At 41.0% G+C, this 114,980-nt stretch overlaps 3 protein-coding genes and 1 long non-coding RNA gene across 9 annotated transcripts; 3 read left to right on the top strand and 1 right to left on the bottom strand.

The window, feature by feature from the left end:
• The first annotated feature begins 4,956 nt into the window (after window positions 1–4,956).
• LRRCC1 (leucine rich repeat and coiled-coil centrosomal protein 1) lies at window positions 4,957–49,165 on the top strand. Of its 3 annotated transcripts, none has more exons than XM_019973832.2 (19): window positions 4,957–5,194; window positions 7,784–7,989; window positions 8,265–8,330; window positions 15,044–15,211; window positions 18,690–18,865; window positions 18,960–19,166; window positions 24,291–24,487; window positions 24,759–24,906; window positions 26,009–26,157; window positions 33,321–33,525; window positions 34,275–34,414; window positions 35,320–35,521; window positions 36,102–36,287; window positions 37,034–37,208; window positions 38,411–38,574; window positions 42,956–43,164; window positions 43,256–43,393; window positions 46,660–46,795; window positions 48,647–49,165. In XM_019973832.2, exons 1-19 carry the CDS (start codon window positions 5,106–5,108, stop codon window positions 48,767–48,769), a joined length of 3,084 nt encoding a protein of 1,027 aa, XP_019829391.2. In that variant the 5' UTR covers window positions 4,957–5,105; the 3' UTR covers window positions 48,770–49,165. The 3 variants fall into 3 exon arrangements, with proteins under 3 accessions (XP_019829391.2, XP_019829392.2, XP_070659062.1); XM_019973833.2 differs by lacking the exon at window positions 4,957–5,194 and adding an exon at window positions 5,269–5,557; XM_070802961.1 differs by lacking the exon at window positions 4,957–5,194 and adding an exon at window positions 5,269–5,557 and having other exon boundaries at window positions 7,784–7,993.
• Window positions 49,166–57,011: 7,846 nt separating this feature from the next.
• Window positions 57,012–93,456, top strand: E2F5 (E2F transcription factor 5). The gene is made up of 8 exons (XM_019973869.2): window positions 57,012–57,324; window positions 85,038–85,147; window positions 86,003–86,164; window positions 87,401–87,444; window positions 89,269–89,333; window positions 90,597–90,864; window positions 91,384–91,431; window positions 92,680–93,456. The coding sequence occupies exons 1-8, from the start codon at window positions 57,187–57,189 to the stop codon at window positions 92,787–92,789; spliced, it is 945 nt and encodes a 314-aa protein (XP_019829428.1). The 5' UTR covers window positions 57,012–57,186; the 3' UTR covers window positions 92,790–93,456.
• On the bottom strand, window positions 93,440–98,621 carry RBIS (ribosomal biogenesis factor). 2 transcript variants are annotated; one of them, XM_019973872.2, is made up of 4 exons: window positions 98,489–98,621; window positions 96,087–96,203; window positions 93,835–93,951; window positions 93,440–93,569 (listed from the first exon to the last, which is right to left on the bottom strand). In XM_019973872.2, the coding sequence occupies exons 2-4, from the start codon at window positions 96,198–96,200 to the stop codon at window positions 93,498–93,500; spliced, it is 303 nt and encodes a 100-aa protein (XP_019829431.1). In that variant the 5' UTR covers window positions 96,201–96,203; window positions 98,489–98,621; the 3' UTR covers window positions 93,440–93,497. The 2 variants fall into 2 exon arrangements, with proteins under 2 accessions (XP_019829431.1, XP_070659061.1); XM_070802960.1 differs by lacking the exon at window positions 98,489–98,621 and adding an exon at window positions 97,801–97,931.
• Window positions 98,622–98,770: 149 nt separating this feature from the next.
• LOC109568277 (uncharacterized) lies at window positions 98,771–101,156 on the top strand. 3 transcript variants are annotated; one of them, XR_002182218.2, is made up of 3 exons: window positions 98,771–99,536; window positions 100,229–100,397; window positions 100,746–101,156. It is a non-coding gene; the product is annotated as an uncharacterized lncRNA (long non-coding RNA). The 3 variants fall into 3 exon arrangements; XR_002182217.2 differs by having other exon boundaries at window positions 98,771–99,593; XR_002182216.2 differs by having other exon boundaries at window positions 98,771–100,397.
• Window positions 101,157–114,980: the final 13,824 nt, after the last annotated feature.

The raw sequence follows: 114,980 nt of genomic DNA, 5'->3' as shown, positions 1-114,980 counted from the left end.
CATTTTGCTCATTTTTGGCTTAATGAATCTTCCCTCTTTTTTTCTGTTACTCCAACAGTTTCTCCATTTTATCTTAAAAAAAAAAAAAAAACCCTCTGTTTTGTAGAGTTTTCCTACAGTTTTTCTAGTCTCTAGCTCTCTTTCTTCAGGAGCCCATAGTCTCTTACTCCCTCTGGTGTACGACCTCTGTACTAACGGCCAGGATGGGAAGGCAGTTCCACAGTCCTTACTTTCCTGTAAGAAGCCTCAAGTCCGGGCTTTCTCCCAACCTAGCAGAATTGTGCCTGGATGCTCAACAAGCCTCTAGTCTCTTTTCTTTTGTTCTTAGCTCCCCACCCCATCCCCACCACCCCGCAAAGAATGCCAAAGCCAGCCCCTCTAGCACTCCGTCAAAGGCCAGGATGTTCTGGCACACTCTGTCCATTGTTTGGAGGGGTAATGTACACAACTAAGTATAACTGGAATTCATGAGTGATGCAGATTTTTTCAAGGCCACAAGTTACAAAGGAGACTGATCTTCTGTGCCCATGTCATGGACCTGATGTTCTGTACTGGGATCTGAAAGTATCACATCTTCATAACGTTTTGAAAGCTTTGGGTTTTATTTTGCAAAAAGCATGTACACATTTTATGTGGTTAAAAAGAAAAATGGTTTTGTATCTTGTCTGAAAAAATTGTCATAAAAGTGCCAGTATAGTCTAACAGAAAAAGATAAATGTAAATTACAGGATGTATAATGCCACCATTACATTTTGGTCTCATAGGTATGGGTAAAACACAAGAGGATATTTAAAAAGTATCAAAATGAAGAAAAAGTCAACAACTATAGTTATCTTACACCCTGCATCCAAATCAGTCAACAAAGCTTGTAACATCTCAGGTATTTTTCTTTCCCATCAGTCCCACACCTAGTGCCTTCGTCCAGGTTTTCATTTTTCTCATCTGGTTTATGCAACTGTATCTTAATTTATGCACCCGCCACCAATATTTTCCCTCCAATCCAGCCTCTACTCAGTTTCTATACATATTATAAAACACAAATCTAATCCTGTCAGCTTCCTGCTTAACTATTCCTCCTTCTCATTTTCTTGCATCTTCTCCCGACCTCACTCTCACAACTGTGGGACCAGCACAGCATCACCTCATCATCACCTTTCTTCACACAAATATCAACTCCTAAGCTGACAATGGTTGGTTCTCCAAGATCTGAGTCAAGCCTAACTTTCTACCTTTCTGTCCTCATCTCTTGCCTTCTCTTGCATGCACACACATACACACACACACAGACACACCCTCACCACACACCAGCCTTTCTACACAACTTACCATTTACAGAATAGATACTATTATCTCTACCTCCTCAACAATACCAGCTCATCAACCTGTCTATCTCATGCTTGATTACACATTGATAAGATTGCTTCCAAATATATTGCCCATTTTGCAACCACAAATACTTCATAGATATCATGTAAAGCAAGTCAAAGGCAGACTGAAGTGCAATTCAAAAATGTAAAATATAGGGACTTCCCTGGTGATACAGTGGATGGGAATTGGACTGCCAGTGGGGGAAATGTGGATGCAATCCCTGGTCCAAGAGGATCCCACAAGCAGTGGAGCATGCACAGCCAAGTGCCACAACTACTGAGCAGTGCTTTAGAGCCCGCCAGCTGCAACTACCGAGCCCACAAGCTGCAGCTGCCGAGCCTGTGTGCCGCAACTACTGCAGCCTGTGCTCCACAGCAAGAGAAACCAGCGCAATGAGCAGCCGCTGCACCGAGACCAGGAGTGGCCCCAACTCGCCACAACTGGACAAAGCCCATGCACAGCAACCAAGACCTAGCGGAGCCAAAAGTAAACAAATAAATAAACTTTTCCTAAAAGGAATTTTTTTTTTCAATGTAAAATACAAAATAAAATTGCAGTGTCATTGCTGAAAGGGGTTGATTACAGATTATTTAGCATGATATTGTTTTTTTTTTTTTTTTATTTTAGAGCTGAGATCTTCTATAGAAACTACTTTAACAATCCTTTTTGCAGATAATTAGAAGCAAAACTTCAGGTTTCTAAGCATTATTGATTTTAACAGCCAAATAATAGAAATATAATTCACCAAATTATCATTCTGAAAAAAAACCAATCTTTCGGTACTGAGGCAATTCAGATACAATCTACAAGTTTTAAACTTGACTAACTATAATAAATATTTTGATTAATTAATTTAATGAATTATAATGCACTTAATTTTGGAGGAAAGATCTAGTACATTTAAAATCAAATGATTTATTTCTTATATCAGTTGTTTGTTTCAGGTTAGATTATAATACTTATCCCAATTGAAAAAAATCTCTATTTTAATTAACATTCAGTTATCGTATAAGTGACTTACCTGTCATCTAATCCTATCTCCTCCATAATTTACTGACCTAAAATAAAACTGTTTATTTAGCTTCTATTTCTGTTATTTGGCAATTTGCACGTGTTCAACTAAGTGCTTCCAGACTCATGCATGCATCTGTCTGTCCTTAGCTGGGGTGACTTATTTCTGCTCCATGTAGCTTGCTCAAATAGCAGCTCAGGCAGTCTTCCAAGAGACAGAGCAGAAGCATGCAAGACATCTTGAGGCCCAGGACTACAATTTCAATGAATTCTACTAACCAAAACAAAAAGTCACATATAAACCCAGAATCAAGGAGCTAGTAAAGAGTTCATACCTCCACCTTTTGTTAAAAGGAGCTGCAGACACATGGTAAAGCATGTAACTGTAAGAAACAGTGAATTGTGGCTACAAGCTTTAGAATATAATAGGTACATCTATACAGCATGTGACTAATGACAGTTAAGTCTGTAAATATTTTCCATTTTAGATTAGAAAGTTAGGCCTTTATTTAGATGGCCAATGTTGACACTGTTAATCAATAAACCATTTATAATAAGAATAGGAAAGAGCTTTATTCCAACCAAACTAAGGATTATAGCTCAGTAGGCACAGATTCAAGAAGAACTTAAATAATGTTCTGCTGGGCTGCAAAATGGGGAAAGTCTATATAGGCAAAAACAGCAAAATTATATAAATTCCTTGTCCAGAATTAGGATTGGAGCTGGCAAGAAGTATGGTTGCTTATTAAACAAGGATTTGTTGGGGTCTGAAATGGTTGCATAGTTACAAGGGGAGATTTGTGACCATAATGTTGCAGCTGGTGGCCACTAGCAGATACTGTTTTGAAAACAGCTGGTGGTGTCCTAGAGTTTGACAGAGCATAGAAAATTCAAATTCTCAAAGATGCAGAAATGTGTTGGAAACCACATCCACAATGGCCACTCAGCTCCATTTTGAATCAGTTAATCCATTTTGATTTTTAAATGCACTCTCTCATTTAATGGTGAAAGCAGATGTACTCTGCATGTTTGACATAACATAGAAGTTCTAGTTAGCATAAAGACAAATCATATAAAAGCCAGAATGACTTCTGCATGACTTATTATATGAAAATTTCTTCCATCACTAATGAGAAACCACTGAAGATTTTAGTTCAGGACACTGGCAGGTCCAGGGTTGAGCTACAACTTTTGACTCCATTTAAAGATACTCCCAGTGGCCTTCCCAGGTGGCATGGTGGTAAAGAATCTGCCTGCCAAGGTCGGAGATGCAAGAGATGCTGGTTCAATCCCTGAGTTGGAAAGATCCCCTGGAAAAGGGAATGACACCCCACTCCAGTATTCTTGCCTAAAGAATCCCATGGACAGAGGAACCTGGTGGGCTGCAGTCCATGGGGTCACAGAATTGGACAAAACTGAAGCAGCTAGGCACACAGATCAACTGAAGTGAACTGAACTGAATCTCATGGTTATTTTAGCCACACTATGGTTGTGTAGGGCTTCCCAGGTGGCACAGCGGTAAAGAATCTGCCTGCCAATGCAGGAGACATGAGATGCAGGTTTCATCCCTGGGTTGGGAAGATCCCCTGGAGGAGGGCATGGCAATACACTCCAGTATTTTTGCCTGAGAAGCCCATGGACAGAGGAGCCTGGAGGGCTATAGTCCATGGGGTCACAAAGAGTTGGACACGACTGAGTGACTGAACACAACGCAACAAAATTTTTCCCATGCCACATAGAATAATCTAACCAGGAGTGTTCTTTGACCTTACCTGGGCCCTGTTTGCTTACCTGGAATGACATTCTACACAGAACACACTGTAACCTAGTAAGACCCTGCTCGAGCATCTATTGATGACCTCATTTTAGAAACTTTCCCCACTACCCACAGGAACTGTGCAGCTGGCCATAAATGCTATTGTGCTATTCCACGTAACAGCATTGCTGCACAGCGGTTCTTCATTTCCGCTACTTAACGATGAATGCTTCCACGAACGAAAATGGGCTTGAAGTCCCTGGCACAAGTAAGGCATCTCACAAATGTCTGTGGAATCAACAGGAGAGCCAATAGCCCCCCGGAGGAGGGGTGGGGAACAACTTAAAGATACGGAAGCCTATGCTTTGGCCAAAGAAGTGACTCATTGGAAAAGACCCTGATGGCTGGGGAAGATTGAAGGCGAGAGGAGAAGGGGACGACAGAGGATGAGATGGTTGGATGGCATCACCGACTGAATGGACATGAGTTTGAGTAAACTCCCGGAGTTGGTGATGAACAGGGAGACCTGGCGTGCTGCAGGCCATGGGGTCGCAAAGAGTCGGACGCGACTGAACTGACTGAAGTGAAAATCTATACGTCTGTAAGAACAAGCTGCTGTGAAATCACCTTCAGAAGTCAGTCGCCCACAATACAAAAACCATACAGAAGAGCCAGACAGGAAAGACCTATTCATTCCCCAAAACCCAACGGCCCGCATGATGTCTCGCTTTACGGTAAGTCCCGAGCGTTCGCCATAGATGCCGTAAAAGGGAAGGACGCCCTCTGTGGAGAATCTCCGGCTTCCGGCTTCGCGACGCCGTCCGGGCGGGAAAGGGCCCTCCGGCGGTTGGAGGGGGGGTTTTCGCCCCGCCCCGTCGGGCCGGGCTTCCGCCGACCCGGGAGGCGTGTTCCGGGCTTTCAGGCCCTGCGCTGGGCGCCGGTTACGATCCCGCTCCCCGTCTCCGGTGCCATGGAGGCACCGGGGGAGGCGGAAGTCGAGAATGAGGACGGCGACAGCAACTGCGGGGATTTGTGCTTCATGGACAAAGGCCTGCGGAGGTAAAGGGCGCTCCCGCCGGCGGGAGCGGCCCGCGCAGCCCCGGGCGGGGGTCGTGGGCCTCGGGCGGCCTCGGGGGAGAGCGGAGGTGCGGAGCGGCTTCTCCGAGGCAGCGCCCGAAGGCGTCTGGCTTCGGCCGCCGCTCCGCGCCACAGCCGCGCTGCTGAGGGGCCAGCCCCGTGTCCAGCGGGCCGCCCGCCCTCCGCTCCGGGACTGCCCGCGTGCCTGCCAGCCTTTGCTGGCCCTTTCTTCACCGCTGCTGTTCGTGTGCTCGCTCTGTTGTTCCTGGTCCTCCCGGGTTCTGTCCTCTCTGCTCCTTCCCTGTGACGGAAAGTGGCAGCGGAGTTGTCTCTGGCAGCTGTGAAGTAAGACTTGGTTTTGCCTCGGCTTTTCATTGGTTTTGCCTCGGTTCTCTTTGCCCCCATTCTGATTTCTCCTTTGCAGAGCGCTGTGATACGTGTATTGTTCACGTTTTTTGAAAATGCTACCGATTTCTCTCATGCAGCCCAAATATGTGCACGATACTAGGCCCTTGGTTCTGCGTTGCTGACTGGCCCCTGTGTGCTTTTTTTGTCTCACCCCTCTCCCTTTTTCCAGTTGACACCCTGTGATTAGGCACCCTAAGGCCCCAGGCAGGCAGTTCTGTGCCACCGTAGGCTTGTCTTTGCCTTTCCCTACACATGGTTTCTTTGTTGCCTGCGCTCTGTGCACACCCTGCTGATGATCAAAGCAGCTTGTTCTGGATCTCGATCTAAACTTTGCCAGAAAATGCCACGAAGATGTTTTTTCAATAATAGCTGCCACGTTAAATGCCATCTATGTGTGTGACTGTATTATCATCAGTCCTCAGAATTGTGCAAGGTAGTAATGTTACAGGGGACATATCTGAGACTCAGAAGATCTTTATAACTTTCCCAGCTTCATGAAGCTGGTGGACTAAGTTTGAATTCAAAATCATTTCTGTCTAATTTCACAGTCTGCTTTTTCAGACAGTTAACTATACTACGATATCTGCACAATATTAATTTCTGGAAACAATGTTTCAGAAAATAAATGGCTGTCATTAAGAAGGTGTGTTCCTAGCATAAGGTCTGGCACTAAATAATAGCTCATCCTGGGTCTCCTGCATTGTAGGCAGATTCTTTACTGTCTGAACCACGAGGGAAGCCCCAATAAATGACAAGCTAGATAATTGGAAAATATTAGAAATAATCACATTCAGAGAGTGCTAGTGTGAAATTTCGGAGAAGGCAATGGCACCCCTCTCCAGTACTCTTGCCTGGAAAATCCCATGGACTGAGGAGCCTGGTGGGCTGCAGTCCATGGGGTCGCTAAGAGTTGGACAGGACTGAGTGACTTCACTTTCACTTTTCACTTTCATGCATTGGAGAAGGAAATGGCAACCCACTCCAGTGTTCTTGCCTGGAGAATCCCAGGGACGGGGGAGCCTGCTGGGCTGCCGTCTGTGGGATCACACAGAGTCGTCTGTGGGATCACACAGAGTCGGACCCGACTGAAGCAACTTAGCAGCAGCAGCAGCATGAAATTTAGAAAGGCATAACCTTTTTCTGCGAGGGGTTCTCATGAGCTTCGGTCTGAAGAGTAAAGCGTAAACTGAATGATCTTACAACATATTCAAACTTTATGCGTTTCAATTTTAAATTTGAGATTCTTAATACTAATTTGGAAGCAAACCTGAATTCCTTGTTTTCCCTTTTTACTCCTTGACTGCTAACTCATTTTCCTGCTGTGAGATTTCCTACAGCTTTACTGTAACTGCTACAAAACATGGAAGAGATGCCCCTGATTTTCTGTGTCCCAGTTCCAGCATATCTAAATTATGTACACTGTAGCTTATATTCCTGGAACTCCTGTCTTCCGAAGAGACTCTAGTTTAAAATAGCAGCAATTCAGAGAATGAAAAGATGAGTTCCATCTAGAGGAGATGCAGTCCAAGTTTCAGCAAGGGAGGACAGAGACTGTTTCACTACAAATGGCAAGAGTTAGTGGCTTATTTTGAAATCAACTACATTCTGAGTTAAACAGACATTGCAGACAGTGATGAGAGTAAGATTGTAAACTCAAGTGTCAGATCCATATTTATCCTGGCTCTATTAGGTGATTTGTACAAGAACTTGGACAAGTTACCTACTTTCTGTAAATCGTATCCTTAAATACCTACTGCTTGGAGTTGTGAGGATTAAACGAGCAGGAGGAAACAGGTTTAGAGAGACTAATTCATTTACTCAAATAACATAGCAAAAAAAGTGCAGATTTGAACTTTTATAAATAATGCTTTTGCTTTATACTGATGACTGTTTGCATATAAAACCAAGAAATGCCCAGCATCCCTTTCCTTTCTTGACTGAGTTACTTATTTATATAAATGGTACCAAATGCAGGCTGGTTGTAAGAAACATTGCACCTTATGAGACATTTCAAAGCTAGCATAAGTACGAAGAATTTTATTATAGAATGAATAGAGTACCTGCATACTATCTACATGCTCTTTGGTTAATTTTAGTTTTTTTGGTCATGATTTTTAAGAACATTTTTTACTTGTTTTTAATAATATATATTTTCCTTTGTAGCATTTCAGAGTTATCTTTAGATTCAGCTCTTCATGCCATCAATCTTCATTGCAATAACATCTCGAAGATCACATCCATTGATCACGTTTGGAATTTACAACATTTAGATCTGTCATCTAATCAAATAAGTCAAATTGAAGGACTAAACACACTGACAAAACTATGCACTTTAAATTTGTCCTGCAATTTGATCACAAGAATAGAAGGTTTGTAAGTGCTTTTCATGTATTACTTTGGGTAAGGGAGATGATAAATATTCGTAAATTTTTCAAAGCTGACTCTAAAAGTCATTATATAAAAAGTTTTTTTCTAAAAAAGTTACCAGTTTTTTAAAAAATTATTTTGCAAAATATCAATAAAATTGATTTCATTGTTATCAGATTGTAGATGTGCTTCAAAGCAATCTGAAATAGTATTGTACCAGTATATAACCCTAATTAGTTGATTATTTGAATCTTATAATGACTTTATTTTATTTTAGGTCTTGAAGCACTAAGTAATCTGACTAGACTGAATTTATCTTACAACCACATAAATGATCTTAGTGGTAAGTAGATAAGCTTCTGTTTTCTATAAAGCTGAGTATTGGTCACATGTAATGAGTGATATAGCTCTGCATGTTGTAGAACTGAATAATCCAATTTTTGACTTAAAATCTCATCTAGAGTGTTTCTCAGTCATATTTTTTTGATGGAGCTAAAGCTATAGCTGAATAAGAACTCAGGAGTGAAAACAAGAGTAACAAGTTACAGGAAAAATTTGGTTAGGAAGGACGTACTTTGGGAGAGACGTACTTTTAATCTTAGAGAATTGATGAGTTATCTGTTATCAGTGTATAGAGAGGAACAGTTCCAATAGAACTTTTCACAGTGATGAGAATACTCTGTGTGTGCTGTCTGGTATGGCAACTAATAGACGGATGTGCCTTTGAGCTCTTGAAATGTGACTAGTATACGTTGAGGAACTGAATTTGTAATTTTAGTTAATTTTAATTAAATTTTATTTCAGTTTAAAAAGCCACATGTGGCTAGCGCTGCCACGCTGGATGCAGCATAGGTGTGTAGCATTCCAAAGGCTATAGCAAACTGACTGTCACAGAAGGTTTTTTCTCTTTGATGTTTCCATGTCTAAGAACATTAAAAACTGTTAATCTTTTAATGACTTACAGTGATACACTAACAGTGAGCAAAATTTTATGATTATTCTTAAAATAATACGTCAGAACCAGGGAAATTCTGTAACTATCTTCATACTGCTGCTTGTCTGTCAGTCAGTCAGTCTCGTCCAGCTCTTTGCAAACCCAGTCTCTGCCAGCCTCCTCTGTCCGTGGGACTCTCCAGGCAAGAACACTGGAATGAGTTGCCATTCCCTCCTCCGGGGGATCTTCCTGACCCAGGGATCGAACCTCTGTCTCTTGCATCTCATGTATTGGCAGGTGGATTCTTTACCATGGAGCTATCTGGGAAGCCCCTAATTATCTTCATCAGATCAGATCAGATCAGATCAGTCACTCAGTTGTGTCCGACTCTTTGCTACCCCATGAATCACAGCACGCCAGGCCTCCCTGTCCATCACCAACTCCCGGAGTTCACTCAGACTCACATCCATCGAGTCAGTGATGCCATCCAGCCATCTCATCCTCTGTTGTCCCCTTCTCCTCCTGCCCCCAATCCCTCCCAGCATCAGAGTCTTTTCCAATGAGTCAACTCTTCGCATGAGGTGGCCAAAGTACTGGAGTTTCAGCTTTAGCAGCATTCCTTCCAAAGAAATCCCAGGGCTGATCTCCTTCAGAATGGACTGGTTGGATCTCCTTGCAATCCAAGGGACTCTCAAGAGTCTTCTCCAACACCACAGTTCAAAAGCATCAATTCTTTGGCGCTCAGCCTTCTTCACAGTCCAACTTTCACATCCATACATGACCACTGGAAAAACCATAGCCTTGACTAGACAGACCTTTGTTGGCAAAGTAATGTCTCTGTTTTTGAATATGCTATCTAGGTTGGTCATAACTTTCCTTCCAAGGAGTAAGCGTCATTATCTTCATAATCCTTATCAATACTGTATTTGAATCAGTCTTATTTCATTTGTTAGCTTTTCTCCCCTGCTAGGAAAATACTATCCTATGCCAGGAATTTAGTACACAAAAAATAAAATACAGTGACCTAGTCCCTACCCTTAACCAAAGTAGCAACAGTATTTTAATTTGTAAAAACATTTTTTCCCCCAAAACGTAAAAGTGTTAGAATTGAGTATTAACCATAGCTCTGTCTCTGCTGTATGATGTTGGGCAAAGTATATTGTTCTTTGGATGCAGCTTCCTTAACTGAAAAATGTGAATCTTGGATAAGATAGTTTTACTCAACAGGTATTTATTGAAGATCATTCTATCAAGCACTATTTAATAGTGATGAAAAAATATTATAACAAATAGATAAGTTTCTTGTCACAGGGCTTACATTGTAGTGGGGAAATAAAACAAATGAGATCATGTCAGCTCCCTAAAAAAAATAAGCAAAAGATTTGAGCAGACTCTTTTCCAGAGGCTATCCAAATGACAAGCACCAAAAAAAAGTTTTGCATCCTTAGTAATTAAGGAAGTGCAAATTAAAATCGCAGTGAGATCCATTTCATATCTCTAGACCAGATATAGTTAAAAAAACTTAAAGTACAAAATGTTGATGAGATAGATTAAAGCTTTCATACATTACTAGTAGAATTCAAAATGGTAAAACTACTTTGGAAAATAGTTTGAAGGTAAGCATATAATCATGCATTTCTACTCCTATGTGTTTACCTAGCAGAAATGAAAACATGTCTAATCAAAGACTTGTATATGAATGGTAAAACGATTATATTTCTTTTTAAAATTATCATGTTTATATGGGTATTCATAAACTCCACAATTAGAAAACACCCATATGTCTATCACCTGGTAAATAGATAAACAAATTGTATTACATCCATAGGATGGGTTATTACTTGGCAATAAAAAGGAATGAACTATGGGGTCTTCCCTGGCAGTCCAGTGGTTAAGACTCCATGTTTCCAATGCAGGAGATATGGGTTGGAGCCCTGATCAAGAGTCTAAAACCCCATTTGTACAGCCAAAAACAAAAAGAGAGTGAACTATTGATATATGCAGCAACATAGATAAATCTAAAAATGTTATAGTAAGTTATGCTAAGTGAGGACTTCCCTGGTAGCTCAGTTGGTAAAGAATCTGCCTACAATGCTGGAGACCCCAGTTCAATCCCTGAGTCAGGAAGATCCACTGGAGAAGGGGTAGGCTACCCACTCCAGTATTCTTGAGCTTCCCTGGTGACTCAGCTGGTAAAGAATCCACCTGCAATGAGGGAGACTTGGGTTGGCTTAAAACTCAACATTCAGAAAATGAAGATCATGGCATCTGGTCCCATCACTTCATGGCAAATTGATGGGGAAAAAATGGAAACAGTGGTGGACTTTATTTTCTTGGGCTCCAAAATCACTGCAGCCATGAAAGTAAAGGATGCTCCTTGGAAGAAAAGCTATGACCAACCTAGACAGCATATTAGAAAGCAGAGACATTACTTTGCCAACAAAGGTCCATTCCGTCAAAGCTGTGGTTTTTCCAGCAGTCACGTGTGGATGTGAGAGTTAGACCATAAAAAAAGCTGAGCGCGGAAGAATTGATGCTTTTGATCTGTGGTGTTGGAGAAGACTCTTGAGAATCCCTTGGACAGCACGGAAATCCTAAATCAGTTCTGAATACTCATTGGAAGGATTGATGCTGAAGCTGAAACTCCAATACTTTGGCCACTTGATGCGAAGAACGGACTCATTGGAAAAGACCCTGATGCTGCAAAAGATTGTAGACAGGAGAAGCAGGGGATGACAGAGGATGAGGTGATTGAATGGCATCACCAACTCAGTGAGTTTGAGTAAGCTCCAGAAAGCTGTAGTCCATAGGGTTGCAAAGAGTTGGACACAACTGAGGGACTGAACTGAACTTAGGCTAAGTGAAGGGAGCAAATCACAGAAAATTATATTGTATGATCCTGTTTTGTGTGATATTCTGACAAAGGCAGAGATACAAAGGCAGAAATGAAATTAGTTACCAGGGACTGAAGACAAGAGAAGACTGATTTACATAGGGACACAGTGATTTGAGTGATGAAAATGTTCTTCATCTCCATTGTAAGGGTAACATAACCATATATGTTTGTTAAAGCATATAAATTCTATGTATATATTTTCTATACAGAAAATATATAATTTTGTTGCTGTTCAGTCACTTAGTCATATCCAACTCTTTGTGACCCCATGGACTGCAGCGTATCGGGCTTCCCTGTCCTTCACCATCTCCCAGAACTTGTTCAAACTCATGTCCATCAAGTCAGTGATGCCATCCAATCATCTCATCCTCTATCGTCCCCTTCTGCTCCAGCCTTCAATCTTTCCCAGCATCAGGGTCTTTTCTAATGAGTTGGCTCTTCACATCAAGTGGCCACAATATTGGAGCTTCAGCTTCAACATCATTTCTTCCAGTGAATATTCAGGATTGATTTCCTTTAGGGTTGACTAATTTGATCTGTCTGCAGTCCAAAGGAAAATATAATAAAACTATAAGTTTTAATAGATAATTCTTGTAATGACATTTTATCTGTTTAAAAACACTTTAGTAGGTAATGACAGTTTATATTATTAAGCACATGCAGAGACACGAAGGTGTGATCAAGCTTGCCAGGATAAGGAACAGGAAGAAGGCTCCTGCAACTAGAGCGTAGCAAATGATGGATTGATGTGCTAAGAAAAGAGGTGGGAAAGTAGGCAAAGTCAGATCACATAGAGCTTCATAAGCAGGGTGAGAAATTGGCATATTATTCGAAGAACAGTAGGAGGCCATTGAAAGGCTTTAAACCAGTAAATACTTAATCTAATCCATCTGCTTAAAGAATCACTGGCTGCTGAGTGGGTGAAGAAGAATGAAGTTTAGTAGGACAGGAGCTAAAGGCCAGTGGCTAGTTAGAAAGCTGTTTCCATGGTCTGGGTGTGAGGTTACGGGGCCTTGGACTAGTATGAAAATAGTGTAGAGGGGTAAATACATAAAGTTTACATGTGGAGTTCATAGAATTTGCCGATAGACTGAGATGAGGAAGTGAAGGGAAGAGGAATCAAAAGGCATTTTAAGAGTTTTCTTTCTAATAATGAGTGGATGATGGTGCTATTTCCTGACATGGGAAAGATTGGAGCAGGGGTAAGAATTGTGGATTCTCAAATTTGAGAACCTCGTAAGGTATACGTGTGTGTGTGTATGTGTAGGGATAAGAATTAAGGATTCTGTCTTAAATTTGAAAACCTCATTGGAGGGGGGTGTGTGTGTGATCTGCAGTTTGGGGGTAGGGCATCATGGTGGGTGTTGTAGATTCGGGACTTCAGTGGTGTTTGTTGCCATGACTCTGGGAGTTTCTGAGAGTCTGTGGCTAGAGGAGGAGGACCTGCAATGAGCCCCCAGGGGCACTTTAAAATTGAAACATAAAAGGGACGTGAAGTTGCAACTTAAGAGAAATAACAGGTAACAGGGAACTGGAACTCGGAAATGTGATGGTGAATTGAGAAGAAATGTTGAGTACGCATAAGAATACATGACAGGCAATCTGATCTTGTAGTGAGTGGTCAAAGAAGACTTCTGAGGGTGTGACAGATGAACAGAAGTTAGTGATAAAGCCTATGAAGAAAATAAAAGAGGCAGCTCTGTAAAAAAGATAAGTAGAAGTTAGCAAGAAACAAAGATCATTGAGGAGAAAAGAGTATTCCAGTCAGGTTGAAGAAATGGAAGGAAAAAAAGAAAGGTGAGTCCTTTTACATTATTATCAATAGTGTTAGTATAGTACTGTAATGGTCTTCCAGAATCCCCTGCAATGCGGAAGATCTGGGTTCGATCCCTGGGTCAGGAAGATCCCCTGGAGGAGGGCATGGCAACCTCTCCAGGACTCTTGCCTGGAGAATCCCATGGACAGAGGAACCTGGTAGGCTACAGTCCATGGGATCACAAAGAGTTGAACACAACTGAGCAATTAAGCATGGTACTATATTGTGTACTTATGCTTTTATTATTATGTTAGGGCAGTTTTTGTATTAATTTTTATATTTTTTCTTCCTATTTGTGTTAATGTTTTCAAATAACTAGAAGTTTGTGTATTTATGAATAGAGAGTACTAAGCCAGGCAAAATTGGAAAACTAAGACCTTCAGTGGAGCAGAGTAGAGAGGTCCTTTTGAAAGAATGGCCCTTCTGAAAGAAGGGAAGCTAGGGCCTGCCGCTGCGGGTGATTCTCCTCTCATTGAGGGGTGCTCCTCCTCTCATTGAGGGGTGCTCCTGGAGGTTTTGACTGCCTCGCTGCTGCTGCTACTGCTGCTAAGTTGCTCCAGTTGTGTCCGACTACGTGCAACCCCATAGACAGCAGCCCACCAGGCTCCGCCATCCCTGGGATTCTCCAGGCAAGAACACTGAAGTGGGTTGCCATTTCCTTCTCCAATGCATGAAAGTGAAAAGTGAAAGTGAAGTCGCTCAGTCGATTCCGACTCTCAGTGATCCCATGGACTGCAGCCTACCAGGCTCCTCCGTCCATGGGATTTTCCAGGCAAGAGTACTGGAGTAGGGTGCCATTGCCTTCTCCGTGACTGCCTCACACACTTCGGTTAAACCTTGCTCAGCACACTCAGTTTTGAGTAAAACTCTGACCCCTGTGCACCGCAGCTGAAGTGCAGGCCGGCCAGGAGCTGTGCCGGCACCAGAAGCCTCTACTTCGAACCTAGTTTCTGACATCACGTTGCTCTAGATGAGTTTATGTGAGAAACGTTACCAGGGAACTAAATCAAAGGGATGATATTGGTGTTTATTTTATACTCAACCCAATAAAATTGAAGTATTAGCTTATGTCTGATAATTTAAAAAGGTGTGTTGGTTGAGAACTTGGAAGCCATTGCCTTATTCTTATTCTCATAAAAGTGCATGGGCCTGGGGAGGCCCATTTTTTTGTTGGAGGAGAACCAGAGCCTAGGTACCCCGAGCTCTGGCCTCGAGAGATGCCAAACCCTCGTTTCTTCAAAACAGCAGCTCACTTTGCTAATACCCTGTTCGTTGGCTAGCTCTTTGCAACAGAGTCTTATTAATGCAGCTCCTTTGCCTCTTTAAATAAAATGAATATGAAAGTTATTTTTAATTAGCTGTTAGAAAAATGACTGCTGTGACATCACAAGAGCGTTGTTTGTATTGCAGGTTTGATGCCTCTTCATGGAATTAAACATAAACTTAGATATATTGACCTGCACAGTAACTGTATCGACAGTATCCATCACCTACTTCAGTGTACGGTAGGATTACACTTCTTGACTAATCTTATTTTGGAAAAAAATGGAGAGGATAATCCTGTCTGTCATTTACCAGGTATGAACGATTCACTTAATACTTTTTATAACAGTGATATTAAAAGCTTCTTTATTTTCTGCATCTACTATCTATGACCTCCTTGAATTTGTCTTAAACTTTGCAGTTTCATATTTTTGGAAGAATATAATTACACATAAATTATTAAGACTAAATTACTGTTAAAAGAGGGATACAAGCTGAAGAGATAAGATTGTATTTAGACAGTTTTATATTTAATAAATGATGCTTCAAAATTAAATTGTGTTAATGATATATCCTTATAGTATAATGCTGCTGCTGCTGCTGTATGTCGCTTCAGTCGTGTCCGACTGTGCGACCCCAAAGATGGCAGCCCACCAGGCTCCCTCGTCTCTGGGATTCTCCAGGCAAGAGTACTGGAGTAGGGTGCCATTGCCTTCTCCGTGACTGCCTCACACACTTCGGTTAAACCTTGCTCAGCACACTCAGTTTTGAGTAAAACTCTGACCCCTGTGCACCGCAGCTGAAGTGCAGGCCGGCAAGAACACTGGACTGGGTTGCCATTTCCTTCCCCAATGCATGAAAGTGAAAAGTGAAAGTGAAGTCGCTCAGTCGTATCCAACTCTTAGCGACCCCATGGACTGCAGCCTATCAGGCTCCTCCGTCCAATGGATTTTCCAGGCAAGAGTACTGGAGTGGGGTGCCATTGCCTTCTCTGATAGTATAATACTAAGCAACCAAAAAAAAAAAAAAAAGAATATAGAATCTCTATAGCTATTGATAGTTATCTCCAAGATATACCACTGTTAAGAGAAAAAAAAGCAAGCAAGTTGCAAAGCAGTGTGTATAATAGACTACTATTTGTGTTCAGAGGATAACTGTGTGTGTTTGCTGACTATACATATAAAATAGCTAGAAGGATTCACAAAAAGCTGATAATAATAATTAGCTTCAGTATTTGGTGGGTAGGGATCAGGAAATATGCAAAGGGCAGCTGAAAATCAGGAAATGTTAGAAAAACTTTTTACTGTCTTCTGAATTTTACACCATGTGAATGTCTTAAATTATTAATAAGTAATGATTTTTTTAAGAAGACAGCTTAAACTTAATATGATGTATAGAAGATGCTACTGAAATGCCATTTGATCTAATTGGAAATCATTGAGATCCGTGAAGATAAAGTGGACCAGACTGCCATTTCTAGAACTCATTTATCTCAAATTGCTTAACCTAACATCTGCTGGATCATGGAAAAAAGCAAGAGAGTTCCAGAAAAACATCTATTTCTGCTTTATTGACTATGCCAAAGCCTTCGACTGTGTGGATCACAATAAACTGTGGAAAATTCTGAAAGAGATGGGAATACCACCTGACCTGCCTCTTGAGAAATCTGTATGCAGGTCAAGAAGCAACAGTTAGAACTGGACATGGAACAACAGACTGGTTCCAAATAGGAAAAGGAGTATGTCAAGGCTGTATATTGTCACCCTGCTTATTTAACTTATATGCAGAGTACATCATGAGAAATGCTGGACTGGAAGAAACACAAGCTGGAATCAAGATTGCTGGGAGAAATATCAATAACCTCAGATATGCAGATGACACCACCCTTATGGCAGAAAGTGAAGAGGAACTCAAAAGCCTCTTGATGAAAGTGAAAGTGGAGAGTGAAAAAGTTGGCTTAAAGCTCAACATTCAGAAAACGAAGATCATGGCATCCGGTCCCATCACTTCATGGGAAATAGATGGGGAAACAGTGGAAACAGTGTCAGACTTTATTTTTTGGGACTCTAAAATCACTGCAGATGGTGACTGCAGCCATGAAATTAAAAGACGCTTATTCCTTGGAAAGAAAGTTATGACCAACCTAGATAGCATATTCAAAAACAGAGACATTACTTTGCCAACAAAGGTCCGTCTAGTCAAGGCTATGGTTTTTCCTGTGGTCATGCATGGATGTGAGAGTTGGACTGTGAAGAAGGTGAGTGCCAAAGAATTGATGCTTTTGAACTGTGGTGTTGGAGAAGACTCTTGAGAGTCCCTTGGACTGCAAGGAGATCCAACCAGTCCATGCTGAAGGAGATCAGCCCTGGGATTTCTTTGGAAGGAATGCTGCTAAAGCTGAAACTCCAGTACTTTGGCCACCTCATGCGAAGAGTTGACTCATTGGAAAAGACTCTGATGCTGGGAGGGATTGGGGGCAAGAGGAGAAGGGGACGGCAGAGGATGAGATGGCTGGATGGCATCACTGACTTGATGGACATGAGTCTGAGTGAACTCTGGGAGTTGGCAATGGACAGGGAGGCCTGGCGTGCTGTGATTCATGGGGTCACAAAGAGTCAGACACTACTGAGCGACTGAACTGAACTGAACTGAACAATAAGATTCAAACGTAGAATATGAACATACATTCTTAAGATCTTTTTGGATAGAAGTTGGCTGAAGAGGCTCTAGTCTCATTAATATGCAGTTATAAGAAGGCTTTTCCCAGAATGGAAACCTGTTTTGATAGTTTTACTTTGCAGAAGAATATGTTAGGTTTGAGATCACCTGTTTTCCTCAGCCCACATAATAATAGAATCTCCCTGAAAATCAGAACAGATTTCTGTTTGGGAGGGAAATCCTTTTCTTAGAAGAAAACCTTATCCCTAAGACAATTTATTTTCCTTTACTAACCCACAAGCTGGATTTATTTTTTTCTAATAATCTCATCTCAAGAGCCTCTAGTTCCAATAGTTTGAACCCTTGCTTTTCACTTTCTTTCCTAGACAAGGTGTTTCTCTGAACATAGTTGCCCACTCCCCAGAGTTATTTGTTACTGAAATTACTTTTCTTTCCTTAAAATTTCTAATGTTAATTTGCTAGACTTCTTTCTTTTGGAGTTTTTCCCAACCACTTTACTTGCAGTTGAGCAAAATTAATTAAAGCATTTTTGTTAGCCTAAAAACCAAATTAATGTTCATTTGCCAGATTTCTCCTATTTAATTGTACTTAAGGAAGATGATCATATTCTTAAATACTCAATAGATTGACTATTTTCATCCTAGTTATATGTAAGAGGAGAAAGTGGAAATGTTTAAGGTAGTTAATACTTATAGACTCACTAGCAAAATTTTGATCTCTGATTGTTATTCTTAACATCCTGATTTACATGTGTACTAGTTGTATTACAGATAAGGAAGAGGTATGTTTGGCCTCCTGTCTAGAGTACATTGCCACTTGTTTCGTGCATTTATACCTTTAAGGCAGTTTTATGAACAATGCAGAAATGATATTAACTTTCTGATTTCATCAGGATGATTGTTTAGAGGGATTTGGGCATAATGTTTTGTTTGTTCTGTATTTAATGATTGCACACTGGAGAAGATGAGTAGATTTTGTTAGTTTATTAGTTCCATTCCAGGACTAATTTTATCATTCAGGTGATATATGTGGTAGCTGATAAGTTTACTTTATTCTAAACGTAACTAACCTTTTTTTTATGCTTGAGTTTTCATTTGAATGATTTGTTTCCAAGGATACAGAGCAGTTATGCTCCAGACTTTGCCACAGCTCAGAATCCTAGATTGTAAGAACATATTTGGTGAGCCAATAAATATGGCAGAAATAAACTCATCACACCTACAGTGCTTCGAAGGTCTTTTGGATAATTTAGTTTCTTCTGAGTCTCCCCTAAATATAAGTGAAGATGAGGTATAGTACTGTTTTGTTTATTCTAATGTAAAGGGTGTTTTCACATTTTAATAAATATAAATGTGAAGGGTTCTGGTTTGCCTCCGTGTCCCAGATCACTGACGGGATGCCAGTGGCGCCCCCCGTCGGCGACACAGTGCCCTTGGATCAGTTTCCAAGCACACCGACAGACACCGGTTTGACATCGCTCATGTCTGTGTGTCCCTCTTCTGAGCCAGAGAAAGTGAATCATGAAAATGATCTTCAGAATGAGATGAAACTGCAGAAATTAGATGATCAAATTTTACAGCTTCTCAGTGAAGTAAGTATTTTTCCTGCTTTTCTAAGCAGTGTGTTTGTTGAAGAAAGAGATTAAGAAAATGGGCAATAAAATTGCATACAAGCTGACCAACCAGAAACAATCTATATTTCTGGCATTGGTGTGTATGTTTATCTTTTTCCTTTAAAATTGTATTGTCTTGTAGTACTAGTAGTAACACACTTTTTTCACTCATTTTCCTCAAGGATCTTCTTCAAATCTTATGTAGTTCATTGGGTGTTCTGCTGTACTTCACATTGGTTCCATCCATCTACCTTTTACTTCAAATAAACAGAACTCTTTGGATTCAGTGCTTACTAACACAGAGGATGTCTGAGCAACTTCTGGCCTCTACTTTCTCTTCAGTTGTTTTTATAATCAAAACCACTTCTTGAATTTACAGCTAAGTGGCAAGTTAAAATTCCTGCTTCGATTCCTGAGAGCGGGTAATAGAAAATGCTTATATGATTATGGTTCACTGGTTTGTAATAATTCTGAACTCTTATCTTTAACACTAGCAATGCTTAATAAACATGAAATCTACCTTAAGTGAGTACGTGTATAAGACTGTAAGGATCCCATGTGCCAGAAATCCCTGGAGGCTTCAGCTTGGGCCAAGAGGTAGATCAGAGGAAAGCTGGGACGGGAGTGCTGGCAGATGCATTCCTTGGCATCACTGGTAACACCCTACTGAGCTAGTAGGACCTTCATCTCCTCAGAGCTCATCTTCCATCTTTTCCAATGGCCAACTCTTCTGCCCGTGTCAGAGCTTAGATTTAAGCTTAACATCCTCATTCGAAGTGAATTTTTCAGCTTCTCTTAGGCCATCCTCATTTCATCCTCACGACACTTCAATCAAGTAGATAAGGATTAATATATTGTTGTTAAATAGAATAGAAACTCAGTTTATTTGAGTCCTTTATTTTAGTGAGGTAGAGTTGAACTTCAAACTCAAATGTCCTAAGATCCACTCTGGTATCCTTTCTGCAGTCATATGTCTCACTCAGTGATAATTCTTCCTACTTTATGACTGAAAATAGGAGTCTAGTTCGTGGGGGCGGGAGAGGATAATTTATTGCTATGCATATGAAAAATGTTTAAGAGAAGGACCTCTTTTGTGCAGTGCTGTGCTTAGTTGCTTAATAATGTCCGACTGTGTGACCCCATGGACTGTAGCCTGCTATGTTCCTCTATCCATGGGGATTCTCCAGGCAGTAATATCGGAGTGGGTTGCCATGCCCTCCAAGGGATCTTCCCAACCCAGGGATCGAGCCCAGGTCTCCCACATTGCAGGTGGATTCTTGACTATCTGAGCCACCAGGGAAGCCCAAAAATACTAGAGTGGGTAGCCTATCCCTTCTCCAGGGGAACTTCTGATCCAGGAATCAAACCCACATCTCCTGCGTTGCATGTTGATTCTTTACCAGCTAAGCTGCCAGGGAAGCCCTTCTTTTTTACTACCTTACTGTAAAGGGTAAACATACAATTTGAATTTCAATTGATATATACACTTAAATTATAAGTAAAGTCATAAAGTTACTGAAAATGTGCTATAATATAGTGATAGTTATTCTTCCTAATTATTGTACTTTAATTATTATACTAATTGTGAGAATTCTTTCTGTGAAAGACTGCTTTGTCTTTAGGTTTTCATTTTTCAACACCATTTTATTATGAATGTTTTAAAACTTAGAGCAATATAAGAGACTTTCTTAGTGAATGCCAGTATATCCACCAATTAGATTCCACTATCAATGTTTTACTGTATTTATTTCATCATATGTCTATCCATTTATCAAACTATTATTCTGTGACACATTTCAAAGTGAACTATACATGTCAGTATTCTTCCCACTGTAAATATTTAAGCCTGTGTATCTATAGAGTTCAGTGTTTTTTTTAAAAGTATTTACATTTACTTTTTTTTTTTTTTTTAACTTTTGATGTAAAATAGAGATGTTTGTATTCTCTGAATTGGCTCTACAATTCTCTAAATTGCCTGTTAACGCAGTTAACAGGCAATGAGTCTGATTTTGGTGTTGACCATTTGGTGATTTCATATGTGGAGGTGTCTCTTGTGTTGTTGGAAAAGGGTGTTTGCTCTGACCAGTGCGTTCTCTTGACAGAACTCCTGTTAGCCTTTGCCCTGCTTCATTTTGTACTCCAGGGACAAGCTTGTGTGTTACTCCAGGTATCTCTTGACTTCGTACTTCTCATTCCAATCCCCTGTGATGAAAAGGACATCTTTTATTAGTGTTAGTTCTAGAAGATCTTGTAGGTCTTCATAGAACAGATCAACTTCAGCTTCTTCAGCATTAGTGGTTGGGGCATAGACCTGGATTATTGTAATGTTGAATGTTTTGCCCTGGAAGTGAACCAAGATCATTCTGTTGTTTTTGAGATCGCACCCAAGTACAGCATTCTGGACTCTTGTTGACTATGAGGACTACTCCATTTCTTCTAAAGAATTCTTGCCCATTCCCTTCCATTTTAGTTCCTAATTCCTAAGATGTTGAGATTCACTCTTGCCATCTCTTGCTTGACTACGTCCAACTTGGTTTGGACCTAACGTGGACCTCAACATGGACCTAACATTCCAGGTTCCTATGAAATACCATTTTTTATAGCAACAGACTTCACTTTGACCCCCAGACACATCCATGACTGAGCATCATTTCCCCTTGGCCCAGCCGCCTCATTCTTTCTGGAGCTGTTAGTAATTGCCCTCCACTCTTCCCAGTAGCATATTGGACACCTTCCGCCTTGGAGGGGCTCGTCATCCAGTGTCATATCTTTTTGGCTTTTCACAATGCGTGATGGGATTCTCGTGTCAAGAAAACTGGAGTGGTTTGCCCTTCCCTCCTCCAGTGGACCACACTTGTCAGAACTCTTCACTGTGACCCATCCCACTTGGGTGGCCCTGCGCGGCCCAGGGCTTCCTTGAGTTACACCAGGCCCTTTGCCACAGCAGGGCTGTGATCCAGGAAGGGAACTGAGCAGCAGCAGTAACAATGCGTGTTGCCCAGACTTCCAGGGAGGTAAACAGCACTGTCGTCTTAGAATGTTCCCTCACGCTGCTGCTCGCAGGCAGTCCTCTCCTGCATTCCACCCCCATCCCCACCACACAGTCACTTTTCTCGTGTTTTTTACCATATGTTATTTAATACTTCTTCCGGAACCTAATGTAAATGTAATTTTACAGCGTGTAACACTTTTGTGTAAGGCCTCTTTCACTCAGCATAACCTTGAAATCAGTCTGTTATTATGTGTACCGGTAGTTTGTTTTTATTGCTATGTAGTATTCTGTTGTGTGAGTATTCTAAAGTTTATTTTTCCATTATCTCTATTGATATGCCACTGAATTCCTTGCAGGTTTGTGAATAAAACTGAACAATACAGTGCAAGTCTTTTTGTGAACTTATGTCTCCATTTCTTTTCAGTGAATAGCCTAGAACCAGACTTCCTAGATGACAGGGTAGGTGTTTGTTTAGTTAAATAACACGCTGCCCGTGCTTTCCCAAGGTGGGTGTTCACTTCACGCCCACCAGCAATGTGTGACTGTCCAGTTGTTCCACATACTCAGCAGGGTTTATTGTCAACATTGATCTTATTTTATCCATTCTAGTGAGCATATACAGGTATTAATTGTAATTTTAATTTGGATTTCACTGATGAATGGTGATGTTAAGCACTTTTTCGTGTGCTTATTGAATTTTTTGTGAAGTGTTCAAAAATCTTGCCCATATTTTTATTGAGTTGTTAGTCTATTACTGGGTTATAAGAATATTTTGTATCTTGAATGCTAATGTTTTGTCAGATACCTGTGAATTGCATGTTCATTTCCTTAATGGTCTATTGGTAAGTAGCAATTTTAATTTTACTGATTTTTGGGGGTCTATTTGTGGATTTGTCTATTTCCTGGCATTCTCTCCACATTTGCTTTTTATATTTTAAAGCTCTATATTTCTAAGCACATACACATTTATGGCTACTTTTTTTTCCTAATGAACTGACCCCTTTTATCATTCTTAAATGTACATTTATGTCTTTCCTCAATTTTGGAATTTTTGGACATCATTGCTTCAAATATTTTCCTGTCCCATTCTCTTTCCTCTTTTTTCAAATTTCACTTAGGCCTTTTGATGTATCCCACGGTCCCCTGCGGCTCTGTACATTTTATTAAATTTTTCCTCTGTGTTCTTCATATTGAATAATTTCACTGAGCTATCTTCAAGTTTACATATTCTTTCTTTTATCATCTCATTCTCTGTAGTGTGGCAGTCAGTTTTTACTTCAGACATTGTATTTTTTCAGTTGTAAAATTTCCATTTTTTAAATAATTTTTACTTTTCTGCTGAATTTTCTTTTCATTCATGATAAGCATTTTTTATATCATTGAGCATAGTTATGATCAGTATTGTAAAGTTCTTCTCTGTTTATTTTAACATTTAGGTCTCTGAGGTTAGGTCTGTTGATTGCCATTTCTCTTAAGAATAGGTCATATTTTCCTGGTTCTTCCTGTTGTGAGTAATTTTGGATTTTGTCCTGGACAGAGTGAGTGTCATTTTGTGAAGACTTTAGATGCTGCTATAGGCCTCCAAAGAGTGTTAATAATTTTGTTACAGCAAGCATTTAGTTTGCTTTGATTTAACTGCTGCTCTTTTGAATCCTTTACTGAACTTCCTGTTCCATACTTTCTAATTCTTCAGACTCAAAAGTTTGTGGTTTTTCCACTTGAGTTTTAAGACTCCCTACATAGTGCCAATTGTGGTATGTTCATAGGCTAAAAACCATAAGGCAGAAACAGTTAATTCTGGTCATTTTTTCAAGGGTCAGCTCTTCTTTAGAATAAGCCTGCTCTTGTTCACTTTCCAGGATCTCTAAGTAGTTTTTGTTTTATTTGTATTTCTGCCCTGGTTTGTAACTGTGATCTTGGGAGAATCAAATCTCATGGGATCATACTTGTCCATACTAGAAGCTGAATCCCTTGTCTTTAGTTGCAAACATACCTATTTTATAAATCCTTAAACTTGTAAAAAGTTTTAACATTTTAGAAAACGTCAAATTATATTTTTTTTACCAAAATGAACTTTTAAAATACTTTGTTGTTGTTGTTTTTTATTCTAGACTTCTAATTCTATAATAGATAATGTTCCTGAGAAAGATCCCAGACCAAAAAGAGACACAGATGTGACTTCTGAAAGTGACTATGGAAACAGAAAAGAATGTAGTAAGAAAACTTCTCGAAGATCAAAAATCCCCTATTATTCCAAAACTATTCAGACTATTAAACACCACAGTAAAAACAGCAGTACTTTTATAAGGTACTTCTTTTTTTGTTCTAGAAATTCAGATAAGACACACAGACGTTTATACTCCCGACTCCTTCCTTAAAGCTGCCTCGTGGTCTTATTTTTTTTACTTTCCTAATGTCAAAGATTTGACTTTTCAGCCTTGCCTGCTCAGGTTTGGTCAGTATATTCATATACATTTGTATAAAAGGATCTCTTTATGCTAGATTGTCATTACCTAAGTTGTAAAAATTATAAGTGTCATACATTTCTTTGGGTTATTAACTGTGTTTTTTATTCGCAGTTGTAATCGTAAAATGAAACCACCTTTCCTTAAAGAATTATATATAAGTTCGTCTTTGCCAAACAATAGTACATTAGAAGAATCAGAAAACCAGAAGACTGAAATAATGAAAGTAAACAATGATTGTCCAGAAGATGCCACTTACCGGGTATAATTTAAGAGATTAAGAAAAATTGAATATGAATAATCTTAGTTTTAAATACAAGTTAGTCCCAGAAAAATAATGCATGTTTTTTTTAGCACAAAATATTTTTTTGAGGGGATGAAGTTGGGTTATTTTCCCCATCCTGGTTTCCAGATTTTGTGTAATGTCACTATTTTTATAATTTTTAAAGGAATGGAAATTACACATTTTAGATCAGATTTTAATGAAATCATTTTGTTATATGCTTCAGAAGGAGAAAATAGGTCTAAATTTTCAAATTCTTCCTAAAACAGTGATTCCTAACTTAGGAGTCTTAGAGTCTTTTAAGTATCTAAGGAAATCTATAGTCTTCTCAGAGAAACTTTCTTAGAGAAACTCATAAAGTTTTTGAGTAATATTTTGAAAATAATTTCAGGGTGTTCATGGACTCTTTTGAAACCCAATTTTGGATGCATGGTTTCCAGATTTAGAGTCATTTAGGAATTTTTAGTACAGATTGACTTATAATTTTTACTTACTTTCCCTTATTTTACTTGTGAACAACTGGTTATACTTTTCATTGTAAAGTACACTTTACTTCCAATATTATGCTATTGGTTTTGCCCTTTTGTTCTCAGTTATAAAGGCCTTAGTATTTAGAAAGTAGTAATAGTCATTATGACAGTAATACTAGCAGTTAATGTTTATTGAAAGCTTCCCAGGTGGTGCTAGTGGTAAAGAACCTGCCTGCAAGTACAGGAGATGTAACATACGCTGGTTCGATCCCTGGGTCAGGAAGATCCCCTGGAGGAGGGCATGGCAACCCACTCCAGTATTTCTTGCCTAGAGAATCCCAAGGAGAGGAGCCTCGCGGGTTATAGTCCATAGGGTCACAGAGAGTCAGACACGACTGAAGTGACTTAGCACGCATTCACACATTCATTGAGTAGTTATTTTATGCCAGGCACTATTCTGCATGCTTTACTTTCATCTTTTGTTTAATTCTCACCGTAGCCCTTTGAGTTAGATACTTTTATTCCCATATTATAAACGAGAAAATTGAGGCAGTGAGAGGCTATGTAACTTTTCTGAGATCACATAACAAATATATTGGTGTATTTTTTAGGCACTTGTCGAGGAACTAGATGAAGAGAGAGAGAAGAGATGGAAAGCTGAACAAACTGAAAAGAAGCTTATGGATTATATTGATGAACTGCATAAACATGCGGATGAAAAAAAAGATATTCGTAGCCAGGCTCTTCTTACTACAGACAGGTAAGGGAAAAGTCTGTACACCTAAGGTTATCTCGGTAGGAGAAAAAAGTGCTGAACTTGGAACTGGAATGCCTTCAATTAGCTGCAGTATGATCGAAAACTATGCATGTGGTTTTAGTTTGAATTGAACTAGTTTTATTTAAAGACTTTGGGCTTTATCAGCTTTTTATATAAACAAAGGATTCAGGATATTAATTTGAGCCCTCAAGGTGGGAGATGTCAGATAGATAAAGTATTACAAGTGAAAAACAGGAAAAGCGTAGAGCAGGGATTGGCAGACTTGCTCTGTAAGTGGCAGGTCTGGGCAGACTTTCTCTATAGGTTTTCTGGGTCATAATCAGTCTCTGTGTGCTATTCTCCACAATGGACTTTGGTATCAGATAACCTAAGTTTCTTAATTCTAATGTTTTTATGCAGTCTTATTTCATTTCCCATTTTATCTTTTTTTTTTTCTATATTATGTAATACAGGAATGTCTTATTCCAATATGTGAGAATACCACACAGTTTTTCTGAAATGACAATAACTTTTTTCTTCGGTTTCCTGTAGGCAATTATTTCTAAAGTTATGCTTTTTCTCAAAAGGTTAAAGGTTTTATCCATGGAGTTTCTTTTGATTTTTATCTCTTCTTACCCTTGAACAAGCACTAGATTTCTAGACTTGGTATTTACCAACAAGTAGGCATTAGGAAGTTGCTCTTGGTTCCATTTCCTACCTATATATACAGTAGATAATCCCCTATCTACAGTCTTCATTGATTAGTAAGTTTGTGTATATGGGCCACAGCCCAATTCCCAGATTCTGTTTATACATATACCTAGTAAAGTTTTGTGGTCCTGATGTGGTATTTTCTAGCAGATTCTCTCATTCTTTGTACCTATGGAATATAAGGAAAATTGCAATACACACCATGTGTTCTATGAAAACCTCTGTAATTAGGCAAACTATGATGCTTTATGCTATTACTAGACAATCCACCACTTAGCCATCAATTTCTTACCTTATATGTTGTGGAAGTTGCTATTCCTGATAGAATAGTAACAACAGAATGGGTAACAGTCCTATAACCACTTAGAAGAAACAGCACTTCTATTTGCAGGAGGTGCACAGGTAGCCAGCATAGTTTAATGATAGATATATACAGACTGTGTGACTTGATGAGCCACAATCAGACAATGAAAGAGAGGGATTTATCTTCCTTTTTCATTTAGTTCTCTTTGCTTATTATTGAAATTCCTCCCAGATTTTGGCATTGTGTTTTCTCTTGTTTAGAGTCGTTTGTAGATGCATCTTTGTTTTACTCTGCTTTGTAAGTATTATCTGCTGCTGCTGCTAAGTCATGTCAGTCACGTCTGACTCTGTGCTACCCCATAGACGGCAGCCCACCAGGCTCCCGTCCCTGGGATTCTCCAGGCAAGAACACTGGAGTGGGTTGCCATTTCCTTCTCCAGTGCATGAAAGTGAAAAGTGAAAGTGAAGTCGCTCAGTCGTGTCCGACTCTTAGCGACCCCATAGACTGTAGCCCACCAGGCTCCTCTGCCCATGGGATTTCCCAGGCAAGAGTACTGGAGTGCGGTGCCATTGCCTTCATGGAATATTAAAGGAAGCTGTGCCTGGGATTGCAAGCCAGATTCTGTTTTGATTGGAAAGCTTTGGACATGCCTCGTTCTTTATCCTTCTTTAACCTCTCTGTTGTTGTGTCATGTTTCACATGTTACATATTCATTGTTCTCTTGAAAACTTAGCTTCAGTCTGTTCTGATTCATCTATCCCCCAAAATGGGTTTTGGAGATCAGATCCTCACCAGTCTTCATATTCCCTTATGTGACTTGGTAGGGACTCTGTATTCTTCATACCTACCGATACAGGTCTGACATCTAGGTACCAAGCTATTAGTACATATTATCTCAAAAACTGAGTCTTCTCTATTGTTTCGAGTCCTTAAGTTGTATCTGACTCTTTGTGACCCCATGGACTATAGCCCATCAGGCTCCTCTGTCCATGTGATTTCCTAGGCAAGAATACTGGAGGGGGTTGCCATTTCCTTCTCCAGGGCATCTTCCCAACGCAAGGATCAATTCATGTCTCCTGCATTGGCAGGCGGATTCTTCACCACTGAGCCACCTGAGAGGCCAAATCTTTGATCTCTACTGTGCTTTTAATGGCAAGCCACTTCAGTATTGCCTTGAGAATCCCATGAACAGTATGAAAAGGCAAAAAGATATGACACTGAAAGATGAACTCCCCAGGTCAGTAGGTGCCAATGTGCTACTGGAGATCAGTGGAGAAATGACTCCAGAAAGAATGAAGGGATGGAGACAAAGTGAAAACAACACCCAGCTGTGGATGTGACTGGTGATGGAAGTAAAGTCCAGTGCTGTAAAGAGCAATATTGCATAGGAACCTGGAATGTTGGGTCCATGAATCTAGGCAAATTGGAAGTGGTCAAATAGGAGATGGCAAGAGTGAACATTGACATTTTAAGAATCAGTGAACTAAAATGGACTGAAAGGGAAAATTTAATTCAGATGACCCTTATATCTACTACTGTGGGCAAGAATCCCTTAGAAGAAATGGAGTAGCCCTCATAGTCAACAGAAGGCTCTGAAATGCAGTATGGGGTGTAATCTCAAGAATGACAGAATGATCTCTGTTCATTTCCAAGGCAGACCATTCAATATCACAGTAATCCAAGTCTGCCCCAGCCAGTAATGCTAAAGAAGCTAAAGTTGAACGGTTTTATGAAGACCTATAAAAGCTAGAACTAACATGCAAAAAAGATGTCCTTTTCATCATAGGGGAATGGAATGCAAAAGTTGGAAGGCAAGAAACACCTGGAGTAACAGGCAAATTTGACCTTGGAGTACAAAATGAAGCAGGGCAAAGGCTAACACAGTTTTCCCAAGAGAACGCACTGGTCATAGCAAACACCCACTTCCAACAACACAAGAGAAGACTCTACACGTGGACATTACCAGATGGTCGACACCGAAGTCAGATTGATGATATTCTTTGAAGCCAAAGATGGAGAAGCTCTATACAGTCAGCAAAAACAAGACACGGAGCTGATTGTGGCTCAGATCATGAACTTCTTATTGTCAAATTCAGACTTAAATTGAAGAAAGTAGTGGAAACCACTAGACCATTTCAGGTATGACCTAAATCAAATATCTTATGATTTTACAGTGGAAGGGACAAATAGATTCAAGGGATTAGATCTGATAGACAGAGTGCCTGAAGAACTATAGATGGAGGTTCATGACATTGTACAGGAGGCAGTGATCAAGTCCATCCCCAAGAAAAAATAATTCAAAAAAGCAAAATGGTTGTCTGAGGGAGGCCTTACAAATAGCTGGAAAAAAAGAGAAGCTAAAGGAAAATGAGAAAAGGAAAGATATGCCCATTTGAATGCAGAGTTCCAAAGAATAGCAAGGAGAGATAAGAAAGCCTTCCTCAGTGATCAACGCAAGGAAATAGAGGAAAGCAGTAGAATGGGAAAGACTAGAGATCTCTTCAAGAAAATTAGAGATACCAAGGGAACATTTCATGCAAAGATTGGCTCAATAAAGGACAGAAATGGTATGGACCTAACTGAAGCAGAAGATATTAAGAAGAGGTGGCAAGAATACACAGAATAATTATACAAAAAAGATCTTCATGACCCAGATAACATGATGGTGTGATCACTCACCCAGCACCAGACATCCTGGAATGCGAAGTCACATGGGCCTTAGGAAGCATCACTACGAACAAAGCTGGTGGAAGTGTTGGAATTCCAGCTGAGCTATTTCAAATCCTGAAACATGATGCTGTGAAAATGCTGCACTTAATATGCCAGTGAATTTGGAAAACTCAGCAGTGGCCACAGGACTGGAAAAGGTCAGTTTTCATTCCAATCCCTAAGAAAGGCAATTCCAAAGAATGTCCAAACTACTGCCCAGTTGCACTCATCTCACACACTAGGAAAGTAATGCTCAAAATTCTCTAAGCCATGCTTCAACAGTATGTGAACCGTGAACTTCCAGATGTTCAAGATGGATTTAGAAAAGGCAGAGGAACCAGAGATCAAGTTGCCAACCTCCATTGGATCATAGAAAACGCAAGAGAATTCCAGATACCATCTGCTTCTGCTTTATTGTATAACCAAAGCCTTTGACTGTGTAGATCACAACAAACTGGAAAATTCTTAAAGGGATTGGAATACCAGACCACCTGACCTGCCTCCTCAGAAATCTGTATGCAGGTCAAGAAGCAACAGTTAGAACCAGACATGGAACAACAGACTGGTTCCAGATCGGGAAAGGAGTATGTCAAGGCCGTATATTATCACCCTGCTTATTTAATTTATATGCAGAATATATCATGCGTAATGCTGGGCTGGATAAAGCACAAGCCATAATTAAGATTGCCAAGAGAAGTATCAGTAACGTCAGATATGCGATGACACCACCCTTATGGCAGAAATCAAAGAGGAACTAGAGAGCCTCTTGATGAAAGTGAAAGAGGAGAGTGAAAAAGTTGGCTTAAAACTCAACATATGGAAAACAAAGATCATAGCACCTTGCCCCATCACTTCATGGCAGACAGGTGGGGAAACAATGGAAACAGTGAGAGACTTTATTTTCTTGGGCTCCAAAATCACTGGAGATGGTGGCTGCAGCCATGAAATTAAAAGACACTTGCTTCTTGGAAGAAAAGCTATGACCAACCTAGACAACATATTAAAAAGCAGAGGCATTACTTTACCAACAAAGGTCCGTCTAGTCAAATCTTTGGTTTTTCCAGTAGTCATGTGTGGATGTGAGAGTTGGACCATAAAGAAAGCTGCTGCAGCTAAGTTGCTTCAGTCGTGTCTGACTCTGTGCAACCCCATAGACGGCAGCCCACCAGGCTCCGCCATCCCTGGGACCCTCCAGGCAAGAACACTGGAATGGGTTGCCATTTCCTTCTCCGGTGAATGAAAGTGAAAAGTGAAAGTGAAGTCGCTCAGTTGTATCTGACTCTTCGCGACCCCATGGACTGCAGCCTACCAGGCTCCTCCATCCATGGGATTTTCCAGGCAAGAGTTCTGGAGTGGGTTGCCACTGCCTTCTCCAAAAGAAAGCTGAGCGTGGAAGAATTGATACTTTTGAACTGTGGTGTTGGAGAAGACTCTTGTGAGTCCCTTGGATTGCAAGATCCAGCCAGTCAATCCTCAAGGAAATTTAGGATTTCCAATGAATATTCATTGGAAGGACTGATGTTGAAGCTGAAACTCCAATACTTTGGCCACCTGATGCGAAGAACTGACTCATCTGAAAAGACCCTGATGTTAGGAAAGATTGAAGGCAGAAGGAGAAGGGGACAACAGAGGATGATATGGTTGGATGGCATCACTGACTCCCGTGCACATGGGTTTGGGTGGACTCTGGGCATTGGTGATGGACAGGGAAGCCTGCCGTGGTACAGTCCGTGGGTCACAAAGAGTTGGCCACGACTGAGCGACTGAACTGACCTGATGGCTTTAATACCTAATCTATACACTTCCAAATCTCTTATCTATTATCCAGGCCTCCTTGATTAACAGATTGTACATCTAATCATCTACTAAAAATTCCTTGTCTACGTTTCTTTAAGTTCCTAAGATTAACATATCGTTAGGTCAACTTTTCCTGCTCCCTTATTTTATATTCCTTGTTCTAATAATGACGTTTCATATCGTCAGCCACCAAAGCTAGAAATTTCAGAATCATTTTTTTGCTTCCTTCCTCTTTCTCAGACTTCATAACCAGTAGGTATTGATACCCTCTTCATTCTACTTAAAAGGTGTTGAACCATCTTCTTTCTGTCCCCAAATTTTTGCATTAGTTTAGGCCTGTATCTCCTGCTCAGAGGATTACTCTAATTCTTTTTATTTGTAGCTTTTCTGCCCCTTCCACCATATATTTCACAGACTAAAGTCTAATATTCTCTCATGTAACATACCAAACTGGAATGGAAAGACCAGTTTGGAGACCACTCTCAAAGGCAAGAAGAGAGATATTAAGAACAAAAATTGGAGCAGTGACTCTCGTGTAGGAGTTGATAGGTACAGGGATTTTTCTCAATTATAACTTAGAGATTACACATTGGAGTGGCTGCCTGGCTCAGAAATTCCTTCATGAGGCTCTGTCTTTGCTATTCATTGTCCCCTTTTTAAACACTCCGGTTCTGTCATGAACTACCTCTCTCTGCCTATAATATTGGTCAAGAGAGGAACCCCTGACACGATGGGTAAAGGTAAACCTTAGCTATGGCCACAGTGACTGGTGCATGAAGCAGGCATATGAACCAAATTGGACTAACAGGGGCTCTTCCCAGAACTCAGTTCAAAGTTGAGCTAGAGAAAGGTAATTTCTGCTTGGTTCTCACTGCTGTCAGAACATGAGTCTAGAGATGTTTGTAGCCTTCCCTATCTCCCCTGAGTGCATTCTAAAAAACCTGCCATGGGAAGAATTCAGACCAGCCTGTAGGGAATCAGAGAGACCTTATGGTGTTCATATCCTTGGTTTCAGTGGTCCCTCAGAACAGTGCCATCCCTGCCTCTGAATTGGTTAGTTATATGTTTCACTAAATTCTCCTTTCTTCCTAAAACTGAGAATTTTCAGTCAAAAGACTCTGAGTAACACCGAGCTAGTATAGTACTAGGCTGTGGTACTTAATGTCTGGGGAAGATGCAGGAAGGTCAGAGTTGACTTGCAGGCATCTGTTCAGAGTTACTTCTCTTCTGTAGCTTTATAAATGGATGCGTGTCCTCTGCCAGATGTTAAGCTCCTTGAAGGCTAGGCTGTATCTTAATTATCTTACTTGCTTTTAAGCCCACATCTAGCACAATGCCTGAAACAAATAAGGTGTTTTTAAGTTTTGCTGTCAAATAGTAAAGTTCACAAAAGATAAAGATTCATTAATTTATGTAAAATGTTTTCCCTTTGACACAATGCTAGTTTCAGGGATCAGGGGGATGGCATACTGTTTTTCAGCTGTTTTTTAATCTAATGAGAATTTGGAAGATACTTCAGATCTTCCTCTCTTCTGTGTTCCTGCCTACAAATCTTCCTCTCTACTTCCTCTCTAAGCTTAGTATTTAGTACAGTTTTCATCTTTTTTATACGTATAGTATACTTACAATGTGATTTATGCTGTAGGCTAAAAGAAATTATTTTTAAAGAGAGAAATTCCAAGCTGCAGCTGGAAATTATGGTTCACAGACTTCAAAATGAAATTAAAAAACTAACTATTGAATTAATTAAAGCAAGAGACCAACAAGATGATCACATTAGACACCTGAGAACCCTGGAAAAAGCGCTGGAGAAAATGGAGAGGCAGAAGGGGCAGCAGCAAGCCGCACAGGTACCCTCTGCCATCTGTGCTTCCGCGGGTTACACGCTCATAGCGTCTCTCCTGAAACATGCTACGTCATCATACGCAGACAGAGATGTTAGGTTGGATGCAAAAATTACACATGCCAGTCATTTAATGTGCGGAATTATTTCTTGAATTAAGGCCGCCAGCATTCACAAAGCAGTTATAAGAAGAGTTGGTGGATATACTGCTAGTTGCTAGGCTTGTGTTTTATTAGAGCCAGTTTTTAAATGACTCCTTGGGGGTGCTTGAAGGCTTTTAATTTTTGTGTTTTCTGAATAGAAAATTTTTTTAAGGTTCATGGTGCAAATAAGATTTAGTCTAATATGTTTGATGCTTCTGCATGCATGCTGAGTCGCTTCAGTTGTGTCCAACTCTTTGTGATCCTGTGGAGTGTAGTCACCAGGCTCCACTGTCCATAGGATTCTCCAGGCAAAAATACTGGAGTGGGCTGCCGTGCCCTTCTCTAGGGGGATCTTCCTGAGCCAGGGATGGAACCCGCGTCTCTTGTGCCTCCTGCATTAGCAGGTGGGTTCCTTACCACTAGCACCACCTGGGAAGCCCTTGATGCTTCTAAGACTTAACTTTATGTACCCACACCGTTATGTAGTTAATTTTGGAAATCAGCTTAGCCACTAGGTCCTGTTACTTAGAAGACACTTTTCTTTGGGTAACTGACATTAAAATAGAAGCAGAGGAGATTATCTAAATACTGTAATTGTGTGCATTTTACTCAGATGCGACTTATCCAAGAGGTGGAACTCAAAGCTGCCGCTGCTGATAGAGAAATAAACTTACTTAGGACTTCTCTTCATCAGGAAAAGGAACAGGTGCAACAACTTCATGAACTGCTTGCATTGAAAGAAAAAGAACACAGGTAACTGAAATATGTATATGTCAGGAAAATACGGACATTGAAAAACAGAAAAAGTCACTTGGTTCTCTCTGCCCCTCCCCCCAGAACTAGACAGTGATGCAGCAATGTGAAGTCTGACAGAATTAGCTCATGAAAAATAACATGTTTATGTATACTTTAGAATCAGTCTTATTGTAAGAACTTGTAACTTAGAAACAAATCAGTTACTTTGTTAAGGTTGAAGTATGGATTTAGAGCAATGAAGCTCATTTTGCCTTTCTCTAAGCCCAACCAAAAGTTGATCATTATAATATAGAGAAAACTGTTTAATTGACTTCCAAGTAACTACTTGTTAAATTATCAGTATACTTTATTCCTTTGAAGCAGATTCAGCAGACTTTTTCCTGTGGAGGTCCAGATAGAAAATATTTCAGGCTTTTCAGGTCATGCCTAACTGTCTCTTTGTAGCCCAAAAGTAACCATAGACAGTGTGTAAGCAAATGGATGTGCTGTGTTCCAATAAAAGTTTATTTCCCCACAAGAAGGGCACCAGGCCAGATTTGGTCCAAGGGCTGTAGTTTTGCCCGGTAGACTCTATTTACTGTATATTAAAGACTCAAGCAACATAGAAGATGCAGTGAAGCAGAACCTGACTCCTATGAATACACCCAAAGGATATTAGAAACCATAAAATGACTGTGAACTATCTCAGTGAAGTTAAGACTTGGCATATCCCTGTCACCACTGAATGAACAGTCAAATAAACTTTTGTTCTTCCTGCATATACCATCCTGTCCCTTATTTTGTGTTTGAAAGTAAGGAGCTGATCTTTAACAATAGGGAATATAGAATATTTAGTACCTAAAGGCCTTTAAAGTTTTCTTTCCATGTAAACAGCATCCTTTGATTTTTGTTTTTCATTCCAGGAAAGACATTGAAACAAGGGAGTTTTTTAGTGAAGCTGAGTTCCAGGAAGCCTTAGCTAAAGAAATTGCTAAAGAAGAGAGAAAGCATGAGCAAGTTATAAAAGAATATCAAGACAAAATTGATGCATTAAATCAACAGTATATGGATTTAGAAAATGAATTCCGTATTGCTTTAACTGTTGAAGCCAGAAGATTTAAAGATGTAAGAACTGGCATCTAGCTTTTTATTGAAAACAGAATCAGCAAGTTATGATTTGATAAGAGGACTACATTTTAGAATTCTAGCTCTATTTGCATGCTGCCTATAGGATCGTAAGCAAATTAGGTTCTTAGAGCCTTATTTCTTCACATAAATAATAGCTAATCTTCAGTGCTGTTGCCAAAGCTAAGTGATATTATAAATGGTCAAGTAAAGAGAGCACTCGAATAGGAATTAGGAAACCTGCATTCTCTATTATTTGTACTTTAGAGCAGGGATCGGCACACTAAAGTCTCTGGGCTATTTTTGGCCCACTACCTGTTTCTGTAAAGTTTTATGAAAACAGAGCCATGCTCACTTGTTTACACAGTGTCTGGCTGCTTTTGTGTCAAAATAGCAGGGTCCAGACCTTAAAACACATAAACACATATGGCCTGGCTGACCTGCGAAGCCAGTTATCTGTGAATTTCATGCTATTGCTAAAACTCAGATACTAAAAATGAAAAAAGTAAGCTGTTTCCAAAATCAGATATATTCTAAATATTCCGAGAACTGCTATTTATGATGCAATTTTAAAATATAGGTTAAAGATGGTTTTGAAAATGTTGCAACTGAATTAGCAAAAAGCAAGCATGCTCTTGTTTGGGCTCAACGAAAAGAAAATGAGTCTTCTTCTTTAATTAAAGACCTAACCTGTATGGTGAAGGAACAAAAAACAAAACTTGCAGAAGTTTCTAAATTGAAACAGGAAACAGCAGCAAATTTACAGGTAAGACACTACCATTATATTTCCTTTTTAACTTTTTATGTCATTTTTTTCAAGTATATTGTGATCATTTTAGGAAGTATACAATTGTGAACTAGGTAACACCAAGTATATTTTTATGTGTGTGAAGACTAATATAATTAGGAGATAAACCATGGCTACCCAGGTTGTACTACTTACACTAAAATCGTATTTAAATAAGTAAGTGAATTAATTTTAGGCAGCATACTAAGTAAATAGATACCAGTTTTACAGTGATACAGATGGTTGAAGTTTGGAAAATATCCAAGGAATTATTGATACTAATTTTGTGGTAGTGGACGTCTTTACATACTAATATACCTAACTATAATACTTTTTTAATTACTTTATTTCTGTTGTCTCAGTTTTAAATATTAGTGATATTTTGCTCAAAAGGACTCACTTTATATAAGTGACCATTAGACTGTTGATGGAAATCCTTGGTGAGAAATTTTGAGTAATACATGTATAGTTGCTCTTTTAAAATATTAAATAAAATTCAGAGTTTTTACAGAAATAGCCTCTTAAAATTTGACTTTTTATTTAATGACCTACATTTATTTTTAGTCAATAAAATTAAAACATTTTCTATATAAAATTTAGGGACATTACTTTGTATTTGCTTAAATAACATTTTTTCTCACTATAAAATACAGAAAGAAAATAAAGAAGTACTTAAATATAATAATTACTTTGCATTCTTTTCAATGTTTTTTGGTGGTATACAGAATCAAATCAACACACTTGAAATTTTAATTGAAGATGACAAGCAGAAGAGTATTCAAATAGAACTTCTCAAGCAGGAAAAAATGCAGCTTATTTCCGAGCTAGCTGCCAAGGAATCGCTAATTTATGGTTTAAGGACAGAAAGAAAAGTATGGGGACATGAGTTGGCACTACAGGGTAAAATTCTCAAATTTTCAAAAAATAGCCCCTTCTTCTCATCCTGCAAACCAGTGTATTAGAAAAGGGAGGGTTAATTCTTCCTAGACATCCCAGGAAAGAAGGTGACACTTTATACGGAAGGGTAACTGGTCATTGGTCAGTCAGACAGGAATGAAATTATACTAAGGAATTGAGAAGGAGGTTATTACACCCATTTTATAGTTATAGCTCTGACATTTTGCTGTCTCTGATTTTCTTCCCAGTGTAATTTGGTTACGTTTCTGAACAGGTATACCTTTATCATGCTCCACCTAAATAAGTTATTGAAAACAATTCTTTCTTATCTAGTGATTTTAAATTGTACATATGCAGCATTCATTTTTTTGCTAAGAAAATAAATGTTGCTAACATTTATCTTGTTACATGTGGAGAAATGTGAAATCAGTTATGAATAAAAACCATTTTAGGTTCAGGTAAATTTATCCTTAGTCTCATTCCCTTTCCAGTCACCATAAAGCAAGAGATATACACTGTTTTAAGGCATTCATGGAGACTTCACAAATTATGAATAGTAGATGTTGACCTAAATGGAACATTGCTTATTTGACCATACCATGTAGGAATCTGTAATATGATTACAAATTAATTTTGTTTGTATGGACAGCATAACATGACCCATTAAATATTTTGTGTCTCAGTTAGTTGTTCACCGGAGAAGGCGATGGCACCCACTCCAGTACTCTTGCCTGGAAAATCCCACAGACACAGGAGCCTGGTGGGCTGCAGTCCATGGGGTCGCGAAGAGTCGGACACGACTGAGCGACTTCACTTTCACTTTTCACTTTCATGCATTGGAGAAGGAACTGGCACCCCACTCCAGTACTCTTGCCTGGAAAATCCCAGGGACGGAGGAGCCTGGTGGGCTGCCGTCCATGGGGTCTCGCAGAGTCGGACACGACTGAGCGACTTCCCTTTCACTTTCACTTAGTTGTTCACAAAAGTAGCTGCTTGCATGGTTACTGTGGTTTTAGGTTCTCAAATACCCACAGCTTTTAAAAGGCCCGTTTCTTCTCTTTCCACTTCATATTATGCTGTTACGTATTTTGTTTCTTTATTCAGCTTCTTTTAGTCATTCTATCATACACTATAAAATTAGATGCTCATTAAAAACAAATCTCTAAGGTCTTCTTAAGGTTTTTACTGTGATGTTTGTTTCTTAGGGTCTTCTCTAGTCCAAAATCATGGGAGAGTAGAGGCTCAGCTTGAAAGTTTGTACAGGGAGAATGAATGTCTGCGAAAAGCAAGTGAGCGTGACAGTGACACAATAAGAATCAAATGTAAAATCATAGACGACCAAACCGAAACCATTGGAAAATTAAAAGAGGTAAGTTTGACATTTTATTTTAGGAACGGCTCATAGGGAAAGTTTGAAAATGTGTGGATCGAACTACCTAATAAATATTTGTCTCAATGAATCCCAACTGTTGTGGAATTTAAGACATACTATCGTGTTTTTTTAATAATGTTTGCCACTTTGCTTTTAAAAGTTATATATAACATTTATTAACTTGAAATTACTTTTACCTCAAAATTTTATGGAGGGTGTTATTATGGCCCTCCAGAGTAATTGAAACTAGTGTCCAGAATGGGTGGTGGTTGCTCTTCAGTTGCTGAAGAGTCACGTCCAGCTCTCTGCGACCCCGTGTACTGCATGCAGCACACCAGGCTTCCCTGGGCTTGGCGGCCGGTGGAGTTACGCACACTCAGCGAGGACCAGCAGTGGGACGTGCAGGGCGCCAGGCATGCTGTCTGGCCACGCGTGGCGGCAGCAGGGCCTGTCCCTGCTAAGTCAGGGCCTGACAAAGCACGGTCCACTGGAGGAGGACAGGGCAAGCCACCTCAGTGTTCTTGCCTTCAGAGCCCCATAAAGGGTTAGGAACCAAAAAAGGTAGCATTTTTATTTAAACTTCGTGTTGTTTAGTATCTTCCAGTATTGCTAACTCAGTTCTCAGAATTCTCTGTGACAAAACCTTGTTGTTGTTCAGTTGCCCAGTCGTGTCCCGCTCTTTGCAACCCCACGGACTTCAGCATGCCATGAATAGAATGTAAAAGATTCGTGCTTATTTCCAAGAGACACTGTTTTTACCCTCTTCTTTAATATGGCCTGTCTTAGAGAAAACTAACAGCATCTCTTGTTTCAAAGTATATTACGTGAAAATTCCCAGAGAAATATTCTGAAAGTTAGCATGAACTCCAAAATTTGAATCAAATTTGAACTCCAGAATTTTCTTCTGAAGATTATCTTCAAGGAGTTAAAAAAATAGCCCAAGAAAAGGGATTTTAAGAAACTTCTAAATGGGATTATCACCCACAAAGTTAGGAACTCATTCTCTCTCTTTTTTATTTTATTTTTTTAAGGAACACATTCTTTAATTATAACTACCTAAGATTTGATTTTTCCCCCCTTGGTCATTTTTAAGAAACAGAACTTCATCAAGTGCAGAAAATTAAGAAACATTATCACCATGTTGTTATATCCATAATTAGATTTAGACTATGAATGCTTGAACTGTGATTTTTGAACTGTATTTAGATAATATAATTACCCTAAACAATTACATCGTTGTTTTTGCTTTTGGATGAAACCAAAACTTCCATTATATCTGTCATACATGCCAAGCTACACTGAAAATTATTCAAAATTTTTAATCAGTAAGCATTTTTTCTATACTCAGTATAATACCATGTTTGACATAACAACTTCTGCAGTAAGACTACTGCTTATCAGTCTCTGAACAGAGTTTTGGGAGAAAATCACTAGTAATGAATAACACAGTGGAGCCAAAAAGGAAATTAGTTTTTAGATTTTTGGTTTTAAAAAAAAAAAGTTTTCAACTCATCATTTTTCTTTCTTTTCACAATTTAGTACATTTACTTTAAAGACCATTGTATCAGCCTCAAAGATATGAGCATTAATGGTGCATCCCAGCTCCTTACAGAACATACAGAGATAACTAGGTATAATTTCTTATAGCGATAAATTCACTGTGTGCTCAGTTGCTCAGTCGTGTCCAACTTTTTGCAGCCCTATGCACTGTAGCCCACCAGGCTCCTCTGTCCATGTGATTCTCCAGTACTGGAGTGAGTTGCCATTTCCTCTTCCAGGGACCTTCCCAACCCAGGAATCAAACCTGTGTCTCCTGCATTGGCAGGAGGATTCTTTACCATTGAGCCACCAGGGAAGCCCAAATATTTCACCATAGCTAATAACTTAAAGGGAGAATGAGCTAATCTGCAGAATTTGGAGTTCAATATTTTCAATTAAGTAGATTCTAAAACAGGATTTTTGAGGTTTGGTTTCCTCATATGTATTGTTTTGGTACTTTTAAGTATGGGTCACAAGATTCTCTGATGCTACAATGTTATTTTTATTAGCAGGGTTATTTCATAAGAATCTTCTGTAGTTTTTATGAATTCCTAATAATAATAAGCTTTAAGCTCAACATTCAGAAAACGAAGATCATGGCATTTGGTCCCATCGCTTCATGGGAAATAGATGGGGAAACAGTGGAAATAGTGTCAGACTTTATTTTGGGGGGCTCCAAAATCACTGCAGATGGTGACTGCAGCCATGAAATTAAAAGACACTTACTCCTTGGAAGAAAAGTTATGACCAACCTAGATAGCATATTTAAAAGCAGAGACATTACGTTGCCAACAAAGGTCCTTCTAGTCAAGGCTGTGGTTTTTCCAGTGGTCATATGTGGATGTGAAAGTTGGACTGTGAAGAAGGCTGAGCGCTGAAGAACTGATGCTTTTGAACTGTGGTGTTGGAGAAGACTCTTGAGAGTGCCTTGGACTGCAAGGAGATCCAACCAGTCCATTCTGAAGGAGATGAGCCCTGGGATTTCTTTGGAAGGAATGATGCTAATGCTGAAACTCCAGTACTTTGGCCACCTCATGCAAAGAGTTGACTCACTGGAAAAGGCTCTGATGCTGGGAGGGATTGAGGGCAGGAGGAGAAGGGGATGACAGAGGATGAGATGGCTGGATGGCATCACTGACTCGATGGACGTGAGTCTGAGTGAACTCCGGGAGTTGGTGATGGACAGGGAGGCCTGGCGTGCTGCGATTCATGGGGTCGCAAAGAGTCGGACATGACTGAGCGACTGAACTGAACTGAATAATATATTAAGACTGCTCTCCCCTAAGTACTTAAGTATGAGAGTTGTGGGGAGAAAATAAATTATGGAAATGTTGGTCAAGACTACCTGATCCATTGCTTAGAATTTTTAGATGTATAACACACTGAGGAATTGAACCACATTTTCTAAGATACTGATGAATTCATTCCTAAATAAGCCTCATTCAGTATTTGTTTGTTTGCCTCCATCATCTTCCCAAAAGGGAAAAAAAGGCAAGGTGGGACAGGGGAAACAGGATGAAAACAGGAACTGCTAATTTCATTTTTTTCTTACTGGTAGAGACAGTTATCATTAGTTGATGTTACAGGGTTCCAGCATCCAGGCATGCACCTGTAAAGCAGATATGTTCATTGGCATAAGTAAGTCAGATGAGGCCTAATACCTGCAAACATTTAACAGATCACTGCAGATGGTAATTGCAGCCATGAAATTAAAAGACGCTTACTCCTTGGAAAGAAAGTTATGACCAACCTAGATAGCATATTCAAAAGCAGAGACAGTACTTTGCCAACAAAGGTCCATCTAGTCAAGGCTATGGTTTTTCCTGTGCTCATGTATGGATGTGAGAGTTGGACTGTGAAGAAAGATGAGCGCCAAAGAATTGATGCTTTTGAACTGTGGTGTTGGAGAAGACTCTTGAGAGTCCCTTGGACTGCAAGGAGATCCAACCAGTCCATTCTGAAGGAGATCAGCCCTGGGATTTCTTTGGAAGGAATGATGCTAAAGCTGAAACTCCAATACTTTGGCCACCTCATGCGAAGAGTTGACTCATTGGAAAAGACTCTGATGCTGGGAGGGATTGGGGGCAGGAGGAGAAGGGGACGACGGAGGATGAGATGGCTGGATGGCATCACTGACTCGATGGATGTGAGTCTGAGTGAACTCCGGGAGTTGGTGATGGACAGGGAGACCTGGCGTGCTGCAATTCATGGGTCGCAAAGAGTCGGACACGACTGAGTGACTGAACTGAACTGAACTGATCAAGGTAGTTTTGATCTTTCATTAATCCTCTGATATGTAGTATGCAAATAGAGGATACAGTTGGCCTCACAGGACAGAAGATGAAAGGAAGTTTGGGGGAATGTAGAACCTATTTTCATGTGACATTCAATAGTGATGAAATCATACTTTAAAGTATTTGTTCACTCTAATGCAGAAGACACTTGTTTAGCAGAGTAGAAATAGTACTTTGTGTCATACATGCATCGTGAATATCAATCTTTGCTATATTCCATGTTAAATAAAATTGTCATTGTACTGTTTTTCTTCCCGTGTACTCCTTTTGTGTGGTTGGTAGTAACCTAATGAAATAAAAAGTGTACATAGTGTATCATTCTTAGTGGCATCGAAAACACAGTAATGGTGCTATTCCTTATTGATTGTGATTTTTTAAATGTTCTGTAGAAATCTTTTCTAAAACAGTCCCTGAACATTCAATTTATTTTTTAATCTGTAGTTTTTATAATAATTTTAAACCATATTGAATTTGGAAATACGACATTTAAGATTAAGAAAAATAATTGTTTTTTTAATAATGATTTGTTTTCTGTAAAAATGAAGTGTTTACAGGAAAGAGAGGAACAAATCAAAATATTACATGAAAAAATCACTGAAATACAAAAATGTACTCAGGAACAACTTGAAGAAAAATCTTCACAACTGGATGAAATAGTTGAGAAACTAGAAAGACACAATGAAAGAAAAGAGAAACTAAAACAGCAGCTGAAAGTGAAGGAATTAGAACTTGATGAAATCAGAAAAGCTTACAGGTATTATACAGTATTTCCTATTGAGAAATAACATGTGGCTTAATAATTTCATGTAACCGGTTTTTTTTTTAATTATTTCTTTTCATATTAGTACACTTAATCAGAAGTGGCATGATAAAGGAGAACTTCTATGTCATCTTGAAATGCAAGTAAAAGAAGTGAAAGAAAACTTTGAAAACAAAGAAAGAAAACTTAAAGCAGAAAGAGACAAAAGTATCGAACTACAAAAGTAAGCATTAAGTCCTGAAGTATATGGGATATCTTTTTTTTTTTTTTTTTTTGCACATTAAAATGATGTATATCAAACCAAATTTATACAGAAGGTATTCCAATATCAAATGGCAAATTTCAACAATGCAAAAACCACAATTACCTTTGCACCAACCTATTAGATGTTGTTCTAAGTACTGGTGATCCCTGGTCTTATAAAGTTTATTTGCTTTTTTTTTTTTCCTAGGTTTTTTTTTTTTTTTTTTTTTCTAATTTTATTTATTTTTAAACTTTACATAATTTTATTTTTAAACTTTACAATATTAGTTTTGCCAAATATCAAAATGAATCCGCCACAGGTATACCTGTGTTCCCCATCCTGAACCCTCCTCCCTCCTCCCTCCCCATACCCTCCATCTGGGTCGTCCCAGTGCACCAGCCCCAAGCATCCAGTATCATGTGGGATATCTTTAAAGAAAACTGAGTACTCTTGCCTGGAAAATCCCATGGGCGGAGGAGCCTGGTAGGCTGCAGTCCATGGGGTCGCTAAGAGTCAGACACGACTGAGCGACTTCACTTTCACTTTTCAGTTTCATGCATTGGAGGAGGAAATGGCAACCCACTCCAGTGTTCTTGCCTGGAGAATCCCAGGGTCGGGGGAGCCTGGTGGGCTTCCGTCTATGGGGTCGAACAGAGTCGGACACGACTGAAGTGACTTAGCAGTAGCAGTAGCAGGCATGAGGAAGGTAAAAACATTTTGGACATGGTTATTTGCCAAGCACTTAATTTCCATTCCATCTATAAAATGATTATAATAGTTCCTCCCTTAATATTTGATGGAAGTTTAAACTTTGTGTATGTGTGTATTTATGTATGTATATGATTTGTATGGGCTGTTTAGCATTTAAATAGTGCTCGATGCATAGTAATTGCTGTATATTTAGTTTTTATTACTAGAATTACTGTTTTCAAATTCTGTTTGAATGGAAACAACTAATATTTTTGGCTGTTGTATGTGGCATTGTGTGTGGAGTTTTGGCTTCCCTGGTGGTTCAGCACTAAAGAATCCGCCTGCCAATGCAGGAGACCAGGGTTCAATCCCTGGGTTGGGAAGATCCCCTGGAGAAGGAAATAACAACCCACTCCTGTAGTCTTGCCTGGGGAATCGCATGGACAGAGGAGCCTGGCAGTCCATGGGGTTGCAAAGAGTTGGACACAACTTAGCGACTAAACAACAACATGTGAAGTTTAGAGGAAAAAAATCACTGACTACCAGGGACAGAGAGCTTCTGAAGAATCTAAAACAGATGTCGGTAGCAGTTAGCCTGCACCAACGAGGATGAGAGCTGATTGTAAATAAGGGGAAGAAATCTGTACGCATATGCCATTGTTATATGGATTTTATAAAATACTCTAGAGGAAATGAGGGTTTTACCTTATAAACTATATGACTAGACTTGTTAAAATAATTTAAAGTTAACTGACCTAAAAAACAGGTAGCATGGTTTAGTGACCAGTTCTCATGTCAAAATATAGAATGGTGCAGATAATGTGGCATGTAGGTAGCCCCAAAATTTCATATAGAGGTAGGTTCCCCATTATATCAAATCTAATAGAACCTCGAAATTTGATTTTTCATATTTTAACTCAATGTAAATGAAACGGTGAAAGGTGTTATTATACACCCCAGAAGTTTTAATTGATAATACAGTCCATTGTCTGCTAATGGACCCTGTTATACTTTGCTTTACAACCAAACATTAATGCAACGAAACATTGACTTAGAGCCTGTTTTCTTTCCTGCTGGTCATAGCTTTGCAGTATGAAGTCCTTTTGATCCTAAAAGACACAATCATTTCATATAACTAGAAGTTCCTAAACTAAAACCATAAAGCCTGACAATTTTTAGAATCTCTTATATTGTTTATTGTGTTTTTAAGAGCAAAACAATAAAAAGGCCTGATTTTTACCTTAATGTTCTTATGACTGAGATTGGTAGGTATGATTTTTAATTTAATAGAACTTTAATAAAATAAATAAATCATTGATCATAAAAAAGATTTTATTTGCAAAGGTTTTTATAACATATAAGTTGATTATTTTCTTATATCTTACTTTGAACCCAGCAGTAATTTTGTGAGATTAGCCAAACAGGCAGGATTATTGTGTTATAGTTGACAGACTTTAAATCCAGAGGTTGTGAACTTGCCCTTGGTCACATAGCTACCAAATGTTGCAACTGGAATAAAAGAAAGACTTTTGATTGATGATCCTAATGCTGAAAGTTTAGTCTCCCTCACCTGTGCCCAACGAAGTGTCAGAGACAAGAGTTTTGGGTGATGTAGAAAAGGATCACTTTGTTGCTTTGCCAGACAAAAGGGGATGCAATAGGCTTGTGCCTCAAACCCTGTGTACCAACATGGGAGGATTTGGCAAGTTTATAGCAGTGGTTCAGGGGTGGAGTTGCTGTTAAAGAGTAGGGTATGTGCAGGGCCTGTACTCTTTGGATTGGGCCTAAGGTGGTCATCTCCCTAATCTCTGCATCCCTTCTCTTCCCTGATAAGTGACTGTTCACATGTACCCATTGAAACTCAGGGAAAGTCTTGGAGGCTGGAATCTATTCCCTGCAAACAAGAAACGGGGGACACAGAAGGGTTTCCGTGCCCAGGAGCACAGTTTCAGTCCTAATGTTCAATCCACTGTTGCAGTGGTCTGTGCCAAAACCAGGAAGCTTGTTCATTATGAGCTTAACGTTTTTAATAAAATTATTCATATTTAATATTAAGAAATGGGTATTTTGCTTATAAGAAACATTTAGCACTGAAATTTTGTAAATACTGTTTATAATATGTTTATTAACATAGGGTTTTATCTGATAAGCATAAACACAGGAAAATCAGACATACATGCTTATAAACTTGAACCTGCCTATAGTATAGACATTGTAAATTATTATCATACTGCTAATACATGGAGGGAAAAGAAATTGACAGCATCTGTGAAGATGCTTATAAAGCATATCCTTAGACTCACAAGTGAGAACCAGTGTATCCTAACTTTCAGAGGATAATGTAACAAACTTCCACTTATGTTACCCTACTCTAAACTGTTACTAACAGATTCTATTGGATGATGAACTAATAACTTTAGTTACCCAAGATAGTCTTTTGCTATTCAATGGAGTTATGCTCCCATTAAGACATGAATATGAGTGCTTCCATGTTAAAAAAAAAATCCTAATTTTTATACATCCAGGTAGATATGTGGTTTTGTTTTGTTTTTAAGGGATGCAATGGAAAAGCTTCAAAGTATGGATGATGCCTTTAAGAAACAAGTTGATGCAATTGTTGAAGCTCATCAAAATGAAATAATACAACTGGCAAATGAAAAACAGAAATGTATTGATTCTGCAAATTTAAAGGTACTGTAAGTAAAATTCACTTTGATAATCAGTATTAAATTGTTATAGCTAAGTAAATTGTTATCTTCAACAGTGATAAGGAGAAAAGGCAGCATGATTTAACGACCAAATAGATACAAAGAATGTTACTAATACACTCATGAAGCCAGACCAACATGTTGGTAATACTTAGATTAGTTGTAGAATAGAATTTTAATGAAACCAAGATTATAAATTTGATCCTGAAATGTACCTGCTCCATGAGCTCTGGATAAAAATTTATATATCCTTCACCAATTTGAGCTGGAAGCCCTTTTGGTTACACATAGGCAAGGTGAGAATGTGAATGTATTAAGTACAATCCATTACTGCCTTGGACAAGTTGTCAAGGATTGTTTTATTATGAATTAGGGTTCAAACTGTCAAGTTTCTCATTGACAAAGGAATGGGTATAGGATGATACTGAATGACAGGGAAACATCAGAATTAACTTATGAAGCTTTACTAATACTTATGTATGAGCTTTCCCCTCATACTTTCATCCACTAAGACTAGGTTCAAACCTGGATATTTTTAAAACTCAACAGGTGATTCTCATGTGACTCCACTGTTAAGATCCACTAAATGAGACAGTTATGAACTTTCATTTTTCCCAGATTTTGAAGTGTTAATAAGAAACACATATCTTTAAGACTGGAAATTCAGAAATCAGCAACTAGAAAAGGAAAAGAGTTAATAGAAAAGGAAAGGTATACTAAATATTTTATAATCAAGGTTGTGTAGTTAAATGACATTAAAGGAGCCTGTATAACCAGAAAGAGGGAATTAGGTCTTTGAAAATAATCACAATTAATAAAGAAATACAGTTGGTTCAAAATTTAGTTATTTCAGTGCAGTGGCTGTTTCATATATTTAAAATCTACTGAGTGTTGAACAAGAGTACACTAGGTATTATTAAATAATGTATGATATTAGGCCTTTAACTCAAAGCAAAATACTGTGTTTGATTTTGGACATCTTGCCATTATGATGTAATATCATAGGGAGGTGTTTGTTAGGGAATTAGAAAAATGGCACCAAAGTTTAAATGTGGTAAGACTGAAAAAAGGCATTACATACAGGTGATCATTTAAGTTAGGAGAAATGTTAATTTTTAAAAGGAAAACAATCAGGAAGTCTATATTAGAGATTAGGAAGAGGGAAGTAGACAGATAGGGATGACCATATTGGTAGTACCCTCAGGAATGTTGTATAAGAGGAGAGAGAGTTTCAAGCAGAAATTAATAGTATCAAATACACTGAATCCTAGGAGAATAAATATGAGTTAACAGTAAATCATAAAATTATCTCTCAAAAAGATAATAATGTGTAACCACCACCAGCAGTTTTAGAAATGCAGTGTTTAAAGAGTTTCTTTGGGAAGGGAGGTGATTGCAGTTTTGAAAGTTTGTAAGGATAAGTCAAGAGTCATGATTTGACATTCATAAGCAGCATAGGACTGCTTAGGAATGAGAAAGCAATTGAGTCAGAAGATTAAGTCAGAAGACTGAGTTTCATCCAGATATGCTACTGAGAAGTACCACTACCTTGAACAAGTTTTCTGAACTATAAAATAGAGTTAAATTATCATGTGTTCATTACAAGAGCCTATGAGAAATAAATGGATAGTATACATGTGAATATTTTATATATAGTATGACATTGTTTTCCATATTAGTATTTGAATAGGTTAACATTTTATTAACCTCTTGCTTTAAATGAACATCAACATCACAAATTATAAAATATATACAAATCTTTTACTTTCTGCATTTTTAAAAATGCATTTTCACTGAGAAATTTAAATGTTATAAAATGTACATATTGATTTAGGTCCATCGAGTTGAAGAAGAAATGCGTGGACTTCTGGAAGAAACATGCAAGAACAAAAAAGCAATGGAAACAAAAATTAAGCAACTTGCTTTTGCTCTAAGTCAAATTCAGCAAGAAATTTGATGGTTCTGAGAACAAATTTAATTGAAATGGATCGGCAGGCCTATTGTAAAAATGATTAAATATTGTAATAGTAGTAACTGCTGTGACTTTGAAATGTCTCTTTCTACACATTTCATTCTGATTATATTTTAAAAGACTTTTGATCAAGTATTAATTGTATATGTAGGTTTTTTTATAATAAATTGTTGACAATTATGTGTATTAGAAAAACCTATCAAAATAACTAGACTTAAAACACTTTTTCTTGTTTCTGTGCTATACATTGTGTGGTCATTACACATTTGCCTATAAGTATGTTAATGGAAATTTAGTATTTTGACTACATGAGGGAAAGTATTTTAATACTGTTAACCTTACTGTGTTGATGAACTAATTATATTTATTGGTTGTCCTTCAGTTGAGGTAGCTCCATTCTTTTAAAATGCTCATAAGTATAGCCAAAAAATATTTTAAATCTGTATAAGAGATGTGGTATTTTTAAGAATGCATATATATGTCTCCACATCACTCATAATGACTCCTTTTTAGTTAGTTTATGAGAATTCTTACTTTACAACTTAAAACACTTTTATTCCATTTCATATCAGTTCATTTATTCCTATTTCAGTTTTGTCATCTCTTACGTTCCTGTGTATGCAGAACAAAGATCTGAACACTATTCTCCTTACTATTTCTGAAAGAAAGAGAATATAATACCAAACTCTAACTAATAACCAGTGAACTATGTTTTTTAAAATTAAATGCAATCAGAAAAAAATGTAAAGAGAGGGCCCCATTTATTACAGGCAAGGTTTATACTGAAATCTGTGGGACGTCAAGCATATCAGCACGTAATGGGAGCCTATAGGGAGATGGGAGGACATAAGAAATATTGGGGAAAATAATAGCTGGAACCTTCCTTAATTTGATGAAAAAGACAAATCTACATGTTCAAGAACTTCAGTAAAACCCAGGATAAATAAACACAAAGAAAACCACACCTAGACACTTCACAGTCTAACTGTTGGGGGAAATCTTGAAAGTAGCAAGAAAATATGATTTAATGTAAAGGAATAATTAACAGTTGAGAAATTTCTCATGAGAAATAATGGAGACTAGAAGGCAGTGAAGGACATATTTTAGGTACAGGAAATAACAATAAGTTGAGAATTCTACATCCAACAAAATTACCTTCAAAATAAAATGCAAAACACACTAGATGCAGTGGGCTGACAAAGTTTTCAACAACAACAAAAAAATCAGCTAAGAATTCTATATCCAGCAAAACTGTCTTTCAAATGAAGCCAAAATAAAGTCATTCTCAGGTAACAGCTGGGAAATATGTTCCTACCAGACCCACTTAACGAAAAAGGCTGAAGGAAGTTCTTACTTCAAATCCTTTCAGAATGTGACCCTAAAGTAATTTGAATACACATGAGAAGAAGAAACAGTCATAAAGTGAAATATATAATTATACAAAAATATAAATACATATTTTCCCTTCATCCCTTAACTGATTAAAAAATCAAAAAATATAAAATAATGTATATAATTGTATTATTGGGAGTAAAACAAAATGTAACATTTCTCGATATCAGCACACAGGTGGATGGAAGCAAAACTGGATTGGGAAGTAAGGAAATAGGAGATAGTAACTTGAAACCCATAGGAACAAGTGACAATAATGAGTTGTAAATATGAAAATTAACTATGAATGTATATTTGCTGTCCTACTTGGACTTTATATAAAACAAACAGTTTCATAACAAAAAGTGGAAGAAAATAGAACTAAATAGAAACATTTCTATATTTCACTGAAATTGGATTAGTATAAATCTATTGTGTATATAAATTTGTGACATCATTAAGGATGTAACTCAAAATGTATAACCAAAAAATAGTCAAAGTGAATTAAAATGTTACACTAGAAAATATTTGTGTAATACAAAAGTAGGAAAAAGCAATAAAGTATTAAACAATTTTTAAATGCAGTAAAGAAAACAAGATAGAAAACAGTAAAATGGCAAAGGTAAATTTTAAAATTTGCATAATTTAACTATATCAATAATTACATTAAGTGTGACTGGATTAAATGATCCAATCAAAAGAATAGATAGGAAAACAAGATCCAACTACATAACACTTTCAAATATGCAAATAGATTGGAAATATCAGTAAAACGATAGAAAAATAACGTAAACAGTGACCATAAGAAAGACAGAGTGACTATACTAATATCAGACAAAATAGACAAAAATTGTAGTAGAAGAAAAGAGATGAAACTATGTCAATTCATCAGGGATAACAAGTATACACATGGATACACCTAACAACATGTTCCCCAAATTCATGAAGAAAAACTGATAAAAGACTTGAAGGCGGGGGGTGGGGTGGGGGACATTATTCAATAGGAACTCAGACCCTCCCTGGTGGTCCAGTGGTAAAGAATCGACCTGCCAATGCAGGGAGCACAGATTTGATCCCTGGACCAGGAAGATCCCATGTGCCATAGTCACCTAAGCCCACGCGCCAGAGTTGCCAGAGTTACCGAGCCTTGCTCGAGTTGGTGAACCACAGCTACTTCAGCTCAAGTGCTGCAACTGCTAAGCCTGTGCACTTTGAGCCCAAGGTCTGCAACAAGAGAAGCCACCACAGTGAGAAGCCCATGCACTGTTACGAAGGTAGACCCCGGTCCCCGCAACTTAAACTCCATGCTCAGCAACAAAGACCTGGTACAGTCAAAGAAACAGTAAGAAAACACTTTCAACAATGGACAGAACAGTGAAGCAGAAGATGAGCAAGAAAATGGAAGACTTCAACAACACTAAACCTACTAGGCCTAACAGACAACTGTAGAACACTTTAAGAACAGAATCTTCACATCTTCCGAAGTGCACCTGGAACCTTCTGCAGTATAGATGAGACGCAAGATCAAAAAGCAAGCCTCAGTGGATTTGGGATTATTGAAATCACACAAAGTAATACTTTGGCCACCTGATGAGAAGAGCTGACTCATTTGAAAAGACCCTGATGCTGGGAAAGATTGAGGGCAGGAGGAGAAGGGGACGACAGAGGATAAGCTGGTCGGATGGCATCACCGACTCAATGGACATGGGTTTGGGTGAACTCCGGGAGTTGGTGATGGACAGGGAGGCCTGGCATCCTGCAGCCCATGGGGTTACAAAGAGTTGGACACGACTGAGCGACTGAACTGAACTGATGCTCTCTGAACACAGTGAACTGAAATTAGAAAAGAAAAACAAATTTGGGAAATTTACAGTGTAGAAATGAACACTACTGGATCAAAGAATAAATCACGAAATTAGAAAAATTCTTTGAGGCGAATGGAAATAGAAAATACGAGATGTAGCTAAAGTAATTAGAAGGAAATTTTTATCTGCACGCAACTATATTAAAAAAGAAGAAATATTTGAAATCAACATCCTAACCCTCCACCTGTAGTGTTAGTCACTCAGTCGTGACCAACTCTGCGATCCCATGTACGATAGCCCAGCAGGCTCCTCTGTCCATAGAATTCTCTAGGCAAGAATTCTGGAGTGGGTAGCCTTTCCCTTCTCCAGAGGATCTTCCCAACCCTGGGATGGAACCTGTGTCTCTTGGATTGCAGGCAGATTCTTTACCATCTGAACCACCAGGGAAGCCCCTCCACCTATAAGATACTGAAAAGGAGGAAACTAAAGCCAAAGCAGGCAAAATGAAAGAAAAAATAGAGCAAAAATTAATGAAAGAGTAGAAAAAAATGCATCTAAATTTTTGACTTTGAAATATTGACAAATCTTGAGGTAGATGAATTAAGAAAAAGCTTTAATCACTAGAATCAAGAATGAATATAAGGAAATAACAGTAAGAGTGGGAGGAAACTTTGGAAGCTGATGAATATGTTTACTTCCTTATGGTCATAATTTCATATGTATATACTTATTCCCACTCATCAAATTGTGTAGATTAAATATGTGCAGCTTTTACATGTCAATCATACCTTAATAAAGTGGTTTAAATTTTTTTTTAATTCCATTGACAATAAATTTTAAACAGAATTCTTGGGTTTATATTTAACAAAAGTTCAAATCTCATACTCTGAAAACTACAAAACATTTTTGAAAGACAAATATTCATGGAATAGAAGACTTAATATTGACAAAATGGTAATTCTCCAAATTCATCTACAGATTAAATGCAATCCCCACCAAAATCTCAGCTAGCTAGCTTATTTGCATAAGTTGATAACATGTCTCTAAAATTCATATAGAAATTCAGGGAATATAGGCCAAAACAATCTTCAAAAAGGAAAAGGTGGAAAACTCACACTCATTTAAAAATTTAACTAGAAAACTACAGGGAAAAAGCAGTCAAGATGGTAGAGTTGAGGGAACCTAAGCTCACCTCCTCTCAGGAGCACCCCAGAATCACAACAATCTGCAGAATAACCATCATTTAAAAAGACTGAAACCTACCAGAAAATATCGTCTACAGCTAAAGACATAAGTAAGGAACCAAATGAGACTGGCAAGAGAGGCAGACCCATGATACAATCAAATCTCATACCCACAAGGTGGGCCACCCACAAACTAGAGAATAATTGTATTACAGAGGTTCTCCCACAGGAGGGAGAGCTCTGAGCCCCTCATCAGGGCCCCCAGACTGGGAGTCCAGCACCGGGAAGAGAAACCCCCAGAGCATTCAGCTTTGAAGACCAGTGAGGCTTGACTGCAGAAGCTTCACAGGGTTGGGGGGAAATAGAGACTTCATTCTTAAAGGGCACACACAAAATCTCACGTGTACCAGGACCAACAGAGAAAGCAGTAATTTGATAAGTGCCAAGGCTAGGCCTACCTGCTGGTCTTGGCGGGTTTCTTAGGGAGGCAAGGGGCAGCTCTGCCCCGCCCTGGGGACATAAACAGTGATGGCAGAAATACAGGGGAGTGTTCATCTATGTGAGTTCACTGGAGGCAGACATCTTGCTTGGATCATTAGACTTGGCCCCACCCAACAGCCTGTAGGCTCTAGTGATAGAATGCCTCAGGCCAAACAACACAGCCCCTCTGGTCAGCAGACAGGCTCCTCAAGACTTCCTCAGCCCAGAGCCACCTCTAGATATGCCCCTAGTCATGGTCCTGCCCACCATGGAACCAAGACCCAGCTCTACCCCTGAGGGGTAGGTACCAGCCCCTCCTGCCTAGAAGCCAGCACAAGCCTCTCAGTTCAATCACTCAGTTGTGTCCGAATCTTTGCGGCCCCATGAACCACGGCACACCAGGCCTCCCTGTCCATCACCAACTCCCGCAGTTTACTCAAACTCATGTCCATTGAGTCGATGATGCCATCCAACCATCTCATCTTCTGTCGTCCCCTTCTGCCCTCAATCTTTGACAGCATCAGAGTCTTTTCCAATGAATCAGTTCTCTGTATCAAGTGGCCAAAGTATTGGAGTTTCAGCTTCAGCGTCAGTCCTTCCAATGAACACTCAGGACTGATCTCCTTTAGGATGGACTGGTTGGATCTCCTTGCAGTCCAAGGGACTCTTGAGATTCTTCTCCAACACCACAGTTCAAAAGCATCAATTCTTCAGCACCCAGCTTTCTTTATAGTCCAACACTCACATCCATACATAACTACTGGAGAAACCATAGCATTGACTACACAGAACTTTGTTGGTAAAGTATGTCTCTGCTTTTTAATATGCTGGTCATATTTGGTCATAACTTTTCTTCCAAGGAGCAAGCGTCTTTTAATTTCATGGCTGCAGTCACCATTGGCAGTGATTTTGGAGTCCAAAATAATCAAGTCTGTCACTGTTTCTACTGTTTTCCATGAAGTGATGGGACCAGGTGCCACGATCTTAGTTTTATGAATATTGAGCTTTAAGCCAACTTTTTCACTCTCTCTCACTTTCATCAAGAGGCTCTTTAGTTCTTTTTCACTTTCTGCCATAAGTGTGATGTCATCTACATATCTGAGGTTACTGATATTTCTCCCAGAAATCTTGATTCCAGCTTGTGCTTCTTCCAGCCCAGCATTTCTCATGATGTACTCTGCATACAAGTTAAATAAGCACAAGCCTCTAGACCAGCCTTAACTACCAGGAGACAGATACCAGAAGTAAGAAAACTAAAGTCCCAAAGCCTGCAGGCTGAGTCCGCACATGCAGGCCAGACACTTTCCTGGGACCAGCTGGCCCCTAACCTTTGGATGACGGGAGGAGAGGACATTGGGGCCACACAGGAGGGCCAGCAGGGACAGTCACTTCTCCAAGGTAGAGAAACATAAAAATGACTCCACTGTTAGAGGGTGTGCACAGACTCTCATATACTCGGGACCCAGTGCAGAAGCAGTGGTTTGAAAGGAGCCTGGGTCAGACCTACATGGAGATCTTGGGAGAGTTTCCTGGAGAGGAAGGAGGCAACTGGAGCTCGCCCTAGGGACTTAGACGCTGGCAGAAGCCATTCTAGGGAGTTCATTTCTACCTCATGGACACTGATGCTGGCACGTGCCCATGTGGAATCTTCCCTCAGTTCTTAAGACTCAGGACCCAGCCCTGCCCCTACCCACCAGCCTACCGTCACCAATCTAGTGGGCAGGCACCCGGCCCTGCCCACCAGTGAGCCTGCTCTAGCCTTGAAACCAGCCTCAGAGGCCAGAGGGCTAATCCTAACCCCAGGACAACTGAACCCCCATGGTCTATGAACCCAGCCCACCTACTAACGGTCCAGCACGAGCCCTGGGATGGGTGGGCCTCAGCCTCGCCCACCGGCAGGCCCACCCAAGCTACAGAACACGAGAGGGGTGTCAGGAACCAGTGCTATCCAATATCAGCTCTGGGACTCCACGGGCCCTGCAAGTGGGCCTCAGGATGTGGTTATGCCTATGAAAAGGTTAGCACTAGCCCCAAGTTCACCCACCAGTGGGCAAGAACCAACCTGGAATTTCTTGGAAACTGACCCAGCCCACTGCACTGGTGAGTGAGTATTAGTCCTCTGAGCTTCTGCACCCAGCCACCTCATGACCTGGTCTCAACAACCAATCGTCAGCAGCCTCCACACAAAGCAGGGCCCGGCCACCAGCTGGACCAGGGACTAACCAAGCCTACCAGACTGCTTATAGTAGTCAGCCTGCCATAACAGAAGGACCCTAGCAGCCCACATCGAGGTACCCCTAGAGCATTTACCTCTTGTGACAAGAGGGGAGAAGACTACTGGGACTCATAGCTGTGTCTTCTACAAGAAGCTACTGCTGGGAAATATAAGCAACCTACCAAATACACAGAAATAAAACATCTAGTCAGGCAACATAAAGTGACAGAGGAACATGTTCCAAATGAAGGAACAAGATAAAACTCCAGAAAAAGAAGTGGAGATAGGCAATCTACCTGGAAAGAATTCAGGACGAATAAGTTTTAAAGATGATCAAAGAACTTGGTAAAGAATGGAATTCTTTAGTGCAGAACTAGAAGTATTTAACAGCAGAGTTAGAAAATACAGATAACAACCAAAGATGAATATAATAACTGAAATGAAAAATACACTAGAAGAAATCAACAGTAGACTAAATAATACAGAGGAATGGATCAGCAACCTGGAAGACAGGGTATTGGAAATCACTGATGCTAAACAGAAAGTTGGACTATAAAGAAAGCTGAGAGTGGAAGAATTGATGCTTTTGAACTGTGGTGCTGGAGAAGACTCTTGAGAGTCCTGTGGACTGCAAGGAGATCCAACCAGTCCATCCTAAATGAGATCAGTCCTGGGTGTTCATTGGAAGGACTGATGCTGAAGCTGAAACTCCAGTACTTTGGCCACTTGATGCAAATAAGACCCTGATGCTGGGAAAGATTGAGGGCAGGAGAAGGGGACGACAGAGGATGAGATGGTTGGATGGCATCACCGACTCAATGGACATGAGTTTGAGTAAACTGCGGGAGTTTGTGATGGACAAGGAGGCCTGGCGTGCTGCAGTCCATGGGGTCGCAGAGTCGGACACGACTGAGCCACTGAACTGAACTGTACTGAACTGAAGCCCCTTTGCCCAGTCGCAGAATCCACCTCCCGCCCCGCCCCTTCTTGCCCCGCCCACCCTTCTCGCCCCGCCCAGCCTCCCGCCTCGTCCCCTATCGCCCCGCCCCCCATCGTCTCGCCCCGCCTTCAGCGAAGCGCAGCGGGCCGTGCGTCACTTCCGACCATTTAAAGGCGGGCCCCGCCCCCGGCGCGCCGGCTCGCGCTCGCACCCCGCCCCCGGTCGCGGCCCCCTCATCACGGCCCCGGGCTTGGGGAGGGGAGGGGAGGGGCGGAGGCCTCAGGTGGGTGGGCGCCGCGCACCTGTAGCTGCCGGGAGCCGGCGACCCCTCGTCCCGCCCTTGGCGGGCGGCGACGGCCGCGGCCGCCCGGGGTCCGGCCCGGCAGGTGGCGGAGCGCGGGGACGCGATGGCGGCGGCCGAGCCCGCGAGCTGCGCGCCGCCCGGGGCCGGCAGTAGCCGGCACGAGAAGAGCCTGGGGCTGCTCACCGCCAAGTTCGTGTCGCTGCTGCAGGAGGCCAAGGACGGCGTTCTGGACCTCAAGGCGGTGAGCGCGGGCCGCGGTCTCAGGAGGAGGAAGGGCGGGCCGCGGGGTGAGGGGCGCGGGGCGTGAGCCGGGGCCGCGCCGCCGACAAAGAGCCGCGGCGCCCGCGTGGCGTTCACTTCAGCGCGCGGGGCCTGGGCCGGGCGCCCTGGGGGTCTCCGCTGGTGCGGACTGGCGGCTATTGTAGGCGATTCCTGTGAGGGCGTCCGTCGGTTGTTGAAAACGCAAGCAGGCAAAACCCGAGTTTGCCACCTCTTCTGGATGAAACAAACAAAACGTGAACTCTTCAGTCCTCCTCTTAAAATAAGAACAGTAAATAAAAGCACCTCTCCCTCTTACACTTCTTGTCACAATCCTGGTGACGAAGAGGGATGTTTGATTTGTGAGTTAATTTGGGATCTGAAGCAAGCAAGCAAAACCGGTGTTTGCCACCTCTTCTGGATGAAACAAAAAAGTCAACTCTTCAGTCCTCTTAAAATAATAATAGTAAATAAAAACTCCTCTTTTACACTTTTCACAATCCTGATGACTAAGAGGGATGTTTGATTTGTGAATTAATTTGGTATCTGAAGCAAGCAAACAAAACCCGAGTTTGCCACCTCTTCTGGATGAAACAAAAACGAAGTTTGAACTATTCAGTCCTCCTCTTAATAATAGTAAATTAAAACACCTCTCGCTCTTACACTTCTTTTCATAACCCTGATGACTAAGGCACGTTTGATTTGCGACTTAATTTGGTATCTGATACACATGTATAAAAGTGAGACTTGCCATCACACGACGAGGGGACGTTTTATAACTTCCACCAAAAGAGATGGAAGTGCCGCGTAAACTCTCCGGTTTCCTGAGACCTTGTGCTTGGTCTGTTACTACAGTTTCAGAATTTTCAAACAACAACATGCATCAAAAGCTGTTCTGTTAAACAAAGTGACTTAACCGTTCCAGGCCGGATTTGGAAGGATTCCACAGCGCCGAGGAGCAAGAGAATGTGATCACTTGTATTAAAATTCAGCCAGCACACCCAGTTTAAGAACTAAAGCTTTAAGAACAAATGAAAATTTAATGAGTCAGTAAGCATTGCAGGCCTTTCCTAGGCATTACCCCTGAATCTGGTCTGACACGGGGGATTGGTCCTAGCCCCTAAGGGAGTGCTGGGACAACCCTACCTCCCTTGAAGGCTGCAGTTATCAAGGCTGTGCTGAAAGTAGGCTGCAGCGTCTGAGCAGAGAGGGTCTTCTAGTTTTCCCTTACCTGAAACTCAAAAAAAGAGGCCAACTTGATGGCCCCTGCTAGGAGCCCTCCTCTCAGGTTACCCCAGGAGGTGAGGTGTGTCTTGGAATGTCCTCTCCATCTCTTGGATATAATAGGTGTTCAGTAAGTGATTGTTGAGTTATCTGAATTGTTCTACTTTTATACAAAGAAGGCGTGATGCACAAATTTTGCATTTTTGAAAGTGATTTCTAGTCTTTTTTTCTGGAAATGTTATTCCTAGAATTTTCCTACACCTTTTGGAAATTCTAGTCCTTTTTTTCCCTGTCCCCTGCCCCCAGCTCTTTCCTCCATACCTCTCTCCCTCCCTAAAAGTGGTTTACAGCATATATAATAGTTATGAACTAAATTGGATTCTGTGTAAAGAATGTCACGGCAAGTTATGAGGTCATCGGTGAAAGCCAGGGATGTTACACAACACAGCTTGCAAACTGCTATTCAGAATCTAGAAATTCAGTTGTATCCTGTGACATCAGTACAGAATCAGGAAAATTTGGGGTTTTCCAGATGAAACTGAGCTCTAAGGGCTGACTGTGAGGGCTTCTACAACTTGCCTGGAATAGGATGGAAGTTTGCCCTTGCTTTTCCCTCGGTTCTTTTGTGTTCTTCCTGTTTCCTCTGTGGTCAGATTTTGCTGTCCAGAAGTGAAAAAGGCAGTGAGCGGGAAGTGGAGTTTTAATATTTCATAACAACTTTGTTTCATTCATCCTGAAACTTTCCTAAAAGTTCAAAGGTTTCTGCAGTAACAGTAGGTCTCATTATATTAATGACTTTTTACTTGTAGAGAGCACTTTGAAAAAACAGTATTCTTTTTTTACATATATATGAATGTAAATTTCATTTATTTGCATTTGCTCATATATGTGTAAAATCTTATATTATAAAAATCTTATACTGAAATCTTTCCAATGATGTTTCTTACTGTGCACCATTGTAAAAGATCATAATGACTTTTGATGATACATGTTGAAGATGGATTAACTCTGATAAGTTTCTCTAATTTGAAATTAATTATAAAATCATTTTCTCTTATGTTCTTACTTGGGAGTAGTGTATTTCTTACATTCTTAATTGGGGGTGGTTTATTTCAACCTTATACACTTGATATTTTTTAAGAGCAATTAATGAAAGATTTCTGTGAATATCATGAATATAAAAAATATTATTTTTACTTGGATGTGTATTTAACCATCACATCCAAGTATCTTCAGTTCAGTTCAGTTCAGTTCAGTCACTCAGTCGTGTCTGACTCTTTGCGACCCCATGAATCGCAGCACGCCAGGCCTCCCTGTCCATCACCAACTCCCGGAGTTCACTCAGACTCACGTCCATCGAGTCAGTGATGCCATCCAGCCATCTCATCCTCTGTCGTCCCCTTCTCCTCCTGCCCCAATCCCTCCCAGCATCAGAGTCTTTTCCAATGAGTCAACTCTTCGCATGAGGTGGCCAAAGTACTGGAGTTTCAGCTTCAGCATCATTCCTTCCAAAGAAATCCTAGGGCTGATCTCCTTCAGAATGGACTGGTTGGATCTCCTAGCAGTCCAAGGGACTCTTAAGAGTCTTCTCCAACACCACAGTTCAAAGGCATCAATTCTTCATCACTCAGCTTTCTTCACAGTCCAACTCTCACATCCATACAGGACCACAGGAAAAACCATAGCCTTAGATATCCATAAAATATCAACACCACGTAGATGCTATTTTTTCCCTAACTTAGGACATATACTACTGAAGAATAACATAATGCTGTATCTTAGAGATAACTTTCTTCTTAGTAATTTAACTAATTGAGGACATAGCTTAACAAAGCAAACACATTCTAATAAAGCTATTCTAGTATAATTTAACCATAAGGAAGGAATGGAAACACTTTTGAAGTAGTTTAAGATGTTTTTATTCAATATGTTCCTCCTACACCCCCACCATATAGCCTCATTTACAACAGTGGGAGTGGGGTAGTTACTGTTTATTCCAGTGAGATGACAAGTTATGTCATGGTCCTCTCCATTTATGTGGTTTGTCAATTTATGCTGTTAGTAGTTGGCATTTATTGGAAGCTTAGTACATGCCAGGCATTTTACATATGCTAACTAATGTTATGTTCCTAACTTTAGAAATTTGGCTGCTGCTGCTGCTAAGTCACTTCAGTCGTGTCCGACTCTGTGCAGCCCCATAGATGGCAGCCCACCAGGCTCCGCTGTCCCTGGGATTCTCCAGGCAAGAACACTGGAGTGCGTTGCCATTTCCTTCTCCAGTGCATAAAACTGAAAAGTGAAAGTGAAGTCGCTCAGTCGTGTCCGACTCCTAGCGACCCCATGGACTGCAGCCTGCCAGGCTCCTCCGTCCAAGGGATTTTCTACGCAAGAGTACTGGAGTAGGTTGCCATTGCCTTCTCCGAGAAATTTGGGCTAATCATCCCCAATTCACAGATGAGAAAACTGGTATGTTAAGTAACTTGCCTAATGTCACACAGTAGAAAGTGACAGCTGTGACTTGAAACTAGACAATTTTTTCTTATTTTCTGGGCTATACTGCCTTTCAGCACTCTTAAAAAAGTTAATTTCTTATTTAAGTTTTTCATCTCTGTAAGGGCATGGAATCTTTCTTGAAAGAAAGATCAGATCAGTTGGTCAGTCCTGACCAACTCTTTGCAGCCCCATGAATCACAGCACGCCAGGCCTCCTTCTCCATCACCAACTCCCAGAGTTCACTCAGACTCACCTCCATTGAGTCAGTGATGCCATCCAGCCATCTCATCCTCTGTCGTCCTCTTCTCCTCCTGCCCCCAATCCCTCCCAGCATCAGAGTCTTTTCCGATGAGTCAACTCTTCACATGAGGTGGCCAAAGTACTGGAGTTTCAGCTTTAGCATCATTCCTTCCAAAGAAATCCCAGGGCTGATCTCCTTCAGAATGGACTGGTTGGATCTCCTAGCAGTCCAAGGGACTCTCAAGAGTCTTCTCCAACACCATGGTTCAAAGGCATCAATTCTTTGGCGCTCAGCCTTCTTCACAGTCCAACTCTCACATCCATACATGACCACAGGAAAAACCATAGCCTTGACTAGAGGAACCTTTGTTGGCAAAGTAATGTCTCTGCTTTTGAATATGCTATCTAGGTTGGTCATAGCTTTCCTTCCAAGGAGTAAGCGTCTTTTAATTTCATGGCTGCAGTCACCATCTGCAGTGATTTTGGAGCCCCAAAAAAAGAAAGTCTGACACTGTTTCCACTGTTTCCCCATCTATTTCCCATGAAGTGATGGGACTGGATGCCATGATCTTCGTTTTCTGAATGTTGAGCTTTAAGCCAACTTTTCCACTCTCCACTTTCACTTTCATCAAGAGGCTTTTGAGTTCCTCTTCACTTTCTGCCATAAGGGTGGTGTCATCTGCATATCTGAGGTTATTGATATTTCTCCCAGCAATCTTGATTCCAGCTTGTGTTTCTTCCAGTCCAGCATTTCTCATGATGAACTCTGCATATAAGTTAAACAGGGTGACAGTATACAGCCTTGATGTTACTCCTTTTGCTATTTGGAACCAGTCTGTTGTTCCATGTCCAGTTCTAACTGTTGCTTCCTGACCTGCATACAAATTTATCAAGAGACAGATCAGGTGGTCTGGTATTCCCATCTCTTTCAGAATTTTCCACAGTTTATTGTGATCCACACAGTCAAAGGCTTTGGCACAGTCAATAAACCAGAAATAGATGTTTTTCTGGAACTCTCTTGCTTTTTCCATGATCCAGCGGATGTTGGCAATTTGATCTCTGGTTCCTCTGCCTTTTCTAAAACCAGCTTGAACATCAGGAAGTTCACGGTTCACATATTGCTGAAGCCTGACTGGAGAATTTTGAGCATTATTTTACTATACTTCTACTCATGATAGAAGAGAAAGTATTAATCTCCTGCATTGAAAATGAAAATATTGATGGCATATTCCATGATACTTCATAAATTAAACTAGTCCTGTTTTTCTAGAACTAAGAATTTAAGTAAGTTAGAGTAGTTATGACTGTTGTTAGTTATATGTTGTTGTAAAAATTCCTATTATAACTAGGTTTTCGTATTTGCTATTTTGATGCTATATTCAACTTTTTAAAGTATGCTCGATTGCTTATCTTTTTTATTATAATTGTTCAAGTTATCAATTGCCTGAATGATACCTGGATTCATATGATAAAATATTTATGGTATTTCTTATCTCACAGGTCCTTGACTCACACCCATTTATGATTAGCTGATTAATACACATCCTGCAAGAAATACATAATTTAATCTAAGGCCTTAGTTTGTGACATCGAGCAAAGATGTGATGTTACAGAATAAAGCAAGGATTATCCTAGGGAGAGAGATTTAGGTGGAACAGCCAGAACTTTAGTATGTGCTTAAATCTTCACAGGACAATTTCACTTGTGAGTGTATACCTAAAATAATTGAAAACAGTGTCTTGAACATATACCTGTATACTATGTTCATACAGCATAATTCACAATAGCGGAAACGTGGACACAACCCATCCACAAATGAATTAGATAAGCAAAATGTGGTATTATATATGTATAATAGAAGGTTATGCGACCTTAAAAAGGAAGGAATTTCCGACACACGCATAGATGAACCTTTAATACCTTCAGTTCAGTTCAGTTGCTCAGTCGTGTCTGACTCTTTGTGACCCCATGAATCACAGCATGCCAGGCCTCCCTGTCCATCACCAACTTCGGGAGTTCACGCAAACTCATGTCCATTGAGGCAGTGATGCCATCCAGCCATTTCATCCTTTGTCATCCTCTTCTCCTCCAGCCCCCAGTCCCTCCCAGCATCAGAGTCTTTTCCAATTGGTCAACTCTTCGCATGAGGTGGCCAAAATACTGAAGTTTAAGCTTCAGCATCAGTCCTTCCACAGAACACACAGGACTGATCTCCTTTAGGATGGACTGGTTGGATCTCCTTGTAGTCCAGTGGCCTAGCAAGAGTATTCTCCAACACCACAGTTCAAAAGCATCAATTCTTCGGCACTCAGCTTTCTTCACCGTTCAACTCTCACATCCATACATGACCACTGGAAAAACCTTGACTAGATGGACCTTTGTTGGCAAAGTAATGTCTCTGCTTTTTAAAAAATATGCTATCTAGATTGGTCATAACTTTCTTTTAATACCTTAGATAGTCACAAAAAGACAAATGCTGTATGATTCCATTTATATGAAGTGATCGGAGTAGTCAAGTTCATAGAGACAGAAAGAGTTGTTGTTGCTAGGGGAGGGGAGAATGGGAAGTTGTTGCTTCGTGGGTGTTTTAGGGCTCAGTTGTGCTCCCTCAAAATCTCTATGTAAAAGTCTTCACCCCAGGTACATTAGAATGTGATTGTATTTGGAGACAGGGCCTTCAAAGAGATGATTCCGTTAAAATGAGGCCATTAGAGTGAGTGAAGCCAATCTGGTGTCCCTGTGAGAAGCAGTCTGGACCCATGGGCACCAGGGATGCCCGGACACAGGGAAGCATGGGTGAGGACATGGCGAGGTACAACATCTGCAAGCCAAGGAGAGAGACGTCAGAAGAAATCAGGCCTGCCCACACCTTGATCTTGGACTTCAAGCCTCCGGGACTGTGACAGAATTCTGTGGTATTTTTATTATGCAGCCCTAGCAAACTAGTACTGTGGGTGTAGAGTTTCAGTTGTGTAACGTGAGAAGAAGAACTCTGGAGAACTGGTTGCACAGCAGTGTGAAGGTACTTAAAACTACTAAACTGTACACTTGAAAAAGGGTTAAGATGCTAATTTTCAGTTCAGTTCAGTTCATTTGCTCAGTCATATCCAACTCTGTGACCCCATGAATCGCAGCACGCCAGGCCTCCCTGTCCATCACCAACTCCCGGAGTTTACTCAAACTCATGTCCGTCAAGTTGGTGATGCCATCCAGCCATTTCATCCTCTGTCGTCCCCTTCTCTTCCTGCCCTGAATCCCTCCCAGCATCAGAGTCTTTTCCAATGAGTCAACTCTTCGCATGAGGTGGCCAAAGTACTGGAGTTTCAGCTTTAGCATCAGTCCTTCCAATGAATACCCAGGACTGATGTCCTTTAGGATGGACTGGTTGGACCTCCGTGCAGTCCAAGGCACTCTCAAGAGTCTTCTCCAACACCACAGTTCAAAAGCATCAGTTCTTTGGCACTCAGCTTTCTTCACAGTCCAACTCTCACATCCATACATGACCACTGGAAAAACCATAGCCTTGACTAGATGGACCTTTGTTGGCCAAGTAACGTCTCTACTTTTGAATATGCTGTCTAGGTTGATCATAACTGTCCTTCCAAGGAGCAAGCATCTTTTATTTTCATGGCTGCAGTCACCATCTGCAATGATTTTGGAGCCCCAAAAAAAAGTCTGACACTGTTTCCCCATCTTTTCCCATGAAGTAATGGGACCAGATGCCATAATCTTAGTTTTCTGAATGTTGAGCCTGAAGCCAACTGTTTCACTCTCCTCTTTCACTTTCATCAAGAGGCTCTTTAATTCTTCACTTTCTGCCATAAGGGTGGTGTCATCTGCATTTCAGAGGTTATTCCTGTTTCTCCCAGCAATCTTGATTCCAGCTTGTGCTTCTTCCAGCCTAGCATTTCTCATGATGTACTCTGCATATAAGTTAAATAAGCAGGGTGACAATATACAGCCTTGACGTACTCCTTTTTCTATTTGGAAACAGTCTGTTGTTCCATGTCTGGTTCTAACTGTTGCTTCTTGACCTGCATATAGGTTTCTCAAGAGGCAGGTCAGGTTGTCTGGTATTCCCATCTCTTTCAGAATTTTCCACAGTTTATTGTGATCCACACAGTCAAAGGCTTTGGCACAGTCAATAAAGCAGAAATAGATGTTTTTCTGGAACTCTCTTGCTTTTTCCATGATCCAGCGGATGTTGGCAATTTGATCTCTGGTTCCTCTGCCTTTTCTAAAACCAGCTTGAACATCTGGAAGTTCACGGTTCACATATTGCTGAAGCCTGGCTTGGAGAATTGTGAGCATTACTTTACTAGCATGTGAGATGAGTACGATTGTGCGGGCAAGTTTGAGCATTCTTTGGCATTGCCTTTCTTTGGGATTGGAATGAAAACTGACTTTTTCCAGTCCTGTGGCCACTGCTGAGTTTTCCAAATTTGCTGGCATACTGAGTGCAGCACTTTCACAGCATCATCTTTCAGGATTTGAAATAGCTCAGCTGGAATTCCATCACCTCCACTAGCTTTGTTCATAGTGATGCTTTCTAAGGCCCACTTGACTTCACATTCCAGGATGTCTGGCTCTAGGTGAGTGATCACACCATCATGATTATCTGGGTCGTGAAGATCTTTTTTGTACAGTTGTTCTGTGTATTCTTTCCATCTCTTCTTAATATCTTCTGCTTCTGTTAGGTCCATATCATTTCTGTCCTTTATCGAGCCCATCTTTGCATGAAATGTTCCCTTGATATCTCTAATTTTCTTGAAGAGATTTCTAGTGTTTTTCATTCTGTTGTTTTGCTCTATTTCTTTGCATTGATCGCTGAGGAAGGCTTTCTTATCTCTCCTTGCTATTCTTTGGAACTCTACATTCAAATGCTTGTATCTTTCCTTGCCTCCTTTGCTTTTCACTTCTCTTCTTTTCACAGCTATTTGTAAGGCCTCCCCAGACAGCCATTTTGCTTTTTTGCATTTCTTTTCTATGGGGATGGTCTTGATCCCTGTCTCCTGTACAATGTCACGAACCTCATTCCATAGTTCATCAGGCACTCCATCTATCAGATCTAGGCCCTCAAATCTATTTCTCACTTCCACTGTATAATCATAAGGGATTTGATTTAGGTCATACCTGAATGGCCTAGTGGTTTTCCCTACTTTCTTCAATTTAAGTCTGAATTTGGCAATAAGGAGTTCATGATCTGAGCCACAGTCAGCTCCCAGTCTTGTTTTTGCTGACTGTATAGAGCTCCATCTTCGTCTGGAAAGAATATAATCAATCTGATTTCAGTGTTGACCATCTGGTGATGTCCATGTGTAGAGTCTTCTCTTGTGTTATATTTTACTGCAGTTAAAAAAAAGTAAAACAATAATACAATAATGCAGTACCACTGTATACCTAATGGAATGGCAGAAATCCAAAACACTAACACCACCAAATGCTGGCAAGAACATGGAGCAATAGGAACTTTCATTTCCTGTCAGAGGAAATGCAGAATGTTACAGAAGTTTCTTACCAAACTGAACATACTTTTACCATGCAATCCACTACTTGGTATTTACGCAAAGGAGTGGAAAACTTCTGTTCACAAAGAAATCTGCACATGGATGTTTATAACAGCTTCATTCATAATTGCTAAAACTCGGAAGCATTCAAGATGTCTTTGTGTATGCAAACTAATGAATAAACTGTGGTACATCCAGACAACAGAATAGTATTCAGTGCTAGAAAACAGTGAGTTGTGACCATGAAAAGACATGGAGGAATTCTAAGTGCGTATTACGAAGTGAGAGAAGCCAATCTGAAAAGGCTGCCCTATAAAACTCCTACCATGTAAGGGTCTGGAAAAGACAAAACTATGGAGACAGGAAAAGACCCGGGGTTCAGGGAGTGAGATGAACAGGTGGAACACAGAGGACTTTTGGGGCAGTGAAACTCTGGTGTCCTGTACCCAGAGAAGGCACCACACCAACAGGGACCCTAATGTGAGCTGTGGACTTTGGGTCCCTGTGGTGGATCAATGTAGGTTCACCAGTTGGGACGTACCATTCTGGTGAGGATATGGATCGTGGGGGCAGCTCTGCATGTGTGTGGGTAGGGCGTATAGGGGAGACCTCTGTATTTTTTACGTTTTGCCGTGAACCTCAAACTACTCTAAAAAAATATTAAAATGCATATGTAAAACTTCTCTGGATACGTCTATTTGAGGGTCTAATTATTAAGCATCTGTTGAATACAAGATGCATGACCAAATGGGAGAAGGGAGTCCTTAGGAGACTAAAGCTCTACAGCACTAATACACATGGTTCAGTTCAGTTCAGTTCAGTCGCTCAGTCCTGTGCGACTCTTTGCGACCCCATGAATTGCAGCACGCCAGGCCTCCCTGTCCATCACCAACTCCCAGAGTTCACCCAAACTCATGTCCATCGAGTCAGTGATGCCATCCAGCCATCTCATCCTGTGTCGTCTCCTTCTGCTCCTGCCCCCAATCCCTCCCAGCATCAGGGTCTTTTCCAGTGAGTCAGTCTTCATATCAGGTGGCCAAAGTATTGAAGTTTCAGCTTCAACATCAGTCCTTCCAGTGAACATTCAGGAGTCCTTTAGAATGGACTGGTTGGATCTCCTTGCAGTCCAAGGGACTCTTAAGAGTCTTCTCCAACACCACAGTTCAAAAGCATCAGTTCTTCGGCACTCAGCTTTCTTTACAGACCAACTCTCACATCCATACATGACTACTGGAAAAACCATAGCTTTGACTAGACAGAGCTTTGGCAGATTTATTTTTGTGCAGAACTATAGGCTCTACACCCCAACGCTTCAAGAAAGCTGGAGGCCTTGAAAGGGATTATACCAACTTTCTCAGTGTGTAGACCAAAGGTCAAATGCATCCGCATCTCCTGGATCTTTAAAGAAAAAAGAAGAGATTCTAACATCGGACCTGGGAAATCGGTTCTGTAGGGCTAGGGAAGGAGCCTAGGAATTGGTATTTTTAAATAGATACTCCCAGGTGGTTTTGATATATACTGACATCTGAGAACCATGGAATGAACTCTCATGCCGCCTCTTTTCTGCCTTATTCATGAATCAAAAAGCACTGTTCTGGTAGTAGAAGGAGTTAAATGTTGGAACAGAATTGACCATTTAGGAGCTCACTAAGACTGATGATGAGCGGAGAAGGCAATGGCACCCCACTCTAGTACTCTTGCCTGGAAAATCGCATGGACGGAGGAGCCTGGTAGGCTCCAGTCCATGGGGTTGCTAAGAGTCGGACACGACTGAGTGACTTCACTTTCACTTTTCACTTTCATGCATTGGAGACAGAAATGGCAACCCACTCCAGTGTTCTTGCCTGGAGAATCCCAGGTACAGAGGAGCCTAGTGGGCTGCTGTCTATGGGGTTGCACAGAGTCGGACACGACTGAAGCGACTTAGCGGCAACAGCAGCAAGACTGATGAGAGCTACTCTTGCGGAAATGTTGGAGGCTACAGATGGAAGAAATTCCTCTTTTATATGCTCTGGAATAGTTGCTTATGTCTGAGTAGCAGCATATTGTAGCCAGGTTTGATCCCTGGGTTGGTTTGCTATGCCCTGGAGGAGGGCATAGCATCGATCCCCTGGAGAGGGAGGGCATCCCACTCCAGTATTCTTGCCTGGAGAATCCTATGGACAGAGGAGCCTGGTGGGTTACAGTCCATGGGGTCACAAAGTCAACTGAAGCGGCTGATCAGGCACACACACATGGCATTTAAATCTTACATTACTAATTTGAAAGTTATTTCTATAATGGAATAAATTAAAAATGTACTTTTACAGTAAAATTTCTTTCTATTTTACTTACAGGGGAATAGGAAAATTACAAGATTTAAAGTTTCATATTGTTAAAAAGAACAAGATTGGCATTACTGTAGCTGATCATCATTTGTGTTCCAGGGGACTGAGCAGTGAGCGAAATGATGCTCACATGATGCAAGGCCCTCCATCACTGGGGAAGATTCTCTCCTTGACTGGAAACTATGTAGGCACAACTGGAGACATGATAGGTATATTCTCATCTAGGGAAGAGTAAGGAGGATTTAGTTGAGACCCACAGTTAACAGAGATTTCATTAGCAGAGTGCCCAAGTATAGAGCTTTTGCTAATTTTATGCATCATTTTCTTTTTAGAAATATCTTGTTAAATTTTTAAAGGTAGAATTACTGTTGTTCAGTTGCTCAGTTGTGTCCAACTCTTTTGTGGCCCCATAGACTGTAGCCTGCCAGGCTTCTCTGTCCATAGGATTTTTCCAGGCCAAGAATACTGGAGTGGGTTGCCATTTCCTTCTTCAAAAGGTAACTTAACAGGCTAGAAACACACTTTGAATTACTAGCTCACAGGGAAAAAAAATAACAGAGAAAGCCTAACAAATCTGTTAAACGGATCAAAAGATAAAATACATGAAAGCATAATACACAGAAAACATCAAATGAGTAATAATTGAAACCTCCTAGTTTCTCCAGGATGTGAATGTATCCAGTTGCTTTCTCCTTAGTAAGGTAGTTAAAAATTCAGGCATCTGTTGTCTACAAGAAAAGCACCAACAAAGGAAAGGAATCGAAAGTTTTTAATTGTGGTATACCAGGCAAAGAGAAATCAGGAGTGAAAGTACTGATTTCCAGAGAAAGTCTGCCTTAATATCAGGTGCACTCAATGGCATAAACTGATGGAGATCATAATTCAAAGGTGAATCGTAAAAGTCACTGTTTAAATAGTGCATAGCAACATGGATCACACGTGCATTTGTCTGGACGTGTGTTCTACATTATTATTATGATAAATATGTCTTATAAATACATTTAGATTTTGCCATTTAAGACTGAATTTCCATAATTATTAGTTCATGGATCTCCCTTTCTGTCTTAAACTTAATATGTTTGTACAAGGGAGGTTTACCTTTTTAAAGTTAAAGTATATCTGTTGAAATAGCATTCAAATAGTAGAAAACTTGGGGAAAATGAATATAGTCTGGAATAAAAACTACCCAGTACACCACTACCCCAAGAGCCACTATTTTCAATTTTCAATGTTTTCCCCAATTTGTCACACCTTTTTATAGCTGAGGTGGTAACTTTTATTTTCTCAAATTGTAAACATAAATTTTGAGAGCCTCAATTTAGAGTTATCATCAAGAACTCACCATTCTTATAGATAGGTATATAAGTTGATTCTAGCTTTTTTCCATTTCATTAAGTAAGTATGAGTTAACCAGTGTGTACCCTGGCCCTTTCCTCAGTAGCTTGGAGCTTACAGTTGTGGGGCAGAGGGAGGGAGACGGGACCCTTCTCAGGGCTCAGAGGGGTGTGGCCTCCCTGCTCAGCCCGGGACCCACAGACGGGAGAGCCCCAGAGCTCCAGGGGGCAGTGAGGGGCGAGCCGGCTCCACGGGCCTCAGAGACTCCGGTGCTGTTGTCACATATGAAGTGTGAGCATTTAAGGTCAGGTGGTTCTCCTTAGGGACTTCCCTGGTGGCTTAGACAGTAAAAGCATCTGCCTACAATGAGGGAGACCTGGGTTCGATCCCTGGGTTGGGAAGATCCACTGGAGAAGGAAATGGCAACACACTCCAGTATTCTTGCCTGGAAAATCCCATGGATGGAGGAGCCTGGCAGGCTACAGTCCATGGGGTCGCAAAGAGTCAGACACGACTGAGTGACTTCACTTCTTCACTTCTGTCTACCATCACTGGCCTGAAATCACAGACGTGAAAGAATGTTATTATAGTCAACATAAGCATCTAACAGATGGTTCTCTTCTTAGAGCAGCACCCAGCGCCTCAAGGACCCAGGACCCTCCGTGTGTCCTTCCCCCTCCTCTTCCAGCACCCAGCCCTCCAGCCGTAGTCCTTCTGGGGCCTCCACCTCTACTTCTGCCTTAGGGATGCCGGAGCAGACCTTCCCTTCTGCCTGGAGCAAATGTTTACACACACACACTGCCCCCCACTTCCCTTCTGCCTGGAGCGCATTTTGACACACATACACAAATACACACCGCACCCCACCCCCACCCCGCCCCACCTTGGCCAGTTCTCTAAACCCTGTGGTCTCAGTGTAAATGTTTTCTTAGATGCTGTGATAGATAGAATATGACTCCTGAAAGATACCCATGGCCTAATGCCTGGGACCTGTGACTGTGTTATGTACTTACCCGCTTCAGTTGTGTCTGACTGTTGGACCCCGTGGACTATAGCCACCAGGTTCCTCTGTCCATGGGATTCTCCAGGCAAGAATATGGAGTGGGTTGCCGTTTCTTTTTCCAGGGGATCTTCCAGACCCAGGGATTGAACCCGATTCTCCTGCACTGCAGGCAGACTCTTTACCATCTGAGTCCCCAGGGAAGCCCTGGAGGAGAGAAGCCACTGGCCAAGGAGTGCCGCAGACTGGAAGCCGAGGCAGGGTCTGCGCTAGAGCACCCCGAAGAAGCACAGCCTCGCCGTGACTCGAACTCAGGGGGTCATGTTTGGACTTCTGTTTATAGAACTGTACGATAATACATCTGTGTTGGGTTTAGTTCAGTTCAGTCGTGTCCGACTCTTTGCGACCCCTTGAATCGTGGCACGCCAGGCCTCCTTGTCCATCACCAACTCTTGGACTTTACCCACACTCATATCCATCAAGTCGGTGATACCATCCAGCCATCTCATCCTTTGTCCCCTTCTCCTCCTGCCCCCAATCCGTCCCAGTGTCAGGGTCTTTTCCAATGAGTCAACTCTTCGCATGAAGTGGCCAAAGTATTGGAGTTTCAGCCTCAGCATCAGTCCTTCCAATGAACACCCAGGACTGATCTCCTTTAGGATGGACTGGTTGAATCTCCTTGCAGTCCAAGGAAAACTCTCAAGAGTCTTCTCCAACACCACAGTTCAAAAGCATCAGCGTTCAGGTTTCTTCACAGTCCCAACTCTCACATCCATACATGACCACTGGAAGAACCATAGCCTTGGCTAGACGGACCTTTGTTGGCAAAGTAACGTCTCTGCTTTTGAATATGCTATCTAGGTTGGTCATAACTTTCCTTCCAAGGAGTAAGTGTCTTTTAATTTCATGGCTGCAATCACCATCTGTAGTGATTTTGGAGCCCCCAAAAATTAAGTCTGACATTAGTGGTAATTTGGGATAGCAGCAATAGGAGACTGGCTCAGATGCACTTTCTGACTCTTCTCCCTTAATCTGAAGTGGCTGAAGTTGGTTCCCATTTATTCTCTTTCTCAATTACCTGTTCTTTTTCTTAATACCCTTTATCACAAACGGGATTGATCTTCCTTTATTTGTTTGCCTGTGGTTCCCCTCCAGACCAAGTGCTCTGTGAGGTGAGGGTCTGTGTACACACAGTACATGGACCGATTCAGCCAGTCTGTCATCATTTCAGTTCAGTTCAGTCGCTCAGTCGTGTCCGACTCTCTGTGACCCCGTGAATTGCAGCACGCCAGGCCTCCCTGTCCATCACCAACTCCCGGAGTTCACTCAGACTCACGTCCATCGAGTCAGTGATGCCATCCAGCCATCTCATCCTCTGTCGTCCCCTTCTCCTCCTGCCCCCAATCCCTCCCAGCATCAGAGTCTTTTCCAATGAGTCAACTCTTCCCATGAGGTGGCCAAAGTACTGGACTTTCAGCTTCAGCATCATTCCTTCCAAAGAAATCCCAGGGCTGATCTCCTTCAGCATGGACTGGTTGGATCTCCTTGCAGTCCAAGGGACTCTCAAGAGTCTTCTCCAACACCATGGTTCAAAGGCATCAATTCTTCGGCGCTCAGCCTTCTTCACAGTCCAACTCTCACATCCATACATGACCATAGGAAAAACCATAGCCTTGACTAGAGGAACCTTTGTTGGCAAAGTAATGTCTCTGCTTTTGAATGTGCTATCTAGGTTGGTCATAACTTTCCTTCCAAGGAGTAAGCGTCTTTTAATTTCATGGCTGCAGTCACCATCTGCAGTGATTTTGGAGCCCAAAAAAATAAAGTCTGACACTGTTTCCACTGTTTCCCCATCTATTTCCCATGAAGTGATGGGACTGGATGCCATGATCTTTGTTTTCTGAATGTTGAGCTTTAAGCCAACTTTTCCACTCTCCACTTTCACTTTCATCAAGAGGCTTTTGAGTTCCTCTTCACTTTCTGCCATAAGGGTGGTGTCATCTGCATATCTGAGGTTATTGATATTTCTCCCAGCAATCTTGATTCCAGCTTGTATTTCTTCCAGTCCAGCATTTCTCATGATGAACTCTGCATATAAGTTAAACAGGGTGACAGTATACAGCCTTGATGTTACTCCTTTTGCTGTTTGGAACCAGTCTGTTGTTCCATGTCCAGTTCTAACTGTTGCTTCCTGACCTGCATACAGATTTCTCAAGAGACAGATCAGGTGGTCTGGTATTCCCATCTCTCAGAATTTTCCACAGTTTATTGTGATCCACACAGTCAAAGGCTTTGGCATAGTCAATAAAGCAGAAATAGATGTTTTTCTGGAACTCTCTTGCTTTTTCCATGATCCAGCGGATGTTGGCAATTTGATCTCTGGTTCCTCTGCCTTTTCTAAAACCAGCTTGAACATCTGGAAGTTCACGGTTCACATATTGCTGAAGCCTGGCTTGGAGAATTTTGAGCATTGCTTTACTAGCGTGTGAGATGAGTACAATTGTGCGGTAGTTTGAGCATTCTTTGGCATTGTCATCAGCTTCTAACAAATAGAATGGATGTGATCAAATTTGACTTAGATGAAAAGGCATTCCCAGCAGGGTAGCAAGTGCCAGAGGCTAGAGAAAGAGATGGTACATTTAAGAAGCTATAAATCAAATGACTATTGAATTTAGAGAATGTGATTGTCATTTCGATATGATTATAGGCCTGAACTAAGGTAGTTCAGTTAAATTCAATTGCTCAGTCATGTCCGACTCTTTGCGACCCCCTGAACCTCAGCACGCCAGGCCTCCTTGTCCATCACCAATTCCTGGAATTTGTCCAAACTCATGTCCATTGAGTCGGTGATGCCATCCAACCATCTCATCCCCTGTTATCCCCTTTTCCCCCTGCCTTCAGTCTTTCCCAACATCAGGGTCTTTTCAAATGAGTCAGCTCTAGAGGCAGTGGAAATATAAAGAAGTGAAGAAATATTTAGTTGTAGAAGGGACAGAACTTGGATACTGAGTCTAGGCAAAGGATTGCCGAGTAATGGCGTGGTCATCTGAGTGGATGGTGGTCATTTTCACTTAGATGTTACAAAAAGAGAAAAGGAATTTGAAGCAAAGGGAAGTTCAGTTCTAGATATGTGTGAGATGCCTGCAGGCCATCCTTGAGTGAATATTTAGCAACCTGTGGGATTTATGAATCTGGAGCCCAAGAAGAGACCAGGGTTACCAGTTTGATTTGGAAATGATTGGTTTATGAGGTTTAGAGTGGACAGAGGACTAAGTGGAATTCTGCAAAACACAGCCCAGGAGCAGCAAAGAAAAAGGAGACTTGGAAACAGCCCGAGACCGAGTAGGAAATAAACCTGTGAACTGGTGGCAGCAAGGCCAGGGAACAGTGTTTGAGGAAAGAGGGAACCAGAGTCAAGTGCTTCGGAGGATACAAGACTTTGTAGTATCCGTTGGATTTAGCAACAGATGTCCAGGAAACATTTTTGGCATTTAGACATTTTGAATGATTTCTGCTTCTGATAATCTAAACAATGACTAGATCAAAGGATATTAAAAATGCAAAAAACTTTGATGGCTGTTGCCAAACTGCTTTACAAAAAAAATGATACTTATAGTCTACTAGAAGCATATAATCATGACCAGGAACCCTCACCACATCAGGACCAGCCTAGTGGCTAAAAGGTCAGCCCACCAGGCTCCTCTGTCCATGGGGATTCTCCAGGCAAGAATACTGCAGTGGGTTGCCATGCCTCCTCCAGGGAATCTTCCCGACCCAGGGATCGAACACAGGTCTCCTGCACTGCAGGCACATTCTTTACCGTCTGAGCCACCAGGGAGCCTACATCCTGACTCTATTTACCATGTTAAGTGGCCTTGGGCAAGTTACTGAGTTTACTTTCTGCTTTTACAAAATTGGTGACAATGGTTGTTATTATACAAATGGCTAAAGGGAGTTAGTTCTACGTTTAAAACACTGAAAGTGCCCGGCACATTGTAAGTGCTGTTTCCAAGTAGATAACTGGGTATTCTGATGTTTTCATATTCTGGAGATTTGAAAGGTGATGAATAATAATATCTCTTTTTTTTTTTAGTCAGCTTTATAAAGGTGTGATTTGTTCAGTTCAGTCACTCCGTCGTGTCTGACTCTTTGCTCCCATTCTAAGTGTACGATACAGTGAGTCTGACAAAGGCTTGTACCTGTAACCACCACCACAGCCAAGTGTAGAGCATGTCCGTCACCCCAAACAGCTCCCTTTTGCCTTCTCCCAGCCACCCCCCGACCTCCACACCCCGCTGAGGACCATCGCTCTGTTTTCTTTTCCATGGATTAAAACTCAGAGCTTCACGGGAGTGTGCTCATACAGAATGCACTCCAGCTTGAGCTGCTTTCCCTCAGCAGGACATTTTGGAGACTCACGCCTTTTGTTACCTATATTAGTAGTTCATTTCTTTCTGTCCCTGATTGGTATTTCGTTTTGTGGCTGTACTTCACTTTGCTTACCCATTCACCTGCTGCTCCCAAATTTGGGCTTTTATTCAGGTACAAGTCTTTGTATAGAGGTGTATTTTCATTGTTTCAATTTGCATTTCTTTATTCTTTTGTTGACTCTTTAAAAGTTTGAAAACTTTTTTAAGGCTGTGAATTTTGGGGTGTGAAATGTGTCTTTTGTCTGTTTTAATTTGTGGTTTTAATGCTTTCTTATATGTGAGTTTTAATTATTGAAATACTCAAATCTTTATCTTTTCATTTTAATTTCTTCTGTAGATTTGACATTTAGAAGTTTTTGGTGAAGGAAATTTTTGATATTTTGATGCATATACATGTGTGTGTGCGAGACAGATCGCAGTTATTTGGGGGTGGGGGTTAATCAGTCTTCGGAATAGGCTGCCAGTCACAGTTACGAAGGAAACTGACATGGAAATGGGGTGTAACTCAGCCATCGGGCACATGCACTGTAATCCCTTTGAGATTTTTAGGTTCATTTTAAAATCTGACTACTGTATCCTTGTATGTGACAAGTCCAGGTATTCTGAAACCATTGTTTATCCTTTAGATAATAAGATTTTTGTCCATAGCAGGAGTTTTCTGATTAGCTAAGGGTTTATGTCTATTAATAACATTTCTTACAGAAGAACATTTAAACCATTTTGGTTTGAAAAATTTCCAAAATCCATTACGTGTCTGCAGTTTAAAGCTGAAAAGACTGCACTTGGTTTTGGTGTAACTCAGATTAGTCATGATGAACATTATTCTTTGTATCCTTTAGGTGATAACCTAAGGATTATCACCTTAGGTTTTGAGGTGATAACCCCAAAGCTTTTCTAAGTGTGGTGGATTATTGCTGTGTCCAGTGGCCTCAGTGTCGTCTGCTTTGTGAGTTTTTATCCTTCCTATAATCTCTGCCACATCCTTTGATGGTTGTTGCGGTTCCTCACCAGTGTCCTAGATGGTACTTCCAGTTTTCTTGTGCACATTGACATTAAATAGCCCCACCATTAGGAATCATAGAAAAGGAATAAATAGGATCCAAATGAGCGAACTCTTTTTGAGTAGTAAAATATAGTTTTTTGCATCTATTTTTGCTTTTCCACAAGCCCTTTCTTCTACTTCATTGTGCTTGACTGTGTTCTGAAGTATTAAAGTTGCAGATAAATAAAGATGGTCCTTACATTCCATAATACATTTTTCAAAGGTGGGTGTTTTCTTACTATAAGTGAGAAACTGAATCAATAATAGTCATAATGACTAACACGATGTAATACTTGTGCAAGGCACTCTGCTCAGTGTTTTGGATATACTCATTTAATCTCAACATCTTAACTGCTATCTCACAGCCTAGCCCATGGCCCTGACTTCTTTGCCACTTCTACGGTTCCTAACTTCTAACCATTAGTTCAGTCACTCAGTCATGTCCGACTCTGTAGCCCCATGGACTGCAGCACGCCAGACCTCCCTGTCCATCACCGACTCCCGGAGCTTACTCAAACTCATGTCCATCAAGTTGGTGATGCCATCCAACCATCTCATCCTCTGTCCTCCCCTCTCCTCCCGCCTTCAATCTTTCCCAGCATCAGGATCTTTTCAGATGAGTCAGCTCTTCGCGTCAGGTGGCCAGGGTACTGGAGTTTCAGCTTCAGCATCAGTCCTTCCAATGAACACTCAGGACTGATCTCCTTTAGGATGGACTGGTTGGATCTCCTTGCAGTCCAAGGGACTCTCAAGAGTCTTCTCCAACACCACAGTTCAAAAGCATCAATTCTTTGGCGCTCATCTTACTTTATAGTCCAGCTGTCACATCCATACATGACTAACCATCAGGGTTATAAAAAATGTGCAGACGGAGAGCCGGGTGGTAGAATAGCAGATGCTGCCTAGTTTGGTTCCTGGTATAACAACATAACATACATGAGAATTTCAAAGCATGCAGCTGGGGACTCGGGCGAGCAGTCTCTAGAACTGAGTCTTAGCAGGCTTTTCCTACTTAAATAGATATTTTATCAACTGTCTTCTTTTTCCTTTTGAGAACTCTTTGGTGACTTGCGTAAGACAGTACAATTAAGCTTCTTTTGAAAAGCTTATGCAGAGTCTGTTCAAACATTTTAAGAATTAGAACAAAGTTAAAGCTTGTGCACTTGAAAATATCATATACAGTAGCAGTTAGTTTGGGGTAGCGAAAGCACCGCAGACTTTTAAGGAGAGATTCCTTCAGGAAAAGGTCACTGATTGAAAACACTTGGATGCTTAGTGCTGGTTCTGGAGGGAGCGGTTTGTATCCTTAAAGTAAGTAAGTTATTTTGTGGTGTTTAATTTCCTTATTGATTTAACAGCTACAGATGCCTTGAAAGCAGAAAAGCAGCCTCCTCCAGGAACTCTGTCCTTTTTGCCCCCACCTTCAGTAATCTCTCTTTTTTCAGTCTCTTATAACACTTCACTTTCCAGAACTGTTTCATTTTTTCAGCCTCATTCTAGAAGGTGGTAGCCATGGTCTCGAAGTCTTGAATATGTTTACAATTTTTTTTCTGGTCATCATTTTTAAATAAATAAATAAATAAATACATGGAAATGAAGATCTTTTGGCTTTTTCAGACCATTTTTATACTCTCAGTGAAACCATCAGTGGTACTTGAATTGCTATTCAGTGCATCTGTATAGCTTGGGAACTTTTGACTGTCCACCACATGTATTTAAAGTCTTTTAAAATGATAGCCCATTTGAAAATATTTTGCCACGAATTTGTTTCATAAATGTATAATTAATGCCAAATTTCATCTGACTGTTCATTAGCCTTCTGAATCTGCTTCCTAAAAAAACAGGGAGAATGATACCTACTTTACAAAGCAGTTGTCAGCATTAAATTAGATAATATCTGTGAACGATCCTATTACACAATTACCCCATTACTGGCTTATAAATGGTTCTTAACTGTGGGTTGAAATCAAACATTTTACATCTCAATTATCTTTAACAGTGTTTGAAATGAGTAATCTTATCATGAGATAAAGCAAAATAATTTTCGAATACAGTTGAAAATGAATTTGCTCAGGTTTTTAAAAAATTCTCATTAAAATATTTTATAAGCTGTCTTGACGCATCACTTGAGGTCCTCCTACCTTATTTTCAGGATCCCATCACTTGTGCATGTTTGTGTGTGTGTGTGTAGCTAATTGATGTTTTGTAGTGTTCCTGCTGCACGGTTTTGGTTTCTGGATCTGGACCTCCTCGCTGTAATGCTAGTCTCGGAAGCACAGCAGCCAAGACGCTGAGTGCACGCGTGGTAACAATTGTGGTCCTGGAGAGTGAAGTTCCTGCTTTGCAGATGGAGAACCTGAGAGACAGGACGTTTCCGTAGTTACCATGTTTATGTCAGCCCTTCTGAACGCAGCGTCAGGCTCCATGGGGATAACATCCTTGAGCAAATGAGCTGCAACTAATCCTAACCCAAATAAAGCTAGCCCCCATCTCTCCGACCCGAGTTAGCAGGGGTCTTACTGGAGTCATCTGCTAAAGTGAGGGGGCGGGGCCAGAACGTCCGTGAAGCCCTGTTAGCACTTACTCGTGATCTCTGTCAGCTCTCCGGGTTGTTTGACTTGTCCACCTCTTAAAAGCATCACAAGCTCTTATTTTGTTCAAACTATGGATATCACTTTGTTCACTGGTGGTGAGATTTTTAGAAAAAGATCTCATATTTGGAGGGGAAATCTGTGTCAAAGGGTTCTGTCTATCTGTCTGTTCTGTAAACTCAAGCATCTAGTAGATGCTTCCTTTATGGCTTATGCTCCCCTTACGGGTCAGGTGTTACAATAGTAAATGTAAACTTTCAAAGTAAATTTAATGCGTTTGACACATGGGTGTTTATTCAGTGCTACAGGGCAGCATGGGATGAAGCCGCCCCTGTTTTGTTCTCTGCCTGCCCCTGTCAACATCCTGGCATTCTGCGGGGCCTCAGGGACATGCCCAGAAATGCCAGTGGCTGAGCCCAGCGGGGCCTTAGTGGGGCCCAGCATTGCTGCTCCAAGGCTTGCCTACCTTGGGCTCTCCTAGACAAGGATCACACTTTCTCCTCTCAGCCACCTCTCTCCTCTCTCTGCTGGAGGAAAAGCACCCAGAAGGAGGTGCCTAACCTCTCACCTTATCTTCCGTCGTACAACCTCTCATCATATCTACTATCATATAACCGTTATCTGTTGCCATATAACCACTCACCATATCTACCGTCGTGTAATGGCTCACCGTATCTACTGTAGTGTAACCTCTCAACATGTCACTGTCATAATTTCTCACTGTATGTACTATCGTGTGACCTCTCACCGTGTCTACCGCCGTGTGACCTCTCACCCTATCTTCTGTCGTGTAACCTCTCACCGTATCTACCGTCGTGTAATCTCTCACCTCATTTACTGTCATGTAACCTTTCACCGCGTCTGCCTCCCTGTAACCTCTCACCACATCTACCGTCCTGCACACGCGCGCTCCTGCAGAGCTCCGGTTGGTAGTGTGCCCTCTTACTGTCTAAGGCTGATTGCCTCCGCTCATCTGGTCACGTCCCCCGCTGCCCACCTTCCACTGTCTCTTTGGTGGCTGTCCCTTCTCTCTCCTGCATCACAAATTATCCCTCTCCCCCCTTGACCAGGTCATTCCTCTCAGCATCCTCACGTGTGGAAATTGTTCCCTTTTTAAAAGGAAAGAGAGATGAAGGAAAGTGGAAACTTCCTGGGGAGGCCCCATAGTTTCCTGCAGCCGCTGCCCCCTTCTGTTCCTCTTCCCAATAAATGTCCTCAGAAGAGCTGTCCACTCCAACTTTCCTTTACTCTTGTCTTAATCTCTCCAAGAAGGCTTTTGACTCTGCTGCTGTCAAAACTGGCTGCAAGGTCACCACGATGTCTCCATAGTCAAATCCAGGGATGCAGGCTCGGTGAACTGGCTCCCCCTGCCAGCAGCCCTTAACACACTCACTGTTTCTTGGCTCTTGGCTTTCAAGACCCCACTCTCCCTGCTTTTCTTACTTCAGTGGCAGCCTGCTCCTCATTCCCTGGATCTTTAACACTGCCAAACCCAAGGGTTGGCCCTCAGACGTCTTCCGTGTCTATGCTCACCTCCTAGGCGAATCCAGTGGGTGCCAGGCTGTGTCCTAAAATGTCTTACTTACTGATGACTCCTGATACTGTACCTCCACTGGGACTTCTCCCTTAACCCACACACTTCTCATATCCAGTGGTCTTGATTTCTCCCCTGGGGTGTCAAAATGGCCAGAGCAGAGTTCCTGATTTCCAGCGCCCCAAACCTGCCCCTCCTGCAGCCTTCCTGTCTCCAGCTGCCTGCGTCAAAAAGGGAAGAGTCGCTGTCAATTGCTTTCTCAGTATCACCTGCTTACCGTACCTTCAAAACAGATCCTGGATGTCACCATTTCTCAGTCTCCACGGCCATCTCTTGAATGGATTGTCACCGCTGCCTTCTCACTGGTTTCCTTGCTTCCACCAGAGAACCTTTTAAAACATTGAGTCAAGTTCCCGTGTGCTCAGAGCTTTCCAGTGGCTTTCTGTTTCAGTGGGGGGGAAAGCCGGTCTTCACAGTGGCTGCACAAAGGCCCGGTGACATGGCCCCTGCTGCCTTTTCTTCCTTGTCATCTCTGTCTCCCTCTCCCTGTCTCTCCCCTCCCTCCTCCTCTCTCCCTGCCCCACCTCCTGCCCCCCCCCCCCCGCTACTATTCCACCTGTCCTCCCCCGCACCTCTTCCAGGTGTTCCTGGGGTCACTGTCTTCAGTCCAGACTACTTTATCAGGGAGCCCTTCTCTGAAAAGTCTGTCAAATGCAGTACCGGCCTACATGCGTTCCTCCTACGAGAATACTTACATTAATACATGTTCACTGCCTCCCTCTTTTGAGGGCAGGGCTGTTGTTCTGTCACCACTGTATCCTCAAGACCCAGAACAAGCCTGGCACCCCGTGGGAGCTGAAGAAATGAATGAAGTTGGTGATGATTCGTGGTATGGGTTTATGAATACAAAGGTCTTGGGTTACTTAATAAAATTAAGAATTTAATGCAACTTTTTAAAACCCTGCATAAAAAATATGATAGGTCCATATCCACGCCAACTCTTACCCTTGATCCCTTGTTTCCACCTGTATTTGATGATGAGGCTGTTACCAACATTTAAGTATAAATTACCTAGAGGACAGTGTGCTAAGATTATCCTGCATAGCCCCCACAATTCAGCATATGTTATCCCATTTTATGAAAAGGAAATGAGGTTTAAAAAGCCTGAAGCCAGTTGAAGACAGGAAGTGGCAGGGCTGGGTTGCATCTGGAGCTGGTGTGCCCAGCTCCAGAACCAGACTTCAGCTGATGCAGCTGCTAAAATAAAAGCCTCCTGGAGATCCTCTTTAAGTTTGGTCATTTGTATGTTTATATGCTTTAATAGATTTTTAAGAAATGATACTTCGTTTTGGGAATCAGGGATTCAATTTTGTAATTGTTCAGTCAGTCGTGTCCGACTCCTTGCAACCCCATGGACTGCAGCACGCCAGGCTTCCTTGTCCATTACCAACTCCCGGAGTTGTAATTGTTAAGCAGTGATAAATAATAATGGAGAAGGAAATGGCAACCTACTCCAGTCTTCTTGCCTGGGAAATCCCATGGACAGAGGAGCCTGGCAGGGTACAGTCCACGGGGTCACAAAGAGTTGGACATGACTTAGTGCCTGAACAACAACAAATAAACTGTAAATGAGATACTTTTCACAAATTTTGAACTAAACTTGAGATCTCCTGAGAGCACAAAGTCCATGCATGGGGTTCCTTGACCTAATCACTCGAAGCCACAGCACCAAATACCATCACGCCACAGTTAAGTTACAGTATATCGACTCTGGGTACACAGGCATTCAGCCCACTGTGGACAGTTGGAGCAGGACAGCCCCATTTTATGCTGACAAGTATTGTCCCAGACTTAACCCAAAATATGGAGAAAAGGAGTATTTCTGAACATCTATGTAGCTGGCAGGCTTCTTCTGTAGTCTCTGACAACTGTTTCTCAGTGTAAACAATATTTAATAAATGTCTTTCTATCCAGACAAAAAGAAAAGTTTTCAGCAAACTCCGGGATACAGTGAAGGAGAGGGAAGCCTGGTGTGCTGTAGTCCATAAAGTCAGAGAGAGTCAGAGGAGACTGAGCGACTGAACCACAATGCAGACATTAGGTAGATATTAATAAGTATATTATATGTGAGGTAATCCACCAAAATGGATAGATTTTATGTTAATTATAGAATGAATTCTTATACTATTTTATGAATAGACAATACAGATCATGGGAACCCATGTAGTCAATGTAAGATGAAATAAGAATGATAAGGATGATTTTATTTAATAGATAAATAATAATAATAAATAACTCACTAAATAAATACATAATTTATTATTAATAATAATAAATCACCATTTTAAAGAAAAAAAAAAAAAATAAACTTGAGATCTCATGGCTCTTTGCCTAGTGACCGAGAGTAGCTCTGTGACCTGGTTCATACCTGGTGAGCTGTTGCTTTGGTGTGTGAGTCCGTAGCTACGGATGACGCAGAGCTGAGAGTGCTCTGGCTACTTCTCAAGAGGGAAATGAGACATGAATTCACAACTTAAGATTCTTACAGTTAGCTCTGCGGCAGACGGTTACTCTTGAGAAAGACAGCCTCACACCTCAGAACAGAAACTCTGCTGGTAGATGAGACAGGGAGGGAACCGCCTAGTACAGTGAAGAGGGTATGGGCGAAACTGTGGCGAGTCCTCTTCGTTTTCTTGTCTTCCAGAAGAGATGAGCCAAGTAGTCAGAGCTGGGGATTCAAACAGCCTCAGGCCCTGCTTCTTCCTTCTTTCTCTCTGCCACACCCAGTCACCCTCCTGGTCCGCTGTCTGAGGCACGAAACCCCTGCTGAAGACCTCAGCGGTTGGCAGCAGGCACTTGGTGTTTCTGGTGATACAACCACCAGATCTCACTTAGAGGTTCCAGAGGCCTGCGGAGTGAGCCGTTGTTGGTCACACTTGCTCCCCGTGGAAGGAAACAAAAATGCTTCCCTGGTTTTTGTAGGAGGAACTTTATATATATAGAATGAAGCAGTTAGTGACACCCTGGGGTAGCCAGTAACTAATCATCTGAGACTAAATTCTGTAGATAATGTACTGAACATTGTCAGTAAGGACATACATGTATTTTTTTGTTACTACCATGAATCTTAAATGTGACTCCACGTTCAAAATAGTCTTGACTAATCTACTCTGAAAAAAGAGCTTTCAGGTAACCTCTGAGGTTCTGTTTATACTGGTGAGGAACAAATGTCAGAAATGTGAGTGAGAACCAATTAGAGGAACTATAACAGCATTCCTCAATTCATTCATGACATGGTAGCATGAAGTATTTTTGTTGGTCTTACCTAATGTAAGTGAAACTACCAAACTTCTCTATTTGCTAGTACCACAACCTTGTGCAATAGGTTTTTATTTCTTGTCAATTTTATGCTTTGTTTTGGGATGGCATGATTCATTCCTCTATTTTCATTGAATTTAGAAAATGCAGATTGTGCATTTCAAGGTATTATACAATGTGTGTATAATTTAGAATTTTCTACTAAGTATCTTGACTTCATTGTTTAAAAATCGCTGAGATACAATTAAAAAAAAAAGTAACTAAGGCTGTCTTTAAACAAGACTGTTCTTGAACAGAGAAATAAGATAGGAAGTGACAAGGGCAGACAATTAGCAGCGCCTCTTAAGGATTAGCCCATAAGGTGATATGAAATATTCTCATTGTGTTCTTTTATTTTTGTGGGCTTTGTGTCATGACCTTTTCATTTTTTTTCCTCCATTCCAACATCTGCTGGCTTTTAAATGAAATCATTTCTTTGGTATTTTCAGTGTTTGATGGTTGCTTTGCACATACCCTGCTATTGTTCCCAAGCAACTGACCAGGTCAAATTTAAGACTGGGCTCTCATGCTGTGACCTTAATAACCAAAGCCTTTTTGGCCTTAAAATATGAATTGTAATTTATTTCTTTGTTCACCTCCCCCCCTTTTTAAACAGGCTGCAGATACTTTGGCTGTGAGGCAAAAAAGAAGAATTTATGATATCACCAATGTCTTGGAAGGAATTGACTTAATTGAAAAAAAGTCAAAAAACAGTATACAATGGAAGTAAGTTACAAACCGCTCTAGTCTACCTTTTTCTTCTCAACGCTCTGTGAACGCTGACCTTTCTGCTATGTATGTCTCCTGAGTCCTCTGTCCCAGCCATCTACACTGGTCACACAGCCCCTCGCATGTCCCTGCCACACCTCTGGGCTTCTGTGTCCCTCCTATGTGACACGGGATGGCCCCTGGCTCACTCCACTGTTTAAGTTACACTCTCACAGTTCAAGTCTTCTCCCTCCAGCTGCTCACTTGGTGCACACTGCATCCTGCTCTGTATCATTAATCCTTCTTTGCCCGGGTGTTCTATGTACTCACCTAATATAAACTCCTTGAAAACAGGAACTAAGTCTCATACATACAAGAATATGTACTTTGTAAATAATGATTAGTTGAAATGCATGTTGTCATTTGTTAACTGTTGTATGTTTGACTGTGACAAACATGTTCTTTTCCACAAATTTGCCCCCCTTATCCTTCGCTTTTCAGTTTATTTTAGCCAAAAATCCCAACAAAAGACTAAAAGATGGTAATCTGTTTTACCCGCATCTGAGTCCACATAATGAGACTACCAGTGTGACCATTCAACTCCGGCATCCTTTGGTGCCTCAGTTACCAGTCGACCTTCTAGAGACAAAGAGCACACTAGGACAGACTGAGAATTTTGTAATTTGGGTGTTTGTTTAGACAATGGTATGGTGTTTACGTTTTCTCAAGATTTTAATGGTTAATGATTTTAGAAGAGTGTAAAGATTTTTGTTTTAAATATATTTGGTGAGTTTTAACAATTTTTACTATAAAAATTAAGTGATGTTAACCTGGGTCTAATACTGGGGATATTAATTTTCATATGTTTTTAAGAGGTGTAGGTGCTGGCTGTAATACTAAAGAAGTCATAGATAGATTAAAATATCTCAAAGCTGAAATTGAAGATCTAGAACTGAAGGAAAGAGAACTTGATCAGCAGAAGTTGTGGCTACAGCAAAGCATCAAAAATGTGATGGACGACTCCATTAATAATAGATATCCTTTTGAATAGAAATCCTTTTAAATCTTTAAATACATAGATATAATATGTATTTATATATTCTTTCAGTCTGAACATCAGTTACTTTATTCTAGTGTTTTTAGAGACTTCAGTTTTGCAAGTGATTATAACATTCTTCTAATAATTTATATGAATATTTTAAAATGGTTACTTTTTCAAGTCGTATAGTACATCTATTAGCAAACAGGTGCGTCTCTGGCAGATTCCCCTATATGTGGTCTGCCCATTGACAGGACACACGACACCAGCTAACATGTGCTTACAGGGAGTCTGCAAATGTGGAAGTCGTTGTTAAACCATTGTTCTGAACCTAAATCATTCAGTGTTTCAGAGTTTTTTAAAAAAGTAATTTTGGTTTGAAAATGAACTATCACAGGCCTGCAATCAGTCCAGGATACATTCTGCCTAATATTAACCCAAAGATAGTACTTTAGTAGAGGGTAGGGTTCCAAGGCTGGTTGGGATATCTACCATATTTGGGGAAAAGCATTAGTGATATACTCCATGTGTTCCTTATGACCACTGTGTTCTTTCAGATATGTGACTGTTGATTTGTGACTTACCCATACTCATGTAGAACATTTGAACTACATTTATCTTGTACCACCTCTCATGAACTTCTGTGTGTGTATATAATTTTTCACTGTGTCTTGTCTTTTGTGAACAAGTCCATGATGTTATTTGTTATTTTCTTTCTAGAATCAGAACTCCTTAACAGTTTGATAATAATGGGGGTCTTCAGCTGTGCCTTGTGGATCCCCGAGATTCCAAAAAGCATTGAACTAGTTGATCACGCACTTTGCTGCACTGCTTGCCAAGATCGCGGGCACGCCTAGTTCCCCAAACCATGACCCAAGAAGAGTCTCGATGCAGCGACTTCTGTAGTTGACTCTTCACTCCCACCGACAGCATCCTTCCCCCATCAGTGTCCTTGCCCAGAAGCTCCTGTCTGCATGGAATGCGCTTCCTTCCCTCTCCCTAGAGTCCTCAGATGACACAGAAACACAGAGTGGCTCCTTCTTAGAGCGAAGGATGGATACTTCTCTCACGGACCTTTGATTGCCTTTTCAGACAAGACTTGTGTTCTTTTTGATCTGACCATGTGTGACAGTCCCTTCATGCATTTGGTCACTTTGGCCTTCAGATTTATTATCTTAATTTATATATCCAGGCCTTGATATAAATGTTGTTCCTTAACTCTCTGACAGTACATTTTCCTATGTAACTCATGAAGACATCTGTAATTGTTTTAATGGTAAGTACTGTTAGTAAATTTTTTATGATGTTCTTCCTTTGATCAACGTATTTAGTGTAATGTGATTTAAAATTCCCTATGCAGTCACCTCAAGTCATTATTTTCTGTATTTGTGGACATTTTTTAGTCTCCCTCTATAGTGCTATGTGTTGATAGGCTGCTTTCATTTCTGTTCTCATGACAATAACTGCTTTTCCCAGGTTTCACTTCATTTTCTGCCCTGGTAGATATAAATTCTGTGTGGGAGAGGCAGCTAAGACAGAGAGGAATTAAATAACAGTCTCAGAGTCAGAGAATCACAGAGTCAATGACTAAACTTGAGCTAGAACATGGTTATCATTGATGTGCCGGAGAAGGCAATGGCACCCCACTCCAGTACTCTTGCCTGGAAAATCCCATGGACGGAGGAGCCTAGTAGGCTGCAGTTCATGGCGTCGCTACAGTCAGACACGATTGAGTGTCTTCACTTTCACGCATTGGAGAAGGAAATGGCAACCCACTCCAGTGTTCTTGCCTGGAGAATCCCAGGGACGGGGGAGCCTGGTGGGCTGCCGTCACCAGGGTCATGGGTCACACAGAGTCAGACACGACTGAAGCGACTTAGCAGCAGCAGATGTGCTGTTAAATCTGGAAAATTATTCCTCACCTTATTCCATCCCCGGCTTCCATGTTTTCCCTTTAAGATGATATGCTCAGTTGCTCAGTCGTGTCCAGCTCTTTGCAGCCCGTGGACTGTAGCCCGCCAGGCTCCTCTGTCCATGGAAATTTTCAGGCAAGAATACTGGAGTGGGTTGCCACTTCCTACTGCAGAAGATCTTCTGACCCAGGCATCGAACCTGCATCTCTTGCGTCGGCAGGCAGGATCTTTGCCACTATGAATAACTAAAATGGAGGTGGGGGCTGAATTCCCATAATATATATAACACAAGTAAAATATGCATGGGCTATTAAAAGGACAGTCTTGTATCATGCACATACCAAAAAAAAAAAGTTGGCCAAACGCTTTGCCAAGTAGAATCTGACTCTTAAGACTATGCTGGTTTTATATGTGGCCTTACTGCTCTATTTTGTTACCGTATTTCCCAAGCTTTCAAAAAAAGTTTGGGGAAATATTCTTAATGTTCAGCCCAGCAGATATTACTGTAGATGCTGGCTTCAAAAGTTCATGTAAGCTTAAGATTTCACTGTATCATACCTATTTAAGCAGTATAAATACTTAACTAGTGTTATTTAACTAAGGCTAAAAGGAAGTTCTGAGAGTCTCAGAAATGATATGAGCCTGAATGAAAGCAAAATTAACTTGAGCAGAATTTGTTAATGAGAATAGAGTGAATACATTTACCCTGTTGTAAGATCTACTAACACACGTGTTTAGTTGCTCACTCGCGTCTGACTCTCTGTGGCCCTATGGACTGTAGCCCACCAGGCTCCTCTGTGCATGTAATTCTCCAGGCAAGAATACTGGAGTGGGTTGCCATTCCCTTCTTTAAGGGGTCTTCTTGACCCAGGAGTGAAACCAGGTCTCCTGCATTGCAGGCAGATTCTTGACCATCTAAGCCACCAGGAAAGCCCTTGAGGATTAAATGATGTTATATATATCTGTATCTCTGTATATAAAACTGATAGATATATTACCTCATTTAATCCTCAAAAACCCTGTGCAGTAAGTTATGTCACCTCCATTTTACAGAATAAGAACCAGAGCCCAAGGTCACCAAGTCCCAGCATTCTGACTCCACAGCCCACTCTCTTGGCTGCTGTATTGCAAGATCAGTAGTGTTCCTAAAATGTAAAAATCTTTATTTCTTAATTTTTTTTGACCAGGTGATACACTTTTGGCCATTCAAGCACCTTCTGGTACACAACTGGAGGTACCTATTCCAGAAATGGTACGTACGTAGGATAGCTTTTGTTAAAATGGATCTGCTGTTTCATGAGGGACAAACATTTTCTGGAGCTGAACATGAGCTAATTGTAAACACTTTCAAGTTACTGCTTTTAAGTTGTCTGTAAGTATTCATATCTGAAGTTAGATGTCTTCAGTACTTTTGCAAAATTATGGATGTGACTGATCATTTAACATATTAGTTTTTGAAAAATCTTATTTGAGCTAGAAGACATCAAGGAATGAGTGATGATACAGTCAATAACCTTAAAAAATCAGCTTGACCAATCTACAGCCAATATAACAATCCTGAGGAAAAAGTTCACTTTAAATATCAACAATAATATACTGCTTTAAATTAGGTCTTTTAAAAAACATTTTCTGGCTTATTGAGTCAAAGATATCTGTTGACTCTATGCTAATATAAATTTCACGATTTTCATTTTCAAATTTCCTAAAACAGATTTGAAAACTAACAATTTAAAAAGGTGGAAAAAAATTACTGTTACTTCCTATTACCTCCTTTGCTTCTCCCAGCCATCCTAGAAGTTCCTATTTAGGCATTTATAGCTCCTGAAGCCTCGATACAAATTACCTTTTTGAAATGGAGGGGATTTACATTTATATCTCTGTAGGAAAAATCAGTTGTCTTTGTGCTTTGCTGAATGGAAAAAAGTTTTGCCTTGTGAAACCTGCTGTTTAAGACCCCATGCTGAGATGACCACCATAAGCATGGCCGCCGCCAAAGAGAGAGCATCCACAGCTGAGGGAAACGCTCTGAGCACTGCTCAGCACAGTGGGTCATTACAGCAAAAATAGGTGCCTTCCAGCATTCTACAGCTGGGAGTTCTTGATGACCAGTATTTGAGAAAAGCTTACTTTCTAGGGTCAAGAGCTTTGTAATCCTCAATGTCCCATTCTACTCCTGGTCGCTACACTATTTTGATTTAACGACTTACTTTTGTTGTATTTAGTTAGTCCCTATAGCTTTGCCTTTCTTTAAATGAAAATATGGTAACACATTTATAGTAGACTTGGAAAAAACAGAACAAGGTTACAGAGAGTTCCCTCATGTATGGATGTTCCATTAGTTATTTTTTTAAGTAGATAAAGATTTTTAGTTGGAATTTCAACATGAAACTCTCAAGAATAGAATGCACACACAGAGAAGTAGAAGGATACGTAGTTGCCTGTCTCATTTTTAATGTTTCACGTTGGTTAGAGGTGTTAACCTTTGTTCATTTGTTTATGCCCAATAACTTCAAAGGGTCAGAATGGACAAAAGAAATACCAGATCAATCTAAAGAGTCATTCAGGACCTATCCACGTGCTGCTTATAAATAAAGAGTCCAGCTCATCTAAGCCCGTGGTTTTCCCAGTGCCCCCCCCAGACGACCTCGCGCAGCCTCCCTCTCAGCCTCCTACCCCAGTGCCTCCACACAAGCCCAGCTCGGCCGTCCAGAGCCTGCCTGAGCCACCTGTCTCTGAACGAAGCCAGCCTCTCCAGCACACGCCAGCCACAGACTTGTCTTCAGGTGAGTTCACAGCCATTGTTTTCAAAAGCAGAGAAGAAAATATGAAGACTGCATTGGACAAGTTAGAGAGCATTTTTGACTCTCTCAGTTGTGATGTTATTCTCTTGTCTAGTTTAGGAGACAAAATAGTAAACCTAATCAACAAGTCATAATTTTGTGTCTCCTATGTGCCCAGCACTGGAATATGTATTATGAGGAAAATTTAAAAACAGATCCTGTCTTTAATTATATTCTGTTGTTTAGTCGCTAAGTCGTGTCTGAGACGCCTTGCTACCCCATGGACTGTAGCCGCTAAGTTCCTCTGTCCATGGGATTTTCCAGGCAAGAATACTGGAGTGGGTTGCCCGTTCCCTCTCCGTTTAATTGTATTACTACTACTTGTTTCATAGACTGTGTAAATATATATGTATTTACAGTTTTCCTTAGGATTCCATTTTGGAATTAAACCATATTTGTTCTTTTTGCTGTCAAAATATATAAAAAGAAACGTAAAAAAACTTTTATCACATTTGTTTCCAGCAGGATCTATTAGTGGAGATATCATTGATGAGTTAATGTCTTCTGATGGTAAGTAGTTCAAAAAAAATAACTAAACTTACATATTAATAATGCTTTTCTAGAATTTATGAGTGGCCTTATGATTTAAAAGACATGAAGAACCTGTATTTTTTAACTGCTTAATGTACTGTGATGGTTCATGAAAGTTACAGTTAAGTTATAGGCATCATGAAGCATTTCTTTGCCTGCATTTTTATGCAAAATAACTCATAAGGGGATACTTAATCACGTTTACAGAATAAACTTCTATACTGTTGGCATACTAGCCCTTTTCACACCTGAAGAATCTGGCCAAGAAGAGCAAAACAATATATCTGAGTCAACAAGAAATCTGAAAACTTAGTTTTGTAAATATGCCCATCATGGCCAATTTCTGTGTTAGCCACATCATCTAACCAGAAATAATTCCTAAAAATCAGCTAATTTTAAAATTGTAGTTACTTTTAACAGTTACTCTCTGGGCCTCTGCTTCCTGTAAGTTCTTGGATTCCTAACACATACCCACGGCAGCTGTTAAATTAGCAAGCATTCTGCTGCTGCTGCTGCTGCTGCTGCTGCTAAGTTGCTTCAGTCGTGTCCGACTCTGTTCGACCCCATAGACGGCAGCCTACCAGGCTCCCCCATCCCTGGGATTCTCCAGGCAAGAACACTGGAGTGGGTTGCCATTTCCTTCTCCAGTGCATGAAGTGAAAAGTGAAAGTGAAGTCGCTCAGTTGTGTCCGACTCTTAGCAACCCCATAGACGGCAGCCTGCCAGGCTCCTCTGCCCACGGGATTTTCCAGGCAAGAGTACTGGAGTTGGGTGCCATCGCCTTCTCTGAACAAGCTTTCCTAGTAACCACTTAAGAGACTTATCAAACATTTCTGTAAAAGCAGAGAATTTCAGCATATTTATTAATTTATGTCTGATTCCTTTCTCTGTTTTCAAAGTGGTAGCTTATTTAGCAGATCAGAGAAAATACTCTAATGTTTCTGAATCATTTTAGTGATGAATTCAACCAATAAAATTTCTAACTTCTGTTTCCCAAGCTAAACCTATAATCAGTGCATAAAATGTTTTTAAATAAGAATCTTTGAAGATACACACAAAACACAAATTATTAATTTGATCATTACATTTCCTGTTGTATTTTTTTAATTTCCTGTATAACATGGGAAGCATAATTTGGTTTGATGTTTTTGATAGTGTTTTATCTAAGACATCATTACCTGTATGCAGAAACCATCTTTAACACTGCATTTGTGTTTTTGCTTGCAGTGTTTCCGCTCTTACGGCTTTCTCCGACCCCAGCAGATGACTACAACTTTAATTTAGATGATAATGAAGGCGTTTGTGATCTGTTTGATGTTCAGATACTAAATTATTAGATTCCATGGAAACTTGGGACTGTTATCTACCTCTAACTGTGTAACATTTTAGACTTCTTAATAACCTAAGTATTTAAAATAATGAATGTAACACCTTTTTAGTTCACTGATTCTGAAATGTTCTTCCCTAATACTTTATTTTTGCTTCACAAAACTTCAACCATAAAAACAAAGGATTCTGACTGTTTCAGGAGAAAAAATGATTTCACATCCACCAACCCTCCACACCCTCAAGTAATTACTTTCTGAAATTTCAACTTTTCTTCCCATTCTGAACCCTTCTGTTTTCTTCCCCTTATATGAGAAGAAAGTTAAAGTAGACTTCAGGTCATGCGAAACAAGAAAGTTGGCCAAGGGCTCACCACTTGTTCTGTCTTCCACTTGTACTGCCACAAGACCGTCCGTGTTCCTTTGTGTCCTCCAATCCAGACATTCACTGCCACTTATAACGTGAAGGGTGTAAACTAGGATATATTAACTGTTTCAGTGAACAGAGTTTGTGAAGTGCCTTCTGTTTTAGCACTTTAAGTTTATCACATTTTGTTGACTTCTGACATTCCACTTTCCTAGGTTATAGGAAAGATCTGTTTATGTAGTTTGTTTTTAAAATGTGCCAATGCCTGTACATTAACAAGATTTTTTAAATAAAATTGTATAAAAGATTAAATTTATTGGTCTTTTTGGGGAATTTGATGCATCATTGGTATATTACAACTGAGCCATTAATCTGGTAGCTTCATCAACATTAACTGGTACATTTTCATGACACTGCTGAGGTATCTAGAGAGAAGAAATTACATTTTAAAATTGAGATAACAACTGTAAACAAAAATGACAGTCTACTGACATATATTCCAATATAATTTCTTCCAGTTGTACTTTTGGAAGTAGAACAGTAAATTCCCATATTTAGACTCAATGTTTTAAAGTCTGAATGTGCTATACATACTACAGAGCCAAGTACTAAAAATTACAATCAATATGGGCTTTGAAAATTCGGAATTTAATTTATTAGCCAGAACAAAAGCAAGTGATTTCTACTCACCAGTTGTTTCTGCAGAGGTTCAAGGGAAAGGCCTTTTGAGAAGTTTGCCAGTTCCTTCTGTATATCTATAAAAGCTTTATTCACTCTGTTAACTTTTTCATCATTCACAATGTTTATCTTTTAAAAAAAGAAAAGAGCAATAATTCATGATCTTAAATCCATTACAGATAAAATATAGGCAACTTTAATCTTATTAAACCCCCAAATCTATAAACTCTTGTCCATCCTACCAATTTGTGCAGATAATTCACACTAAAATTTTTAGTCTTATTGAGACACTTTAGACAAAAAGGTTCTGTTTAAAAAAAAAAAAAAGAATTATGTAGCTATACCTTCTACCTTGACTTTTCCTGGTATAAGCAGGCCAAAACATGTGCCTATAATCTTTCCAGGCTATGACGCTACCATCTCTTATCTGTGAAACGAGGACCCTGGATAGAACCCTTCGAGAGTCCCAACAGCACCTCTCCGAATCCTCCTTGACGGCAGCACCTGGCCGTCTCCTGAGAACAGTGGCCCGTGCAGCCCTCCGTGCTTGAGTCTACAAGGCTGGGGGGGGGGGGGGGGGGCATTCTGTTCACTGCTGCGCCCCAACCGTTTCTCCTTCAAACTCCCAGCTGCTCTGCGCCTTACGCGCCAGGACATTCTGACATCCTTCTCACTACTGTCACCTACCTAAACCATGATTACTTACTCCTTTGTGAAAGATCTCAAACGTTGGCTCACTGACCCCCCACATGCCTGGCATCACTGCTTAGTGGCTTCAACAAGAACCTACCTGATGGCCACTTAATCTTTTCAGGTCCTCGACTCCAGGGATCTTTCCCACGACTTAACCTTGCCATCACTGCCATGTGGTACCTTAGGCTGCACCACCTCCTGTCCCTCTAGTTCACTTAGTTTATTAGTAATTCTTAAATCTCACTGAAACCTTTTCTAAGTTCACTACTGTTCACATGTTCCACCTCCACTTCTTTAGCCTACACAGATCCCATGACCACTCGTCAGTCACTCCTTACACCCTCTTAACTGTCCGCCTTTCCCTTGATCAGACTTGTGTGGCAACTTGGTTAAACTCAACCATCAGCCTTTTCTGAGCCTGAAACGGAAGCTGTAGCAAGTCACAACTGGCTGCCTGGCTTCACTTAAGTTCATTTCCACCAACTTCAATTTACCTTTTTTACGTGCTGCCTGGCAATCTTACCCTAGTAAGTTAGGCTACTTTCTGAGAAAATTATTTGATACTTTCTCCAACCAGGCTGCCTACCCACAGGTCTTTTCCAGTAGCGTCCACGAAGCTTCTGGGACTTCCTGTCTAAACAAAGTAATCTTTCCCAAATACACCAAGCTCTTCCCCAACTGGAGGCCTTTGCACTCACTATTCTCCCTGCCTAAAACATGCTGCTGCTCCCAATGCTTCACTGCTCTTGGCGTCACTAGCTCCTGTCACTCAGGTCTTGGCTTCAGCATCAACCTTGAAGTCAATTCTATCTACAGTGGTCACCCCAAACTCCAGTCATATCATTCAGCTTTATTTCCCTTTTAGCATTTCCAAAGACAAGAAACTGCTCCACCAAAAAGTTTAATTCAGCTAGTTCATGAAGACTGAAAGATAAAATGTTACATTTCTATGGCCCATTATGATAATTAGTAAGTCCTTGAGAGCTGACTCCATCTAGTACTTAAGCTTGAAAACATTTCCTTGAATCATCTTCTTAAGGTGTCTACTTGAAATTTCTCATTCCCCAAATATTTTGAAAAGAAGATAAAGCAACTCTTTTCATTTTGTATTTTAAGAAACAAAATATTTTATCTCCTATTTTCAGGTTTTTATTTGAGCTCTAGGTATCTCCAGAGAAATAAGAATTAACTGAGGAGAAAAAGAATGGGTGCTGACTGACATTCCATGTCTTGGCTCTGTTAAGAGCTTCTTGAATATATATAAATTTACAGAGAACTTTTCCATAACATTTTTTTTTTTTTTTATGATTTCCAGGCTCTGAGAATTAACTGTTACTTGGAGCCTCATACATTTGCCGTTAAAATGTTTTCCTTTTGCACATTTGGATTCAAGAAAGGGAGGTTATTTTTCTTCATCATTTTTCTTTTTAAAACAAATACTTAAAATCATCTTGCTTTTTTGTAGGAAAGGCTAAGAACCTGTTTTAAATATTAACATTCAGCTTTTCAGTAGCTTTACAATTATGCTTTGCTTGTAAACAGTAAAGTCAGAGTGCTTAAGTGATACTCACCTTCTTAAGATTAGTGGTAACTGGTTTTGCTTTATTTTTAACCTTAAAGCTTTTTTGGCTGGCTATGTGGAATACATTCCTGGACTTCTGCCCTCTTAGTTTGTTCTTGGCCATTGTCTAGGAAAAAAAGAAAGAGCTCAATTAAGTTGCCCACACTTATGAACTGTAAATCAATTAAAATTTAGGAAGGTACCGATTAAATTTAAGAAGATCCACCTTGCTCCTGATTATTTTCAAAACTGCTACTTGTATTAAATTCCATGTCTTTTGGTCCTACAGATTTTCCTGTTTGAGTGCAGAGAGTATCTAATTCTTTTCTGCATCTCTGGCACCTGGACTGTAAGAGGTTCCACATTAATTTCTGCCAGTTAGATACATTAAGTAATATTACCAACACAACAATGGTTTTTTTTCAACTTTCTGTGGCATCTGACAATGCTAACCATTACAACCCATCCTTCTGCTAGTTTACATATTGATATTCCACTGGGGTTCCTTTCATACTCTTAAGACTGGCTCCTTTCTTCTTCTTTCATTCCTTTTTACTTGCCCCATTTTCACTCCTGTGTGCACCTCCTCAAAGTTAGTCGCTAGTCATGTCTTTGCAACCCCATGGACTGCAGCCCTCCAGACTCCTCTATCCATGGGATGCTCCAGGCAAGAATACTGGAGTTGGTTGCCATGCCCTCCTCCAGGGGATCTTCCCAACCCAGAAATTGAACTCTGGTCCCCTGCATTGCAGGAAGATTATTTACCTCTGAATTACCAGAAAAGCCCCAGCTCCTCAAAATCAGTACTTAATCTTGCACATCCAAATCCCAGCCTTACTTTCATGACTTCCATATCACTTCTGTGTGAATGGTTCTTGCCTAAAAACTTTAGATGTTATCTTTGTTCTACAGCTAAACACACTAAGCCTATAAATTCTACTTTTGATGTTGAGAAACATCTCTCAAACCTGTCTTTAACAATGCACATGAGGAACAATTTCAAAAATATTAACAGTTAAGATTTATTAAGCTTTGACTACATGTACAAGCACTATGCTAACATTTTATGTGCTTTACTTCTTACAAAAATACTTTGTGGGAGGTACTATTTCATCCTCATTTTATGGATTAAAAAACTGATGCAAAGAGAAGTTAATCTACCCATTGTCACACTGTTAGTAGTCAGGGGATGCCACGATTCAAAGCCAGGAAGACTAGATCCTGAGCTCTCGTTATGTGATATGGCCTCACATATACATAAAAATGCAACACAAAACCATGATTTAGTACTGCCTAGTTCAGGACTAGGTTATTGCTTTAGTCCCTGGGACTATTTGGTTAGACTCTAGGTTGGACAAACTTTAATCACAGACCAAATCAGGTCAGGCACCTGCCTCTGTAAATGACTTTATTAGAACGCAGCTCTGTCCACTTAATTATGTATGTATTGTCTGTGGCTGCTTTCCTGCTACAACTGTGGCTTGCAAAGCCAAAAATCCTTACTATTTGGCCCTTTAAAGAAAAGACTGTCAAGCCCTGGCTTAAACCATATGCATTCAAGTCTGTCCTGCACGGTGGTACACAATGAACAGTCCCAATGTTAAAATCCTTCAATGGCTTCTCCAGCCCACAAAAAGCAATATTCTCCGTCCTGACATGTTGCAGGAAACCTCATTCTAGCATAAATGTGTCAAAGGTATCTTCTGCTATATCTCTGTAGCCACCTTAGAATACTAATTAATCTCTGAAGACTCTGCACATTCTTCCTTTCTTCCCTTTGCTCACATCGTATCTCTTTCAATGTCAAACTTTAGGAAACAGAAACGGCAAAGCTTCCTGAATCCTAATAGTACTCCTAATAAAAAAAAAAAAAAGAACACAGTAGAAAATACGTATTATAGAAGCAGAAAATACACATAGAAAGTCACCCCAAATTAAAGTCCTTCCAATAAGTAACCAGAATCCGATCATTCATTAACCAATTACTACGTGCCAAGTGCGGTACAGAACTCATATGCATCATATGAAACATATACAAACACAAGACACATAGACAGGGGCTGAGACTGGCAGCATAAAGCGGAGTGAGCAGACGGAAAGATCCAACGGGCCTGGGGACTCGAGGAAGGCTCGTGCAGAAGGTGACAGCTAGCGGGGTACAGGGCGGGGACAGGGGTCGCCCGTGACGACCCCGTGGAAACGAATGACAAAACAAAGACTGTACACTGGTCCCCCGCCCCGGGCTGAGGGCCCAGGACTCGGCCTTCCGGCCTGAGCCCGCGGGCCGGCGGCCGAGGACAGCCGCCCAAGGCAGCAAGCGACCGAGCCGACCTCCGGACGGCAGCGGCCCGCAAGGCCCGCCCCCGCCCCGCGAAGCTTCGCGCTAGCGCCCGGGAAGTGTCCTTTACTAACCTCTCACCAGGCCTCCAACACCCTCGTAGAGCCTCTCAGGTTCCAAGTAACACCATCTGCACGCGCGAGACCCGGAAGTTCCGGGATGAGAGGGCCTGTCAAAGGGCCTCCTCAGGGCCGCGGTTCCGCCCCCGAGCGAAGCCCCGCCCGCAGAGCGTGGTCCCGTCCCAGAGCTTGGGGGCGGGAACAGGGGTAAGCCCCGCCCACAGAGCGTGGTTCCGCCCCAGAGCTCGGTGGGTAGACAGCGGTACGGCCCGCCCACAGAGCGTGGTTCCGTCCAGGAGCTCGGGGGCTGGACACAGGTAAGCCCCGCCCCTAGGGCGCGGTCCGGCCCAGGAGCTCGGTGGCTGGACAAGGGTAAGCCCCGCCCACAGAGCGTAATCCCATCCCAGAGCTCGGTGGGTGGACAGAAGTAAGCCCCGCCCACAGAGCGCGGTCCCGTCCCAGAGCTCGGTCCGTAGACGGCTATAAGCCCCGCCCTTTCCGCCCACGCTGGTTCCCAGCCACTCGACGTAGGGCCGCCCACAGGGCCGTCTCCGCCGCGGAGCTCCCGCCCCTGAACGCTGCGCAGCCCCGCTCGCAGCGCGGAGTCCCGCACGTTAGCGCGTCTGGCCCGGTGCTACCTTGAGGCGCTCTACTTGGGGGAGACGCCGAAGACGGGAGCGCCTCGAGCTCCTCGCGCGGGCTCGCTTACAGAAGCCAGGTGGCGCGTCTTGGTCACCGCGCGGGCCGTCTCACAGCGGTCGCCCCTCGGCCGCGTCCTGCGGGCTGGCCGGGACGCGCTCCCGGGACGCGGCGCCGGGCGCCGCTGGGGGCGCCCCAGGCTCGCTGGGCGGCGCAGAGCGCCTAGGGGCTGAGCGGATCCAGGGCTAGCGCTGGGACTTCTAGGGGAGGACTGTAATGAGACGGAGCTGAAGTGCTTTCCTCAGTCAGATGAGAACTTCTGACAGCGCGGCAGACGCACAGCAAAGTAAACAAGCCGCGCAGCAAGAATGAAGTGAGAGCTGCCCCGTCGTGTCCGTGGGATTCTCCAGGCCGGAACACTGGAGTGGCTATTTCCCTCTCCAGTACTGAAAGCTACCCTTCAATGAAATATGCGTTTCTTGTGAGGAGCCAATTATCGTGAAAAGTTTCATGATTTATTATAGGAGTGCAGAGTCTTTTCTTCCTTTAACCCCTCAGTGACAGAAGAATTTGTTTTCAGACTAAGAAGAAACATCTATAACATATTCTGTATAATAAAGTAGGGCAGACAGGACCTTCCATCTTTTTGGCTAGGTCAGATTCCTGGAAATATCTGTAGAATAAGAATAAGTAACACTGCAGTGAAGGAAAAACGACACTTTCTCAGGATATTCTAAAGCTGTAGGAGGTGGATCACAGACTTTATATTGTTATTATTTATTTTCTATAACTTAAATATCATATTACTGGTATGTATGTTTGTTTCTCAACTAGTCCATGTACTCTTCAGGGGCCAGGTTCACTACTCACCTTTATATTTCCATCCAAGATTCCATATTTCCAGTGCATGGAAGGTGTGGCATAAATGAAGTAAAATTTCCTTAAGTATAAGAAGCAGAGAAGAGATTGTAGCCAACACACTAAAAATAACTTTAAAGCTCTATCAACTTTAGCAAGACTGAAAAATACCCAGAACACTTCTTTTTAGCTTCTTGTAGTACTATGCCTTGGAAGTGATAGGTGTTTGACAAATATGTTTTTAATTTAATTAAGCAGATTTTATTCAGAGTAATCTCCTGGCCAAATGCCTAGAAATCCTGCTACTGCTGCTACTGCTAAGTCGCTTCAGTCATGTCCGACTCTGTGCGACCGCAGCCCACCAGGAAATCCTGAACCTGAACTAATTACAGTCGCAAAGGATGGCTTGCGTATGAAATACCTGAAGGTGAGGAACAGTGAAATCCCTATCACAAAGACAATAAAGATAGTCAAAGAGTACATGAAGTCCTTTCACATTTTTTGTGATGCTAGGTTAAAATGCAAGCAATGGTTAAAACTTATAGGAATTGGGAAATACTTAGCAAATGCATGTTTAAAACAGAAAATTGGTAACTGCAAAGGAGGCAGTGAGCTATTATCATTTGGCACTCCAAATTTCAACAGTGTTTAAAGCAAAATTAAAGGCTGCTGTGATTTGTAATTACCATGTTTAGTTGATAATGTAAACACTCAAGTTGTCTAAAGCTCAGCAATGATTTTGAGATTTTTTTTCTGTTGATATTGTTCTGTTCAGCGTCTATATGAGGCAGGAAGCAGATGGGCCCCCCAGGGTAAAGCGACCAAAGGGAAGAGATTGGACCCTGCAGAGACCACATATTTCTCGTCCCAAAGTCAGGAGACCCTCCCTGGCCGCATATGCACAAAAGAGGCTCCTTTGCTGTTCTACCCAGATGCCTTTTCGGTGGAATTCATCTTGGCTAAGATGCGTGCACACACGGGAAGATCCTGAGATATACAGAATATGGACTGTGAGCCCAGGCAAGTCAAAATGAGCAGCCAGAGGAAATCTGGAAGAAATGCGCCACATAAGTGATTTAAACTGCCACCAGGGCGCAACTCGGGGCCTCTGTCTCTGAGTCTGCCCATGTGTCTATCCATATGTACTGTACTTTTCCTCCTAATAAATACTGTACTTGCTTCACCACTCCTGTCTTTGTGGAAGTTCTTCTCTGCAGCGCCAAAGGGCCAGGGCCCTTGTCACTAACTGCCAGTCTAGTCACTGGGATCTGGTGATTTTGCTGTTGTGACCCAGCCTCCATCTCTGGTTGGGAACCCCAGCCCTGCTCCAAGGCGCTGCAGGCCCAGGCCACCCAAGATTATATCTAGACTAAAGTTGACAGTTTCTGACTCTCTTTTTGTGTGGTGTTTGTTCAGAACTATGTTGTTCTGAAATCCTACTAAGAATTACGTAATTGTCTATATTTTGTTAAATAAGATAGAAATTACTGAGGACTATAAAGATTTCATGAACATCTTTTTATCCTTTTGGATTAGAAAAGTCATGAAGAGTGCTTGTAGAAATTAGGGAAATTCAGAAAAACATAAAGAAGGAAGTGAACAGCCAGAAGTTACTGCATTCTGCTTAACTCACCACAGTCTTTCTCTCATTTCGATTACTGTAATAGCTTCCTAACTGGTTCCCCTGCTGTAATCTCTACCCACCCCAGGAGGAATCCCACTAAGATATTAATCAGATCATGTCATTCCTCAGCTCAGAAGTTCCAGTATTTCCCACATCACTCGGGATAAAGGCCAAAGTCCTTACAATAGCCTGTGAAGCCCTATTTGACAACCTTCCTCCCCCAACCTCCTCACCCCATCCCTGAACCCTGAATGCTTTCTTACTTTTCTGCCTGGAGCGCTCGCCCACTAAATATCTGCAAAGCTCCTCCCTCTCCTCTTTGAGTATGTGTTCAGTCGCTCAGTCGTGTCTAACCCCTTGTGACCCCGGGGACTGTAGCCCACCAAGCTCCTCTGTGCATGGGATTTTCCAAGCAAGAATACTGGAGTTGGTTCCTATTTCTTCCTCCAAGGGATCTTCCTGACCCAGAGAGCGAAACACGCACCCCCCACCCCCACCCCCCCCCCCCCGCCGCAACTCCCACCCAAATCCTGTGTCTCCTGGATTGGCAGGCGGATTTTTTGCCTCTGTGCCACCTGGGAACCTCTTTCCTGTCTTCTCTCATACACCCTTGTTTTCAGTGAGGGCTTCACGACTACCTCTGTAAAATCCCAAGGCCTCCCACATCCCTGCCCTCCTTCTCCACCATCTATTATCACCACATAGCATCCCATGTATTTATTTACTTTGCCTATTACCTGTCTCCTCCTGCTAGAATGTGAGCTCCATAAAGGCAAAGCATTTTATCTGGTTTTGTGTGCTGCTGTATTAGTTCTGTAATGCATAATGAATCACTCCAAAATTGAGTTTCTCAAAATAAGAGTCTTCATTTATTTTCTCATGATTTCAGTGGGCTTGGAATTTGTGAGAGGCTTGGCTTGATGGTTCTGGCCCAGGGTTTTTCACGAGATTCAGTTAGATATTGGCCGAGGCTGCAGGCATCTGAGGGCTTGGCTGAGACTGGAGGGTTTTCTTGCAAAGCAACTCACATGGCTGCAAGCTGATGCCAGCTATTGCCAGGTTGCCCCAAATCCCCTCCTGAACTTCTCTGCTGGACTACTTGAGTGTCCTCTGCTGTGGAAGCGGGCTGGTCCCAGACCGAATGACCCAAGAAAGCAAAGGAGAAACTGCAATATCTTTTATGCCCTAGACTCAAAAGTTGTACACCTTTGCTTCCACTGAATTTTTACAGTTACACCTGCTGGCCCTATTAGGTGGAGGAGACCACAAAAGGAGCTGAACACTAGGTGAGGATCATTGAAGACTCTCTTGGAAGCTGGTTAGTGCAGCAGCTGTACCCCCTGTGCCTGTAACAGTGCCTGGCACGCAAAGGGAGCCCAACAGATATTTTTGAACAATGAATAAATTCCACCACTTAACTTTCTAAAAATATGTTTCTTTGCAGCCTTTTTTTCTAAACAGATAAACTATGTTGTTTCTCAAAAATTGGAATTTTTCTTTAGATAATTTATAATTGATAAATATAAACATATATACTTACTAAGCATATTTAAAAATATACTTAGTATCTTTCTAAAGTTACATCTTGTTGATGTTTGATATTATTTCAATCATCTTATCATTTCCATTGTTTCTAGATTTCTTGTTATGAATATGTTGTAATGAACACCCTTCTACATAAACCTTTGAGCAATCTAACTTTCTTGGAGAGCATGACAAGGAATAAGATCTAAGATTATAAATACTTCAGATACTTAAGTTACCAAATTGTTTCCAGAAATAGAAACATATATTTTATGTTTCTACCAACAGTGTATGAACATGCCTATTTCATTGCATCCTTATGAATATGGAATGTTGGTGCCTTTTAAGAAACTGAAGTTTTGGTTAGGAAGAAAGAGCATAAAGACCTTTATAGAATTATATGTCTTTTGAACTTCATTATATGTTTAAAGTGCAGTTTTCTTTCTTTTCTGTTTTTGTCATATCAACAGGTTGTTTAGGAGTGAAAATTGATAAAATTTAGAGGTGAGGGGAGAGAGCCAAGTTGGAAATATGAGTAGCAAGATTCTGACTTGTGCAGCTGAGTGTGTGGTAGTGCCACTTAATGAGAGAGAAATTTGTGAGAAGGAGAATGGGGCGGAGGAGGGGGAGAAGTCACTCCTTTCTGGACCCCTGAACTTGCAGCAGTTGAGTACAGTCCAGGGGATCTAGAACTGTGCTGCCCAGTATAGTAGCCACTGACGCCTACGGCCATCAGTCACTTACAATAAGGCGGGGTGAACAGACAGTCCGTAAGAGTAAAATACAAAACTGATTTAGAAGACTTCCTAAGAAAAGAGAATGTAGAAGATATATTGTTTCACTTAAGATCCAACCAGGAGACAGAAATCACACAATAACTTGAACAGGAAACGTTTACTGTAAAGAATTATTAACTCTAAAAGGGAGTAAGAACACTCTAAAAGTCAGAGAACACTCAGGAACACCCTTTGGCTAAGGGAGAGTTTCCAAGGAAGGACAAGCTTGGCGGTTGGCCTCCTTTCCGAAGTTAGGACTCAGATCAATGGAGAAGCCTGGTTGCAGCCCATTGGGTGGAAGAGAAGTTTCAAGGGTGGCCCAGATCGGAGCTGGTCCATGGTTGCCAGGCAAGCAAAAACACCCTTCCAGGGTACAGAGGAATACATCTGGCGTGCAGGTTGCAAAAGGGACTCAGGGATGGGAAATCAGCTCTGGGCAGGGCGATACACAGCCTAGAGTGTACGGTACGGGTCCTGGTCACGAGGACCGTGGTGGATGCTGTCCGTGGGGCAGACCGCCTGAGGCTGGTGAGCAGCTGGGCACAGCGAGTGGGGGTGTTTCTGTGCCAACAGGGTGGCATGGCAGCTGGACCATGTGGGGTCCACCCTAGGAGGGGCAGAGAGACAATCGCTGGGCTGGGGCTGAGGCTGTGAACTTGCCGAGTGACTGCACACGCTTGGTGTGAGGCTGTGGCAAGGCACCCCTGCAAGCGCACTCACACCAGGGACCCAAGAGGAGCAAGAAGAAAACAGAAGAAAACGCAGCACGCCAGAACCAGGAAGACAGCCTCCCCCCTTACAGAGTCCCTCCACGGAGAAAACATCCTTGTGCTTGCTGCAAAGAGATTCTTAAAGCTCTGTTATCACAGAGCAGGTAGTTCAATGCTGAATTTCATAATGACATTTAATCTAATATTAATCAATCTAATAATAAACTGATAATTGGCACGCTCAATATTTTTTCTATTCATGTTGAAACAATAAGGTTTTGGATATATCAGGTTAAATAAGACACATTACTTAAACAAACATCACTTTTATTTTCACTTTTCTAAAAAAAATGCAAACAGTTGAGAATGTAAAATGTGGATATCCAGCAAAAGTGGATATCTGATCTCTGGAAATTATATCCTAGAAATTGATAGAGGGACTTAGAAGAGCATACAGAGAGAGGAGAGATCTAGGGGGAGGCCCAGTCCCCCCAAATTTAAAGGTTTGTGTGATGGTTAGTTTCTTCTGTCAACCTGACTGGGTTGCCAGGATGTTTGGTCAAGCACTACCCTGGGTGTTTCTGTGGGGCTGTTTTTGCATGAAATTGGCACTGGAATCAGTGGATGGAGTGAAGCAAATTGTCCTCCTTAATGTGTGTGGCTCTTCCCCTTCAACTGAAGGCCTGAATGAAACAAAAAGACTGAGTCTTTCCCAAGTAAGGCAAACTTCCTCCTGCCTGACCACCTATGAACCAGGACAGAAGCTTTTCACGTCCCTCGGACTGGGGCTGAAACACTGGCTCTTCCTGGGTCACTGCCTGCCAGCCTTCAGACTGGGTCTGCACCATTGACTCTTCAGGGTCCTCAGCTTGCTGGTTCATCCTGCAGATCTGGGGACTTGTCAGCTTCCATAATTGTGTGAACCAGTTCCTTATAATAAACGTCTTTACAACACAGACAGCCCACACTGCGTGCGCCTGTATCTCTGGATAAAACTTACTAATATAGTTGAATAGAGAGAGAAAAGGGCTTCCCAGGTGGTACCGCAGTAAAGAATCTGCCTGCCAATACAGGAGATGCAAGAGATACAGTTTTGATCGCTGGATCAGGAAGATCCCCTGGAGAAGGAAATGTCAACCCACTCTAGTGTTCTTGACTGGAAAATTCCAAGGATGGAGGAGCCTGGTGGGAGTCAGACACGACTGAGTCAGACACGACTGAGTGACTGAATACACATGGAGAGAAAAACCCAAGAAACACCAGAGACGATGGGTGGGTAGCCAATGGGAGCTGTAGGAATGTGCTGGGAGAAACTTCCCCCTAAGAGAGAAAATTCTAGAACACATTCTTAGTATGCTGATGGCAATGATGGCAGGGGGTTGGTAACGTCGGTTATAAAGGAGATAATGGTATGTGGAGTGGGAGGTTTTGTTAGGTGTGCAAGGGTGGTGCATCAGACCTTCAGTAGTGGAATGGTGGGATCCACGTGAGGCTGCATCAAGCCTTGCTTGGTACTGAGATAGAGATATGGATACCGTTCTTGATAGAATAGACTGCCCTTTCCTAGAGGACAAAACAGGATAAATAAGCTTTAGAAGAGCTGATGACAGAATGTCTGTTAGCACCTGAATTTATCTCTGGCATTATGTTTCAAAATGTTGGCAGGAATAGAGTGACATTGACTTACTCATTCCAAGTCAGGGAATAACTAAATTCTTTGGCACTTGAATTATTTTGGCGTCAATTATCTGGACTTTTCAACACCATTCTGATGTTTACACAACTTCCTTTTCTTTTAAGTAATCTTGGCTCTCCTTTGTCACACTTTATCTGCTTTTATACTACGTTCAAATAAGACACAAAATACTATAAAATAGGGTATGGATACATATTTCTACTGCTTTACAAAGCAATGTGAGATTAAAGAACAGACTAAAAATGTAGAAGGCAGGGTTTTAGCAATGTGCTCTTCTCTGATCCTAAGGGACAAAGTTTAGCTTCTGAAAGTTGTAATCTGGGAAGTGATTTAAGAGCTGACTCTTGATAGACACCTTTCCAGTTCTGGTCTGAGAGTTCTCATCCAGGTGTGAAATCTCAGTCCCTTGAACAAGACCTTTAGGCCCTCTGGGCCTCAGTGTAATCTCCTGGAGAGCCTGCCTTACGCAATTCTAACCTCAGGATGACCTTAGGAATAGAAAATTAAAGACAGCGAAACTGGCATACCGTATCAGCTCCATAAAACCAACACTTTATGCAAGACATCAAACAAAGCAAAAGATAAGACAGTCTCTCGGTTAATCAGTCTTAGTGGAGCAAATCACAGGACTTGGTGACTAAAGGAAATGGGTGCAAAGTGAGAGCACTTGGACTTGGGACTCTGCAGACTGAGGCAGTGTTCCTGCCTGTGGGGCTTGCCCCTCTAGGTAAGCGAGGAATAGGGAACCTTGCTTGTGTTGGTTTCCTGATCAGTAACTCCTAGCTCACCTGGTAAAGAATCTGCCTGCAGTGCAGGAGACTTGGGTTCAGTCCCTGGGTCGGGAAGATCCCCTGGAGGAGGGCATGGCAACCCACTCCAGTATTCTTGCCTGGAGAATCCCCTGGACAGAGGAGCCTGGTGGGCTTCAGTCCTTGGGGTCACAAGAGTTGGACACGACTTAGTGACTAAACTGCTGCCAAAAGTCAGATGGAAATAGCCACTTCAGTTGACATTTAGACTTTCTAAAAAGAATCCCTGAAGAAAAATGTGTATTTCAGAGAAAGAGTCTGTGTATGTCCCCTAACAAAAGAATTTTAATTCATACTTTGATATTTCTTTAATATGCTGCTATGTTTAATCAAATATTTGCATAGCTAGGGTGGTAACTTAGGTAGGAGTGCCTCACATGCGTACAGTATCTGATTCAATAAGGAGAGGTGAGTTGAGCGTACTTTTCTGCAAAGGAAGCGTGTATTGGATTAACTCATTCAAGGGTGAAGTAGAGGGCATTAGCATGTCCTTGGTCAGGATTTCTGGCTTCTCTGGTGAGTGCAAACCTCACTGTACTTGAGGATTGTGATCTCAGACGGAGGCTTCTTGTTAATGAAAGTCCACACAGAGTTATACAATTACTTAGCAAGTTAACAGGTTCATTGCTTTGAGGAAGTAGAAGGTTTTTGTCCCCACAGATTCTTTTGGAAAGCTAAAACCCACAGAAAAATGGCAAGGATGGCATCACTAGCATCCAAACATCTCTCAATGAATGTCCCAGTTATTGACTGAGACTCAGTTAATAACTGAGGTAGCATCAGGTGGTTCAGCCTTATGAACATTCATTTCCTAAAGTGCTCCCAGTACCAGCATCTCACCTATGAAAATTAACGTCATTTCAATAATATCACACAGCATCTGTGCTTATATTTCTCCATTCGTCCCCAAAGCATCTGTGACAGCTTTCCCCCGAGTCTACAATGTAACTGAGGTCACACATTGTGGGTTTTTTAAGCATTTACACATTGTGTTTTGTTGATATGTACCTTTTGTCTCTTAATCCTAGATAGTGTGAATATCTTATTCACCAGTAATGAAATCTTCCACCCAGAAGTTTTAGCACCCGCTACTGATCCTTGCCAGAAATAGGCATAACATTGGCCTTCCAAAAATGGTTGCTTAAAAGTCTATCATTTCATCTGTAGGAGTTGCTATTCTCTCATAAGGAAGTTCGTGCTCTCTCACTGTCTCTCTCGTTCTGTATCACTATGGACCCCTGGACATGTGAAGGAGAGGTTTAATATATTAGTATTTTTCTTTCTGATGGCCAAATTGTCCCAAATTTGGCAGTGGGACCTCCTGCAAGCTAGACCATATGCTGGGGGTGGGGTGGGGGAGGCATATGTGTTTTACATGACCCTATTAGTTTTTTATGGGTCCATTTTATAATGATTTATTTTGGGGTGGCAGTTTTAGGTCACAGCAAAATTGAGAGGAAGGTGCAGAGAGTTTCCAAACACCTTTTACCCCTACACGTGCATAACCTCAACCATTTTCAACGGTCTCCCACCAGAGGGTATCTTTGATGAGCCTACCTTGCCACATCATCATCACCTAAGGACCACCGCTTATGTTAGGGCTCATTCTTGGTGTTATGTTCTGTGGATTAGAACAAATTCATAATAACATGTGTTCATCATAGCAGTATCACACACTGTTTCACTGGTGGTAATACTGCATGGATATTGCACTGTTCCAGGTGATTTCACTGCCCTGAAAATGGTCTGTGCTCTGCCTGTTCATCTTGGCGCCCCTTCGGAACCTTTTTACTGTCTCCATAGTTTTTTCATTTTCAGAACGTCATATAGTTGGAATCATACAGTATGTAGACATTTCAGATTGGCCTCGTCCACTTAGCAGTATGCAGTTCAGGTGCCTCTCTGTCTTTTCATGACGACAGCTTATCTCTTCTTACTCCTAAATATTATCTGCTCACCTACTAAAGGACATCTTGGGTGCTTCCACATCCTGGTAATTATCAATCAAGCCGCTATAAACATCCATGTGTAGACTTCTGTGAAGACACACGTTTCCACTCATTCAGGTAAATCCCAAACAAGTAGTGTAATAGCTGGATTGTACAGTAGGAGAATGCTTAGTTTTGTAAGAAACTGCCAAACTGTGTCCTGAAATGGCTGTACATTTTGCATCCCCACCAACAATGAATGAGAGTTCCTTTTGCTCTACATTGTGGCCAGCGTTTGGTCTTGTCAGTGTTCTGGGTTTTCACCAGTTCTAATAGGTGGTATCTTGTTTTCATCTGCATTTCCCTTATGACGTGTTGATGTGCAGCCTCTTTTATGTGCCTATTTGCCATCCATACAGGGCTTCCCAGATGGTGTTAGTGGTGAAGAACCTTAGACAATCCCGTGGACAGAGGAGCCTGCAGGGCTAGAGTCCATAGGCTCATAAAGAGTCAGACGTCAGATGTGGCTTAGCCAGTATGCCATCTGTATATCTTCTTTGGTGAGGTGCCTGTTAAGCTCTTTAGCACATTTGAAAAATCAAGTGATTTTCTTCCTGTTAAGTTTTAAGAGTATTGTGTCTGTCTTGGACAGCAGCCCTTTGAAAGCCTTTTCTCCAGTTCTGTGGCTTGTCTCATTCTCTTGACTCAGTTTTTAAACACTTTCTAGGTTTCTGGCATAATAATAGGTTCTAGGCTCACTTCAATCTTTCCTGGTTCTGTTTCTGAAAGCAGCCACTTCTCCAAGGGACTCTAAGTCTTTGTAAAGAGCAATCTGGGTACCCGGTGCTCCACAGCAAGAGGGAGGTGCAGATTTGCGGAGTCTGAAGCTAATATACTGAGTTGGCCGAAAGTTTCCTGCCTTTTTTTTTTTAAAGCCAAAATGAAAGACATATTTTTCATTTTCACCAAGAACTTTATTGAACAATGTATTCATCATTTTGTTCCATGACCTTCTGCCATTTTTCAGGCAACCTCATAATTCCATCTTCCCAAAACTTATCTTTTTGAGCAAATAGTTGTTCCGGTGCTTTCTGCAGTCTTCCAGGGAACTGACATTTTTTCATTAAAAGAATTTTGCAAATACTGAAATAAATAGACATCTGAAAGTACAGTGTCTGGTGGATATGGCAGATGAATCAGAACTTCCCAGCCAAGCTGGTCGTCAAAGAAACACAGAGTATTTTATTATCTGGATGGGGGATTGTGCTTTCTCTGTTAACTAATTCCAGACACTTTTCATTGAGAGCAGCTTTCAATTGGTCTAATTGGGAGCAGTACGTGCTGGAATTAATCATTTGGTTTTCCAGAAGGAGCTTATAATAGAAGACCCCCTTCCAATCCCACTATATACACAACATTACCTTCTTTGGATGAAAACTGGCTTTTGGTGTGGTTGGTGGTGGTTCATTTAGATCTTTTCCTTTTCACATTATTGTACAGTATCCACTTTTCATCACCCATCACAATTTGTTTTAAAAATGGAATGTTTTCTTTCTTTTGTCATATAATTTTATTTTATTTATTTTTAAAATTAATTTATTTTAATTGGAGTCTAATTACTTTACAATATTGTGGTGGTGTTTTGCCATACATGGACAAGAATCCACCACGGGTGTACATGTGTTCCCCATCCTGAACCCCCCTCCCACCTCCCTCCCCATCCCATTCCTCTGGGTCATCCCAGTGCACCAGCCCCGAGCACCCTGTCTCATGCATCAGACGTGGACTGGTCATCTATTTCACATATGATAATATACATGTTTCAATGCTATTCTCTCAAATCATCCCACCCTCGCCTTCTCCCACAGAGTCCAAAAGTCTGTTCTTTACATCTGTGTCTCTTTTGCTGTCTTACATATAGGGTCATTGTTACCATCTTTCTAAATTCCATATATATGCGTTAATATACTGTATTGGTATTTTTCTTTCTGACTTACTTCCCTCTGTATAATTGGCTCCAGTTTCACCCACCTCATTAGAACTGACTCAAATATTCTCTTTTTTATAGCGGAGTAATACTCCATTGTGTATATGTACCACAGCTTCTTTATCCATTCATCTGCCAATGGACATCTAGGTTGCTTCCATGTCCTGGCTATTGTAAACAGTGATGTGATGAACATTGGGGTACACGTGTCTCTTTCAATTCTGGTTTCCTCAGTGTGTATACCCAGCAGTGGGATTGCTGGGTCGTATGGCAGTTCTGTTACCAGTTTTTTAAGGGATCTCCACACTGTTCTCTGCCGGGGTCCAGCCCCGGCTGATCCAGGGTATTCGAAGGAGAGATGGCATAGGCGACCTATTTATTTAAATATTTATCAAAGATATAAAGAGTAATAGAATGAGGATAGCTCAGTGAGGAAATTCAGTGGAGAAAAGAGGCTGAATAATTCAGCCAGAAGGTAAGAGAAAGAACGACATGGGGAGACCAAGTTTCGGTGAACAAGGCCCGTACTTTATTTTCCAAAGTAGTTTTTATACCTTAAGTTATGCATAGAGGATAATGGGGGAAGGGGTGGAGTCATGCAAGGACAGCAGTTCCTGGTTCTAATCAAAGCCAGGCTTTCAAACTTATCATATGCAAAAGTTCAGGTGATTTACATCATCTTCTGGCCAGAAGGCCTGTTAACATTTTAAGAAACTTATTTTTCTCTAAATGTGATTATTCCAAAGTCAGGCACCAGCCTCCAAAATAGCATTGGACAAAGCTGCATTCCTATAGGGCAAAGGTGAGGTGGGCTCAATCAAGAAAATAATTAACTCAAGAGTCCAAGGTTACAAACATTGAGGCTACTACTTACATTTCTATACACCCATTATATCAATCAATACACTGCCAAGGACACAGTAGGTAAGGAGTATGGAGACTTAGCAGTAAACATTGGCTCAATAAGTGAAAAACCCTTCACCAATACAATTTCTAATTAATCTTTTAACTACTCAAAAGAATCTGTGTTTAGTCAGTTTAGAACATCTCCTGCCTCTCACAGTTGGGAGGCTCTGAACAATCACATGTGGCCGGAAAAACCTATTCACGCAGGCTAGAGGACTTCCAAAGGAGTTTGTAGGTTGAAACACTGTCGCTCTTTTTTCAGAGAGAGGTAGTGGGGGACAGCCCCCCTGTGAAGTCAGAGGTGTAGGTGAGAGCACAAAGCAGAAAGTAGGCAGACTCTGGTTTGGGGGTAGATGCTCGAGAATTTCCAGGGAGACTCCTGAGGCTTGATCCCGCCTTTGCGTATGCCAAGCCTCCTTCCTCATGACCTTTGCCACGGGCGGAGCTCGCTCCCCACAGTTCTCCATAGTGCCTGTACTAGTTTGCATTCCTGCCAACAATGCAAGAGCGTTCCCCTTTCTCCACACCCTCTCCAGCATTTATTGTTTGTAGACTTTTTGATGACAGCCATTCTGACCGGTGTGAGATGATACCTTATTGTGGTTTTGATTTGCACTTCTCTGATGTGAAGAGCTGACTCATTTGAAAAGACCCTGATGCTAGGAAAGATTGAGGGCAGGAGGAGAAGGGGACTACAGAGGATGAGATGGTTGGATGGCATCATTGACTCAAGGGACACGAGTTTGGGTAAACTCCGGGAGTTGGTAATGGACAGGGAGGCCTGGCATGCTGCAGTTCATGGGGCCACAGAGTTGGACACGACTGAATGACTGAAATGAACTGAACTGAACTGATAATGAGTGATGTTGAGCATCTTTTCATGTGTTTGTTAGCCATTTTTATGTCTTCTTTGGAGAAATGTCTGTTTAGTTCTTTGGCCATTTTTTGATTGGGTCATTTATTTTTCTGGAATTGAGCTGCATGAGCTGCTTGTATATTTTGGAGATTAATTCTTTGTCAGTTGCTTCATTTGCTATCGTTTTCTCCCATTCTGAAGGCTGCCTTTTCACCTTGCTTATAGTTTCCTTCATTGTGCAAAAGCTTTTAAGTTTAATTAGGTCTCATTTGTTTATTTTTGCTTTTGTTTCCATTACTCTGGGAGGTGGGTCATAGAAGACCTTGCTGTGATTTATGTCAGAGAGTGTTCTGCCTGTGTTTTTCTCTAGGAGTTTTATAGTTTCCGGTCTTACATTTAGATCTCTAATCCATAAAAATGGAATGTTTTCTTTATGTTTACATAGAGAAATAGGAGTTAAGGTTCTTTTCCGCTTAATTTATGTGGAATGCAAACATCACAGTGATAAATATAACCAAGCTGGTGCAAATGATATTCAACACTTGATTTGGATATTTTGAGTATGTTGGCTATCTCCTGCATAGCACAATGTTGATTGTTCTCAATTAATGTCTGATTTTGATCGCTATCAACTTCAATAGGACTATCTGACCTGCCAGTGAGAAATCTTCAGCATGAAACTTCACAAACCACTTTTGACATGTTTGATCAGTCATAGCACCTTCTCCATACACAGCAGAAATCTTTCTTAAAAATTTTGGTTGCATTTTTATCTTTCTTGAAATAATGAAGCATAATATGCTGAAAATGTTACTTTTTTCTTCCATCTTCAATATTAATGGCTACACAAACACTCACCAATTTTGATAATTTTTAAAATGTATGTTGACACAATTCAACTTACAAAATTGTTTCAAATGAAGTTAGAGACAACCAAATGGTACTGTATGAAGTGCTGTAAATGAAGTCAAAGACAACTAAGTGCTACTACAGCCATCTTACAAAAAAAGTGAATGAAACTTTTGGCCAACCCAATAATTTTGGAACCTGTCTTTTTTAAAAAGAGGAATGCAAAGTTGCAAATATAAAATCAGGCATTCAGCCTTACAAGAGGTCCATAAACTATGAGCTATAAAGTTTGTTTTCTTAGCTTCCCTGTCATTGTGGTATTATTGCTTTCGGCATCAGTGAACAGAATATTCAAATCCAGTACCACAGTGTTCATCTTAGCTTTTGCATTTCATATTTGTATTAGCCAGAATGAAAATCAATGTGGAAAACAATATATTTATTTATTGGTCTTAACATAAGAAGTGTACACAAAAATGATTTCTCAATTACAACACTAACAGTATGATCAAAATTAAATCTGGCAGTAAAGTTCAAGACTGTTTTGTTGTTCTTCTTAGTATGTAATATATTCTACTAAGGATATACAACCAGAGTACTCTATTCAAAACATACTTTTTTTTCTGTGTCATTACATTATCACATTAATATACAGTTAAGTTCATTAGTTTCTTCCAAAATTCAATTTTAGGTTTTGCTTTTTATCTTTAATTTTTCTGAAAATATAAAACATGTATGACCAGAAAGTTAAAAAGATGTACTGAGAAATCTCACTCTCATCTCTATACCTACACCCCATCCTCAGCCATCCGCTATAGGGAACTGTTTTTGGTAATTTGTGGTTTATACTTTTTTTTTTTTTTTTTTTTTAGAAAATTTGCAAATATGTATGTGTGGGTGCATGCTCAGTCCGTCCATCCTATAGGACTCTTTGCAACCCCATGGACTGTAGCTCACCAGGTTCCTCTGTCCCTGGAATTTCCCAGGCAGGAATACTGGAGCAAGTTGCCATTTCCTTCTCCAGGGGATCTTCCTGACCCAGGGATTGAACCCATGTCTCCTGAGTCTCCTGCACTGGCAGATGGATTCTATAACATTGAGCCACCTGGGAAGCCCATGATTATTTTAGTATCATTTACTAAAGAAGGAAAATACAATAGTTTTATATATGTTTGTGTTAAAGTGAAAGTCACTCAGTCATGTCCAACTCTTTGCGACCCCATGGATTATATAGTCCATGGAATTCTCCAGGCCAGAATACTGGAGTGGGTAGCCTTTCCCTTCTCCAGAGGATCTTCCCAACCCAGGAATCAAATCCTGGCCTCCTGCACTGCAGGCAGATTCT

Source organism: Bos indicus, chromosome 14, assembly GCF_029378745.1.
Source record: "Bos indicus isolate NIAB-ARS_2022 breed Sahiwal x Tharparkar chromosome 14, NIAB-ARS_B.indTharparkar_mat_pri_1.0, whole genome shotgun sequence".
Classification (NCBI taxonomy): domain Eukaryota; kingdom Metazoa; phylum Chordata; class Mammalia; order Artiodactyla; family Bovidae; genus Bos; species Bos indicus.
The sequence above is the reverse complement of the archived record's forward strand: the minus strand, read 5'-3'. Positions and strand labels throughout refer to the sequence as shown.

Excerpts from the sequence above, each read along its gene's own strand:
- LRRCC1 (XM_019973832.2), top strand. The coding sequence starts at position 5,106 with ATGGAGGCACCGGGGGAGGCGGAAGTCGAGAATGAGGACGGCGACAGC. Across the intron at positions 8,331-15,043 it reads CCACATAAATGATCTTAGTG|GTTTGATGCCTCTTCATGGA; the intron begins GTAAGTAGATAA and ends TTTGTATTGCAG. Across the intron at positions 36,288-37,033 it reads AAACAGCAGCAAATTTACAG|AATCAAATCAACACACTTGA; the intron begins GTAAGACACTAC and ends GGTGGTATACAG.
- E2F5 (XM_019973869.2), top strand. The coding sequence starts at position 57,187 with ATGGCGGCGGCCGAGCCCGCGAGCTGCGCGCCGCCCGGGGCCGGCAGT. Across the intron at positions 86,165-87,400 it reads GACGACTCCATTAATAATAG|ATTTTCCTATGTAACTCATG; the intron begins ATATCCTTTTGA and ends CTCTGACAGTAC. Across the intron at positions 87,445-89,268 it reads CATCTGTAATTGTTTTAATG|GTGATACACTTTTGGCCATT; the intron begins GTAAGTACTGTT and ends TTTTTTGACCAG.
- RBIS (XM_019973872.2), bottom strand. The coding sequence starts at position 96,200 with ATGGCCAAGAACAAACTAAGAGGGCAGAAGTCCAGGAATGTATTCCAC. Across the intron at positions 93,952-96,086 it reads TTACCACTAATCTTAAGAAG|ATAAACATTGTGAATGATGA; the intron begins GTGAGTATCACT and ends TTTTTTTAAAAG. Across the intron at positions 93,570-93,834 it reads AACCTCTGCAGAAACAACTG|ATACCTCAGCAGTGTCATGA; the intron begins GTGAGTAGAAAT and ends TCTTCTCTCTAG.